General features: G+C 35.5%; 1 protein-coding gene across 3 annotated transcripts; it reads left to right on the top strand.

The window, feature by feature from the left end:
* Positions 1-61,856: 61,856 nt before the first annotated feature.
* LOC149073487 (transmembrane protein 169) lies at positions 61,857-119,805 on the top strand. Of its 3 annotated transcripts, XM_089246937.1 has the most exons (5): positions 61,964-62,025; positions 62,145-62,228; positions 74,766-74,871; positions 91,992-92,606; positions 114,372-119,805. In XM_089246937.1, the coding sequence occupies exons 4-5, from the start codon at positions 91,997-91,999 to the stop codon at positions 114,410-114,412; spliced, it is 651 nt and encodes a 216-aa protein (XP_089103063.1). In that variant the 5' UTR covers positions 61,964-62,025; positions 62,145-62,228; positions 74,766-74,871; positions 91,992-91,996; the 3' UTR covers positions 114,413-119,805. The 3 variants fall into 3 exon arrangements, with proteins under 3 accessions (XP_089103062.1, XP_089103061.1, XP_089103063.1); XM_089246936.1 differs by lacking the exon at positions 114,372-119,805 and having other exon boundaries at positions 61,857-61,969; positions 91,992-94,356; XM_089246935.1 differs by lacking the exon at positions 114,372-119,805 and having other exon boundaries at positions 61,961-62,025; positions 91,992-94,356.
* Positions 119,806-144,179: the final 24,374 nt, after the last annotated feature.

Below are 144,179 nucleotides of genomic sequence, written 5' to 3'. Positions count from 1 at the left end.
CATGGAACTATTCGTTTTTCGAAATTAGTGACACCAGTTACGCAATACGTGCATTCATAACAGAACTGAGGGTGGATTTATACGACTCATTTAGGAAGCTCCCCTGCGAACCAAGTTTGGGACGTGACCCATAGCTGAGTAGACTTTTGAAAGCCTCAGCAAAGGAGGGATCATTTTGTTGTATTCGTTTCAGAGATTTTTAGTAAGTCAGTATAATTCTGCTCCTTTCAAAAATCGCAGGGACCCTTGAAAACCACTTGACCATGTGAAAATTGTTCCAGACTACAATGATGGAATTAGAATTTCCAGATAGAGAAATAACTTCAAAATTCTGAATTGAGTTCAATATCATTCCATTATATTCCCCATATTCGTAAACTTGTATCCGACCAATGGTCCGCGTCCCCGTCTTCCAATATTTGCCACCATCTCCATAATACCTATAGCAGGAGTTCTTAACCTATAAGTCGCGACACAAACTTGGATCGCAGGAGCTTCCGAGAAGGGTCGTACAAATCCACTAGCAGTCAAGGGTTTTGATCTGTGGGTCACGACCCAAACTTGATTTGAAGGGTCTCTGACATGGGTAATAAAAATCCACTTGTAGCCAGGGATCTTTGAACTATGAGTCACAACGCAAACTTGATTCGCAGGGGTTTCCGAAATGAGTCATACAAATCCATTCACAGTCAGGGACACTCGAGCTATGGGTCACGACGCAAACATAATTCGCATGAGGCTTTTTAAATGAGTCGTACAATTCCACTTACAATCCCGTTATAAATGCACTTATTGCATCACTGGTTTCACTAATTTCGAAAAACAAATAGAAGCTGATATTGTCGTTGGTTTCGGGTAGGGCTAGAAAAGGTTAAGAACCCCTGACCTATACAAATATTAGGTTTGAGAGAGTCCTCCTCCCCTTCCCCAATATTTTTGAGTCCTCCCAATTTTTTCCAATAAATTTACGCCTATGCATTCCCCTCGATTTCCATCCTTAAAAATTAAGACCAGCTCACACTCAATTCCATGAAAAAGATAGTACCCGCTTGCGCCTATTCTGTCCCAACAGGGTGGTTATTTTATCAGGTAAAATCGGAAAGCAGTCGTCTAATCGAGAAACGTCTTCGTTCCGTCTATCTCTCACCCTTCGAGATACAACGTTATCACTTTAAACGTTTCTCCTATCCCAGGAGAAGTGTACAGGAAACATTGACTAGTCGAGTGCGAACATCCGTGAAAGAAGTAATCTCTACCGAGTTAAAACTACCTGATGCGGTCCCATGTTGGATAAACCGTTGGGAGCCATCACAGGGCCTCAAAGACCTGTAGATAGAGGGGTGAGAAGGGCGACAATCGTGAACGAACTCGAAGAATAAGAGCCCCCCTTGACTATGCAACTTGACTGTGACGTCTTGGTGGAAGCCACCAGCGACAGGAGAAAGCTGTTTTCCGGTAGTGTTATCTAAAGTGTCTATTGTCCCGCTAGACTTTGAAATGACAGGGACACCCGTGAGCTGCCGGTGTCAGTGAGGCCATCAGGTAATATTGAATTTGAAGAAGAGAACAAAAATAACATCGAGGCAGGTTTTTTTTTTTACTTTCGGACCCGTTCCTTTTAATTGACTTCGTATGCTGTCAACATTATCTTCGGTAGCCGTTTGGTCTGACAGTAGTTACGTGAAATTAAAAATATCATTATGAATGTAGTATAAGGCCGGAAGTAGGAACGATCAAACGCAGATTAAATCATGTTTATTACAGGCATGTTAAGATATCCGACATACGTTCAAAACGTCATTTTGGGAGAAAATATCGATTTTTTTTTTTTTTCCATTTTTTGTGAAAGCCTTATTCCTTGTGATTCCAAAACAGGCCTTGTTTTGTTTAGAACCGAAATTACACCCACTTTAGTGTTGGGTTTTTACATAGAGTATAATCTGCGAATAAAAACTTCGCACGTACAAAGGCCACAACAGACAAAATGCCCAATGAGGTGGCTGAAGAAAAGGTGCCCATAAAAAAAATTAAATGTCGAATATATACCTAACAAAAATACAGCAGCCCAATAAGAGCAATAAAATAATCAGTAATTATGATAAAATATAATTATACTGCCCATAAAAAATTATGGTTGTCTCTAAGTAGGGTTAGCTTCTCGATTTATCCCTTAAAACGTGTTTCAAGAAAAATTCTAGTTTTGACACTTTACTTGAGTTTAACCCTCCAATTTGGAAAGCATTAAAATATACAGAGGAGAAATTTTTTGAGGAGTTATATAAAGCAACTGAGGTACCCTGAATGCTATTCCATGACAAAAAAAAGTGGTTGTCAATAATTAAAAAAAATATGGGATGTCGCACTTCAGGGAACACACTGTATTTATATTATTTACTTAGATTTGAATAGTATAAAAATGTCATTTCTTGTTTGCCGACTTACTTTTCTATCATTGTTGAAGAATGCAGAGCAATGTGTCTCCTGCACACATAGTATTTCACTCCGAAATGCAAGGGTCAAAAATCATTCTTGCTTGGCTTGTCAAGAAATAGCCGACATGTACGTACCTTTGAGCCATTCTGCTGGTTATTATAGAAAGTTCATGAACAGCTCACATGTTAAAATTGAATGTTTAGGAGTTGCTTGGAAGCATCAATGCCGAAACGAGCTCACAATATAAAATGCCTTTATTTCTGAACGTTTATTTAGTGTACCATTAAAAAATTTTAATACGTATGATATTCTGCTATATATATATTGATAAGGGTTATGAATCAAAATCTAAGGTCTGTCACATGTGTTTGTCTAATTGGTGTTTTATACACGTTTTATAACCGTGTTTCCAATATTAAATAAGTTTTACTATATAAAAATGTGACAAAAATTATTTTTCATAGAAAAATGACATAGGTAGTCCAAAATTTATTTATTATTTTCCCCATTTTGAGGCACTTTCTATCAAAAACATTATTAAAGTTCACTCCGGTGCTTTCGGAGATTCCGGTTGACTACTACCGATTGTGCTCAACATTCCGTGGCATTGTAGGTCTCCGTTGGCCTCCTATAAGCCCAGACTTGAATCCCATGTACCACGTTTTTGACATTATGGGCAAGGGTTCTCAGGGTTTTTTTAGCCGCTACCCAAAATCAACAACGTGATCAACTTTGCATTATTCTACTTTGAATTTTATGAGTTTATCAAATATCCCTAAATAAAAATATTTTTTTGTTTCGAAATTTGTGAAACTAGTCGATGGTGTTTTAACGGATGGGTCAACGGATTCTGAGCCCAGGGCTTTGATTCAAAAAAGATCCCTAAATTATTATGAAATTATATTAATTATGAAATTACTCTTTATAAATTCTGAATATTTATTAATTTTGAAATTATTTCTCTCATTAATTTTGAAATTATTTCTCTCATTAATTTTGAAATTATTTCTCTCATTAATTTTGAAATTATTTCTCTCATTAATTTTGAAATTATTTCTCTCATTAATTTTGAAATTATTTCTCTCATCAATTTTCAATTATTTCTCTCATTTTAATTCAGGAATCACTTCTCATTTATTATGGAATTATGTATTTTTTGCATCAATTCCAAGTTCTCATCAATTTTAAATTTCTTTAATTTTTGCCTAGTTTGCACATATTTTTACACACATATTTTTTTCAGCATTACTCTGCATTCTGTAATAGTGTTATTCTGTTTTTTTGGGTACGAATTTCCCCCAAAGTTTATGAAGTCATTGCTCGAAAGGGACCTGAAAAAATGCCAGGTTCCCAGCCCAGGCCACGGAAATCGTTAAACCAGTGACGCAACAAAAGGATTTATAACCGGATTGGTGTAAATCACATATGCTCAACCCATGGCCCGCGGACCAAATGTGACCCTTAGAGTTCCCTCAAATAACCTTTGACCACAACCAAATTTTGTAACAATGAACAAAGCAGTACATTTACAAATAACTTGAGTGGCCGGAGGAACAGTACCACAGCACATAAGTGACCTACGGCATATTGAGCGACCGATGACACAGTTCCAGAGCGTGGGTGTAAATCCATCACTTATGTGGCCTGTGATGCAGTTCCACATCACTCAAGTTTCCCGCCGCATATTTACAGATCACTTGAGTGACCCACAGCACAGTTCCACATTACGCAAAAAGCCCACAGCACATTTCCAAATCACCCGCGGCCTGTTTACAGATCACTTAAGTGGTGGGTGGGGAACACTTCCAGAGCACTTAAGCGGCCAAGTTCCAAATCACTCACGTTAGCCATAACACAATTCCACATCACTCAAATTACTCGCAGCACAGTTCATTTCCAGATCACTCAAGTGGCCAACGGCACATTCCCATTTCACTTAAGTCAGAGCCGTAACTAGGATTCTTGCCGCCCGGGGCAAACGTGATTTTACCGACCCCACAAATTTAAAATTCGATAATTTTGTAAGATTCCACTAAAAAATTTCCTCCTTTTATTCCACCTAAAATTTGCCGTCCCCTAAATTTTGCCCACGCCGACAAAAAATTAGGGGCAAAATAAATATTTCGGTGAAAAACGTAAAATATCTTGAACGAAAATACCTTTCATATCCCATATTAACCAATTTCTGTTAATTTAAATGCTTTTTGATGGGTGGTAACTGAAAAATTCTCGGGATGGAAAATTTTTGTGCCCTTCCAAGTCTTCTGTGGTCGATCCTACACACGCCTCTGCATCCAACATCTGCAAGTCTGATTGAATTACTGGCAGTTGCTGCTGATGTATGATAAGCAATACAATAGTGTGTTAATTAAAACTTTAATTTTTTTTTTTAATTAGCATCAAAAAATGAACAAACTAATTCGCATCGCTTGTCGGTCTGGTTGGAATCCTGGTACGTGGCATGATACCATAACCATTCGACTGGAGAAGTGTAGGTCCGAAAATTGGCTCCTGTGGTGCGACAAAAATGACCAAATAATTTTAATGACTATTATACACCTTTCCATAGAATCATGATAATAGAGCCCGGTTTATATGCGCTAAAGAGTGGAAAAATTTGCACTAAAACATGCACCAAAAAAACTGATACATGCTACGTACTACAAATTAAGATAAATCTTCATTTAAAAATGCCGAGATACAAGGGCGTAGCGAAGGGGGGGGAACTTGGGGGTCTGGTCCCCCCGAAATGTGAGAAAATGACTGAAAAACGGGAAAAAGATGGCCGAATCTATTGTTCTATCACTTTGGTCCCCCCCCCCGAACGAAATTTCTGGGCTACGCCTTTGGCGAGATATGACATAAAATCAAAAATATGTGCAAAAACAAAATCATATAATAATGCTAAATTATGGGACTAAAAATGAAAAACATGCATTTAAAAACGCTGAAGCTTCCTTAAAGAGGAAGAAAATGGAAAAAACGTGGATTTTTTTTGAAAATGCAAAAATTTGACCTAATAATGAAAAATATCTACAGAAAAAATTGCGGAAAAATGAAAGGAAAAATAGGCATAGAAATTTAAAAAAATATGCGGAAAAATTCAAAAAATGCACATATCAAAGCACTGAAGTAAGCCCTAATAGAAAAGAAAAATATGCAGTAAAACTGAAAACTACGCGCAAGAAATGAGAAAACGCACATTCAGCAGTGCAACAATATGCATTTAAAAGTGCCTAAAAATATGCCCTAAAATGAACTCTATGGTGAAATACTTTTTTTTCTTGATAAAATTAAAGAAATTTGATTAAATTTGAAGAATAAAAAGATAAAAATAATCTTGAAAAAAAAAAGTTAGTAAAATGCGAATTAATAGGAAAAAAAAAAAAATCTAGAAATATGCTCGTTCTAAAATTTCCGGTGATTTTACGCATTTATACGCAGTAACTATAAAAAGTGCTAAAATATGCAATCGCATATGCACTTATGCGTTTGCATATTATCCGGCCACTAACGATAAGCATTAAAAGCTTCAATAAACTGTGCAAAATAAAACGATTATTATTATTATTTGGAAGATGATAATAATAATAGAAAAATGCGAACATTTAATCTGATCTTGTCGTTCATCAAGACTCTTATTGTTTTGTTCAGTTTTTTTTTTTAAACTGCTGGCGTTTTTCTCATGATGACGGTGACCTCAGCCATCGGCCATATCAGTCTTTGCAATCACATCTCAGACGTCAGCTCGTCAACAGGGGGAATCGGAAACCTGTCAACTGCACCCAATGATTTTTGCTGAAAATTTCCCTTCTCTATTCTATTTCATTCTCTTATAAATGCTATTTTATACTCTTATAAGATATATTTCATATATAAATACATTTACCATGTGTATGGGGAGATAAATTATTGCGTGCAAGAAATTATTTTACGGGAAATTTGATATATCTCCGGAGAAAAAAAAAAATTTATTATATTTATTATATTTATTTAAATTATAAAAAATTTAAATTTACGCTCATTAGGTAATTAAATTTCTCTTTTTTTTAATTCTGATTACTATTTTTTGTATTAAATCTATCAGTGTGTGTATGTTACTGCCGCAGCCCGAAATTGGCCAATTCGCGCCGCCAATTCAGTAATTGGCCAATTTCGTTAAATATTGGCCCGGCCAGTTCGCGTAGTGGCCGGTGATCCTTGGGCAAAGTCCGACAATATAAGACATAATATGGGATCATCGTTAAGTTCGGGTATTTTTCTTCATGATAATTATGTCCACGTTAGTTATGGCAACCCATCAAACCGCAGTCATGATGCGGTAATCATTTTTTTTTTGTCTCTAAAATTTGGCAGAAAAAACTAAATGTTTATGTAATTATTTTTTGATTTTTTTTCCTCTCAAATTTCACTTTTTTTCTCTCGTCTTATGGAGCTAATCCAATACAGCTACTGTATATAGGCACGTATCACACGTTGGCGAAAACGTTGATTAAAAAAATGGATTTGGCTCCTTCCGGGCCGTCTTACATCAGCACATGGAGCTTTAGCCAGGGATCTCTGGCCACTTCGCGAAATGGCCGGCCAAAGTCAGAACCATTTCTGCAATTCGGACTTGGGCCAAAACTCTTGAGAAATTCGTGAAGTGGCCGACCCCGTCACGAATTGACAGCACAACTTCGGGATTTAGCAGTAACATATACGGTCTTCAACCCTTTTTTCAGTTGCGAGCACTCTGCCTGCACTTATCATTAAAAGAAGAGCACCCTTATGGCAAGTTTGACATACGAATCCTTGAATGCAATTCATACATGGTATTTAATTGGAACGTTGATCAAATGCTTCCGAGCACGAAATAGGACATGAGCATCAAGCACTCTCGGTACTTCAGGGAGCACCGTGTTGCTCACGAGCAACGGGTTGAAAATGCCTGATATACAGTCTCGGAAAAAATTATAATTTTTATCATTTTATAATTTTTATCTGCACTTTTATCTCTAAAACATGGAGAAATCTTTTGGGCATGAAAGTTTTGCTGGTATAAAAAATTGGTGGAGGTATAGATCGAAAGCAAGTAGTTATTTTATTTGCAGGCACACTACGTAAATGACATAATATGTATTTAATAGTTTTATGTGAAAGCCGAAAATAACACTAATTTTCAGTAATAAAGCCGCAGCTTATTGCAGAAAATTAGTACGTATTAAGAAACATAGCTTTAAAGTTTTTAACTCTTGGGTATAATTCAAATTCACAGCCTACTCAATAATTTTTTATTTCGCATTATTTCTGCGGGATTCTAATGAACTTCTCGGACTATTTATTTCAAAATACAGTTTAAAAATTAATTTAATTATAAATAATTAAATATTAATTTAAAAAATTTAATTAAATAATGATTAATATTATAAAATTCTAAAAACAAACCTAGGAGGTAAGTTAAACGCTTACGCAATTTATAGTTTTATTGAAATATGAGTATTTTTTTAAATTCTTGAATGGAAGTTTAGCTAGGCTTGTACGAAGTTGAATAATGTGGAACCATAGAATAAAAATAATATAGTGGATCCCGCTTATAACGTTTTTCGAAAAACCGTCACGAAGAAATGTTGTAAGCGGGGAAAACGCTTTAAACGGGAAATCGTAATGAGAATTACTTAGAGTTGAGACCATGAAAATAAATCGTACTAAACGGGAATGTTATAAGCAGGATCGACTGTAATTCTATGTGTATGGTGAAAATCTGCGGCCGTTTCTGCAAAAACTTTTTATCTCCGACTATTTTTCTGGATGCGACTTATTTACTGTCTGGAAATTACGGTAATTATGAATTCGCTTTGTATTTTTATGTTAATAATCTATTGTACGAGCATTTCATTTCAATGATTTCGATCAATTTGGAGTGTCTGTGTTTTTTTCTCTTTTTTTTTGCCATCCATTTTTACCTTAGTTTTATGAAAATTCATAAGAATCCCTTCAAAAAATCAGAAAAAAAGTTACTGAATAGACCCTCCGCGAAGCTAAAAATTAGTTTTTAAAGCTGTATAACCCACAGCTTTATTATAGAAAAAATTATGGTCTATTTATTTCCGATTATTACCTCCACCAATTGTATACCTGAAACATTTCACAATAAAATACTCGCAATCAAATCACCGGATTTTTGATGAAGATGGAAGTTCTGTACAAATCCAAACATATAATTTGTAGGGGTCAGATTTTTTTTTCAATACGTATTGCAACCAGCGCTAAAATTTTATTGACAGTATAATTAATTTATTGGGATTCTATTCCTACGGAGGAGACAATCAATGAAATATGTGTTGGAATTTCTTTTTTTTTTATCTCATTTTTGCTTAATCGAATACGTTCACATCAATCATTCTCATGCCTCTGCAACTGCAGAGCTGATGATGAAGTCTTTGACATATCGATCAAAATCCTTCTCATCGCTATCATTTCGTGAGCTCTTTTTTTTTTTTTTCTTTTCCTCACACTAAAGCTCGTTGCGTACTTATTTAGTCAGAAACGCGATAGAACCTATCTTATACACCACAAAAGGGTTTCAAGATTCAAAAATTCTTTTCCTGCAATATTTTTTTGTTCCCCCCTCTTAAAAATGATCAAATTGATCAGTTTCCTCGGAAATTCTTGAATACAAATAATAATGATATTTAAAAAATTTACTACCATTAATACCAAACAAAACCTCGATACAGGGAGAGAAAGATTAACAAATATCTACATCGAACACTATAGTTCGTACTTTGTGTTGCGAAAAGGCTAATATATACTGTGTACGATCGAACGGCTTTTTCGTTAAAATGAAAACTTGCAAGATTTTCGAACCCCCATCATTCATGCGTTATCTAAATTATGACAGCTAATAACGCAACTTTAATAAGAATAATAAAAAAAAAAGATATTTAAAAAGAAAAAAATTACAAAATTTTAAAAGAAAAAGAGTTCCAACAACTTTCCCGAAGCTATAAAGCCTGATAATTAGTACTTAATTAATGACTTCTAATAAGATACTAAAAGTGAATAAAATAACTGGAAAGATTTCAAAAGCGTCAAAGAAACTTTTGCTTATCAACCATGAATTTTGATGGGAAGGAAAAGTTCACACTGAATTAAACATTTGCTTAATGAATTCATTTCAGAAAGAAACTCATTTTTTAATTATAATTAACACTGTCTTCCCTGGTGGAAGTTGATCTTAACTTAAAGGGTAATAATGTAAGGAATAAATATTATATAACATAGCAGCTCTTGGTCGCTTATCCTGAATTATAGAGATACGCCCATCTAATATTATCCGGACACCTATACATATGTTACAGTAAAATGTAATAAGTTCAGTTAATTATGCATAATCGCTGGCTATTTTGATAAGAATGTCGTAACAACTTGCGTTGTTGGTGAATTTGATGAATGCTAAAAAATTATTACTTTTACTGCCTATTATGCATAACACAAAAAGCGTCTTTGTTAATGTAATAAATCGTACTAAATTCGTAACATTTGCAGGTTATTATGCATAATCGCCATCTCGTATTTATAATTATGATAAATTGGTCCATTTGCCGTGATTCATTATTTAAGTGAGTCAGAGTCTGAACCAGATTTATTTATTTATACGATATTGTTGGCCCAAGGCCTATACAAGAGGACGCGGTAGATTACACATATGCTTTGAAACATTAGACAAATTCTCAAACAGATATATGATGAACTCTGATTTAACGAATTTTTTCAACATCTCCAGGATAAGGCCGGGATTGTACTATTAAAAGGTTGATAAAGGATCTTTTACAAAACTTTAAAAAAAAAACTACCAATAAAAAAAATGCCTGTTGGTTAATTATTTGATCATTTTTGTCGTACCACGGTCATTTTCTGCACACGAGGGCTAATTAGACCGGGACCTACAATTTATTGCCGATTCCGAACGGCAGCCTCTTTTTATACTCACCGAGAGGTTGGTGCGCTAACCCCTCTATGTGGGACTCCCTTCGGTCGCAATCTTTTTCCGTGGTCATGTCGCCGTTTCTGTTTTACCACCAGTTGGTTAAATTTGCTCGAATGTAACCGATGCGCTTTATCGCGGTTGCATTTTTCAAGTTTTATATAAGAAATTTTATGAAACTTTTATAGTGTAATACCGGCCTAACTCCTATAAATTTACCAATTCCTATTTGACAAATTCTGAAACCGGACCTCAATAGAGCAAACTGCTATTTAATAAATTTAATGATCAGACCCCGATATAATGATCTCTCATTTAACAAATTTTACAATCTTATCCCGATATTATGAACTTTTATTTTACAATTTTTACGATCGTACCCCGTTATAACGATTTTAATTTAACAAATTCTTCGATTTAAAGAATTTTTATGAGTTTTTGTTTGATCAGACATCAATAAAACAATCTCTTATTTAATGAAATAATATACAATACGTATCCCGCTATAGCCTACTTATTTGGGAATTTTTTTCATATTTATCAAGTTCACCAATTACACTCGGGTATTATGCATAATCACCCGTAAAAAAATCATCAATTGCAACAAAAGCGATAAATTTCAAGTATTTACCAAATTAACCAGGTTCGCTCGGGTATTATGTATTATCACCAGCAAAATTGGTAATTTTTTTAGCATTAATCTCAAATTTACCAGTGATACTAGAGTATTATGCATAATCGGCAGTTAAACGTGATAAACTTAACAAACTTACCGAGACGGGGTTGGCGTTTATGCATAATAACCAATTTATCATATTTACTGTAACACTGTGTTTGGTAGGAATTGTTTTCTGCTGGCACGGTCTTGAATCACGGGTAGTTGTCCGTATTACGAAGATGTGGATGAATGCATCAAAATTCCACAATCACATTATCACAATACTGTGGCAGTGTGGAATTTGTCTTTTTCAGGATAGCAAAGCACCATGCCACAGAACCCAGTTGTTATAAAATACTGTAGTACGAAGACTCGTTTGTGAAAAACGATTATTATGGCAGCTTAGAGTCTTGATCTCAACCCGATTAAAGTAGGAAGAATTTTAATGCTGATTGAAGTCCAGATCAATACGGTTGCTGTGCGATTGTGATAGACTCCATGAGGACCCGGGTTTGATTCCCTCAGGCGGCACAGATCGGCCTAAGGTGGTTTTCTGGGGTTCTCAACTTCAAGGCAAAAATGCAAAGTGATCTCCCCATAAAAGTCTCGCCACAGAAAGCAACAGACCTATAACGGTGCGAATATTCAATTTTTACACTTTATTCACAATTTGAAAGCTAGATGGTAGCACAAAAAATTCCCACACACCACTAGATACGCTTGTTAGGATTGTGTTAACACACACAACACTTCCGGTTCAACTTAATCGGTCGTAAATTGTCCATGGAAATAGACCGGAGTTGTGATCGGTATAGAAGAAAGAAGGACCAATACGTTCGAGTTCAACAGCTCAAATTGGCATTGCAGGACTTGATGTATTATCACCAGCAAAATTGGTAATTTTTTTAGCATTGATCTCAAATTTACCAGTGATACTAGAGTATTATGCATAATCGGCAGTTAAACGTGATAAACTTAACAAACTTACCGAGACGGTTGGCGATTATGCATAATAACCGATTTATCATATTTACCGTAACACTGTGTTTGGTAGGAATTGTTTTCTAATCAAGGAAAAAATCATATGTGAAGATGTGAATACATAGTATCTTCTATCATCTCTTGGTGGAAAATTTTTTAAAGAAATGAATTATTTCTTCTCAAAAAAAAATTTTAAATTTGAAAAAATAAAGATTCGCTGACATTGATGTTTTTAAGGCATTTTTTAGTATCAAAAACGCAAAAACATTTTTAAAATTCCAAAAAAATGAATGTTCGGGTCTAAAAAGAAAAAATATAAATATTTTATTCTCACATATATATTGGTCATGTTTTTTTTTTTTTCAGCTGGTTTTTTTACATTGAACTACATTTCAATGCAGAATGCAAGTTTCACTAGCACTACACATCTTCTACACTCGTTGGTAGTTTTTCAGCCATTTTCAACATTTGATGATTTTGCCGACTTATGCACTCTCTCATTTTTGGCGCCAAATGTACGCATTACGCCATGCACCGTATTTCAGATCACAGTTTTCCATATTTTTCAGAATGAAATGTTGTCACCCATAATGAATTTTTTTTTCGTGAGATACATTTTTTTACTGTGATTTTCAGCAGTCCTCTATTTTTTCCCCCATTCTTCACAAATTATAGAAATAATTTGCAAATTAGTCATAAATTTAATTTTTGTTTACAATCAACGATATCCTATATATAAGATCGTGATTTTTAGCATTTTTCTGAATAGGATATGTGGTTACCCTGAGTATGATGGTGTAATTTTTATTTGAACTCATAAAGATACTATTAATATCAATTAGAACAAATATGAATAATTTTCCATTCAGTTAGAATAAACATGATCAAATCTGCCTGCAGACTACCTGTGCTATCGCACCACCTTCTATAGCAGAAAGCCTCAGCGCGAAGCTTTGACGTCACTGAAGTCGTCCATTTCACCTGTAGCCATTGGATATAACAGGCCGACGTATGCGAAATCTTTAAATTTTTTGCAGTATATTCAATGACTATAGGTGAAATGTACGACTTCAGTGACGTCACGAACTTCGCTCGGAGGCTTTCTGCTATAGAAGGTGTTGGCTATCGTCGTGGACAACTTCTGTAAAGCCAAACAAGGCCCAGGCTCTATCCTTCTATGGGGAATATAAGAGCTGAACCCCGAAGGGTTGGGGTCATGCTGGAGAAAATAACCACGTACCAATTCTGATCCGCGGACCACATGTTGAGAAACGCTGATGAAGAATGCCATAGTGTAGAATGCCATATATCATATTTATTGCCGTAGTGTAGCCAATTTATTCCAAAGGTGCAGAAATGTACTTATCATCACTTTTCATAATAAGTCTTCTTAAGATGATAATCTACCATTACAGTGTCTGAATAATTTTTATTGAACAAGTAGCAGCCTATTGTTTAGTGTTTTGAATAAAACAAAAATGACAAAGATTGGTGCCTTTAACAACAAAACCTACCTTAACCCTCTTTGGTTCAACCTCATAAAAACAAATTGAGCTGGGTTTTTTTTTTTCACAAATACGGATGTAAGTGGGTGCTGTTGGCGTGTTTTTGATTGAAACATATATCAACAGAGCAATTTAATTAATTAGATTGAATTTAACTAGTTAAAATGGTCAATTAGTAATACAGTTTTCCTTTATTTTATTGTTATTTATAAAGTGATAAAATCTTACTTAGTTAAGTTGAATAGTTGTTACCATGAACTTTATTTCCAATTCCCTCAATTTTGGAGCAGTTTTATGAGTATGTGAACACGTAAAACTTCAACAACTCTGAAACAATGATACCGACGAAGAATCAAGTCTTTCCAGATAAAAGTATTGTACTTATATAGCCGTAATTTCTACTAAAATCACACTAAAAGATGCACTTTCTAAAATACCAAAAAAAACTGAGAAAAATAAATTGGTATAACGGATTTTTTGACCATGTATATTCAAAGATACACTGAACCATAGAGGGTTAATTCTGAATATAGCCGCATGTAGTTCAACAGATGCATCCGTTCTAATGGTTAATTGCCGTGATAAGAAATTATCTATTAAAATATAATTTTCTTGAGGCTTAGTTGTGGAACGCGAAGATATAAAATTCCTCGTCATTTGTAGGCTATTCGAGCCGCTTGACACTTTTGCATCTCAAAACAGGTGCCAAAAGTTCGACGCGTAACCGCGACAGCGAAACACAATGACAAGAAAAGAGAGACCTTTCAACCGCAAAGGAGAGTCTTTAACACCGATCGACACAACATGGCTCGCGATTAATTAGCATAATTAAGGATTAAACCGCCACCTTCGCGACTTGACGGTACACGAAAAGGCTCAACATGCAGTCGACTAATTATCCCGAAGCTTGTGGAGACAAGAACCCACCGGTCTTCCGTTCAGGGGTTATAATACTTCGTACAACAACAGAAGCAAAGGGTGGATGGATGGAAGATTGAAGCTCTCTGTTCCAAAACCATCCTTCTTTTGCTTACTCTCTCGTTGCTGCTAACGGCTTTGACAGTGACAAATGCCTCGTTTTAGGTAAAGAAAAAGAAATTTTCGTCTTTGGATGTATACGAAGAGAGAGAGAGAGAGAGGGCCTTCCGCAAGTAGCAAAGGCAAGCTAGGCAATAGCTGCTGCTGACGACGTCCTCTTCCTTCATCCAAGTCTGTATGTCATTGATACTAAATAAATACCCTCCATTTTCACTCACATGGTAATATAATAGGAGGAGGAACACTCCGTGTCCAACGAGCTCTGACACATTCCTTTCTTTCAGGTAAAATAATGACGGAAAAAAACACATGTCCAATAGCATTATATGTAATCTTACCTTGACATCATCATTTTTCAACTTTTTTTTTTGATAAAAATTTCTAATACCTCATTTACGTTTTTGAAATTTCTGAAAAAAAGGATGTTTGATCCAATTATCAAATATAACGTACGTCTAGAGGTGACAAAGGAGCTTTGGATATTATATCATGGGTAATTAGACTGAGACCTACAGTTTATACTGTAGTTGATTCCAAATGGATTTTCATCCATGTTTCTCATCCAGAAGTTCGTGTGAGAACCTACTTCCGGTAAAAAGTCTGGAGGTCTTTAAGGGCGGATTCACACCTACAGACATTCACCGTGTCATATCAGACACGGCAAACATTCTTTAACATAAAAATATCTGTCTGCACCTGCGCAGCCACGATACGATAGATATGGATACGTTCATTGGTTTTATGTTAAAGATTGTTTGTTGTGTCTGATACGGCACGGTGAGTGTCTGTAGATGTGAATCCACCCTAAGACGCGAGCACAGTTTATTGCAGTGATCATAAGATGAGCACCCAGGATCTCTAAAAAAGCATAAATAAGTCTGCAAGTCATCGATAATAAATAAAAAACCCCTCTATTTTCACTCACATGGTAATATAATAGGAAGCGAGACACTATGTTCAACGAGTTCTGACACATTCCTTACTTTCGGGTAAAATAACGACGGTAAAAACACACACAAACCCAACAACATCATATATAATCTCACTTTGACATCATCATTTTTCAACTTCTTTGACAAAAAAAAACTTCAATACCTCATTTACGTTTCGGAAATTTCTGAAAAAAAAAAATGTTTGATCCAATTATTGAATATATTGTATGTCTAGAGGTGCCAAAGGAAGTCTTTAATAGCGAGAACAGTTTATTGCAATGATCATAAGAAGGAGATCTAGAAGCATCTAGGAGATCTAGAAGCATCTAGGAGATCTAGAAATAGCACAAAGTACAAGTACGAAGGACAGTTGCCTACAAGTCTGTCCGTCATTGATACTAAATAATAACCCTCAATTTTCACTCACATGGTAATATAATAGGAGGCGGAACACTCCGTGTCCAACGAAAGTTTTGACACATTTCTTTCTTTCAAGTTAAATAAAGACGAAAAACACACACACACCCAACAATATCATATGTAATTCTCACTTTGACATCATCCCCATTTTTCAAAAAATTTTAACAAATTTTATTAATTCTAATATCTCACATTCACTTTTTTTGGAAATTTCTGGGGAAAAAAGGATGTTTGATCCAATTATCGGATATATTGTATGCCTATAAGTACCAAAAGAGCTTTGGCTTTTATATCAGGGCTAAATAGACTAGCATCTGCAGTTTATAGTTGATTCCATATGGATTATCATCCATGTCTCTCATCGAGAAGTTGGTTTGAGACTTAGGGGTCTAGAATTCTTTTAGTCGCGAGCACAGTTTATGTCAGTGGTTCTCAAACTTTTGTCACCCGTGTCTCCCCAGAATAGTCTAACAAAAAAACAGCTTCAGAACAGCAAACATGCACGCGTTAATATCAACAGCTCACCTCGACTCTCCTGACAAAGGTTGGTGACGCCCCTAGGAGCAGCGACGGATAATTTGAGAATCATTAGTTTATGTCAATGATCAAAAGTACCTAGGAGCTCTAGAAAAAGCACAAATAAAGTTATCTAATTCATTTCTATGGCTATCTTGACAACATCATGGCCACGGACAGAGCACTTGAGACCATACCAGTTGTTTTCTTTTCGCATTTATCTGGAATCTTCTCTTTTATTGCTTTACTGCTGCGATTTTTGTTGTATTCTCTCATTAGCTGTGAGCTCAGCTCCGTAAAGTTTCGGTTTTCGGACATGGAATTGCTGCGCCAGAAAGAAAACTTCCAACTAAGACACTCACAAGGGGTAAAGGAAGTTGTTACATGGCTTAAAATCAAAGAGAAAATCTAATTATTATTTATTATATCTGTGAAGCCCTCTTGAATTGCGTTGCCCAAGCTTGCGTCTTGTTTGCCTCTATGTGAGGCCGCTACTGATCGATGTTGTATCAGTCAGTGAAAATTACATCAGTGGAGTCCAATGATAAACAAGTGTGGAGGTTTCCGTAGAATAAATGTTCGTGTTATGAAGCAGATGGGTTGTGGTGGGGAGGATGTCAATATACGCACATTTTCGGAAAGTGTAAAAAAATAAAGTTGGGTATGGAGGGGGTAGTAGCGGCTATAATGCATCGGAACTCATTTTTTTCACAAAGCACTGAATATCCTAAAGGGCATGCGCGGATCAAGCTACTCTATCTTGTGATGTCACAGTGATAGTTCCTAATTGGCTGCGCTGTTATAACGTCGCACATCCAGAGCACTTCACTTTTTTTTCTTTTTCTTACTTTTCACTCCTGTACTAAAAGCCCCCCCCCCCTTTCCCCGATTTAGAGCCAACCACTCTTTATCGAAAGAAATTTTCAGTGAACAAATCTGCCACACATGGGATTTACAGCGGGTTCAATTATGATTCCATATGACGCAGCTCCTTAAGGTGGAAACACACTACACTGACCTGACGTGGTACCTCCGGGGGGGAGGTTGTTTTTCAGTTCATAAAAATATGATGATCTTGGTTTAGGGGTCCCTTCCCCTGCTGTGTACGCCGGGGCAAGCAAATATCGGAAAAATGATTCGTTATAGCAAGACGATTTGAAACGCGTGAATTAAGAACTGTATTTTTGGCGAAAAAAATTCTTTTCAAAATTTCAGATGGAATTTAAAAAAAATAAAAAGTAATTTAATTTGTAAGGACATAAAATATTAGGATGGCACACACACATGCAAGCATTGGAAAATTATTGATTCATCTCGAATTAATGCTGAAGAATTGAGGCACCATACTTGGTACACATACTGTACATAATGCAGCATATCAAAAAAAAAAATCAGTTTCGTTCATAAATTTTTCAATTTCAGCAGAGACGCTGTTTTCTAAAAATGTTTTGTACAGCAAAAACATTTATCATTCAACATTTAAACGGCTGAGATAAAATAAAACGACTGCGGATAGGTGATTCTCCCGTCGTGGACCACCACAATTTTTTCTTGGTGGTCCAATTGTTTAATCAGTGATCTCAGACCAGCGGACCACCAATGATTTAGAACGCTGTTTTTTTTATTATCACCTTTTTTTCGAATTATCTAAAAACTCTCACCTGAAGCATTTAAACTCCCGATTTTTGCGACCATTGTTCTCATAAACCATTGTTTTGGTTATTATGAACGATACTATTGCTACGTATGCGTTTATTTAATGAATGTAAAACAGATAGAGTCTCAACAATATAATCTCTCCACGGAATATATTTTACATTCAATTATTTTCAAGAAGTTCCGCTACTCAAGTAAATGATTGAAACCGTGGAATCACACGTATCTATAGAACCTTATAAATTATTCAGATTCCAATATGCATTCATCATATACGGATTCTACGTCTGGCGGCTAGAAGTATGGATGATTATACTATCACCGAATCTGGCCGTGATAATGGCCGAGGGACAGCATAATCCAATTCTAATTAATAATCATATGTTTCTACTCCTCATGTGACAAATTGCTTCATGAATTAGAGGCTTTTAGTCGCGGTGACAACAGATGGTGCGTAATCGTGTATTGAAGCCCAAATTTGTACCCATGTTAAAACTAACTTAATCACTGAAATATGGTTGCTGATCTATAAATATGGTATATAGGCCTACTGGTAACATAAAACCATATGACTTTTGGTATTAAAAATTGCTGGGGGGAAAGACACCTACAATGAAAATTATTTGAGAGAGATTGACAATACTACTTAACATGGAAACAATTTCAAATTGCACTCGACTCGTGGATTAACATTAGAGGCTGTTCAAGTGTTACGCAAGAAAATTTTTAGCCATTTTTGACCCCCTTTCCCCCTTGTCAGGAAAAGTCAGCAAAACTCTGATTCCCCCCCCCCGTCAGCAAAATTTCACAACCTCTCCCCCCTACCTCATAACGCACGCATATTGGCGAGATCAGAGACGTACGCGGGGGAGCATAGGGAGGGCAGGCTCGTGCCGCTTCCAGACGATCAAAATTTTATTTTTTTAATGCAAAAAATATATTTTTTTTATAATAATAAATATATTTTTTCTCGCTTTTGGCGCACCGAGTAAGGTACCATTAAAAATATTTCGTATTTTTATAAAGGGTGGTTGATGACGGAAGCATCATCCAAACCCCCCCCCCCCCGTCATCAACTGTCAGCAAATTGGAAACCCCCAACCTGTCAACGATGCTGACGTAATACTTGAATGACAGCTTAGGCTAATTTGAATTTGAGCATACGACGCTATACGCTCTACTTCCGGTTAATTGCATAGGTCAGACGTGTCTAACCTTTTTTCACCCAGGAACCATATTTTCTTCTCGTGGCCCCCTGTCTTTTCCGGCGCCTCCATCCTCATTCAGGAGCGAGACCCTTTCCACTTTAGATTCATTTTTTTCAGTAAATTTATAGCGAACAAAACTTTTATAAATATGGTCGTTCCTTGGACTTCTGAACTTCTGAGCTGTTCAAAGTGCTTTTCCTTCTTGTGTTCTATGCAGTTTTATTCATAGTTGTCTCAGAATCGTGGGCCGCGGGAAAAGTTATGTTTTGATGGGGAGGGGGTCACTCACTTAACTGAAAAATAACAGCTTACGTAATTACTCTCGAACATCGTAGTAGCAGAGAGAGAGAGAGAGAGAGAGATTTCATCATATAACCCAGCCGAGAACACATGAGCTTTCAGACCAAGCTCAGATGGACATACATGTTAGATCGCCCTAGTTCTATAGGCAGATTTTTTGGATTGGATTTTGAAAATAGTCGTTCTTTTTCTCACCATATTTCACTTCAAAATCTTTATTGAAGTGAAACTCCTATAGCGACATACATGAAAGTGGCATAAGAGTGAATTTCTGTGAGGGAGAGAAAATTCACTACAAAAAGTGAAAAATGCTTTCTTTTTCCTCAAAACCCGTTCCGTAGAATAAATGTTCGTGTAATGAAGCAGATGGGTTGTGTTGGGGAAGATGTCAATACCGCAAATTTTCGAAAAGTGTAAGCAACTAAAGTTGGGAGGGGGTAGTGTAGCGGCTATGTATCAGGACTCATTTTCTTCACGAAGCACTGAATATCCTAAAGCCCATGCGCGGATCAAGCTACTCTCTCTTGTGACGTCACAGTGATAGCTCCTAATTGGCTGCTCTGTCATAACGTTGTACATCCAGAGCACTTCACTTTTTTCTTTTTTTAGACTTCACTCCTGTACTAAACCCCTGTACCAGACTTCAGTCCCCCTTCCCGCCCGATTTAGAGCCAACCACGCTTTATCGCCAGAAATTTTCAGTGAACAAATCTGCCACACGTGGGATTTACAGCGGGTTTAATTATGATTCCATATAACGCAACTCCTCAAGTCGAAAACACACTACACTGACGTGACGTGGTGCCATACGTTAATGCGTGTGATATAAAATTCCACCAATGAGTCTTCTGTAGGTACGTTCACATTGACGTATGAGTCTTCTGACGTACCACGCCTTTATTACGTGTAAAATACAAATCAATCATTTTCATTTATTTGTTTTTTGTTCGCGTTTCGACGATGAAAGAGGAACTTATCGAACATGTCCGGTCAAATTCTTTGCTATGTGACCCTACCAACGGGTCTGGCTCATAACAGTGCCGTCTTAAAGCATGGACCACCCGTGCCGAGGGCCTGAAGAAAAGAGGGGCCTCACAAAAACGAGAACCGATTGAAATTTTCGAAAATTGGCCAGGCAGGGCTTTAGAAAAATCACTTGGCCCGGGGGCCCCGTGATGCCCTTAATACGGCCCTGGGTCAAGGCCATAATCCCGAAAGGGTCGAATAGAAAATTTTAATTTCACCGTATAAGCCGCACTTCGCGCTTTCTGTTGGGATTTGCATTTCTTGCGGCGATGGGAGTTGGGGCACCGATAAGAATAATAATTGCATTAAATACATTCTGTGTATTTGATCGTGTTTTTTTTCAAGAACAAGGAGACCGTGTAAAAAATTAGATTTTCTTATTTTGTGACGCGTACACGTATTTTTACTCTCAAAAACTGGTACAGGATAATTTTTGACCGCCTTTTAAGAAGTTTTTAAATTGGAATCATACCTCTACGACCATTGGCGTACACAAAGGGGGGTTTTGGGGTTTTAACACCCCCGTTGAGCCAAGATTATGGTGTTATTTTGCAGGGAAAAAAGTAAAAACGCCCCTCGGAGAGAAAAAAATCTGAAAATCCCCAGAAAATTCTTCGTACGCCTATGTCTACGACAGACGACTGATGAGATAAAGGCAGCATTAGCACTTTCAGGACACCCTGTAGGCCTATAATACATTATAAGTCGTGAAGAGGCCAGGGCCTGTACAGTCGACCGTAAACAGTTTTATATGATCAAAACTATAAGTGAAAGGAATGAATAGATGCTAAATATGTGCTATAGAACATACATTCATACATCAAACAATGTAAATAATAATTAAATGTAAGCAGGTGTCGATGAGATATGATTGAAGTGTTCAAAATTTTCAACGGGATGGATAGGATGGACCATGAACTTTTAGTACGCCACCAATCGACTGCTTTTACAAGGGGACACCAGTATCGATTGGTGAGGGACATCACACACATTTAAACATACAGGGTCTTTATAATTAAAGTTCCACTTTAAAATGGCCGTAAAAGGAAAACTACTGGACAAAATGTTATCAAACTTGGTAATAGTTATAGATCATAGGATTCAATTTTCCGCAAAAAAAAAAACAATTTTTGACCACCAGGTGAAAAAGTGGTGCCTTTTTATTGCAGTTATCTTTTTTTTATGGTTCAAATAACGTGTATACCAAGTTTCAATAAAATACGTCCACCACAACGGGCGCTACACAGGTCGGAGTAGTGTAAGTATATAATTCCACTACTCAGCTTAGTTATACTGACGCTGCTACGACCTATGTAGCGCCTGTTGTGGGGACGTATTTTATTGAAACTTGGTAAATACGTTATTTGGACCATGGGAAAAAGATAATTGCATTTAAAAAGCGCCACTTTTTCACCTGGGGCTCAAAATTGAACTTTTCTTTACAGAAAATTGAATCTCATGACCTCCTGTAAACTATTACGAGTTTGTCCACATTTCAAAGTAAAACATTAATTATAAAGTGCCTGTACATTTATTGTATTCACAAATACATTATATTATATACATTCAAATAAATTTCATATCTGATGCTGGATAAATTTATGGAAAATGCAGGAATGAAAAAAATAAAAAGTTTATACTATTGAATATGAAAATATAGGGCAATATCGTCTATATTGATAAGATTGATTTGAAAATGACTTTCTTGAATTTCCTGAAGGTAGGTATATTTTATATTTTTAAAGGTTGATTGGTTGTTTGCATTTTAAAGTTTGGGAGCTAAGTAATAAAAATGTTTCCAGAAAATTTCTTTTCAACAGTGTGATATAATAAAAATTTCTGTTGGTCGTCGCAATGGTATAATATTATTAACAACACATATTGATTTATTCTGGTATACAGTGAGAAGAATTCGGTATATAACATTATGCCTGAAAGGTAATAGGTTTGAAGTTCTGTATATTGGAGTATGAGAAAAACCAACAGTGTTCATGGTTCTAAAACATCTATTTTGAACTGAAAGCACTGATTGAAATTTGTCTTTTATAGTCTCCACCACAGATTATTATACCATAGTTTATATAGCAGAATAAAACAGTGCATAGTATAAATCATTCAAGAAGTTATCTGTAACTTTGTATTTAGGACACAAAAAAGTTTATGTGTATAATGAAACGAAGTTTTTTTCAAATTTATACAAATACAAATACAAATACAACGCCACAACAGGCAAAATGCCCAACGAGGTGGCTGATAAAAAGATGCCCATAAAAATATGGATGTCATATGTTTCAAAAATACCAGAAAAATAGCATTTGTTTCCCATTTTAAATTGTGATTGATATAGAGACCTAGATATATTAAATTACTTCGATCATTTGATCATTTTTGTCGCACCACAGTCATTTTCAGCACACGAAGGTTAATTAGACCGGGACCTACAATTTATTGCCGATTGCGAACGGCAGCCTTTTTTTATACTCACTGAGAGGTTGGTGCGCTAACCCCTCGATGTGGTCTCCCTGCGATAGCAATCTTTTTCTGTAATCATGCCACCGTTTCTGTTGTACCTCTCTGTCAGGAAAATTTCCAACAAGGACGAACCGGGTATGAAACTCGCGACGCCTCTAAACATCCTTTGGTACTTAGGGCAATCTTATCAACCTGGGCTACCACGCTCTTTAATTACTTTGATACTTTAAGTATTTCACTACAAGAGCAACCGGGGTTGGGCTGTGGAATTTCAAGTTTTGATCTTTCCGTGTTGATTAAATTAAAATGTATATATTTAGTTTCTCAGTAAGATTTAGGGTTAGATCATTTGCACAACAAACCATTTTCTTATTAAACGATAAGCTGTATGTACAGTAGCCTATTCCCTAGAATACCAAAAAAATTGAGAAAAGAAAATTGGTAGAATGGGTATTTTTTTACCCCATATGCATATTTGCCATCTATATTAAAATACACCGGACCATACATTTTTAACGCTATTTCTACTAGAGCATATTTTTTTTTTCACTTTTTTGACCAATTTAAAAACAATGAGCCGTTTTAAGCGCTGGGGCGTTAAAAGTGATAGACGTTATACAGAAATCTGAATGCACTGTATATATGTTCTTAACTTATTTCTGTAAGCACCCTGCATTACGGATTCACAACACACCCGGAAAAAATATTCTTATTTCTATCATTTCCTAAGAAAAGAAAAATTATACCATATTTAGTTCTAATAAAAAACAGCCTATGAATTGAAGTCTACCAGAGTGGGGGAAAATATTTTTTCACGAGATTTTTCCGTGTTTTCTTACCCGTGAGTTTCGCTTTAGTTTCCGTCACCCCAACTTCTTATATGTGTATAAATCGATGTGAAAAAGGTCGCAGTGCATCAAAACAGATTCACTTCGCTTCTTTTTTTTCTTTTTCTTTCCTTTCTTTCCTTTTTTTTTTCCCCCTTGAAAGATTTTTCTTTCATCATGCGAGCTGCTAATCCATCTTGGTAGTATAGATCTCCCACTGGGTTGGTCACCACAAGTACTAGGGGCTCCCCTAGTCGACAATTGTCTGCTTTGAAAAAGGCTTGACTGATCACTTTTCGCGAGCCCATTCCGATTCCCTATCGAAAGAAAGAAATGATCATGATAATAATAATAATAATAATATAATAAAAATAGCAACCATCGCTTTTATATATATTTGGCAACTAGTTGCATCACCTTTATTACAAGTGCTGACGATCAGTGACAGATCGGAGAGAGGGGCGCCTGTATTTTTTTCTTATTTTAATAGATGCTATCTATAAGATTTTTCTGGTTATCACCGAAATTTCCAGTTTTCAAAATTTTGATGATCTTAATTTATATTAGTTTAAAAATTATGAATTATATTCAGGTCCGCCCTTATATCGAACATGGGGCGTGGTGCAAAAATAATAGCAAGAGCGGGACTAGAGGCGTCTAGATAATATTGGGGCTCTTTAGCCCCGAGTTTTATACCGTATATTCTGTGGGAGAGGGGAATAGAAAATTCAGAATGCATGCAAGAAGTAATTCCGCACCCGTGAAAATTCAGAATGCATGCAAGAAGTAATTCCGCACCCGTGAAAATTCAGAATAAATGCAAGGAATAATTCCAGAATTGATGAAAATTCAGAATAAATGAAAGAAATAATTTCATCACCCATGAAAATTCAGAATAAATGAAAGGAATAATTTCATCACAAATGAAAATTCAGAACAAATGCAAGGAATAATTCCAGAATTGACAAAAATTCACAATAAATGCAAGGAATAATTTCAGAATTGACGGAAATTCAGAATTTCAAAACTTTCAGGTATTATTTATATATTGTCTTATGAACAAGTAAACTTTAACGAGACCGGGTACTCGTGATCGCAGTTCATGAAATGTCCAAGTTGGAAAACAAAAATTTATGCACAGTGTGACTAATTTGTAAGTGCATATTCAAAGAGGCTCTTCTTAATCATATCGGAGGCCAAAACTTTTCATAAAGTTAATTAAATGGCTCCTAAAATGTCAAATTGCCTTTTATTCTTCGATTCAAAAAAATTAGAACACCCTTGGAAACTTGCTTAAAAATTATTCTTTTAAATTTTAGATGTATATTATACATAAAAATGCATGAAATTTTTATAGTTATTAGAATGTAATTTATTTTGTAGAATAATATGAACATTTTTTTTTATAAATTGATATTTTTACACGCGAAATGAGATCCTTTCGAAAATATTTTTCCATTTATTATTTTATTAAATTGTCTTTTTATAAAGGAATTCAAAATAATTACAGCATTAATTTTTGATACAAAAAACATTTCCGAAAAAACTTCACACTTCTGTTTTTTTACAATTTTTTTTTTCAGGAATGTCCAAATAGCTTAAATTCTTTTTTCACACATTATCATGTGTGAAAAAAGAGTCTTTGTAATAATCTACAAAGGTTATTTTTATCAACCTTTTCCCTACCTTATAAAAAAGTTTCATTCTTATAAATATTCCATTATTCCATAAAAAATATCAAAACATTGAGCTATTGCTTGTGTTACAACGTTCCTACTTAGAACGTTTTCCCGCTTTGTACAACTCTCGCATATTCGTGGTCCCAACTCTTATAAGCTACTCATCGAGATTTTCCGTTTAAGGCGTTTTCCCGCTTACAACGTTTTTTCCCGACGACTTTTTTAAAAACATTGTAAGCGGGATCCACTATATATCCAGAATGATCCAAATTTCATTGCATCCAGCTGAATGGAATAGAAATTTATAAATACCAATTAGGATAAAGAAAAGAAATTTTGAATTCAAATAAGAGAAATCACTAAAAATTGAAAAACATGACGCTGAAAAGATCCAGAGAGAGAGGGTGTTTTAACGCATGTGGTAGGCTTAGAAGGTAGATGGGGCGGGAGGCTTTCGTTCATGGGATTCCACGATAATCTTGCATTCTAATTAATATCAATTATGACAAAGATGACGAGGGCCTTTGAATACAATAGGTACTTCGCGATGCATGTTGATCAATCAATTGACAGATATAAAAGGTTTTCAATTAACTCTTTATCAACTGACAATAGCCTACTTCAAGGTAGGGGCCTACCAGGTTAGATAATTTGTAACACACTAAGTAATTGTTTGAAAAACAGATTTTTTTTTAAAATGTTATTTTGTCCTTAATTCGAACTAAAATGAACTACCGAATAAATTACATAATAATTATTTTTATTTTACTTTTCATAATGTGTGGTACACAAAGGATTAAACTTTTCGTATTGCGACCGATATGATTATACTTTATATGGTATAGATGGGGTCTTAAAGTTATTTAATATATATTTATATTGATTATATAGCGAATGAAAGCGATCACTTAAACAAATGATCCAGAATTTGATGAAACTGTTTCAAGGGTAATTGGGTGTAGAAGACCATTTTCAGCCATTCTTATAATCAGGCCGTGTTTTGCGTCATTGAATGTTGACAAGCCATTATGACATACAGTGGATCCCGCTTATAACGCTTTTCAGAAAAATCGTCATGAAAAACGTTGTAAGCTGGAAAAAGCTACAAATGGGAAATCGTAATAAGGATTTTTTAGAGTTGGGACCACGAAAATAAGTCGTACTAAGCGGGAAACGTTATAAGTGGGAACGTTATGAACGGGATCGACTGTATTATTTTTATAGACTTCGGCGTCAATCGCCTTGTATGCTAGTTACGCGATAGAAAGATCTACACTCTACAGTGTATACGTTTCAATAGATCTCTTCATTTATATAACTTTTATAAAATTTGCGCTTATTTACTTTTATTCGGTACAAACTAAACATGTATGGAAACAATCCCATACATGATATTAATCATGTGGAAAAAAAAAAAAAAAAGAAGGAAAGTCTTGAAAACAAGGATGATTCAGTCGTCACGATAACAGATGACATTCTTTAGGGGAAAGAATTCATTTTCTTGAAAAAATTCTATTCCTTTGAAAAGAAGAAAAAAAAAAGTACATTTTTTTTTTTTTTTATTCATCTCATATCTCTTCTAAGATGACAAGATACGCGGAGCATTACTAAAATAACTGGTTCTCTTGGTCGATGGGATGTCTTGAAAATGAAGACAGACCCTCACAGAAGCGAATAAATACCGAAGAAATAGAAAAATGTAATGAAATTCCAAAAAAAGAAAAATCAAATCTCATTTCGAAAATTGTTTTATTTTGTTTGCTGTGATAAGGAAAGAAAGAAAAACCAAATGATTACAGAGTGCCTATCCTAATTGTAATGTTCGGTCCCACCCCTTCGTGTCCGGCCGGTCACCCAATTGGACGAAAGTACAAACAAGACGACCAATTGAAAACTCTCAGCAAATACAAAAGTGCATTTCCGGAAGAATGCAAATAGAGACTGTCGCCTTCGCTGCGAGCGCCATCTGTCGTTAAAAAATAATAAAATACATGCTGCCCTATACTTCAGTGGTCTTCAACATTTCGCAGACATCCGGGCCAAATTTAAACTTCCCGTGAAGCCCGTCGGCCACCAACTCATATATCGAGGTATTTAGAATTATAATATGGAATCCACATATTTGCAATTCACAGTGACATCTTGGCAGGACCAACGGGGCTTTCAAGTTAAATAAACAGGGGCCCAAAATAATTGAAGACTTTATTTGTTCTGAAATTTTATACCTTTCATTATTATCAATTTCTATTAGCTCTGAAATCATTTCTTTTAGTAATTCTGGAAAAATTTCTGATTAATTACTTTTTTTAGTTATTCTGAAATTACTTAAATGATTCTGTACTTATTTTTTCTGGTAATTTTTAAATTATTTCCTTTTCAATTCATCTTGAAATTATTTCTTTTTCATTTTATAATTCCGAAAATATTGCTTTTATTAATTTTTAAATACTTTCTTTCAGCAATTCTGGAATTTTTCCAGAATCTCCAGTTCCAAAATTCCAAAAATTATTTCTTTTACTACATCTAAAAATACTTGTTTCGATAGTTATTTCTTTCTCAGAAATTTTGAAATTATTCTCCACGATTAGAAATTTTTATCAATTATTCTCAAATTATTTGGTTTATTAATTCCGAAAATATTATTTTCATCAATTATGAAATAATTTCAATTATTCTCAAATTATTTGGTTTTTCCGAAAATGTTACTTTCATTGATTTCGAAAATATTACTTTCACTAGATTTGAAAATATTTGTTTTTTCAAAAATTATTTCTTCCAGTAATTTTGGAATTATTCTGTCCTTAATTAGAAATTTTTATCAATTGTGAAATATTCTAAATAATTTCTCAAAAATTCTTGAATCTAGAATCTAATAATTCGACATAATTTAGAAATTATGCCTACTTCTTTCAAAAAATCTGAAATTATTTTCTCATGAAGGTATTTTTCAGTATTTCTGTAAATTCTGTAATTAAAATATCGTGTGTATATATATATATATATATATATATATATATATATATATATATATATATATAAAATCAGGGGGCCCCAAAATCTGTTTCAGCTTCCTGCTCCGTCTCTCACTATTATTAAAAACTATAAAATTGGTGGTTTTTTTTTCAGGTTTAACCAACTTTTTATGTTTTTAGCCATTTTTCAAAAGGGCCATGGCAAAAATGTTTAAGTGCCAAATGAGGCCCGCGGGCTATGCGTTGAAGATCCCTGCTATATGTATTCCAACAGATTTTTTTAAACAATATTTTCAATATTACTTAAATATTATTTAAATATCGAGTCTTGAAAGTTATTCTCTTCCCTCCACCGATTATTAAATTGAATTACAAAAATTTTCAGTTTTCATAGATATGAGATTTTTTAACATTAAATTACATATATAAAAATGTTTATATTTTTATAATTCTAATTCGAGGTTATAAATTTGTTTTTAATTTTTATTTTTACAATTTTTTTTCGTTTCTTATGAATTTTATTTTTTCGCATTTATTCAAATTAAAAAAAATATATATGAATGATTGTTATAAAAATTAATATTATATATTATATTGTTAATTTTATAAAAATTTTAACTTTTTCATAAATTTTTCTTTAAATTATTTTCATTTTCTTATAAATTCTCTTTTTAATCGATAAATATAATAAATTTTGCTCATTATAGATTTTTTTCCCCTCTCTTAATTCCAGGAAAATATAAAGCAACCACTTAATTAAAAAATTTTTTTTAAATATCGTACCTATATTCAAATTCTTTTAGAGGAAATTTACACTTACAAAATATTTAAATTTTATTCATTCCTTGTGAATGAAAGATTTTCGCAATAATTAAAATATAAAAAATATGTATTCGTATCATAAAATATTTCTTAAAAATTCTTAATTTTATTCATAAACTTTTCTTTAAATTTCATTCCGTTATACGTTACGTTATATAGCAAATAGCCTACAAAATTATTTTAATAATTTCTTATCTATTTAATCTACCGAGAAAACATATGAACAGCCCTTAATTATTTTTTTAACATTTGTTAAATATCTGATGTTATTAAATGTTTAAATTTTAATCACTCCCATGAATGAGAATTTTTTTCTCACTAATTTAGTTTCTTGAAAATGCAGTATCGTCTTATTATTATTATTTTAGATTTTTATTTTCATTTACTATTAAAACTCTTGTTTTAATTATTATGAAATTTATTATTGAAATTCTCATTTTTATTTATTATAGAATTTAACATTAAAAATTCTCGTTTTTATTTATTATCAAATTTATCATTGAAATTCTTTTTAATTACTATGAAATTTATCATTGAAATTCTTTTATCATTAAATGAAATTTATCATTGAAATTATTTTATCATTAAATGAAATTTATCATTGAAATTATTTTATCATTAAATGAAATTTATCATTGAAATTATTTTATCATTAAATGAAATTTATCATAATTAATTTAATGATATAATTTATCATTAACTATGAAATTTATCATTAACTATGAAATTTATCATTAAAATGCTCATTATTATTTATTATAAAATTCATCATTAAAACAATTCTTATTTTTATTCATTTTAAAATATATCATCTAAATATTCCCAAATTTTTCATAAACTACTAGAAATTTTACTTTAAACATTCATAAAAGAATTGAAGTTATTTAATATCCAAAGTTTCAGTCATTCCCCTTACGAATATAAATTTTTGTTCGCGTTAATTTACATTTATAAAAAAAAAAATCGTATTGCTATATTATACCCTTCAATAAAAATTTATAATTTTGTCCAGTTTTTTTTTTTACATAATTTCTAAAAATCAATTCTTAACTCTCAAAGACTGGAAGAAAATGTGGATAAAAATATAATAAATATTGCTTATATCATAAAATAATTTTTTCCAGGGGGATCTAATCTGCACGTTATTCCGTGAAAAAATATAGTGCACTTAATTACTTTTTTTTAAGGAAAAATTCAGTGAGATTGAGACGACGTTTTTTTTTTTTTTTTTTTGTTTCTTCTCGGGAAAATGACATCATAATGCGCTTACACTTTGATTGCTTTTTGGCGCCGAAAACTGCCTTAATATTGAACAACGTTTCCTACAAATAAGTTCAAAGTTCCATGTTAGTCCGGAAAGAGGAGGCAGTAGAGAGACAACAAAAAAAATGGCTGGGGGGGGGGGGATCACAACCACACAAAAGCCTGGCTTTAGTTGCTTCTAAGTATATCAGTTATCGTCAAACACTGGAGCTTATGGATTTAAGGGATTTGTTTTCAGCGAAAGCTTTCGTCATCCCATCACTCGGATTTTTTTTTAGTATTATTTTAACCATTGCTGCCATGAATTGGCTTCAGATCGCGATCTCATTGGCGATAAAACGTATTACGGGAAAACAAAACAATTCAAATCATAGAAAAAAAATATTTTATTGAATACTTGTGAACAAAAAAAATGATTTATATTAAAGACTTGTGAATGAAAATAAAATATATCAAACACTTGTGAACAGTGTTGCCATTAATACGAAAAAGCAAATAGAGTGTGAAATCCTAAATCCAAACAGAATGTAAAACTATTTGCAAAAAATAACTAGAATCGCGATTGAAATAACCTGAAAAGTTTCTTGTCATTAATAGGCCTACTGTATTATAATTATTTAACTTAGATTTTCTTTGTCACCAGATAGGTATTTATCTCAACTAAAGGGCCTAAAAAATGAAGACTAGATTGAGTTGAAAATAATTAAGTTGGCAACGTTGCATGGTGGATTAAAAAATCAGTATTTAATGCTTGTGAACAGTGTTTCAAACATACAAAAACTAACCCTCTATGGTTCACTCCATAAAAACGTAGGTATATAATCGGTATAATGGAAATTATTATTTAAAAAAAAAACATGTGTAAAAATTGGTGTACTGTTAGCATATTTTCAATTGAAGCAATACATAGGCATAGCAATTAAATTAAATAGAGAGAATTTTTAATTAGTTAAAATGACCAATGATAAGGGTAAAATATACAGTTTTCCTTTATTTCACTGTTATCTATAAACTGACAAATCTTGTTTTAAGTTGCAAAGTTGAACAGTTGTTGAATTTTATTTCTAGTTCCCTGAAATTGGAGCGAGTCCATAAATCTCTGAACGCGTAAAATTTCAGAAGCTCTCAAAAAGTTACGGCGACAGGAATCAATTCTTTCTAGATAAAAAAAAAAAAAAAAAAAAAGTAGGCCTAGCCGTATCTTGATTGAAATGATACTAAAAGATGTATTTTTTCTAAAATACCAAAAAAATTCAGAGAAGAAATTAGTATAATGGTTTTTTTTTTCCACCATGTATTTGCCATGTATATTCAAATATACACCGTGCCATATAGAGGGTAAAATACTTATGAATAAAAAAAATGTATTAAATACTTATGTAAACAGTGTTGCCAATAGTACAAAAAGCAATATACTAGAATCTAACTAGAAAAAACAACTTAAGTCATGATTGAAATAACCAGGAAATTTTCTTGTCAATAACATCGCAATTATATTAGTTTTCTTTGCTAAGATGGGTATTTTCCCAACTAAACTTAGAAAAAACTAGATTTAGTTAAATAACCAAGTTGGCAACAATGCTTGAGAATAAAATTTTTAATATTAAATACTTGTGAGAAATTATTTTTTCCCTTAAATTATATATGTCAAATGTATTCATATGATCAATTTCATTCATCGGAGGGGATAATTTTTTTCTTGTATCTGAGTTATATCGAGATTTATTCAGCCCAATATATATGTGATATAATATTTCAATTTTCCTTAAGAATGAAGATATTCTAAAGATGACGGGATGAGTCATTAATGAAGAATTCTCGCCAAAATTTTTGGTTAAAAATTCTGTTGAACGTTTATGTTAAATTTGAGTGATAGCATCAGTACCTTACGCATTCCTCAGCGAAAAAACGGACTAACCTCGTTTCCGCAGTTATCATTATCATCGTCGTTTTAGTAGATGTAGAGCTGGTTGATGTTGGTTAAGACTCCCATTACAACAACTGATCCATCAATCACTTGTTTCCTCCACCAAACCAAGGGAATGCGATCTGATAATCGGTCTCTTCCGGAAGGGAATTCAAATTCTTGATGGTGGTGATGATGACGATTCCCCCGCGTTAGCCACATATGTTGCACACTTGATGGATACTTTGTGGACTCGAAGACTTAATTCCTATTATGCTACTGATAAGGTGATGGTACCCCTTGCAACAATCGTTTCAAAAGTTACAGACGTTGAATTCTGACTTGATGGAGATTGTCTATCAGCGTTTCTCAACATTTCTAAATCCAAGGACCAGTGAAATGTCTGAAACTATTCGACGAACCACTCACGTCGCTTATTACTGGACATTTCTGTATTTTTAATTGTTTCTACTTTTTTATACATTTGTCCCGTTTTTTAACGATGCTTATTTGTAATATTTAATAAAATTGTGAATAAACAACATTTTCAAAACTTATAAATTATATTATAATAATTATGTCTATATAAATATAAAAAATCCATCTCACATACTTGTCGGGCTCGTTGTTTCCGCAATTTCAGGAACAATTGGTGGTTCTGCCAACTTATGGCAACGTTTTTTGGTGATAATTGGGGATGTCCCGTATTTTATCTTATTTAAAAAAGGCCGTAGCTCTCCTTATTTTTCTCACTAAAATATGGTCACCAGGTCTATTGATTGTTTTTACGCGAAGTACATTTTTATTTACAGTGATTCGCGCGCGCAGCAGCTCTTTATTTCACACCCTTTAGCAATTATAGCAGTAACTAACGAATTTGCCGTTAATTGCATTAATTGTCTACAATTAGTGGCATCTCGTATTGTCTACAATCAGTGGTATCCCCCCAGGATCGCAATTTCCCGCATTTTCCCCAATGCGGTATGGCGAATTCAAGTATGAAAAGGTACCTATAATTTTTATTTGAACCCCATATGAATATTACTAATATCTATCACAACAATTGAATAATTTTTCATTCAGTTAGAATTAAATTATCAAGTCTGCCTGCGGACCACTCGTGCCACTGTCACGGACCACGTTCAGAAACGCTGGTCTAAATTATTTTTACCGAAGAATATTTACTTAACTAAAGGATGTTTCATGGTCATAATTTTGGCGAATATCTGGACATGAAAGGAGCCGTGATCAGTTCCAATGGGTACGGCAACCTTTTAAAACTTTTAGAGGGATAACAGAGAGGAAACATAGGAGACAGACCAAAAAAAGGCCAATATATACCAGTGAAACCTTTTCTGTGTGCGTGTGTGTTTGCACTCCAACGTGCGTTAAGGCAGGTGCTTCCGACAGCAGTAAGCACACATGAGCATCACGAGCGAGATTGCCATTGTTTACATATGTTTCAGATCCCAATCTTCAATTAGATGCATTTCAGTTATTAATATCTCGTATTTTTATTATGAAACGAACAACTATGTATTGTGCCGCAAAACCACTTTAGAGAGAGCATTACAATTGGTCGGTATGCTTATAATGCGCATGTTTGCATAAATATTCATTGGTTTTTTTTTTTAAATGTAGTCAAAATAGCCGATTTTTCATTAAGTGTTTTAAAAAATATGTGAAAATGACTTTTCTTTCGAATGTCGTTTGAGTTAAAGTACAAAAATAAAGTTATAGGCAGTAGCATGGATATACAGGCTCTTTGAACGAGGGGGCGGTTTTATATTGAACAGGAAGGGGGGGGGGATGTTCCACCTCCACACTTCCGCCTGTGCTAATAATCTTAATACAATTATTTTTTTGGGATCGGGGGCGGTCACCCCCTCCGCCCTTCACCTGTATCCGCTTATGGGCAGTAGATTAACTACAGTTTAACAATGATTATGTAGCTTCTTATCCTGCTGATAGATAGTGATCTGTCCTGTTTTTTCGAAATTCCATAGTTTTCAGAAAATATTTGACCATTAAAATGTCTAAAATATTCAAATTGCAATTGCTTCAGGACAACTGTTGTTGCCCATGCAATTTTTGCTAAATTTTATTATTCCCAACAAAACGTTTATGTTTATCAAATTTTGACTAAAAATAAATTAATAATGGTTTTCGGGCCCGTTATTTTGGGGAGGGGTCAGGGAACATAGAAATACAGTATTTTTTTCACCTGTCTGGCAGTCAAGGGGACTACCTTTCTTTTAACAGGTTTACATAGACTTTAAAATGCAATGCTTAGGCTCCACAGTAGATTCAGTACAGCCGTCCTAAAAAGTTTGGTGACCAGTGGATTTCTTGCGGCCTCCTGGCCCCAATTATATATACACTCGGGAATGCTGAAAAATACATACATAAAAATATGCACACGCTCAAAAAATTAGTAATGAAAATTCAAAAGGGATGAAAACCTTCAATAGTTTAGTCTCTATTTGAAACGGAGTTATAGGCTCGGACATTCTGGCTCACTAGTTAAGACATCTCCGAGATTTAAATTTGACCTTGTCCGGGTTTCAAAGGGTCCATGAGGTTGGATGAGATAACAACTAACCTATTGTTTTTATATTATTATGAACTGAATATTATTCTGTGCATGGCCCCCACAAAGGGTAGGCTGACAAGGCTCTAGCTCTGGAGCCCGGGACGATTTTCACCATTTTTTGTTCTTTTACGCTATAAATTCATCATAAAGGGGGCCCGTGGAAGTCTCGTCGGGGGCCCCGCAAAAGATCCCAGCCTGGGGGCCATGATTCTGTGTGAATGGTCTTTGGCTTTAATCTTGCTGGCAAAGGGGTCCCTGGCTTCCATCTAATTGACACAAAGGGTCCGTGGAAAACAAAAGATTAAGAACCCCTGCTTCTAAGTAGACACTTTGATCACACACACAGGTTAGTTTTACGTAGCGTGTAATCAATTACATTTCTATATTTCACGTCAACAATATAACCATCACAATTCAGTACACTGGACACCAAATATCTCCAGACGTCCATAAATTTCACACGGACGTTTGTCAAACAAAATTTACATCAAATTATTAAAAATATTTCATCTCTATCATTAAAGGGGGTATACATATATATACACACAACATACATACACGCAGGAAAGTCTTTGAAACGTGAGATTAGAGCTATAAGAATGGGTACCCAGAGCATACATAACATATCGCGTATCGCAAAATGCACACAGGGCACATCATACGGATATACGGGGTAAAAATAAAAAAAGAATACGGGGGCCACAAGCGATAGCAAAGTATGAACACAGAGAGAGAGAGAGAGAGTGAGAGCAAAGCAGAGAGTCTCTCTTGATCGTGGTAGGGATGGCAAGCAGTAGTATGAAAGTGGCAGTTCTGACGCACGCGGGACAAGCAAAAAAATAATAAAAAAAGCAAAAATATATGTATGTATATATATATATATATATAAAAGGATAAAAAAAAAAGGGAGCCGGGGGCGCCCAACTGCTGTAATCCATCATTTTGTTTCGACGTTTTCTGTATTGGATAGTGGAAGACGGGCGGCCGTGTTTGGAGGAAAAAGACCCGAGGTTTTCCAGAGAAAAGAGCGACTACAGCAATTGTAAGACGTCCCTATCTACTTTTCATCGTACTCTGTCTGTCTTTCAGCGTTGGACGACTGCAAACTGTTCGCAAAATACCCCACCCGTAACATAGAACAGCAAAATATATATATGATAAAGAATAGAATATACAAAGTGAACAGAGGAAAAGGAAAATAATATAATAATGTAAAATAAATATATAAAAAATAAAAATAAAAATGCTAAACCGCTGCAACCTACTCTTGTGAAATTAGGAATCGATTTATATGAAGATTTTTTTTTTTTTTAATATTTTTAGGATTTTTTTTGGGCTTCCCCATCTTTTCCCGTGACAGATTTAAATTTAGATTTTTTTTGTTTTTTTTCCCTAATATATATATTCAGTCTTTTTCGAAACATCGATATTTTTCAGTTTTCAGTTCAATATCAATATGGATGTTTTGTTCTCTGGGAAAAAATGCAGTATTCTCTTCTTTCGTTTTTTCCTTGAAAAGGCGGAAGAGAGACTAATGTAGCCTGTTCCTTATATATTTTTTTCTAAAAAAAAAAAAAAGTTAAAGTATTGTAAAAGCCGGAAACGGAAGGATTTTTGATGGAGAAACTTGATTTCGTAAAGAACTTTAGGAAGTAGAGATATGGTGTGGGGAAAAGAAAAAAAAATGTGGATGGAAAGATTATTAAAGAGTGAGGAGATCTCGATATTTTCGAGATGGGTCGAAACCTTAAATATCCGTGAATTTGTGAATGAGATTTCTATCGATGTTTCGTGATATCCTTCTTAAGATATCTGTCATATTACAGGAGTGGACCTACGTGGAGGCGGATAGAGTACTGTCTTATCGACCTCAGGCTTTTGCTGTGTCTCGCCAGTGTAATAAAAATTAATTTTTTAATTAAATTCCATCTTCTCCAGTTTTTAGTCACGTGACAGCTTGTTTTATTTCTTTGGCATGGTTGGAACTTGCTTATATTTTTAACTAATTATTTCAAATTTATTAGTTATCTATTATAAAATGATTGTGCAGTCCACGCTGGTTATAAACATTTTGCGTTATAACGAGACCAGTACGATAAGTCCCAAATTTTCTCCTCTACATGCCATGTTATTTTCAATCCAATATAACGACCTGCAAAAATCATTCAAAAATCCATTATAACGTCTAAAATAAACTCAGTCCCATCAATTTTTTTTTTCAAATAAATCAAAAAATTCCTTTCAAAGTGTATTTGACCTTTTGAGTAGGATCTTCAATTAATTTAAATTTCATGATATCTTTTTAACCTGATACATTTTTATTCTTACTGCTTGCATTATAACAGAAAAAATTATTTCATCCAAATATGGAACTTTCTTAAGTAACGAAATTTAAAAAAAAAAAACTTTCGATGTAACAAAGCCACCCAATATAACGTTCGTTTTCAATGGAGCAATGAGGGTCGTTATAAAGAGTGTCTACTGTAATATTATACGACATTTTTATCGTATTGATAAAAAGTCTTGTTAAATATTTCAAATTTTATAATTGGTTTTCGTAATGTTTGATGCAAATTGGAAGAAAATAAGATTAGGATAATAATCGTAAAGAGGCTTCAGTTATTTTGGTTTAGGGCGTGTGTTATTATACGTACATTCATCAGCAAATTGCAAATACTAGAAAATAAATTTGCGAATGAGATTTCTATCAATATTTTGTGATATTCTTCTCAAGATATCAGCCATATTACAATAGCGCAGTGGTTCTCAAACTTTTGGACTTTTGCCCCGTGGGTTCTTTGCCATGGCAACGTTTATCTGCAGCTTCCCAGAATAGCCTAAATAAGAGCAACATCAAAGCTCTGAATAGGAAATCATCAATGCTGACATCTCACCGGGACACTCTTGACCAAGATACGAGGCGCCCCTAGGAGCCGCGATGCACACTTTGAGAAACACTGCAGTAGCGGAACACGACGTGCAAGCGAATAAAGCGCTACTTTATACCTCAAACCTTTGCTGTTGTAATGGATTATTATTTTTTAATTTCTCTTCCCGAGTTTTAAGCCACGTAACAACTCTCATTTTCTTGTAGACATTATGGGAGGAACTTCCTTCTAGTTTTAATCAATTAATTTGAATTAATTGGTTATTTTACAGCATGAAAAATGTTTGTAATATCATACTAAATTTTCATCGTATTCACATAGAAAGTCTTGTTTTATATACAAATTTCACAATTTACTTTCGTAATCATTTTTTTATGCTGAGTCTCCCTTGATATTTGATGCAAATGGAAAGAAAATAAGATTAGGATAAAATAATCGTAAGGAGGCTTCGGTTATTTCGGTTTAGGGCGTGTTATGATATATCCATCACTGATGGATATACGAAAAAAACAGTTAACATCGGAGGAAAAACTGTTTTTTCTCCTTAAAAGAATTAAATTAAAACTACAACTATTGCATGTCAGTGTTTATAACATGAAGAAAATAATCAAGTGTTAATTAATAAAAGAAAATTTTTAATTACTGTTTAAAAATTATTCGTAAAGTGTTAATTTTTTTATCTGGCGTCTCTTCTGTTTCATTTTAAATAGAAATCATAAAATAATCCAAATTATTTTCTTAAAATATTTTTCAAGATGTACGCCTATGAACACAGATACAATTTTTTTAGATTATTATTGTGGTATCTCAGAATAGCCATTATAATCTAAAAAATATTATGTGTAGTTACAGAGTTCAATCACTAAAGCCAGAAAAGTTAAAATTTTCATATTCTTAATTGATTGAACGGTAATTAATGAACGAATTTTTAATACTATTGATGCAACTTAGAAGATTTTAATCACTATTAATTAATACATGTTTAATTACATTTAAAGACATTTATTATTTATAAGTAGAACTTTTCTATTAGAATGTATATTCAATAATCTGTATCAGTTATTTTATGAATTTAATTTTCAATAATTAATTTTATATAAATTAAAAATCAGATATTTTCATACAGATAATTTGCATTAGTAGCCTATTCAACTTTTTAGAAAGATTGGGACTACAATGCAGTATCCAGACAATTATTGTCAACTCAATAAAAGTCATACCGAATAATTTTATGGTTCTAAAATGTTGTTTAAGTTTTTCGAATTTCATACTAAGTACAGAGTCTGACAACAGTATTTTGTATCTATTTAATAAGGTCTATAACATGCATATTTATAAATATACAAATACAAAATCAACGCCATCACTGTCAAATTGCCCAAGAAGGTGGCTGGGGAAAAAAGTTATATTCTTCTGACACATAACATATCTATTTATTTATTCACATCTCAGCAGGCAAGTATTGGCCAATCATAGAGATGGACAAGAGAAGTGAAATACAAAAAACAAATACAGAAGGGAATACAAAAGCAACAAAACACAAAAATGAGTAGAACAAAAATGATTAAAAATACTCTCTCTCTCTCTCTCTCTCTCTGAGAAATACGTACGGAAAAGCATAATAACATGAACATTCAATATTCACATATCTTTTAAGAAATTGTCTTATAGTTGAATTGAAGATATCAGGTTTCACATCGCACTGATTATATACATTGCACATCTCAAAAATAGGGGACCGTCGCAAAATATTCGTTCGGGGTGTAGGTAGGTGAAATGTCCGCCGAACAGGCCTATTTCCGATTGGCACAGAAAAATCTACAAGTTGAACATGTAACGAAGAAATCTGTTCTAGACTATCTCTAGCATCAGTGAGTCTAGATTGTAGTGTGGCCTCCATATAATAGTGCACTATTCCAGTTTTGGGAGCTCATAAGTCCTGAAAAGTGTCGCAGTTGCTGCTCCTCACAACAAATCCAAGCAGTTTTAAGCATTTATCGATATATGATCTCACCGATCATATATTAATATAATGATCGGTGAATGTAAGCTTGGAGTCAAAGAAAACACCAAGGTCTTTGGTAATAGAAACACGGTCGATTGAGACTCCATCAACAGTGTAGTCAAATTCGGTCGATGACAATTTTCTTGTATATTCACGGCATTTGCGAATATTTAGCTGGAAGAAATTGGCCCCACACCAATCATACAATACAAACAATACAATACAAATACAACGCCACAACAGGCAAACTGCCCAACGAGGTGGCTGTACTTAAGAATATCATGGATCCCCGAGCCATTTTTTTTTGGAGACCCTACCCACTACTGCTACACCACACATGCACCCCACCCCCCGCGGAACCCCCAACGAATCGCTACATGCGGGAATGTGCGTGTACGTGTAGTGCAACCTGACGTAAAGTTTGTTTCTGTGTAATGCTTGTTATGTGTAGTGCTGGACTACACATGGATAGACTCTAGGTGTCTTTGTAGAGCCATGCAATCTTACAGACTCCCAACCTCGCATCACGATTTTCACGTCATCAGCATACATCAGACACTTGGATGCACTGAATCACCGAGGAAGGTCATTCACGAATATTAAGAAAAGTAATGGTCCAAGATTCGAACCCTGGGGAACACCTGAACCACTGACGTACTTTGTTGAAATTGCGTTACGAAATACAACTTGGGATGTTCTCAAATTTAAGTAGCTGGTGAACCACATGATAGAGTTCTTGGACACATTGAGAGAACGGAGTTTACAAAGTAGTGTCTAGTGATTTATTCTGTCGAATGCCTTCGTGAAATTCCGTGTAAATGACATGTCTGCTTGTTGACGTTGATTGAGCAAGATCGTGAGTGAGATGAACAAGATTTGTTTCAGTAGAACGATTCGACACCATATCAATATGTTATAACATATCAATAAATTAAGGTAATTTTTAAGATAATTCAGTTAAGCAGTTCAAATCAAAATGAGAGTATTTACAGTGGATCCCGCTTGTTATGTTCTTCAAAAAACTACCATGAAAAAACTTTATAAGCGGGAAAACGCTTTAAACGGGAAATCTTAATAAGAATTAGTTTGAGTTGGGACCACGAAAATAGGTCGTACTAAGCGGTAAAACGTTATAAGTGGAAACGCTACAAGCGGGATCGACTTCAATGTATTTCTACAGTATTCTACTTCTCGGCCGGCACTGCCTTATTTTTCGTGTCTGCACAAGTCTGGTTCTGGCTATGAATATGATTTATATTGCATTTCTTACATGAAATATACTTTTTTTTCTTTACATATAAAATAACATGTCCGGACTGATTCATCATCGCCGAGCCGAAACTGCTGAAGCGATAAACATCAAATTTAGTTGGTAGTTTTACTTCATGACGTAATGACTCACAAAGAAAATATTTTTCTAAATTCGACCCTTAAAGTGGTCATAAGGGGATTCAAACGTTACATAGAGAATGAAATTTAGTCAGTAGTAACATTTCATTATGCAAAGACTCACTAAAGAAGAGTTTTTCGAAATTCTACTCCTAAAAGGGTCACAAGGGGGTCTCAATGTTATGTAGAGGCATCACGCAGAGCCGAACACACTGAAGTGAAAAATATGAAATTTGGTTAGTATTTTTATTTAAGGTTATACGAGGCAATCATGGCCGAGCCAAAACCACTGAAGCTATAAAAATGAAATTTGTGGTCACTACTATATTTCATAATGTAGACACCCACTAGGACGGGATTTCTGAAAATTCCACCCCCTAGGAAATCATGATAGGTTCAAATGCTGTATGGGAGAATCATCGCCGAGTACCTTTCAGATTACCAAACCCACGCGAGCGACGCCGTGATCAACAGCTAGCTTAGTCTTAAAATATTTGCAATATTTTTATATTCTTGGACTTTCTTCTCCTGTAATAAATAATTAAGACGTATAATACCATTGGCGTACACCAGGAGAACGGGGGAGGGGGTTAGAACCGAGACTATGGTGTATTTTTGGCAGTAAGAAGCGAAACACTGGGAAACAATAAAAAAACTGAATAATCTCTCCCAAGAAAGTCCTGCTTATGCTATTTGTACAGTACAATGTGGCAAACATTTAAAAAAAACTGGCCTGTATTTAGAGGTTATAAAATATGAATAAGAGCAGGTTTTTTGATATAAAAAAGGGTGTTTTTGATTGTACGAGTGGGGTAAGATGTGATCATTTGTAGAAACTCCGGCCTATTCGACATTTTTGTTATGCGGCTTGCCCTTCCGCCACATTAGACCGGATAGTCCATAGCCGACTGTATATTTGTTTTTTTTTATTCACGTATGTTCACACAACTAATTTTAAGTAATGCAAATTTCTTTTTCTTCAATATCCACATAATCTATGCTTGTCACTGAATTTTGATTAATGCGTTGCTTTAAAACAAAATTTAAACATAAACTGTATCTAATTTTATTCTGGTGGTCAGTACAGGTGACATTTTTACTCCTTGACCACTCATAAATATTTTCCATTTTTTGTTTCTAACTATGTTTCTGCATACATGATTATCTGTATTTGTAACCTGAAATTTCTATTAACAGTTCGTATCTAATAAATTTTTTGGCTTGAAAAAAAAATTCTAGTGACAAAAACATGCTATGTAGATATTTGGCTTCATTGTTAAAATCGGATTCCATGCGTTTGCTGCGAAATCCTTCCAAGTTATTGCATTGCGATACAAGCATTCTGACCATCAGATTATCAATATGCATCGTAAAGGAAAAAAAAAATATCCATATGTATAATCTGCGTTTTTCGACCCTCAAAAGGAACGAAAAATAACAATCGTAAATAATAATAATAATAATAAAAAAATGGAATATTTTTTTGGAGAATAATAATAAAAAAAGGGGGGCGAGAGAAAATATCTTTACCGACGTTACCCAGGACCGATGTTCATATACAAAAACACCCATGTGATAGCGAACCCCTCATCAGTCATTCCAGTTGACGGCGACAATCGTTGTCCAGAATTGTCGCATTCATCATTCTCCATGACCACTGACATACACTGAGAGACGACGTGTTGTAGAGGTTGGAAAAAAAGAAGGGACAAACGGGAAAAAAAAAAAGAGACCTTTCCTCCAGAAAAAAAATATAAATAAAAACTTCTCCAAAACCAAAACCGATCACAGAAAGCTCAAGAAGTCTGTTACAAATGTGACGAACGACCAGCTCTAATTGAAAGCATGTCTTGTGCACAGTTCAAGACTCCATCCACCTGGCAGTATTCAATGGACCCCACCTAAAGTGTACAGCCGTATCATCCTAAAGTCATCAGTCCACGTTGTGGAACTTAGGTAAATACTACCGTGGACCAGAAAAAAAGTCAAGGGAGAGAGAGAGATTGGTTCTCTCTGGGATCACTGTTGGTGTGGACGGAGGGTGGAAGACATAATGCATCGAGCCTGTTGGGAGGGTTTCCGGGTTAGCTTTTGTTCGGACTGAACTGCTCAATGTCCAAGAAGTCGTGAAATGATCGATTACGTCGGAAGTCGATGTCTTTGCCTGGCTACAGAGAGAGAATTTGAATTGTGTCTGTCCCAAGTTCCAGATTAAGCCATGACTTCTGTTCAAACGAATCATAGCAGATGTTTGACGAATTTTTTTTCTTCTCCCATCATGTATAACCACTATTCTTTATGAAAGGAAATCTTAAGATCTATTTCCACTTGACGATTGAGCTTTCCTATTTCCTGCATGATTTTAAATATCGAAATAACACCCAAAAAAATGGACCAAAACAACATTGGTTTCTCAGACTCCACGCGGGTCTGTGTACAGTAGGTACAAAATTGCTACGAATGATCGATCCATCAACAGGATTTTCAGCGACATCAGCTATAACGTTTAAGTTTCGATTCAGGTCTATCACTTTATATTGTATCATCAAGAAAATTTGTAACGATCATATTCGTCTAATCTAACCACGCATCAATCATGGAACCTCAAAAAAACTGAACGTCTTGTAAGAATATATAAATAATTGTTGGCAATTATCGGATGGGAAATATAAATATAATACGGTGGGGTGTGGTGATATGTAATTGGTCACACCAATCAAAACAGAGTAATAATCACTTGGAGCTGAAAGCTGAATCTGATGAATAATGAGTGGGTTTTGTTGTGTCAAACTGATTAGATGGAAATTAGAATTCTGAAAAAGGTCTAGGGACCAGTGTTTTTCAGTTAGCATTCACCGAGGACTGGATACCGACGGATAGGACCACGGACCAGGCCAACTTCCTTTCCCTCTGGGCTATGCCATAGCAACTAGCTATATTTTCGCATTTCTGCTTTGTTCTGAAACACATTCCGCGAATCAGACTCACGAAAACCACTGAGCTAGACTTTTGTGCGATTCATTATGCATGAAGAATCAGGTATTATTTTCATTGTTTTAAGAATGATATTAGTTTCTTTTGAATGTTATCACTTGTAGCCTGCCTCTTACTTGAATTGCCAAAACTCTTAAAATGAGTTTCATATTCATGGGAGTCCTTGAAATAATACCAATACTCTGTGGCAGCTTTGCTCCACCATTCTGAGCTGAAGGACCAGTAATATGTCAGAAAGAATGCAACGGTCCACTTATGTATAACGGGAGAAAAGTCATGAAAGAACAGCAAAACCTAACGGAAAACGCTCATTCCCCTCATTTATGCTGTCCTTTTTCCAACTTTTCTCCAATTTTTGAATTTGAATATCTCAGCAGATATTGCACTTAGAAACTTGGATTTTTTTTCCCTCGGGAGAGACATGGCAACAACTTTCTAATTGGAAGTTAGAGGACATGGGGACCGTATAAAAATTAGATTAGATTTTTTTTATTTCGTGACACACTGTATTTTCGCTCTCAAAACTGGTACTGGTTAATTTTTGAACGAACTTAGAGCAATTTTTAAATTGGAATCATACTTCTACGCGGATGGTTTGATGAGGTAAAGGCCGCATTACCACTTACAGGACACCCTGCAGATAGCACTAATATCACACAGGCACGCACACACACACTTATAACAAAATAATAATTTTTCATTCAGTTAGTACAGAATAATCAAATCTGCCTCCAGACCACCTATAATATCGTCGAGGATCACCCTCGAGGTCACCATGTTCGAGTCAAGGACCCTCAGCCAGAAGCGGATTGAGACAATGAGTCCAAAGTAGGGGTCTTCAACCCGTGGCCCGCCAAGAAACTGATTAGTGAAAACTGAAATCAGCATTCTACTATCTGAAACTATGATCATCATTCTCACCCATTTTGGACATTATTTATAATCGTGTGAACAGTTCGTGTATCTACAGAAAAATGAAATCTTGTGCAGAACTCTTACCGACCGGTTTCCACTTTAAATCAATAAGTGAATAATTTATTAAAATTTTCTGAATTTCATCAGGAAATTTTTTATCAATAGGTCGAGGGGTAAAACCTTGGAATAAATTTTGGGAAGAATTTGCTATTTCAAGATGAAAGTTGGTTTTTTTCAGCATGAGACTGAGAGTCTTGGAAATAATACAAAATTCTCAGAATGAGCGAGTTCTAAATTTGTAAAGTTAATTGATAATAATTACTTAGTTAACAGAAGGGAGGAGCTGCCCAGCCTGCGATTCCAGCCCTCATTAAATATGACCCGCGTAACTTAAATATTGACGTCGCCCTCGGATGCAAAACGTTGAAGACCCCTAGTCCAAATGATTGACTTAGAGATGATTGAAGGAAGTAAAGATGATGATTTGATGACCATACGTCTCGTATTTTACCGGACCGAACCATGACTTTCCATATGTAATTTCTGTTTCTTTAGGGGCATTGGATTCGGCTTGTCGGCCCACACATCAAGACCAGCGTTTCTCAGCCTTTCTGAATCCAAGGACCAATAAAATATCCGAGACAATTAGACGGACTTTCAACTTGCAGCATGAGTAGAGTGACAATGCCTCCCGTATGTTACGGGACATTTCTCTGCTTTTTTGTCCGTTACAATTTCATGCAATTGTCCCGTTTTTTCTATGAAGATTATTCGAATTTGTAATCTTTACTTAAAATGGTGAATGAAGATAACTTTCATAACGTATAACTTATATACCAGGGTTTCTCAAAATTTTTCCACCCGCGGCGCCCCTTACCCTAATTAACGCTTAATCGAGGCTTCCCAGAGCAGTTTAACAAAAAATCTCTTCGAAAAACCTTTGTCTGGTCGACGCTCCGCGGCACCCGTGACAAAGCTTAGAGGCGCAACAGGGTGTCGCGACACACAGTTTGAGAACCCCTGACCTACACTATGATAAATACTCGTTTTAGATCTCACATATTTTGTCATGTTCAACGTTTTTTCCGTGAATTACATTTCAATTCACTGGGAGTCCTAGTAGTCCTTTACTCTCTCTCTCTCTTTCCACTGATTCATAATTTTTATCAATTTCAGCAAGAATTGGTGATTTCACCGAGTTACGGCAACGTTTTTAGTGATAATTGTCACTGTCCCGTATTTCAGATCACAGTTTCCGATAATGAAAGTGATTCCCCAGTAATAGTTGTGTGAATGGTTTTTTTTTTCCTTCTTGAAATACATTTTAGTTTACTGCGATTTGCTGCAGTCCCGACTCTTCAACGATTTTAGAAAATTTGACATAAAAATTGCATTTTCTTCACAATTTACTTCATATTTAATATTGCGATTTCCAGTATTTTCTTCGATTAGATATGGTTAGCCTAAGTATAAAGGTCTAATTTTTATTTGAACCAATAAGAATATATTATTATCAATAAAAATATTTTTCATTTAGTTAGAATTAAAATAATCAAGTCTGCCGGCGAACCACCTGTAACATCGACGCGGACCATAGTTTGAGAATCGTTGATCAAGACAAAACTGATTAACAGAAAAAATTTCCAAGAAATTTATTTTCTATCTACTGAAGCGGGTAAGAATGAGAAATGATAGGTTTGTCAGTTGTGAGAGAGAGAAAATGTTTAATTCTTGACATAACTCAGAATTGATAAGATTTTGAGGGAACATTCATCCATTTCATGAGCGGAACTGAACGGAACCTGAACCTTCTTCAAGAAAAGAAAAAACGAACGAAATCAATAAAACTCTGAAACTTATTCAAAGTATTACATTTTTTCCAGGAAATACACAATCAAAATTCAATTTTATTATTATTTTCATTTTCATTCCAAATAATTTCATTGGAATCGGATGAATTCGATCGATCAGAATTTGATCGAATAATATCGTAGTTACAGCAAGGAAATGAAACTTTCGTTGTGTGTGTGTGAGTATACATGGTCATTAAATAGCTTCTGCAATGACTATTCTTCATGATCTTACTCGTATTAGGCATTTATTCTTGTTGTTAGCGAATGATGAAAGGCATTGATATGATATCAATCATGATTTCTATCGCGAAATCCAAATGAATCATTCGTGCACAACAAAGTACTCAACAATTGGATCGATGCATCCAGGACGTTTTTGGAAAATATGCATCAAGAAAAAAAAAATTGAAAATTATTTTTCATGAAAAATATCATTATCGAAACTGGATTTCACATAAAAGTGATCGAATGATTTGATTATTTTCTGGTTATATCGGATGTCTCTCCAAAAAAAAAATGTTGTGACGGGTTTGAAACTAGTGCTGCCATCTAGTGGCATGTACGCGCAATGTGTAGTTGTCGATATTTAGCGTCCTTGTTTGCTCTCACGCAACAGTTTTAATCGGAATGTTTTTTTGACTTAATACATCTTATAAATCGGCACCAGTGGTGACTCGAGCTTATCTGCCGCCCGGGTGAGCCTTTAATGCCGCCCCTCAAGACGGCAAAGACGGCTTGACTTCAAGGATGCTAACAGGGCTTTAGTCTAATGGACCCAGGGATAAACCTAATTTGTTTTTAGTACAAAGCCGCCCACCATGGCTGCCATAAGGGTGGGGCTAATAGGGCCCCGCCCGGGGGCCTGGAATGATTCTTACTGTTTTTTTCATGTCTGGGGGGCTGGGGGCCCACAGAAAATTCCAGCCTAGGGGTCCTGCTCAGGGCCGTCTTAAGAGCATCATGGGCCCCGGGCCAAGTCGTTTTTTTTCCGAGGCCCTACCTTGTAAATGCTAGAAAATTTCAACCGGATCTCATTTTTGTGAGGCCCCTCTTCCCCTGAGGCCCCGGGCTGTGATCGGGTGGGCCCATGCGTTAAGACGGCACTGGTCCTGCTGTCCGGAGGCAGGGGCCACACCACCCACCATTATTTACTGTGCAAAATGTGCATGATCATATTTGCCGCTTTTAAAGAAATTGTCTCGCTCTTTGGTTTAGGGAATTATTTTATCATTCTTAATCATGATAGATAACTTTATCCACATTACAGCTCTTATTTATGAGCCATCATTATTTACTGTAAAGTAAAATATACAGAGTGGTAACTATCGACCGCCGAATAATTACACACGTGATTTCTTGTGAAAAACTGATATGGAAAAGTGTTTTCCGTTTTTGGATCGGACGAATATTAAGTGAGTTATAAGGTTTAAAATTTTGTCTCGTGTCATTTTTCTAGCGGTCAGTTATGTGCCAAACTCCGAACGAAAGTACATTTCTCCGCCAACAGTGGGTTGTCACTTCTTGAAAAAAAATTAACTGAAATATTCAATCCCATAATATATATAATGTTATAGAGAAGCGTAGTTCTCTCTGCCTTCTTCCTTCACGATTGGCGTTTTTTCTCTCAATGTAGTGTGATATTATAACCTTGTTATTACGTATTACTTACGTAATAGCTTCGTCCCCCTGCGTTGGCAAATTTATCACCAGATTTGTAAAGTGTTTAGCCAAATAAGATCTGTTTGAAATTTTTTTTATCCAAATCAAACTTTTTTGCCAAAGTGTGACAATTTGTTTACCTTCAATATCAAGTCAAATTTTTTTGAGGGAAGGTGCATAAATTGCGTATGTTACTGCGCGATCGTTATTTTACGTTATCGTTTTAATAAGATTACATGTTGATTAATAAAACGGTAACATTTCTTTGGATTTTTTGAACTTTCATCGAAACTGTTACGCGTAAAAGGCTTCAATGAAGGATGTAAAAATTATAACTTGACGAATGTATGACTGGTGGAAACAGTAAAATAATAACAACGATTCAATCAGAAACTTTTAATAAAACTTATTATTTTACGAATTGACATATTCAAAATAACTTTTTGTTTCGGATTTTTATATTGATTACACTACTCAACACTGATTTTGTTCTAAAGGATATTTCAATGATTCTAGGGTGCTTTTGGGGCACTGATTTCGAATCTGACATTGGTTTTATCTGATCGGCTCTTGTTTTTGGGATGAAGTGAAAGTTAAATTTCAATGGCAATACCATAAGCCAGGTGCGGATCTATGGGGGAATTAGCAAAACGCGATAATTCATGAAATTTTCGGAACTTTCATATGATAATATTGCATTCAATCAATCCATTGAAAATTACCTGTATAAACATTTTCGATTAAATAACAAATTCAAGAAAACTTCGACTGAAAAATTGAAAAAACCAGCACGTGTTTTCAAAAAATTCGGGACGGAGAAAAAACTGAAAAATTCGTGACTATTCCGGAAAATACCGGACAAAATGAAAGATGTATGGTCACCCTATTCTCACAGTGTATATAACTCATTTTATTAATTTATTATTATTATTATTTTGTAAAATCACCCCTCCCAACAACGAGCTATGGATCCGCTCATGCCACAAGCAGCATACAAATCACATTGAAACTGTGCGAAATGTAAATCATTAATAAACTTAATATCAATACATAAAGATCACTGATGTCTATTAATGATGTGGTGAATAAAGCAAGGAAAGTAAATAACAAGTTGAAAGGAAAATTTCCACGCAAAAGTTAGTGGCTGCAGACTATATTGAAATATTGATATTATGCATTATCTCAAAAACTAGAGCCGATTCGGCAAAACCAACACCAGTTTTGAAAAAAATCAGCCCAATAATACTCTAAAAACATTGGAATATCCTTTGGGAACATGAAAATGTTTTTTTTTCTTCTGACCTATAGAATTTGGCTACTTTTATCTACTCACAATCTTTTAGTTTTATGGCAGTTATTAGAGCCAGTATTATTCGAAAAAATAATTTTGAAGAATAACTTCTTCCCTCTCAAAACTTATACTTTGATGTAATGGTTCCAGATCCTGTCTGTTCCCTCAAGTTTTCTCAACATCGTCGTCAGGGTAAGGCTGAAATTACTGATGTCAGAGGTGGGTGGAATTTCTAAGTTGGAATTTCAAATTCAAACAGCACTTATAGGGCCCTTTTTATGGCCCAGGTCTTCGACCACCTACTTATATATCTTCATTGAGACAGAGTGGTGGGCGATGATCTGGTTAGGAGGAAGAGTTATAGGATTCCCACAGAAAAAAGACTAGACTTTCAAATTTTTAAGATGTGATATAGCTATCTCTACAGGACATTTGTTCAAGACATTTTTCAGAATCACACATGATTTCAATCATTCATTCCAGAAATTTGCCAGTTGCCAGCTCAGTCATGTAAGAAAAAACTGGAATCTGCATATTCTTTTGTTTTGGATGCGAAATCTTTCAATCATTTGTTTCAAGCATCGCAAACGTTTGAGCACCTGTATATTTCTTGTTTCCTGGAATTCCATAATACTTGTACAAAGAAAAAAAAAATTACGGATTATTTGCCTCAAATATGTTAAGTAAGTAAAACTTATCCAAAAAAAGAATGTAATGCCAAATTTGTTTGAGTTAATTTTGAAATTTATCTTCATTCTTTTTATTATCTCTCTAACATAAATAAGTAATTTTTTTCCTTGAAATCAAATTCCATTACAACGAAATTTTTTAACGAATATTAAAATTCATGAAATCGGAAACTCCTTTATAACGAAAAACAAAGTGATTTCTTCAGTTTCTTGGAGTTCGTTATAATGGGATTCGACTGTATATTGGACTAATATAATGGCAAGCCCATACTATTATAGTGCGATATGCACTTACAAAAGGAGTAGGCTAATGTATTTGAGAAGTATAAGAAGTATTCGAGCGCTGTTGTCTTCCTGGGGGGAAGATTGGCAACGTTCGAGACGTTTTTCATCGCCGAAAGTTGCCCTTGCGGGTGATTCTGTGGGTGGGAACAAATCAGGTAGGAGCGAATATTAGTGAGTCTCTGTCAGAATACCGGGATGTACTATTATCCGCTAGGGAGGGGGGTTCAGATGTGGCAGTGATTCCAGTGCTGCCAAGGGGTAGTAGGGGATATAGGAGTAGGATCCACCAATTCAATATAGGCCTGAAGGACATTTGCTCCTCACTTGGGGTCACGTTCTTGGAGCTTCCCGCATTTACCGATAGGTGGCTTCGTTCGGATGGGATCCATCTAAATAAGAGAGGGGTCTGGGAGGTTTACGATAGTCTTAGGTCAGGTTTTTTACTCCCAGACCATGTAGTTGGGAATGCGGGTTAGTTAATGATAATCACAACAGTACTGACGGGGAATTACCCACCTCTGACTTGGATGGCTTCTCGATTGACAACAAACCACCGGGCAAATTAAAATGTGTGTTAATAAATGCCAGGAGCTTGGGTAACAAGAAAGATTTTTTAGAAACTATGATAGTTGTGGAGGACTTGGATCTTATAGCCATTACAGAATCTTGGGCAAACGATGGGGATGAATCTTTCTTACACATCTCCGGATACGATACTTTTTTGAGAAATAGATCTGATAGGAAAGGGGGTGGAGTGTTGATATACGTGAAATCATGTTTGAAGGCTAGAGAGTGTAACGTGCAGAGAAGTGATATTGAAACCATATGGGTTGAACTTGAGAACAAAAGACGTCATAAGCTTATTGTTGGGGTTTGTTACAATCCACCGAATAGGGATCAAAACTATATCGCCAAAATGCATGATGAAATTTCCTACATGTGTAAGCGAAAGAGGGTTCTCATACTAGGGGATTTCAATTACCCGGGTATTGATTGGGAGAACCTTTCATCTGGAAATCAGTATGAAAGAGACTTTCTTAAGTTGGTGCTCGAAAATTTTTTGTATCAGCATGTATCAGAAGCCACTAGGGGTACTGCTATTTTGGATTTAGTTCTTACTAGTTCTGAGGATCTAGTTGAACATGTTTCGGTGGGGGAAGAGTTTTCTTCCAGTGATCATCGTATCGTCAGATTTCACTGTAACTTTTCCTCGGGTAAGGTTGATAACAAAAGACTGGTTCCTTGTTTTCGGAGAACTAACTTTGATGTTTTGCGAAGAAGGTTAGCGGAAGTTTTCAAAGACCGGTTGGAATCAGTAGGGGTGGTAAGTCAATGGGAAGAATTTAGTACGAAGCTGTCCTCTGTTTTGCACGACGTCATACCCTTTGTTCGAAAAAAGCGTGTTTGTACATCACACCCTCTATGGTACACGGATAGCGTGCGGAACCTTTATCTTGAAAAGAAAAGAGCATTCAGAGAGTATAAAAGTGGACGAGGTGACCTATCATTGTTTACTAATAAAAGAAGACTGTTGAAGAAAGCGATAAGGGATAGTAAAAAGCAAGTTGAATCTAGGTTGGCAGATAACATTGGCTCTGACCCAAAATCATTTTTTCGATACGTCAATAATGGATGTAAGGGGACAGTTGGCCCCCTCTCGATAGGAGGCTCAAAAGTAGAGAGCAATGTAGGCATGTGTAGTGCTTTCAATGACTTTTTCGCGTCGGTTTTTAATGGAGATAATGATATTCGATATACGGGTGTTGCATGGGGTAATAAAACGCTCAACGATATTCAAGTGGAAGACGTGGAGGTCCTAAATCTTCTAAGAAATGTATGTGCAAGCAAAGCACCAGGACCAGATGATATCTATCCCAGGGTTCTCAGGGAAGGTGCTAATGAATTGTTGGGGCCAGTCGCACAGATATACAGGAGTAGTGTTGCTGAGGGTATCGTCCCGAGAGATTGGAAACTGGCTAACGTTGTTCCGATATTTAAGAAGGGTAGTAGAGAAGTGGTGTCTAATTATCGTCCAGTGAGTTTGACGAGCTCCCTCTCGAAAATTTTGGAAATTATCATCAAAAGGCAGTTTGTGAAGTGGATAGACGAGAATAATGTATTGTCGGATAATCAGCATGGGTTCAGGAAGGGGAAGTCATGTGTAACTAACCTCCTTTGCTTCTATGATTACGTGACTAAGGCTTTGGGTAAGAGCAAAAATGTCGACGTTGTTTACCTTGATTTCCAGAAGGCATTCGATCGGGTCCAACATGGCAAACTCTTGAAGCGTTTACATGAGATTGGAATAGGGGGCAACTTGCTGAATTGGATAGAATCGTGGTTAAGAGATAGGTCGCAACGAGTTATGGTGAACGGGGAATTCTCTGGTTGGACAGACGTCACAAGTGGAGTTCCTCAGGGAAGTGTCCTTGGCCCCATACTTTTTTCACTTTTTATCGACAAACTCGATCAGGGTATCGATGGAATTACTAGCAAATTCGCAGATGATGTGAAGCTAATGGGGGTAATCGGAAATGAAAGCGATAGGGAGTTGCTCCAGACCAACTTAAACAAGATTGCAGCATGGGCAAATGAATGGAGCATGACGTTTAGCGTAGATAAGTGCATGGTCGCTCATTTTGGTTCGAACAACCCACGGTTCTCTTACGAGTTGAATGGTGTCACTATCCCGGATGCAACTAGAGTCACCGATTTGGGAATTCTCATTGACGAGCGACTTAAGTTTTCTGAACATTGTTCAGCGGTTGTCAAAAAATCGAATAGAATGCTTGGTCTCATTTTCAAAAAGGTCTCTTCGCGTTCTCCTAAAGTCATTCTTCCGCTTTTTCGAGGCTTAGTTCGTCCTGGACTGGAGTATGCTGTAAGGTTTTGGAGACCATACCTACAGAGGGACATAGACTTGGTTGAAGGGGTGCAGAGAAGAGCTACGCGTGTCCTTATTGGCACACAGGGCTTGAGTTATGAAGAAAGACTTCATTCTTTGAATATGTTGACATTGGATGAACGCAGGTGTCGAGGAGATATGATCGAAGTGTTCAAAATTTTCAATGGGATGGATAGGATGGACCATGAACTTTTAGTACACCGCCAATCGACTGCTTTTACAAGGGGACACCAGTATCGATTGGTGAGGGACAATGCAAGGTTATGGTGTCGCAGGGAATTTTTCTCCAATAGGGTTGTTAATAAATGGAATAGCTTACCCCCGGAGGTAGTAAATTGTAACACAATTGACACGTTTAAAAAGAAATACGATAAACATGTTGGGGTAAATCGAGAAGCTATCCATTCTTAGAATAAGACAACCATAAGTATTCTTTATGGGCATTGTATAATATTTTATCATGTGTATATATTGTTTGTAATTTGTGTTAATTGCATTTTTAATGGGGTTGCTGTATTTTTGAAACATATGACAACCATATTTTTATGGGCATCTTTTTATCAGCCACCTCGTTGGGCATTTTGCCTGTTGTGGCGTTGTAGTTGTAGTTGTAAATAGATGGAAAGTATACTTCCCACGGCCTTAGAAAAAGGTAAGAGATCTTCAATTTCTTTTGAAGAAAGATGGTCATGAGTACAGTGGTGTTTCATAAAATATGGTCACGTGTTCATCACTTAATGTGTGATTAATGTTGGAAGTTCTCGTAGATGATGCTTCGTAGGTGAAGTAGGTGGAGATAGACTTGAAAGTCTGGGAGGTCACGATGATGATTGCTGGGATGGGGCCATGATGATCCCGTTGGTCACGTAATTTTTGTCATCCCGATTTTTTCTATACAAAAACGTCCCGTTTTTTCCCCGTACATTCAACGAAGCCAACGTAAATTTAATTCTATACTAAAATAAATAATTATTAATTATTTTTATTAATTATTAATTAGTTTTTATTAATTATTAATTATTTTTTATTAATTATTAATTATTTTTTTATTAATTATTAATTTTTTTTATTAATTATTAATTTTTTTTTATTAATTATTAATTATTTTTTTATTAATTATTAATTACTTTTATTAATTATTAATTAATTATTTTTATAACTTTCAATTAAAATATAGTAATTATGATTAGAATATAAATATTGTTCTCACATATTTGTCAAGTTGAACGTTCTTTTCGTGGATTACATTTTAACCCTTTAAGTGGTAATGACGAGATATCTCATCTCGATAAAAGCCTCTTATTTGAGCATTGAGAAACCCAGATATTTTGTAAAGTCGATTTCTCAATGGAAGACTTTTCCCAATAACCCTGCAACTGCATGCCCTTAGGGGCGAGTCAGGTCTTGCTCATGCATTTCCCAATAACCTTTAGTTTGCACTTGCTGAAAATCGGATCAGAGCCTACTTCATTAAAAAAGGTATAGCATTTTGAAGAGTTTTAGTGATTTATGCCGCTTAAATGCAGTAAATCCACTGCATCTTCGGAGTATGATCCCGCATTTCAACTCAGGCCTGAAGGATTTTTTATCTTCTCTTTATCACGTTTTTGATGCATTTCTGGTTTCACGATAGATGGCTCCGATGGAATGAGATTCACCTGAATAAGTAGGGAGGGAGGTCTCTCTGGTAGATTTATTATAGGCTTAGATCAGGCTTTTTACTCCCAGACCAGGTAGACGGGAATGTGGGTTAGTTAATGATAATAATAACAGCATCGACGGGAAATTAATCCCCGTTGATTTAGATGGCTTCTCGATTAACACTAATTCACAGGGCAAATTAAAATGTGAGCTAATAAACACCAGAAAAAAGCTTGGGTAATAAAAAAGTTTTTTTGGAAACTATGATAGCTGTGTGGGGGATAGACTTTGTAGCCATTACAGAAAATTGAGAAAACGATGGGATGAATCCTTCATACACATCTTATGATACGATACTTTTTCAGAAATAGATCTAGCAGGGAAGGGGTGGAATCTTGATTTACGTGAAATCATGTTCGTAGGCTCGAGAATGTAACATACAGAGTAGTGATATTAAAACTACACGGGTTGAGCTCGAAAACCGAAAGCGTCATAAGCTTATGGTAGGAGTCTGTTATAATCCACCAAATAAGGATCCGAATTTGATCTCCAAATTCATGAGAAAATTTTCTACATGTGTAAGCATAAGATGATTGTCATGTTAGGGAATTTCAATCACCCGGGTGTCGATAGGGAGAACTTATCGTGTATAGATCAATATGAGAAAGGCTTTCTTAAGTTTGTGCTTGATAATTTTTTATATCAGCAAGTATCAGAAGCCCATAAGGGTACTTCTATTTTGAATTTAATTCTCGCTAGTTTCGAGGATCTTGTTAAATATGTTTCGGTAGGGGGACACGAGTTTTCTTCTAGTGATCATTGTTGGTTTTCTCTGTAACTTTTCTTTGGGTAAAGCTGATAACAGAAGAATGATTCCTTGTTCTGGAAGAACCAACTTTGACCTTTTGCGAGAAAGGTTAGTGGGAGTTTTCAAAGACTGGTTGGAATCAGTTGGTGTGGCAATAGAATGGGAAGAATTTAGAGCAAAACTATCCTCTATTTTGCATGATGTCATACTCTTTATTGAAGTCCAGTCAAGTCATGATGGAGGCAGTTTGTTTATTTTCGTGCTCGGTTAAAAATGTGGTTTGGAAACGTGAATATTAGGTTACGGCAGGCAGTAAATGCGTAATTATTGTTTATTAAGTGTAGGAGTAAAATTGAACATGTGGGGTTGTGTTGTGGTGCGAAGTAGGAAAGAAATTTGGATATTGTTAATGCCACTTGGCTATAGCGGTGCAGTCTTCATCACCGAGAGACGGTTACCATCTCCTCTCTGCTGATAATCTCAATTACAATGCTTCCCAAAGTCAGTTGGATCTTTCAAGCATACCACTTTCTTGCCGGCGCAAACAGCTTGGTATACTAAATGCTGACATATCTTGTAAACCTGAATCTCACTCGAAAGAAAAACTTCTCTCTCACTAAATACATCGACGGTCTAACAACCCTATCACTTCCCTTCCAAAATAATGGACTTCTTGATTGAATCATGGGATGAAGACAGTTATATGAATTCTCTACCAGAGGGAAGCGGTTGCATGGGAAACGGCAAGGAACTTGATACGATGCTTGACTTATTAGACTTCAAAACAGATAATCTTGACAAAAGCCACTTTCTCTTACAAGAGAAGTCGACAGAAATACAGAATCCCACTTTGCATAAAAATCCCAAAAGGAATAAGAGTGAGGAGAACAATACTGCCAGTATGAACATTCGCCAAGAAACATAAAGTTTAAAAACCTTCAAGGGAAAAAAAAGAAAACCCTGAGATAAGGGTCAAAAAACAAACTCAATATGAAGACAAACTTTGCTCTCAGGACAGGAATACCAAAAAATTCTCGTCTGTTAGAAACACCCAAATCAGCTGAAAAACCTGTAAGACGAAGTTCATCAAGACTTAAGGAAAAAGACAAGAACCTTGCCATATCTAGAAGTCAAGTAGGTTCTGCGGATCTTCTCAAGCCCAGTTTGATAGCAGAAATACAATCCAGTGATTATTTGAGTAAAAAAAATTCTATAACATTACCTTCTCAACAAGCATCATCTCAGGTCATATTCAAACTCAACGGTCATCAGGTACATGCACAAAAAACGATGGGTGCTACTGCTTCAATATCAACGGATTTCTCTGCACATAAGACTCTGGTGACAAAACCAACGGAAATGTAGGGTTTTATATCCCTGCCAAACAACGCATAAGAAGCAATAAAATAATCGATGCAATCAGTATCTGGACAGACAACATCCTCTAATCTACTAGGGTCAACTTCTGACAAACAGAAATATCTTTTCCTCAAGAACCAATGCTCACTTTGACTACACAACATTTTATTAATCAGTCGCACCAAGCCCATCTCTCAGTTCAACCACAGATCGAGGAACTTCGACAAGAACAGATTTGCATGGTGGGTGAGAAGCGTAATAGTGCACCACGACAACCTCCGAAACAACAAACAAAGAGATGTCGCTATAGAAACTCACATAGAGGCTGAAGTCAACATTAACATTCCAGAAGTATCGCATGATCTGCGACAATCCGGGAAAGTTATGTTACCTCCATCTGCGTCCACATCAATCAGCACTGCAACTGGTATTGAAGCTGTCACCAACACCTACTCCTCTGGAGATGTAACTCGGACAGAACTTGAACCGTGGCTAGTAATAATTACAATCTCTCTGCAGCGTCACTAGAAAAAACCAACACCATGATAGACTATATTGTGGAATGGATTAAAAAGACGGTAAAACAAGGACTCAGTGGTTTGACACAAAGAGACTCCCCATCGCTACAAGGACAGCGCCTTAAAAAACAACACGGAACGGTGAGAAAATCGGCAGAGAAGAATTTGTCCATTGTGACTAATTCTGACAAAAATCACACAGATACCGAGATTCCCATATCTTCCCCTCCTCAACAAAAGGACTCTATAATATCAAATATTGTAGAGGAAATAAATGACAGTTCCTCTTCATATGTCACAGTTAACGAGATCACTTCCAATACGGAAAATGCTTTCCAAGAAGTCAGCTATAGGAGGAAGCAGAGGAAAAACAAGAATCTGCAAATCTATTCAGTGCTGTTATACAAGAATAGATCTGCTCGATTACATCATTCTAACAGTAAAAACCAAATTATTATCAAAAAGTTTGAGAACAAAATTTTCAACATCAGACACATTAGAAACGGTACGACAGTCGATTGCTTCCCTACGCAAGACTGCAAAAACATTCAAATATTTATACTCAACAACCGAAGCCTCCGGCAATCCATATATGTTATATGCCCAGAGGCCAATACTTCCGAACAGCACCGACTTCAGTCACAAATCCCTGCAGGAGTTAAAACCTTAAATAACAAGAACTTTGGACGTACTTTCAGTAATGAAGCAACATCAATGTATCAGAAAGATTCAAACTTCTCAGGTGATGTTGTCTATGACTTTCAAGAACAGGGTCATAACAGAGATGCCTCTTCAACATTCAGATTTGGATCCGGCCTGGTTTCCTACAATCTTAGCCATCGTAATCAAAGTGAAATTCAAAGCAACCGTACTACATACGCAGGGATCTCTTGTGCTAACCAAAAATATCTTATCTCAAGAGCTTACAATACCATGTATAAGTATGCAGATATCAATGAATCTAAGGGATTACGAGGGAACTGACATTAAACGCTATTGACCGAAATGAAATCAAGCAAGTGATGAGTGACTTAAATAAACAGTTAAATTACAGCAATCTAGGAGCTCATTACCAGAATGGATGAGCATAAAGGTCAGATTACTTTGATATGTACAGACTCGTCGGCTGCAAAGGTGATAAGTTCGGCAGTCGCTAACAATTTCAAGTTGAAGTTACACTTGAAAAATTGATAACAAGACAACATATTGTCTTCCTACTCATAAGTCAGGTAGCTTATTATTTTAATATTAAATTTGTGATATACAATGCCTCAAGATAACTTTAAGGACGCAATAGTCAACTCCAGGATAACAGGGCAAAATAACGGATGGGGAAAAACACCCAAGATTAAGTCGACAAGAGCAACTTCAATGCTCTTCAACAACACATCTCCAAGGGTCAATCTCAAAATACTACAAATAAATGTAGATCGAACTAGAGTGGCAATAAACTTGCTCATAAATACAGCAATCAAGGACAAGATTGACATAATTGCTTTACGGGAGCCAGGAATACCAGGGAAGCCACTGCGTGGATTTATTATTTAGTGCAATTATATCGAAAAGAAACCGCATTATACAAAAAGAAAATCAACAGGGCAAAAAAAGGCTGGATCAAGTTTTGTGAAAAAGCGACGGAGCCTTTTGGGAAAGCATACAAGACAGTCGCAAATACAAGTTCATTTCCTCCACAAACATTCCTCGTAAATTCTGATCTCATCCAACATCTTTACAAGCTGCCTAAAACATTTTAGAAGAAATTTCCCCCAAAAATAATGAAGGACAAAACGAAAATACTGTAAGGTAGTCAAGAAATACATAGCATACTGATACCAGAAACGATCCACCTTTTTCAATTCAAGATATTAATAAATAAACTAGATGTGAAAAAAGCTCCCGGTCCTGATGGTATAACAAACGCATTGATTAAAAGTATATCCATGCTTTCCACAAATTCTTTTTCCTGACTCTTTTCAAAATGCCTCAGGTTCAATAAACACAGTGGGCAAAATCCTCGAAAAGTTGCTGACACAAAGAATCAACTACTACATCGAGAAAACGAAGTGGATCAGCGATAAACAACATGGATTTAGAAGAGGGTACTCGACGGAGACAGCACTCTCAAAGATTCATGACAGTATACAAACATTTAAGAGTCAAAAACAGGATGTTGCCCTAATATCAATAGACATTAAGGAAGTCTTCAATAATATTTCATATAAAACAATAGTAAAACAACTTCTCAGCATTTAAATGCCAGACAATGGGAGAAGAACAATGATTGATGCAATCAGAGGAAGACAGATATCCCTTTTTACGGATGAAGGTGACGAGGCTACTATAGTTCAAACGAAAGGATGCCCTCAAGGCTCCTGTAGTGGGCCGATGCTTTAGGCCACGTCATAAATGATTTACTCACGAAAAACTGGCCTGAAAATATTAAAATTCAAATGTATGATGATGATATTGCTATGGTAATAGGTAATTACTATAGGTAACCGTACACGTGAATGGGAAATCTCAGCAAACCACCCACGGAAAACGCATAGAGTGCATGTAGGTGCGCCTTGAAATCTAGCCAGCCAATGCTATCCGAAAAAATAATTTTGAAGAGTAATTTCACTTTTCTTCAAAATTTTAATAGGTAGTATTGAGAAAAAAATGGTATAGTTTTTCTCATGAAATGACTAGTAAATAAAAATTACTTTAAAATATTTGGAGTATTTCGAACCCTCAACAAAATTTGGCGGAGCAAAATTGAATTTTGATGCATAAATAACACATCTAGAATCTCTAAGATATAGATTCGATGAGTTGAGTCAACACCCCCTTCTTTAGAGCAGTGGTTCTCAACCTTTGGAAGCACGCAGCCCGGTTGATTTCTTTTTTGTGAGTGGAAGGCCCAGTCATCCACTCGATTAATGAGCAACAAGTGGAGCAAAATGAAACAGTGAATCATTCACGGCCCAGTTTGACTGATGTCAGGGCCCGGTACATCAGTCTCAACCGGCGGGTCCAGTACCGGACCCCCCAGCGTCAAGGGTGAAGTAGACTGATCTAATGTATATATGCATATATGAATTGCCATCATCATCGTCGTGCCCCCCCCCCCCCAGACTTCCAAGTCTATCTCCGCCTATGCCGGGCCCGCCGGTTGAGAAACACTGCTTTAGAGGGTATTGATTGGTCGTCCGTAGCTGCACCAAAATGTCCCATAAAATATGTCATGTGGTCATCTAAGATAGTAATTTTTCTCAAAAGTCATATTTTTTTAATATAAACCAAATATCTTTGATATTCACGAATTTTCCGGGTAGAATCCTTAGAATCTTCGAAATAAATTCAGGAAATTCCAAAAAAAGTGATTTTTTTTTTTTTTTGGGTGGAATGGCTTCGAATTTGAAAATACCATCATGCAGATACACGCGGGAGAGCATGTCAGCCAATAAGAGTACAGTTCTTATCGTAAAGCAAGTAATTTGAATAAAATAATTTTTTGTATTCGTTGTAAGTTTTTTTTCGTTAATGTCTTGCGTACAAGCGTATGTAATAAGTTCAGCACGAAAAAAAACCTAATAAATAACGGTACTGGAGGTAAGTTCACTGTCTTGTGTTCCTTTTAAATCTATTTGTTAGCATTGGACGTCCAAGTACGTACCATATATCTTTTTAATTAAAAGTATTAGCATTTTTATGTTAATTGGACTGTACAAATTGAGAATTTTCATTAGAAAAATACCTGGACAGATATTTAATTTTTCTCTTTCAGAATAAACTTCGATTCTTCAACCGGCAAATACCAAGAATACAGAGATGCCATGATAATACTATGGAAAGAGATCTTTTACCAGTGGTAAGATAATTAATTTACCGTTATGAAGTAAAATAGAGATGATTATTTTTTTCGGTGGATCGATTTTTATTACAGTTCAATATTTTATGAGTTGAAACAGGCAATTATGTAAGAATTTAAAACTTGTAGGCCCCGTAAAAAAAGAAGTATCCAAAGAGGAATGGATGTAAGAGGGTGTTTATAAAATTGTGAAGAGAAATTTTAAATTTTGTGCATTCAACTAAAAATCTTAGTAAAGGAAATGCAAGGCTTTAGCAAGAGGTGAGAAAATGACTGATAAACCTTTCTATGGGATAACATAGTTAAGTCTAGGGTTCTATCACTTTGTTCCACATTTCTCTTAAATACTAGATATCCCCCTCCAAAAGAAATTTCTGGCTATGACCCTGAGGGAATGACAATTCACCAGAACTGTGATTTACCCATCAACTAAGCCTCTTTCAATCAAGGCACTTGTTGACCAGATCAATGTTCTTATTTATCTCCTTCACTAGGGTGGTGCAGCAAATTGAATGAAGATGTCAAGTTATTCATTTTACTACTAATTATAATTTAACTACCTTCTTTGGGGTTCAAACAAAGAAGTACAAGTAAAATACCAATGTATTTTTGGGAAAATCAAGGGAAAAACAAAAAAGTGCAAACAAAAATTACACATAGTGAGATCACAGTCACATAATCACTGCAACAAACAAAGCATTTTTAATTTTAACATTTACCAGCTAATTCATCCGCCTCTGGTGCAAAGGCAATTTTTTTCATTTCAATATCCAAACTGGCTACAGTAATAAGGGTGTAAAAAAAATGCTTTGCATATTTGCAAAGCTACACATTTAAGGACAGGGCTGCAACTAGATACTTTGTCATCTGAGGCAAGCCGATATTTTGGTGCCCCTTGTAATATAGAAGAAGCAGTTAAAGGGTGAATTCGGTGCCCCCTTCTGGTTCAGTGCCCGGGGCACCAGACCCGCCTGCTCTTGTTTAAGCTACTTGCTGCCCTGTTTAAGGGTAAAAAACCGGGGCAGCTTAAGCGAGGGTGCAAGGGGTGCGATGCACCCACACAGAAGGTTGGTAGGGGCAGCAGCTTTTAGACTCAAGTTAGATACCGTGAAATTTTTAAAAATTTCAATTAGTGAAAATTCACATGATATAACGCTTTTGAGCTATACCTTGACAATGATGATGTTGAGAAAACTTAAGGGAGCAGCAAGGCCTTTGACCGTAATACCAGAAACAAGAATTTTCTTTGTCACGAGGGGGCAAATGTGTATTTTGATACCCTCACCTTATAATTTTTCTAGAACAGTCAAATAAAGGCAAAGGAAAATTTGATTTCTTACTTGCCTGGTCCCTGGAACATCAGAAACACCTTTAAAATAAGTTTATTGATAAAAGTTGCTTTAGGATACTTCTTCTTTGCAGGATAAGATGATAATGACTCATCGATAAGAACTGTGATGTGGGTGAAGTTATGTAACATATTTAAGAAGAGTAAAATAATTATAAAAAAGATAGGGCAGCTTCTTTAAAAGTGGAATGTATGGTTACATACACCAATGGTGCTCATGGGAACTAATATAAAAATCAGGTTTATCCTTAGGCTAAACCCCTGCCCCTTTCAGCCCCTTGCCTGTCTTTATGGACTGCACTTGAGGCTTTGCACTCGGGCAGTAAATAAGCTCAAGCCTTCCCCTGGGTAAGAAAATTCTATATTTGAACAAAATAAAAAATTATATTATTCATTTTTTTATAATGTAAGCAGCAGAAATGATAATGTATCAGGTTAGAAAAAAATACAGTAATACCTGTCTTCAACGGAATCATGAGGGACCAAGATTTTTTTCCATTGAACACAGGTTTCTACTTAATAGAGGTTCAAATGATATAATGTGTAATGTGTAAAATAATGTAACAATCTCGTATGTGATTGAATTCAAATAAAACTAAATTGAAGATAAAGTAAATAATTTAGATAATTTAATAATAAATAAAATAATAATAAATAATTAATAGATAAAATGAATAAATAAATCATTAGTCTATAATTACTAAATAGCCTACTGTATTTAGGTTTTGACAGAATCTGTATAAAATTCCAACCGACACTGTTTTTCTTCTAAAATAAGGGGCCGTTCAAGTATTATGTCATCATCGATGGGGAGGAGGAGGTTTCCGATTTGCTGACTTTTGATGACGAGGGGGGAGGGGGGGGGTTGGATAATGCTTACGTCATCAACCACCCTTTATGAAAATATCAGTTGGATTCAGAGGGGCAGATTTGATGTCGAAATTTTTTCTGACAAGGGGGGGAGGGTGTCAGCGTTTTGCTGACTTTTGCTGACAAGGGGGGGAAGAGGGTCAAAAATGGCTAAAAATTTGCTTACGTAATACTTGAACGGCCCCTAACAGCATTTACATTCTTTTTATAACTTCCTCAAAACTTTTCAATTAGGGCATCAATATCTGTCATGTCAGGTTCAGTTTGTACATTATCATCTATTTTTATGTAATCCTCAGCATCAGGGCTGTAACCAGGAATTTTGTGGGGGAAAGAGCGACATGATTTTGCCACCCCTAACACTGTAAAATTTGATGATTTTATAATGGTGTTTTTGTTCCCACCTAAAATTTAAAATCCCTTAAATTTTGCTACCAGGGCTGTTGCCCCCACCTCTGCCTGTCTAATTAATTACGGCCCTAGCCTTGTGATCACGGAATGCACACAGCTTACATAAAATTTTGTAAGTCTTGAATATCATTTGGAAATCCAACTCTTAAACTGATTTCTAACGTGGAAAAGCCTGCTTTTAAAAAAATGTTTGCTACATTTCAGAATGCAACTGTTTTACTACATATGGTTTATCAAAACCACAGCGTCAAGTACAGAAACGATTTTTTCTAATCTGAGAGTGGATGATGAACTCACATTTGCAAGCATAGATTGCATAAAAAATTTCCATGTGAGCTTTTTTAACATTTTGTATGATCTTTTGGTCTGTTGGTCACCAAACGCTCACGCGTTTGTGTGAAATTTTCCGTTAAAGGATACAATTTTCCTTTCTGTTTCTGCGTTAGACAGGTTCCGTTTAATCCAGGTTTTTAAATGTGTATTTTGGCATTGAAATCACGGGACCATAATTTTTTTCCATTGAAGACAGGTTTCTGCTTGATACAGGTTCCGTAAAAGACAGGTTTTACTGTAATAGTAAAATTTTAATATATGATGCATGTAATGTATTTATGTACAGCATGTGATTTAAGGTAAGAGGATATGCGCTTATTTTTAGACATTCATGTTGAATGAATGTAAACAAACACTTGCATATGCAGGGGATGGAGTTCTAACCCTTTGTGAACTGAGATTTTAGGGATTTTTTTTTTCCAATACAAATTAATCCCCCCCCCCCCCTTTGGAAGAAAAAAATGATGAATTACCCCTCTCCCCCGATAAAATCCTGGTTACACTTATGTTAACAAGAAATTAATCAAATTTCAGCATGAAAACATCAATCCACAGGCATGCATATTCTCCCCTTATCTGGTGAGAAGTGATTCATTAGGAATGCTATGAGATCAGGGCTGTAACTAGAGGGGGTAACTGCCCCAAGTGGGAACAAAGAACATCGTTACAAGATTATTGAATTTTAAAATTGTGGGGGGCAGCTTAATCATGTTTGTCTCAGGCTGCAAAAATCCTGGTTACGGCCCTGTATTACGATAACATATTCTTATGTCATGGTTAGAACTTTTTTTACCCCTTCTCCTCAATACGTATTCTGAAAAACTCCAGACTTTTAGAAAAAAGGGGTTACAGTCACAGATGTTTATCAGATATCCTGTTGTGTCTCTTGTAAAGATGTGAGGTGAAAATGTTCTCAGAGAACGAGAATATTCTGAGAGTATTCTCCTGGATGTAAAAATTGGAGAATAATCGAGAATATTCATTTTTCTTTTAAATAATGAAATAAAGTTTACTAATTTTGTTTATATTATGAAATATAATTCAGTTTTCATTGCCTAAAACATTAAAAACAAAATAGTTTCTTTGGCATAATCCTGTCACAGTGAGAGGTTTCAAAAGTTTTTTTTATAAAAATTTTGGAAACCTTTAAAACTTATAAAATTACTTTTTAAAATTAGACAAATATTTGGAATTATTTTCAAAGAAAAAAATTGAACCAAAGTTGATTGACAAGGAAGTTGTTCTTATATTCGCCTAAGATGCAGAACTGTTATTTTCTTCAATGTCTATAAACATAAATTTTGTGTCACTTGTATTTCTCTGCAAGTTGTGCAATTCAGCCATGTTGGTTCCATTTTCTTGCTTTTGAAGTTTAATATTGGAAGCTACAAACTTCAGTTTTCCCCATCTTTCTATTGACAATTTCTTTCTGCTGTATGTATGAGATTCTAAAAGCTCTTGAAACAATTTTAGAATGCAACTTTTGTCAAAAATTCAGTCCAATGCATATTCTTTTCCAACATGTAATAGCATCAATGTTTTCTGTAGACTTTCTATACAGGGTGCATAGCAAACAAAGGGTATGGCATTGTACTGGAAAATCATTGATCCTTGAGGTATAAAAAACTGCTCTAAATGCAGAAAAACCATTTTACCCAAATTTAACACTGTTTTGAGGAGAATATTCTCCTGACACACACAATGAGAATATTCTGAGGTTATTTATAGAGACTTCATATTATTATAATATTATATTATTAATATTTTTTGGAGAGTATTCTCATAAGAGTTATTTATAATAGTAGTCATTTTAGAGAATATTCTCTTATATTCTCCTAAAGATTATTCTCAAGAATTTTACATCTCTAGTCTCTTGCCAAGTACAAGCAGATTATACTGAATTCTTCAATATCGAACAGGCCTTTTTTTAACATGTTAACTGGGGGGGGGGGGGATTTTGCCCTGCTAGCCTTTCTATTTGCCCCACCAGTGAAGATAAAAAATGACCACTGGTAGGGCAAAGCCCTTTTCTTGTTTTCCCGAAGCAGCTTCAGCTTCAAACGAATATGAAGGGAGTCTTGCAAAAAACTTGCACAAAACAGATTCCGCCATTTGTGAGATCGATGTTTTATGAGGTCTTTTTTTTTTCAAAAAGAAAAAGGAAAGTTCAACTGAAAAGATAAGTTTTCCAAGGACCGACTTCTCTGGAATAGATCTTTTGATCTCATAAAAAGACAAAGAACAGATGGGGGATGGCGGAGGCCAAGGATATGACCATTTATTGATTTTTTTTTTTGACGCTCATTAAAGTGAAACGATTTAGTTATATAACCCTGGGAGTAGAAAGAATCTAAAGTTACCGGGTCGTCATCAGATGTCGGGGTTAAAACATTCTATTTTAGAGCAATATAGATAGATAAACATCAGTGTAGTAGCACAAAACAATTCAAATTCAGACATTAGGTGGTCTCCAGATCTGAAGAGAGGGGGAATGAAGAAAATAAATACAGTGGAGAGAGAGAGAACCCCATTTATACGACTTTCGAGAGACCGAATCACGGCAGTTTTTATTTAGCCGTAACTTCTCCCAAATTCTCAGAAATTAATTTTTATTTAACTTTTGGATTATGCTTGAAAGTTATCTGAATGTGAAGAAAACAAAGAAAGGTCATGAGATTGAGATTTTTTGATAAATTTAATCCAATATGACTTTGCCTATTTAATCCCTCTTTCTCTCTCTTCAGGATTCTTACGATTATTTTACAAATGTCAAAAAAAAAAATTTAAAACAAATTTGTAAGATTTTCTGCGAACAATACTGTTTATATTTACAGATTTATCATTGTCAACGCCTTTTTAGGAGGATCTGTGTTACATAAGATGAAATTTGAAATGATTATAACCGGGAATTTCATGTTGAGAATTTATTATTTGCAAATGCGGACTCGTGTGAAATTACATTTGTTCAGATTTTTTTTTAAATTGAGTATTTGTTTTACATCTCTTGTGTGCTTTTTGTATTGCTGTCTTGTTATCATTGAAAAAGGATAGAAATCAACATCTACATTTTAACATCAGAAAAAAGGTAAAATATTTTCTTGTTTTTATTTTCCATTCTAAAGTTTGTGTTTGATGTGTTTCTTTAGTGCCAGCTCTCAAGCTAGGACAGTGTTGACAATTTAGTAATTTTCCAACTAGATCTGGCCTTTTTCTTGGCCATTTGGATGTAAAAAACCCATCTAGTTGCTAGTTGTTTGTCTAGTCCTTTTCAAAAAATTTCCTGTGCACTAGTAGTCTATTATTAAATCACGTGAAAATACAGGAAGGACACGAGATGTATGCAGAGGCGGATTTAACGGCAAACGCACCGACCTCCCAATGCTCCGACTTCTAAAGCACCTCGAAAAATCCAAACTTCACACTTTTTTTCTAATTTAAGGGGGCCCAATATTTTCTTTTGCACCTGGAGCCGGCTTTAATCCATCACTGGACGTATGGTCATCCAAATAATGATTAAAATTAATTCTGGTTGCTTAAGTCCGGTTTCTAGTTGTTTTCGATGAAGATCTCTTTCATTTGATTATTATTTAATGATTTGCACTATTTTTCAGCAATAATCCAGTGATTATTCTTGAATTTCAGAAATGAACATTTTTCACTGAAAATCGCATAACTCTAAAACTGTGCAACTAGTGGTAGCAAGGGCGTAGCGAAAGGAGGAACTTGGGGTCTGGTCCCCTCCAAAATGTGATAAAATGACCGAAAAGAGGGAAAAAGATGGCCAAATCTATTGTTCTATAACTTTGGTCCCCCCCTGAACGAAATTTCTGGCTACGCCCCTGAGTGGTAGTGTAAGTCTGGGTATTACTGTACGGCAGTGGTTCCCAACCGGGGGTACGTGAGAGGCTGTCAGGGGGTACGCGAAAAGAATATGGTAATGGCGGCCACCCATCTGAAAAAACAACAAAAGAATTACAAAAGATTAAAAAGAATTTTAAAAAGGTAGGTAGAGGTTTTTACTAATATTGTCAGTAGCAATATATATTAACCTTTTTCCCCTATCAATAAAATCTTCTATAACAGAGGGGTTGCGTCCCTGAAAGAATCGGCCTTCCCTCCTCCCGCCGTGTCCAACCTATGATCCAGATTCACGCACCCCTTCCTCTCGGCTCATTTTTCTTCGGCGTTTTAGATTTGATTGTTGACACATGCAGAGGGCTGTGCATAAAAACGAAGAACTAATTAATTCGTTTTGTGTTTAACTTTTGTTGTGGGTGTTTGTATTAAAGCGTGTGCGTGTTATTCCTGCTATTTTTTAAGTCAACTTTTCTACCAAGCACCTACTACTCACATGATTTACGCTATAGATCAGTGGCTAATAACTGGATCTGTGCGGAAGCTGAAGTTGACTCAAATGAAACACATTTTGAATCTGCCAAAAGTGATTCTGTCAAAGCTACTGATGCCTCCTACCACATTAGGTATCGTATCGCGAGACGAGGAAAAAATCACACCATTGGTGAAAATTTAATTTCACCATGCATCTCTCAAAGTTGCTGTGAGATGCATGCGCTTGCAGAGGAAAGTGCTCATATAATGAGTTCAATACCTCTGGCAAATAATACGGTATCTCAATGAATACAGGGCATGTCAGACGATGTTAAGAGCACAGTCATAAGTCACGTCAAAGGTTGTGATTTTTTTTTTCTATCCAAGTCGACGAAAGTACCGATGTTGCGCAATATTCTGTGCTACTTATAATTGCTAAGTACTTGAAAGAAAATTCGAAGTAAATCTTTTTATTTGTCACCCATTGAAGAGGTCGTACGACTGTTGAAGAATTATTTGCAGCAATTAATCATTATTTCGTTGAAAGAAGAATTCAATGGTCAAAATGTGCATTGGGCTCACCACAGATGGAGGAAAATCCACGGAAGGTTGCTGCTGAGGCCGTCGTGCACGCGTGGCAGAAGTCGCTCCCAAAATGAAATAAACTTATTGCTATATTCACAGACAGATCCCTGCATCAAAACCGTTGCCTACAAATTTGCAAAACGTTCTTGATGAAGGGATCAAGGTTGTCAACTTTTTCAAGGTGAATCCTACCAACTACAAATTATTTAAATTGTTGTGGACATGGACAACCTACACAACGCTTTGCTTTTGCACACTAAAGTTAGGTGGTTGTCCTGACATTGCTGTTCAAACTTCGGCACGAGGTAGCCCTTCTTTTTCGGAAGTATTTGAAACACTTCACAATTTCTTGTCACAAGCCGAGCTAAATTTAACAGTCGGTCACTCGGAAGGATTCAAATCCTTGTTTAAAAATAATTTTTCAGAGCCGGAAATGGGTGATCGGTGGACATCTAATCCTTTCAAAGAAGAGTATTTTGAACCGGCTTCGTTGTAGATTCCAAAAAAGGAGAAATTGCTAGAGCTCACATCAGATACCACTCTGAAGATTCCCTTCACGATGGAATGGTGAACCTAGTCAGTTTTGGGCTCGCCCAGATTAAATACAGTGAACTTTCTAAAAAAGCCATAATGTTTTTATTGCCGTTTGTTTTCACAGAGCTTGTTGAACTGGCGTTTTCTTCGTATACTTATATAAAAAACAAATATAAAAGCAAATTGAACACAGCTTCGGATTTGAGTTTGTATTAATCCTCTTTTGAACCTAATTTTTCAAAACTTTGTAATTCAATTCAGCCCCAAATACCACATTAATATTTTTTTTCAAATCTTTGTGTTAATTTGTTTGCTTACTTCAAAAATAAAAAACTATATAATGAAAAAATAGACCATTTAATTTAATTCAACATATACCTATTTTAGAAAAAAATTTTGGAATCTGCAATGGGTGAAACAGAATGAGGGGGGCCCCCCAATCTGGAGGATTCGAGGTCTGGGGTATGCAGAAAGGAACCGAGCCAGCTAGGGGTACGCGAGCTGAAAAAAGTTGGGAACCCCTGCTGTACGGTGAAGCCTCATTGTAACGATGCCCGATATAACAATAAATCCCTCCACAACAATATATTTTTCTTGATCCACAGAGCATCATTATATCTAAATTTCACTGTATCAGGGTTGGCAAGTTTATGCCATAGATGGGAAAAACTTCGGTAAAAACTGTCAGGAAAAATAGATTCTTTTCCCCATGTATGCATTCAAGGCATTGTTATGCATTAATTTTTCTATTTATTATGAAAATTACAGTTTGAACTCAAATTTTGGTTTAACAATCATTTTTAGGGTTGGTAAGTTTTTGCTATAGCAGGAAAAACTACAGTAAAAAAATCCTGATAAAAATAGGTTTTTGCCATGCATAAAACAAATCGATGCTTCCCACATTTATATATTCGTGTCTAGGATCATTAAAAAAAATCAATGCAAAAGAATTGTATATTGTTACAACGACCATGATCATCCCGGACGGGTCATTCTATAATTTATTTATTGCGTAAAAAAGCCAAAAAAGATGAGAATTGTCCGGCCCCAGGGCTAGGGTGTCGGACTTTTCCTAGGTCATTGTAATGGAATGATCACTATGTGTGGGTCATTATAAGGAGCACCGACTGTATCTCTGTTTATTTGTATATGTATTTTCCATCAGATTATAAAATAGATTGTTGGGGGGATTATGCATGACCATCTCAACATCCGGCAAAGTGATGTTTTGGGATCCGATACTTAGTTGGGAATTACAGCTCACTTATATTTACATACTCTTATTTAAAAATCATAGTACCCCAGATTTCATTGTGTATGGATCTCACTACTAATGGATATGAAACCCCGAGTCATGCTCACGTGGGCCCATAGGTTAAGATGGGGCTGTGCTGCATTTTGAAAATAGTCACATTTCCCCTCCCCCATATTTTACTTGAAAGATTTAATTCTTCAGAGCTGTCTGTGGCCACTTTTACCACTCGTCATGGGCAGAGGCACTGACGTGAAGAAAAGATTGTGGGGGGGGGGTTGAAAGTTGCTGGTCTCCCCGTATATACGAGACTCTATCGCGTACGCAAAAGGGGGGATACATTGCATTGTTTTTTTTCCTAAATTATTGGGGGGATTAGATATTGTTAGGGGGGTAGCAGCAGCCCCCTAACAATATCTATTGTTGGTGGACCCTCAAATGACCTCAGCCACTAGTTTCCCTGATCAAAATAAATATTTTGTCAAACATGTTTTTATACCCCCACCCCACCCCAGAGGATCACAACTCATACTTTGAACCCCTGATATACTGTATTCGTAGTTTCTAATGCTCTCTTGGTAAGTCCCACTGTTCTTTCCCCGACAAGGCACAATACCATCCATTGTATGGAGTATATACGCAGGTCTATACATTTATAACATTCCGGGGGCATATGTAAAGGTTATTAACTTGCAATATATGAACAAAATTTATCAAACTTACCAAAATGGTTTGTGATTATGCATATTTACCGGATTTATCATATTTATCATAACATATACATAGAACAGGGATGTGCATAAATAGAGAGCAGTGGTTGAGAGTGGGCCGCAACTAAATACTTTGTAAGCTGGGGAAAACATGCATTTTGGCACTTCCCTCGTGTATTGTAAAAAAGAGTAGTTAAAGGGTGAATTCCGTGCCCTCTCAAGTCTAGTGACCGGAACGCTAGACCCGCTTGTTCCCCCTTAATTGTGACACAGGTTGAGGGAGAATAAATTAAAATAGTATAATAATCACTTCTGTTTAACAATTACAACTGTCACGTTCGGCAAAATGTTATCAAAAAGGATTTTTCTCTGTATATCTAATAATATCCACAAAGAAAGAAGTAAATGAAAAACTAAGATTGTTTAGAGCAGTGGTTCTCAACCGGTGCTCCGCCGAGTCCTTAGGGCTCCATGTGAACTCCCAAGGGACTCCGTGGCAGCTCGAAAATAAATCTATGTCATCAGAACAAAATCTACAGAACCAGTCAACCAACACGGTTGTTTCAATTGTATCAACCCCTGTTACTTTTAGTTGTCTTCAAACTGTATCGCAGGAGCTGCAAAAATCAGATGGAGATGAGTGGTGCCAAGGAATGAAACTAGATCTGAAATGGCTACTAAGAAACAATACATGTTTGACCGAATTGAAAAAAACGGGAAGTAAATGAAAAATTGTATTTACGTTGTGTGTAACATATGCCGCGAATATGAGTATATAGCAAAAAAAAACACTCGAAATGGTATGGTACCCATAGCTGAAGGAATTTGAGTGGATTCTAAAGAAAAATTGAAACTGGTAGTTGAGCATCTTCAGTCCACAAGAAAGTCACAGAACATCATGAGTTGGAGAAAGAATGGAAGAATGGTTCCACAAAACATCCATGGATGGAACAACTCTAAAAACATTCGGCAAAAGTATTAGGATTTGTTATTAAGCTCACTTTTGATGCTTATTCATATATATATAGTTTACTCTTACGGTTTCTCTCTGATCAGGCCACGCACCCTCTTGTTTTTTACCTGTTTAATGTATTTTTTGTGTATCTTCATGTATATATATTTGCAAATGGTTATATCCTCCTGTTCTGCATATACAATTTCACCTTGCTTCATTTTGTACATGAAATAATTTTCTACCTCGCATGTTTTTTCAATATTGGTTTGAATCAATGCCAGCACAATGTGTGATTATCCCCATTGTGCATAATTTTTTATTGCAACACGCCCTGTAAACTTCTGCTAGATTTCTTGCTATGATTTTTTTAAGTTTTAAATCTCTGCCCTCCCTGTTTTTCACATGTCATGCAATGTTTGCTCCATTTTCTTCTCTGGTATATATCATTAATATTCAAGTCAATGGGACTTATAACTCAACTGGCCACACTCCTTGTGGCATGGAGCTCATATAGCCGTGGTGACTGAACCTAGTTTTTGTTCTCTTCTACTTGCTACCGATGGTGAATCATGAAAATAGTTTTTTTGTTCCTTTGGACATCAGTATGAAATAAATGTAATAATTTTGATTAATTAATATTAATAGAGTATTAATTTAAGAAATTGAAGCAAAATTTAGTTATAATTAATTAATGAGTTTAATAATTAATAACTTTATTAGTCAATATTTTAGTAATTAATAACTTATTAATTAATATTTTATTAATATTTTTATTAAAGTTTGAAATTTTCGCCTGCTATATCATTTGTACGAACACACTGGAACTTGTTCCGCTTCAAGCGCCCTTTTTTCCTAGTGCCCCACTAGTCCAAATTTCTTATAAAATGGCCTGATATCGAAGGTCAAAGTCAGAAACACTTGAGAACAGATTTTTTTTTAAATTTTTTGTAGAAAAAGAGGTAGGGGAAGCATTGAGTTCAAATGCTGTATTGAACGGTCTTTGCAGGTCATTATATTAGTTGAAAAATAACATAGATGAATAGGAAAACATTTAAAACTTATCATACCAGTTGCTGTAATCGAGCAGTTACTGTGACATTTGTATTTATATGATTTTAAGAAGTTTTTCCTTTGAGTTTTGACAATTACTGAATAAAAAAGATGTTAGTTTGGAGAAAAAGAGCATGTTTAATAATTTAATTTTTTTCAGGATTATCATTATTAGAAGAAAAGATAAAGAATGGTGAGAAGAAAGTTATTTATGAGAAAAGTTGAAATATCACCACAAACAAAATATGAGATGTAGAGAAAAACAGGTTAGAAAACTTTTCATGATTGAATTCTCAAATTTTTGTTATATACACAGATATTTCACTTATGTCTCAATGCAAAGAAATCATAAAATGTTGCTCTGAGCACTTAGATATAGATATCTCTCCCATTGACATCGAACGTTGCCATAGAATCACTTCTGGGTGGTCATGGATGCAGACTCTCAATAGTCAAATTCCTTAATTTCAAACATAAAAATGGCATCCTTAAAAACGCCTTCAAATTAAAAAAACATTTCAATATCAATCTCCGAAGATTTTTCTCCCAAAACTCAGAAGCTCTATGGCCAACTGTGGAGAGCTGGTCAGAAATTCAGGGACAATGGGCTTAAAGTGAAACTCGTCCATAACTTTGCCATAATTAACAATATTAAATACATTTGGGACCCTGAGATTAATGACATTGTCCCTGCCTTTACACCCCAACAAGTTCCAAACCATACTCTATCCACGACTCTCCGTTTTCTTTTCAAAAAACTAAATATCTTTCTCACTCTTTACCAAATTATCGCAAATCCAATCCCTTAAAGTTTTGGAACTTCCTCCGTCCCAAATCAGCTGCCCCCCCCCCCCATATCTTTCAAAACTTCAACTAAAGACATCTTTTCTCCTGCAGATATTGCCACTGAGTTCAATTTAAAATTTTGCTCAGTTTTCTAATTGGATCCCACCCCCCTCACAATATTCATTCACTGATTCCATTCACAACTCTAACCCAATCTTTATCTCTAGGGAGGGCATTGTAAAATTATTGAAAAAACTCAAACCTCGCTCTTTGGGCCTGGATGGAATCCCTAACTGCATTCTCAAATTCTGCTGAAGAAATCGCTGACTATCTTTTGATTATTTTCAATGTTTCTCTAAATTCCTCCATTCTACCCTCTGATTGGAAAATAAACAAAATCATTCCAATTCACAAATCTGGTCCTCTTACCGATCCTCTCAATTTCAGACCTATTGCAATCATCTCATCTTGCTGTAAGATTCTTGAACACAAAGGAAATCCACACCCACCTTGACTACATAAAATGTTTCTTCCCTAATCATCATGGTTTTAGATGTTCTCTCTCCACTTCCTCTCAATTGGCCATTTTCATCCATGACCTCTTGGGAGCCATTGAGAAAAACTTACAATCTGTTGTCATTATCTTAGATTTTTCAAAAGAATATGACAAAGTCCCCACGATAAATTACTACTTAAACTTTCTACACTCTGCTTAAACTTTCAGTTACTTAATTGATTGGAAGCCTTCTTAAAATATCGCAAACAATATGTCCACTTCAGAGACCACAACTCTCCATCGGCCACGTAAATTCTGGGACCCCACAGGGAACAGTAATTTCCCCACTTTTATTCTTAATATTTATTAACGACCTCCCTGAAACCCTCAACTGTACCACTAGACTTTTTGCTGATGATTGCGTAATCTACCGCACCACAAATCACGAGTCAGACCAAGAACTTCTCCAACGCAATCTCAATTCCATCTCCCAATGGTGCTTCACATGGCAAATGCATCTCAACATCTCTAAAACGGCTCTCATGAGAATTTCACGTAAATTCTCGCCCTTCGAATTTTCATACTCTATCAATAACTCCTCCATATCCCAGGTTTCTCAATATAAATACCTCGTGTTATCATTTCAGCAGACCTGCGTTGAAATAAACACATCAATTATATCTATTGAAAATGTCTCAATAAACTCTTTCCTTCGCAGCAACCTTAAACACTCTACTTGCGATGTTAGATTCCTCTGTTATCAAACCTATATTTTTCCAGTCCTATCCTATGCCTCCGAAATTTGGGACCCCTACACTGCTAGCAATATCAAGAAGCTGGAATCAATACAAAATAAATCTGCCCGCTTTATCTATGACAGTTGGTCCTTCTATGTGACTGTCTCTGAACTTAAACGCGAGCTTAATCTTCTCCCTCTAAGTACTCACCGTCTTTTTTCTCAATTAACCATGCTTTTTAAAATTCTCCATGGATATTTAAATTTCGATACCACCTGTATCATCTCTAAGCCAACATACATCTCTAGCAGATTTGATCATCCACTTAAGATAAACCCTATCTCCGCTTCCACAGACTGCTTTAAATTTAGCTTCTTTCCGCATACCATTCTAACCGGAACTCACTCCCTCCACTGTCGTGAATTCACCCACGCCATTAATATTTTCGAAAAATGTAAGACTTTTTCTGTCACCATCAACCGCATCTCATGTTTAGGCCTCAGCCAACATTATTGTATAAATAAATAAAGAATCAAGAAAGAGAAAGGAAAACATGAATTGGAGAGGCACATTAATGAAAATTAATTATAAAAGTCACATTAATCCTTAACAGTTTCATTTTTTTCCCAAATTTGATCCAAAAAAATGTCAAATTTTTTTGTTGCATTTTTTTTTTGTTTATTTTACATGTGTAAGTAGGAAAATGTTATATTAAAATAATATTTAAATAAAATAATATTTTCCCTGGAAGTTGTCTTTTCTTCCTACATGAGCGCCTAACAGGAAGTTACATTTACGGTTGTAAAACATACAAAAAACAATGCAAACTACCATTTAGTGGACAACTACCACCATCTATATGATCATTTGATCATTTTTGTCACACCACTGTCATTTTCTGCACACGAGGGCTAATTAGACTGAGACCTACAGTTTATTGCTGATTCCAAACGGCAGGCTTGTTTATATAAGTGAAAATTTTAAAGTTTTAAAATAAATGGATGTTAAGAAAATTAATTCTATTACTTTTGTAGCACTTTTTAATTGCTAATTTACTTGCTAATCAATTTTTTAAACTATGACTTTTTTTTCTCAACTCATAGTGAGTAAAGTGTAATGAATAAATAATTGTAACATTGTAGGCTTGTTGCTCTCTGCGGCGAGACTTTTTAACGGGGAGATTGACTTGCATTTGCGCCTCAACGTTGGAAACTGCAGGAAACCAACTTCAGCAGACCACCACTGCAGCGACTGTGGGGTTTGAACCTGGAACCTCCCGATACGAGTCCGTCACCATGACCACTCAACCACCACAGTGTCTACCAATCAATACTGTTGTCCCCTTGTAAAAGCAGTCAATTGACGGTGTGACAATAATTCATGGTCCATCCTATCCATCCCGTTAAAAATTTTGAACACTTCGATCATGTCTCCCTGACACCTGCGTTCATCCAATGTGAACATATTCAAAAAATGAAGTCTCTCTTCATAACTCAAGCCCTGTGTGCCAATAAAGACACATATAGTTCTTCTCTGCACCCCTCAACCAAGTCTATGTCCCTCCGTAGGTATGGTCTCCCAAACCTTATAGCATACTCCAGTCCAGGACGAACTAAGTCTCGAAAAAGTGGAAGAATGACTTCAGGAGAACGCGAAGAGACCTTTTTGAAAATGAAACCAAGCATTCTAATCATTTTTTGACCATCGCTGAACAATGTTCAGAAAACCTAAGCTGCTCGTCAATGAGAATTCCCAAATTGGTGATCATAGTTGCATCCGAGATAGTGACACCATTCAACTCATAAGAGAACAGTGGGTTGTTGGTTTGTGTGCAAACCGGTAACCTTGTAACAGCAGCTAGCACACCAAGTACATTTTTACTGGAAATAGAACAAGTATACAAAAAACATTCTGCCAGAAACCATTACCAGAAGCTAACTTAATTTTACACATTATACTAGATTCCACTTACCCTGAATTTCCAGTTACCTCAGTGTATCTTAACTGGCTTTTTTGTTGCATTTGTGATTATTTTCAATTTATTACAACCTTTTTTTAATTACAAAAGGACATTACTCTTTTTAGTTGACAAATAAACACTTCTTCCTAAAAATACAGTATGACCCAGTTTGAGAAGCTGTGTCCAATTATCGTCCAGTGAGTTTGACGAGCTCCCTCTCGAAAATTTTGGAAATTATCATCAAAAGGCAGTTTGTGAAGTGGAGAGACGAGAATAATGTATTGTCGGATAATCAGCATGGGTTCAGGAAGGGGAAGTCATGTGTAACTAACCTCCTTTGCTTTTGTGATTACGTGGCTAAGGCTTTGGGTAAGAGCAAAAATGTCGACGTTGTTTACCTTGATTTCCAGAAGGCATTCGATCGGGTCCAACATGGCAAAATCTTGAAGCATTTACACGAGATTCGAATAGGGGGCAACTTGCTGAATTGGATAAAATCGTGGTTAAGAGATAGGTCGCAACGAGTTATGGTGAACGGGGAATTCTCTGGTTGGACAGACGTCACAAGTGGAGTTCCTCAGGGAAGTGTCCTTGGCCCCATACTTTTTTCGATCAGGGTATCGACAGGATTACTAGCAAATTTGCAGATGATGTGAAGCTAATGGGGGTAATCGGGAATGAAAGCGATAGGGAGTTGCTCCAGACTAACTTAAACACTGCAGCATGGGCATATGAATGGAGCATGTAGTTTAGCGTAGATAAGTGCATGGTCACTCATTTTGGTTCAAACAACCCACGGTTCTCTTACGAGTTGAATGGTGTCACTATCCCGGATGCAACTAGGGTCATCGATTTGGGAATTCTCATTGACGAGCGACTTAGGTTTTCTGAACATTGTTCAGCAGTGGTCAAAAAAGTGAATAGAATGCTCTGTCTCATTTTCAAAAAGATCTCTTCGCGTTCTCCTAAAATCATTCTTCCGCTTTTTTGAGGCTTAGTTCGTCCTGGACTGGAGTATGCTGTAAGGTTTTGGAGACCATACCTACAGAGGGACATAGACTTGGTTGAAGAAGTGCAGAGAAGAGCTACACATGTCCTTATTGGCATACAGGGATTGAGTTATGAAGAGGGACTTCATTTTCTAAATATGTTTACATTGGATGAGCGCAGGTGTTGGGGAGATATGATCAAAGTGTTCAAAATTTTCAATGGGATGGATAGGATGGACCATGAACTTTTAGTACACCGCCAATTGACTGCTTTTACAAGGGGACACCAGTATCGATTGGTGAGAGACAATGCAAGGTTATGGTGTCGCAGGGAATTTTTCTCTAATAGGGTTGTTAATGAATGGAATAGCTTACCCCCGGAGGTAGTAAATTGTAACACAACTGACACGTTTAAAAAGAAATACGCTAAACATGTTGGGGTAAATCGAGAAGCTATCCATTTTTAGAATAAGACAACCATAAGTATTCTTTATGTGCATTGTATAATATTTTATCATGTGTATATATTGTGTAAAATTTTTGTTAATTGCATTTTTAATTGGGTTGCTATATTTTTGAAATATATGACAACCATATTTTTATGGGCATCTTTTTATCAGCCACCTCGTTGGGCATTTTGTCCGTTGTGGCGTTGTATTTGTATTTAAAAATCTCTCATTTAAACTACAGTAGACTCTCGCTAGTCCAGCACATATCAGACCAAGATGCGCCAGATTACTGGAAGTTGGTTGAAAAAGCCCATGCAAATACAGTAAATGCTGGTTATTAGAATAATGGATAATCTTATCATTCACACATTGTTATCACTTTAGCTAAATATGGAATAGAATATTATAACATGGGAAAAAATTCGTTTGAATTTCGGTTAGTTATAAATTTTTTTTCATTGGAAGTTTTTCTTTTTACATATTTTTTGAAGCTGACATTGAATCGAACTAATTTTTCCCTATAAGTTATTGTTACCAATCTGTAAGACTATATCAGAGGTCAGAAGGCTTCCTTATTGAAAAAAATTTCCAGATTAAGGTTCACAATTTCCTAATCAGGCCGTAATAACTCCTAAGATCCATGTAGTTATTACGGCCGTTGTAGTACGTATTGTACGTATTGGCCGTACGTATTGTAGTTATTACTTTTGCGATAGTTTTCCACTAATGAAAGCATGTGTAAAATAAGAGAATAAAAGGTCCCTTTCTTCAGATTTTAGCAAACTTCTTTCAACTGACCACATTCACAGTTCCTCTGCTAGAAGACTTTAAACAAGAGATATTATCTCGTACTGTACATAATAAAAAGTATTGTAATTCATAATGCACATCACACAGTTTCATTTTGACACCTCACAATTTCTAATTAAAGGAAAATGATTTTAGAGCTCTCAAAGGGAGAAAAAATCCTGTTTCAGAACAATTTTAAAAAAAGCATGATCTGACATTCTGAAACCGGAAAGAAAAACAGACTTGCTTAGTATACATAAGCTCCATTCAACTGAACAGGCATATGGTAATCATACTTACAACCGGGGCTTTTTGGATATAGTTATCAAACGGTTATTGTTATCAGAAACCTTGCATCCCAATATGATCACATTAAGTGGCATGCAGTGTGATATAAACTTCTGTGTACACACACGCAGCAGCATGTTATCCTCTACTATACTCAAAGCAAACGTGCCTATAAAAACGCCAGATTACTGGACTGGCCAGACTAGTGCATGGCCGGATTATAAGTCTACTTTACTTTCACATTTAGCTGGAGTTATAATATAATTTCTATATATTTTAACGTTAATATATTTTGTTTATGCCATGTACATGGCCTAGGGGCCCATGATGCTTTTAAGACAGCCCTGAACTTGCCAAATGAAAGAGGGTGATAGACAAGCCCAAGTAGAACACAAAACACCCCAGCAATCCTGTCCTATCTCTAACTGTTTTCGAGTTATGGTAGATAATGAACTATGGAAGAAAAATGCATCAAGCGTGAAAATACTCAAATTTATGAAGTTTCGAACTTCATGTGGGGAAGTTAGATTTGTAATATCATGTTGCTACCTGTTGTGTTTCTTCCATTTCAACCATATCTGAAAGTGAAAACTGACCTAATACAGTAAAACCTGTCTTTAACAGAACCTGTACTAAGTGGAAACCTGTCTTTAATGGAAAGAAATCTTGGTCCTGTGATGTTAATGCCAAAATGCAAATTGAAAAACCTGGATTAAACAGAACCTGTCTAACGCAGAAACGGAAACGAAAATTGTACCCTTTAACAGAAATTTTCACACAAACACTATTGAGTGTTTGCTGGCCAAAATAGACCAAAGGATCATGCAAAATGTTAAAAGTGCTCCACCAAAATTTTTTACGCAATCTATGCTTAGAAATGTGAGTTCATAATCCACCCTTAGATTAGCAAAAATTGTTTCTGTACTTAGCACCATTAGTAGTAAAGCAGTTGCATTCTGAAATTGTAACAAAATTTTTCTTAAAAGCAGGCTTTTCCGCATTAGAAATGAGTTTAAGGGTTGGATTTCCAAATGATATTCAAAACTTACAAAATTTTATGTAAGTCGTGTGCATTCTGTGATCACAAGGCTGAGCAGGGCCGGAATTAATTAGAGTCAGGCAGAGGGGGGGGGGGGCAACAGCCCTGGTGGCAAACTTTAAGGGGTTTAAAATTTTAGGTAGGAACAAAAACACCATTATAAAATCATCATCCACTCTCAGATTAGAAAAAATCGTTTCTGTACTTGACGCTGTGGTTTTGATAAGCCATATGTAGTAAAACAGTTGCATTCTGAAATGTAGCAAACATTTTTTTAAAAGCAGGCTTTTCCACGTTAGAAATCAGTTTAAGAGTTGGATTTCCAAATGATATTCAAGACTTACAAAATTTTATGTAAGCTGTGTGCATTCCGTGATCGCAAGGCTAGGGCCGTAATTAATTAGACAGGCAGAGGTGGGGGCAACAGCCCTGGTAGCAAAATTTAAGGGATTTTAAATTTTAGGTGGGAACAAAAACACCATTATAAAATCATCAAATTTTACAGTGTTAGGGGTGGCAAAATCATGTTGCTCTTTCCCTCACAAAATTCCTGGTTACAACCCTGATGCTGAGGATTACATAAAAATAGATGATAATGTACAAACTGAACCTGACATGACAGATATTGACACCCTAATGGAAAAGTTTTGAGGAAGTTATAAAAAGAATGTAAATGCTGTTATTTTAGAAGAAAAACAGTGTAGGTTGGAATTTTATACAGATGCTGTCAAAGTATTTAGTAATTACAGACTAATGATTTATTTATTCATTTTATCTATTAATTATTTATTATTAATTATTAATTATTTTATTTATTATTAATTATTTTATTTATTATTAATTATTTTATTTATTATTAATTATTTTATTTATTATTAAATTATCTAAATTATTTACTTTATCTTCAATTTAGATTTATTTTAATTCAATCACACATTAGATCATTGCATTATTTTACACACTATATCAATTGAACCTCTATTAAGCAGAAACCTATGTTCAACGGAAAAAATCTCAGTCCCTTGCAATTCCATTGAAGACAGGTTTTACTGTATCAATATTTTAGTTTCAAGCTTTCCTTTTTTATTATATTATCTGTCATTTTAATATAATTGTGATATTTCTTTAGGGGCAAAAGTAGGGATTAAAAGAGATACTTTCTCCGCATTCAGGGTCGCAACTATGGAGGGGAAGCAAGCAGATCTGGTTCCTTCATTGCTGCGGGCAAGTTGAACCTAAGAATTTACATTAACACTGTACTTACTTGTATTGACTTTACAATTGTGGTAGGAAACTGAAGAAAAGGATAAAGTTCCTAAGTCTGGACAGGCTTTTCCAATAGACCTAAAAAATGAGTGTTGAGAAGTAGTCTTGTCAAGTTCACAAATGAAAAGACAATAAAGATGTTTGTTGAGCAAACTAGCCGAAGTTGAGACTCCTCAGGTAGCAAAATTTGGAAGAAGAATCATCACTGCATCTACCTTTCAATGGCCCAACATTCAAAACAAAAGTATTAGAATTGATGAATTTCCATGATAGCCCATGCATTAAGACGGCGCTGAAAGCAACCTTGCTCACTTTCAAGATATTTCTAGGTGGCACCCTTGAAGCACTGTGGCATACTGCTTGGGAATTGTAAACCTAATTAATATGCTCTTGCAACCTGCAATTAATAACCTGCTTGCAACCCTGTTTGCTGTGCTTCATGCTAATTTTGAATCACTGCTCCGCTATTACATTTTTCGATTGGCACCCAATTGACGACCTCTTTGCCAAATGCTGAGGTTTGAAGGAATGAGCAGTAAGATCCCTGGACTATGTCATAGCCATTCAGTATATTTCATTCTAATTTATGTTTTGCTCTTAAACCCATCCCATAAATCCCTTAACAACCAAGCTCTTGCCATGGTCTCAAAACTACTTTTTTTTAAATCACAGAGAAGGTCAAAAATTACTTTAAATGCTCTTACCCAAGTTGACAAGTACTCTGTTCTAGGGGGGGGTTGAGATGCTATTTTAGAGGCATTCCGAAACCCAAGCTTTTTTTTTGCTGTGACAGTGATAATTAGTAGCAAGAGAAAGTTGTAGTGAAAGTTGTTGAAAGCCACTTCACCAGTGGCTATTTTTACTGTTTACTGGTGGAACATATAGAAAGTGTAGTAAGCTTTTTGGCCTACCAGTTAACACGGTAAAAAATAACCTATAATGAGTGGTCAAAAAAAATTAAATTAGATTTGAAAATGGGCGGTAAAATTTGTATAGCCCATAGGCAACAAAACCATAAATCTACCTATAGATGTGACTAATAAATAGTTTTAAAAACATTAAAAGTGCATTTGAGAGCATGGGACTAGTGAGATTCCAAAAAATTCAGTTACTGATGCTGAAAGTCAAATGTCTTAAGCAGAACATTTCACAGGCTAGAATTTTAACAAATTTTCTATCTCAAAATATTTTTACTACCCATCATCTAAGGAAGCAACAACTTATTGCCTACCTCCAACATACTTTCAGAAAGCTGAATCCGTGGTTTAGAACTGGTGCTGTGTCCACTATGGAACATTCTACATTCAGCCATCAGTAATTTCTGCTTGTTGTTGACCTTCACTGAGTCTGCTGATGGTTCGGGCCTAATAGCCCAGATTGATTAGATACTCATGTACTATATTAAAGGATGTTCAAAGGTGTCGTGAGTTTAATACCCAATTTGTCCTTATAATCTTTTGATTGATGCAGAGGTACAACAGAAACAGAGTGATAAAATGACCACAGAACATATTTTGTTATCACAGGAATTTCCCCACTGAGGGGGGTAGCACACCAAACCCTTGGTAAGGTGTATGAGAGAACAAAAAAATGTGAAACACTGCCTTTAAGATTCTACGATGATCCCGGTCTAATTAACCCTTGAGTGCAGAAAATGACAGTGATGCGACAAAAATTGTCAATCATTTGCAGATGGCTGTCTTGTTTCTATTAGCAAATGTTGACTTGAGAGTATTTAACACAAATTGGCTATCTCAAAATATTTTTATTAAATGCAGCCCAGTCATAAACGCAACCCATAATTAAGCAGTCATTTGGCAAGATGTCTATACATGTTATGGTCGATCACTACAATGGTGGGTCTTATGGCTATAGCCGTTATGCATATTTTTGGTCTATTAACCATTCTTATCTAAATATAACAGCTCTTTATGGGGACCCGGTTATGAGTAACCTTAAATTTTTTAAAGATTAATAGGACTTTCAAATCATCTATCTGACAAAACTGTCTACATCCCTGAAAATTTGCTTATGAAATGCTATAACTATTCATATCTCAAGAGAGGGGGAACCATCAAGAGATGTTGCCTTCACGACATACTTATTCCAAGTCCCCTTCATTCACAAGAAAAGAAAAGAAGTGCTTAGAAAAAAATCTCAATTTATTTGCAATGCTTTTTGTATGGTTTTCAATTTCAGGTTAGAGTTCTCTGTAAATTCCAAGATATTTCATAGATGAGATTTCTTCTAAGTGTTGGCAGTTACAATTTGTTAGTACTTGACAGAAATTATCATGACATGTTAGAGAGAAATCTGGAGTTATAATATTGTCAGTCTCTTTTAGTTTGAAATGCATATATTTAGTTTTCTTAACATCAATATTCATATCATTTGCCAGAAACCAGTTATATATTCTTAGTACATCTTCATTTATATTAGTATTTAGAGTACAGTGGAACTTCGGTTAACAAGCTTGATTCGTTCCACCATCGTGATCATTATCCGAATAGCTCAGTATTCAAATCAAACTTCCCCATAGGAAATAATGGAAACTCTGATATATAATTTGTTCCACAATTATTCATTCACATAAAAATGATTAATAAAAACGGCTTTCAATCAATAATTAAACACAATAATAATACATAATACAATAAAATAACCATAATATAAAAATAAATAAACATAATAGCATGATAATTAAACATAGAATACGATAATGTCTACAAATTGTATTACTCTAAATGATGAGAGAGAGGAGGATTATTGTTTAGGACGATTTATGGACTCGCTGTTTGTAAATTTATTCTTTTGGCATGAATTTAGAACCTTATCCAATGACACTTGCTTTTTACTCTTTTTTAGGATTTTTGGAAAATAGAAAATTGCAGTGTTCGTTGGACTGATTTATTGCTCGCACACTGCTATAGCTTTATTTGGGTGGTGCTTTTCTACAGAGTTTTGCGCAGATTCCCACATTCTACACATCTCTATTCTCATTTTATGTGAGGGACTTCTCCTTACTTCTCTCTTCCTCAGATGAAATACCGCCAGTAAACTCTTTGCTGGTGCATGCAAAAAGAAAAATCCGTTACTTCATCTACTACTACTACTACCACACCAAACACCAACTCTGGCCATATTGCTATATTGCAATTTACTGCCATTAGTGAGATGGGTTGGAAGTGAATGCGCTGTCTATCGGTGGTCGCCTCGAGTTCGTTAGGGAAAGTATCTTATCTATATCCTCCCTTGGGTTCAAACCCGAGACCCTGACAACAACCTTCATGATGGTAGACGAGCATCTTACCACCATGCCACTCGGGCACTACATTTACTGTCAACTTCTAGACATTTTTCGCCACTAGTTCTTGAATACCATCCTCGTGCACCTCCAGTCCATGGTCTTCCCCAAGCACACAATATCTTCAACAAGAAGTGGCTCCTGTTCATGAGCTAGCCCCTTGAAAGTTACATTCAATAATGCAATCAGCCCACAGTTTTCTCCAGAATTTAAAAAGAATTAATAAAACATTTCAAGTGCACATACACTTGGCTGCAATGCTACATCTAGTTTCATATCGTAAATATTCACACTCGCACAAGTGTTAATTTTCTGAGTGAGGCACGCTTACCAGAGACCGTAGTGGAGTAATATTACCCATAATTCCATAGCATGTGTGGGCGAAAGAAAAAACCATCAGTTGTGATAACGTGAAAATAAATAAACAAAGTGCAAAATTTTGCTTGTAATACGAATCATCGCTCGTTAATTGAGTCAAAATTTGTTCGAAATTTTTGCTTCTTATGCAATTGCTCATTAACTGAATCACTTGTTAACCATAGTTCTACTGTATTCAAATTCCTTGATGAATATAGAAACACTGTGTCATACACAAAGCTAATTAATTTTCCCTTTATGTCAAGATTACACAGGTCATTTATGTAGATAAGGAAGAGTAGGAGGCCCAAAATTGAGCCTGAAATACACCACCTCTAATGGGCAAAATCTTGTTTATTGTATCGTTGATTTTAACATATCGATAACAATTCAAAAGATATGATTTAAACAAGTCAAATATTGCCTCTTATTCCAATCAAATGTAGTTTTGTTAGTAGAATTTCATGATTTATGGTGTCAAAAGCTTTTGAGATATCTAAAAAATATATAGCTTTGGTCTCATTACTGTTATTGATACTGCTATAAGTGAACTTGGTGAATAAAGACCTTTTTTTAAATATTATAGTTAGGCAGAGAACCATACTGGTTTTTAGGGAATAAATAGATTTTATTTAAATATGTGAGTAACTGGTTTTCTAAAATGTTTTCAAAGATTTTGAAAAGTAAAGGCAAAGTAGATATAGGTCTATAATTACTCAATAAATTTATATCACCTTTCTTAAAAATAGGGGTAACGATCGAAAATTTGAGACAGTTAGGGAAAGTACCTTTATTTGTAAGATTATTATAGAGTCATGTCAATACAGGAATGTGCATTTTTGCAAGAATTTTTACCAATTTTGAATCAATTCTATTCGTGCCAAAACTTTTTCATCATTTAGTCCAGTGTTTCCCAAAGTGAGCAATGGAATAGTCTGGAAGCAATAGATGCTAAGAGTATAATATAGGATCCCATGGGTTTGCTACAATGAATTGGCGATTAGAGAAAAAAATTTCTGAAGAGGAGGGCGATTGAACAAAAGTTTCGTTCTATTGTAAGTGGGAACGTTATAAGAGGAATCTACTGTATCAGCGAAATAGATTTATTTTCAATATTTATTAGGCAGAATATTTCAAACTACATGCATGAATTTTAATTCAGATCAGTCTAGTGTAGTAAGTACCTGTGCTGTCTTGACGTATATATGGTGTTACAAAAATGAATGAAAATATTTCAATGCTGACTCTGAAGTTTGAGAGTTAGCATTGAAAATTTTTCTTTACATTTGGTTTAGTCCAAGAATAGTATCATATATTTCGCGAGATTCAATTTCCATGCAATAAAGGAATGTATATTTGTTCTTATACATGTTATAAAAATATTGCTAATTATATGTTTCTAAGGTTATTTACTGAGGTGAAGTACTAGTTAAAAAGATTGGCAAGATGTGATGCTCTTTGTCAGGGTACATAGATTTTTTAATGGTTATATTTAAGATTCCATTTCCTAATCTCCACTGTTCTTAACTGATAGCAATAATATTCATTCTTTACAGTTTTTTGTCATTTTCAGGGGTGGGAACTCTGCGCCAATTGCGCCGCACTGCGCCAAAACTAATATCTTGCGCCATCCTTCTCCAATAGCGTATTTTCGCATTTTTCTGCGCCAAATAGCGAATTTTGCTTCAGTAAGCATACTGAAGCAAGCTGACGAAAAGATGTTTGATAACAAAATACAGTGCAGTTTATTTTGAAAAGGGTTGAGGGTTAACGAAAATATTCTTGTTAATTTCACTGTTCCAATTTATAAATATCTGCTCCGAATCTCATATTTTGCTGCTCCAAATCCAGAATTTGCTGCTCCAAAACTGCTCCAAATCCTGAATTTTGCTGCTCCAAAGCTGCTCCGAAATGGACTTAGTCACTTCCCACCCCTGCATTTTGTTATTTCAATACATTGAGAGTTGTCTTATACTCTATGTGATACCGGCTCAAACTGGCTATTGCCACCGTTAAACTTGCTTGAGAGCAAGAGACACATATAACTGGAGAGTTTTTCCTCATCATTTTAGTTAATGAAGGTAGAAAATGAAAAATCCAATTTTTTTTTATCAAATTTTGTTGGAGATCAAAATTGATTTAGAAGAATAGGTGCCATTGTAGGAAAAATTTTGATTTGGAGAGCAACCACTCTCCCTGCTCGCCCCCCTCCCCACCTGGCTACCCCATTATATAACTGTGAAATAATAAATTCTTAAATTCTGACCAAAATATCTAATGGAGCCTAAAAGTTTGATTGGAAATAAGTAATGTAAAAATTGATGTAATATTCATAATTCGTATAAAATTATATATATTTGAATATTTTGGAACTTATATACCCATGTGGTGAGTCATACATGCAGCAGAAGTTAACAAAGCACAATTGCTTCATAAACTTCGAAGAAAGAAAAATTTTCAATGCTAACTCTCAAACTTCAGAGTTAGCGTTGAAATGTTTTCATTCTTTTTTGTAACACCATATATACGTCAAGACAGTACAGGTACTTACTACACTAACCTGCTCTGAATTAAAATTCATTCATGTAGTTTGAAATATTCTGCGTAATAAATATTGAAAATAAATCTATTTCGCTGATACAGTAGATCCCTCTTATAACGTTCCCACTTAGAATGTTTTCCCCCTTAGAGTGACTTATTTTTGTGTTCCCGATTCTTACTAATGCTCATCAAGATTTCTTGTTTAAAGCATTTTCCCGCTTACAATGTTTTTTCCTGATGGTTGTTTAAAGAACGTCATAAGTGGAATCCACTGTATTTGATTGAGCAAGGAAAAAGCCACCCAAATTTGGTCATTTGAGTTTTTATTTCTTGACATAAAATTACATTAAATAATAAACAATATGTATTATGTATGTCACAAATTTCTCTCTCTCTCTCTTATAACTTAATTATATATAGGAGTAACATAAAGAAGGGATGGCTCAAGCTTACCTGCAGCCCAGGTGCGAAGCATTCATATGCCACCCCTAAAAGTGACCCGGGGGGGAGGCTGACAGGGCTTCAATCTAGGGGAGCTTGAGATAAACATGATTTTTTTTCTCAAGAAATTCGCACACCATTGTTTACCGTGCAGAATGTTCATAAACACACTTCCCGCTTTCAAAATAGATTTTTACGCTTTTTGATCCAAAATTATTTTACCATTCTTAATAATGCCAGATAACTAACTCCTCAAAACATCACTTATTTTGGTGAACTATCATCACTTGTCCAATAAAGATGACAAATTGTTACAAATTGTTTAACGAGGACACTTATTAAGGAATTTATCTCATTGTTTCTAGTACCCCAAGGACCAGGCAAGTGCAAAGCTGAATTTTTCCTTTGCTTTCATTTCATCGCTCTGATAAAATATCAGGTAAGGGAACAAAAATACATAAATTTTCCTGAACAAAAATTCCCTTTTTTGATAAAGGGCCATGCAACCCATTGCGGCTGTGCGAGGCATCACTATATCAGAGGTGAATGGGTGAAAAAAGTTTCATTGGCAAAAAGAAATCAAAGAAAATTATTTCTGTCTGCTGTGGAGGGGCGCCAAATCGGTGATGAAAAAACTTTTCCTAAATTTCGTACTTTCAAGTTTTTGTTAGGACTTTCGGGAATAAGTTGTGGGGCAGGGCATGGTCCCTACAAGAAGAGGGCTGACAGGGCTCCAGTTCGGGGGGGGGACTCTATCCTCTCTTTATCATTTTTCTTTTTCACACAAAAAGTAACTGAAATTTTTTAAAATTTTGGAATCTTAATTAAAGTCTATGCTGCCGCACCTCACAATCTGCTACCCGGGTGCACCACACCCCTAGCACCCTCGCTTAAGCCGCCCCTGATATTAAGCGCACTTAAATTTCAATACTATGCACTATAAACTAGTGAATGATTAAAATTGGGATGGAATTAACTGCACTTTACTTTGGATGATATCCGCTATAAAATAAAACATATATAATAAAATAAAACTCAACTATTTAACGGATACTTTCCACTTTGAATAAACTGACACAGTTTTTGCAACATTGTATTGGTTGCAGTGAGATCCAGAAACGTGATCCATGACATTTTGCCTTCCCTGATCATATGAGTAACCAAGTGAGAGACCTACAAATGACCATATGAATAACCAAGTGAGTGACCTACAAATGACCATATGAATAACCAAGTGAGTGACCAAAGAATTGACCATATGAATGACTGAGTGGGTGAATAACCACATGAGAAACCAAATGAGTGACCAAGTTTGTGTGTATGAGTGCATTACTTTCCCACTCACTTGCTCACAGACTCACATGGTCACTCAGACTCATATGATCACTCACACACTCATACAGTCACTCAGTTAGTTATGCATACAGTCTCTTACACACTCATATGGTCACTCAATTGGTTACACATACAGTCATAATTCTCAGATTCATACGATCACGCATTCATACAATCACTAACGGACTCATATGTTCACTTAGAGACTCATACGGTCTCTCACCCACACACTTGGTCACTCATATTGTCAGCGCAGGCAAAATGTTGAGACAATGTTTCTGGAACCCCCTGCAACCAATGCAATGTTGCCGGTTGCAAAATCTAAGTTGGATTATTCTCAAAGTGGAAAGTATCTGTTTTATAGTGGTAAGTACAATGATAATACTTTTTCTTGTGTACATCATAATCATATTTTCATTCAGATGGAATTTTTTTTTATGTTGAAATATTTTTCTTTGTTCAATAATTTTAATTAAGTGGATTAATTTTTTTGTGCAATATATATTTGTTATCTGTGTGAATTGATTTTATCAAAGTGGATATCTTCCAAACTAAAGTGTGGTTTTAATTCCATTCCTTATTATATATATATATCTTTAAATTTTTCAGAATGAATGATGATGGAAATAATTGAGAAACCTGTGTTTGTTCCTCCTCGTAAACGAGGCTCAAAATCTTCTTCTCGCTCAAGTAATGAAAGTTTGCAGATGCTTGGTACGAGTTCGACTGCCAGTCCTCAGAATTCCAGTCAGCCAACAGACCATCGTGCAAACCGGCGCTTACACCAGCCTCTGATGTCTGATCAAAGCAAAGATTATGGAAACATTAAAGTTCATCCTACTTGTTCAGCACAGCGGCAAAACTCTCCTAGTAAACGTATAATAACATATCAAAACCAACCTTCAAAGTGTGGCAATGGCCGAAGTGATGAATCAGAAGAAATCAATAGTGATCTCTCAGATTTTGTTCACATAACTGATAGTGGATATGGTGATGTGGATTTAGTTACTGAACGTTCTGCTCTCAATTCTCAATCAGTGTCCTCAGTGGAGTCTTGTGGAGACAAGAGTTTTGTGACCATGACTGGAACTATAAAACGAGGCCGGAAAAAGGGCCAGACAATGGATATGAAAGTTCAGATGTCACGTGAAGAACTTGATGAATTGGAACATAGTATTATATCTCATCAGACAGAAGATGAAGAAAGATGCTTTTTTGGTTACCGTAAAGGACCTCATATTACTCTTCTGAGTATCTTTTTTTTACCATTTGTATTTATGCTGTCTTGTTGTTATTCTTTTTACATGGGAACAATGACATGGTACAATATGCTAGTTTACTTTAGTGAGAGAAAAGCAGTAGTTCACAAAATATTTGTAAGCCCACTACTCATTATCTCATACCCATTTTTAATAGTTTTATCAACTATTGGTTTGGGAATATATGCTGCATTTATACAAGTGTCATGGCATTTTGACACCTGGAAGCATGAAATACAAGATTTAGAAAAAGGATTTTATGGTTGGCTCTGTGGAGTTTTGGAGTTGGAAGATTGTTCCCCATATGAAGTTGTGATTTTGACTGAAGTTTTACCAGCTCCTGAAAGTGAGAAAAGTCAGAAATCTGAGATTGCTGATACTGCTCTCTAAGCTATATCTACCAACTCAAAGAAGTATTCTTAGTGAAACTTAAATTATTTTAGACCCGTTAATAATCTGAATTTTTACTTATGTGTATGTGCCATATTTTATTTGAAGGTTTCAGAGGGGGTTTCCCACCCTTGATATTTCCCCCATCTTGGAAAACTCGAGATGGGCAAACTAAAGTCTTATTAGAATTAAATATTTACTCTGGATATTGCCCACTTATGTAGAATATTTAGGGAGAATTAGATTATAATTATTAAATAATTTCAACTAATTATTTAATTTTTTGTCTTTATTCATTTTAACAATGAAGTGAGCAAAATATGACTAACATTTTGAAATAAAATCAAAAGCAGCTTACTTATTTTTTAGAAATTAAAAAATATCAAGATATTTGAAATACAATGCTTATTGGTTGTAATCAACACATTAAATAAATTGGTTACTTAAAATTAAATTTACCAGTAATGAGAGAGACCCACTTTTTTTTTTATCACATTCCCACACATAATCTGGCATGCTGGAAAATCGTGGTGAGCAGCACACCAAAAAAAAACCCATATTTTCAGGCATGCCAGATAAACCAAACACTTTTTCGTAGAACTAGACTTTTCTTTGTCTGAGGTAATTTACTCTTTGTTAAAAAGGAAAGAGAGAGAGAATATTTTAAAATCCAATATTCAAAACTGGCATAAAATTGAAGCTAATGTTTATATCCAAAGGGCTAGATTAAGACAACATGATAATGGCAAGAGGCAATCAGCTTTTTGTTGGAAGTTACAACAGGGTTTTTCAACTCTGTGTGGTAAAAAATAATAATCATAAGATGAGAGGATGAGGAATAAGAAAATGGAAGATGAGAGATTGAGTTATCAAAAATGGAAAAAAAAAAATCAAGGATGAAGAAATATTGGAAGATTGACCGATCCTGCATAATGGCTGAATAGCACAGTTGGAAGGGTAATAATTGCTGTTTCTGGGGTTTTTGGGAAATAATTAAAAAAAGAAGATAGAATTAAATTAAATACAATAATAATATCTAGAAATATGATCACGCCATTGGCGATCTCCAAGATGAAGGAGATGTAGATCTTTGTTTTATATAAATTTGATCTCGCGCTCTATTTAACTTAGTCACTGTAACAGTCCAAAGGGCTTTCCAAACATTCTAAACTGTGTTTTTTTTCTGTAGCGACTGTCTCCACAAAAACCTTCTAGGTTAGTGAACTGATAAACTACTATAAATGGGATGTATGGGGGGAAGAGCCACGGATATATATTAAGAAGACAAAAATGAGTAAGGCAAATACACAAAAATCCTAATGCATTTTGACACCAATGGACGTCGTCTTCAGAGGAAAAATATTTAACCACTAGTCATGCTAACCGAGTTTCCCACTTGGGTTGAATACTAAATCTTAACGCTCGGTTGCTCAGTGAAAAAAGTATGTCTGTTCACTTCAAACGTTGTCAGAATGAAGCTGCGAGCCTGTGTGAGATACTAATGCAGCGTCCTGATTGGACGCTTACGGAATAGTGCTACCCAATTAGTCTATTCAAATTTTCTTAGAATTTCTGTTTGAAATGAATTTAAGCCATAGTGTTGTGATCGGGGTGTAGATTTCTTATCATTTACTAGTGTATATTTACTAGTGATTCTTAATACAGTGAGAACATGCTCACTGTGTTGAGAATCAGGAATGTGAAAAATCGACCATCACCGCTCACTGTTGGCAAGAGGGCCATAGATTCAAATTTCAAGAAGCGAGAGTTTTTTACAAAGTTAAGTCCACAGTTGATTTAGATTTCTACGAAAGCACATATATTTGGGCCTTCAAAAATACACTAGTAAACCATAATAAATCTACACCGCTGATTGCAACACCATGGCTTAAATTAATTTTGAGCAGGAATTCTAAGAAAATTTGAATAGACCAATCAGGTAGCACTATTCCGCAAGCGTCCAATCAGGACGCTGCATTAGTATCTCACGCAAGCTCACAGCTTCATTCTGACAATGTTTGAAGTGAACAGACATACTTTTTCCACTGAGCAACCGAGCGTTAAGATTTGGTATTCAACCCAAATGGGAAACTCGGTCAGCGTGACTAGTGGTTAAATATTTTTCCTCTGAAGACGACACCCATTGGTGTCAAAATGCATTAGGATTTTTGTATTTTTATGTATTTGCCTTATTTGTGGGTGTCTTCTTAATATTCTTCAGCAAAGTTGATCAACTCTTCCACGGGTATACGTTGACTATGGCAAGGGAGTCTCATGGATGGCAAAAGTTGGAGAACCACTGTGTGATACGGCACCAGCTCATTTGAAACAAACTATCAAAGCAAGCTTCAAACAGTACTATAGCACTAGCCTTTCTATCATTCTAGGTGGATTAACATTATTGCTGCAACCTGGGGATATGTGCTGAAACAAACCCTTCAAAACATAAGTGAAAATTTTATGAATGAGTGGCTTTAAGATTGGAAAGCAGAATTAAAAACCAGGAAATAGATGTAGTGCATCATATTCCATGATTTTTTTTTTCAAAACGAGCACAACTCAGGTTTATCGTCATGGGCAATTTACTATCTAATGAGTTGTGCCGGAAGTGTAAGTTTGTGTACCTGACAGTCTGAGTGTGTATCTAGTGTTGTGTCTGATTTTTCAGTGCTGTCATCTATACGTCAGAAGTGGAGTGAAGTGTAATGATTGAATATTTGTTCTGTTTGTATTTCTGTTGCTCTCTGTGGCAAGACTTTTTAACGGGGGATCGATTCGTATTCACGCCTTGAAGTTGGGAACCACAAAAAAACAACTTCAGCCAACCACCACTGTGGCAAGACTGGGGTTCCCTCACTATGACCAATCGACCACCACAGCAGCACATATTCCATGACTGCATCGTGGGTAAAATTTTTTTTGTATGGGATAATATTCCAGGAAGAACATATTGAGTCTCTTGGGAAAGAGACCGATTTATTAGATATGGCCTCATAAAGGAAGGACCAGGGAGATGCTGCATCCGATTGGCAGAATTGATGGTGACTGTAACTATGTCGAGCATCGAGTACGATGAATCTTGATTAATGGAACATAAAAATGATGTAGAAAATTTATCATTTGAATATATAAGAATGTTTTATCTTATTTTTCTAATTCAGCATTAAAACTTAATTTTGTGAGAATTATTTCATGAGACTCATGGGTTTAAAAGTATATTAACAAAGAAGTATGCATATTAATGTAATTTTTCAACTAACAACAAAAACGTTTTTGTAACTATGTTTTGATTACTCACATTACAAATAATTTGTTTTGTTTATTTTTCTTATTTTATTTTAGCAAAAAATCACTTGCAAAAAATTATAATTCTAATTATAATATATTTTTAAATATATTTATATTTTTAATTAGGGGAGAGCAGGGTAATGCCAAACACTTAAGGGAAATCTCTAATTACTCAATTATTTGCTATAGTTCATGAAAAAATTTACTATATAGGTAGATACCTCTTGTTTCATTACCTACTAAAAAAAACCACAAAATATTTGACTTTATAGTTAAAGTTTTCATAGGAAATTTTTTTTTGTAAGAGCTTATACTGTTCAGAATTGCCCCGTGGGTATAGGCAATGCTGAACGGGGCAGCTAAGTAAGGAATGTAGCTTCCATTACATAGTTTTTTTATGAAATTAATTAATTTAACTACTTGAATGGCATAATCAACTCTAGAATCAATTGTTCCTGTGAAAATATACAAGTATACAACCAAAGTGAACGTAGAGCTAGCAATATATATATATATATAATTTTTAATCTATATGAATACTTTCATGTTCTAAAAATTTAAGTAACATTTACATCTATGTTCTTAAAAAATAGCAAAAATAACATCAAAACAGCAGAATTGAAACTGGCTTAGAACCTAATGCTGCCTACAAAAATCACAAATAAAATTTTCTGCAGTCTCTGCAAAACTGAACAAAGTGTTCGGAATTGCCCCAAATGACACCTCATGGCAATCTCTCAATCTAACCAACCTCTACACAGCAAGCAAACTTTCTTCCTACTTAATAAACAGCTAAAGTAATGTAGAATCTAATGATACCAAGCTCACTACTCTAAACACAAATGTATTTTACTTATCTCTTATCCAAATTAGCACCAATTCACTAACAAAAGTTCCAAAAAACTGTTTTTTACACACCACTCGCAATAACACAGCTAGAAAGGCATTCGCCCGCTCAAAGAGTTTACAGTGGATGCCGTCAGGCTGCAACACTAATCAGACCCCCTCTAGATTCAAACAGTGACAGAGAACAACTGTGTTTGGAATTCCCAGCTGTTTGGTATAACCTGGCTCTCCCTTATATTATATTAACAATTATGTTATTACTTCCATGTTACAACCATATTTTATGGGCATTTTTCACTCTCTTTTTTCCTTTCCAGTACCATGTTGAATAATTTTCCTGTTGTGGCTTCAAAATTTATATTTGTATTAAAATCATTGTCAGTTATCTTTAAAACCTGAAGTAATATTCTCATAATAATTATCTTTTAACATAGTCAGTCCTACTTATAAAAAAAATGGATGCATACAATTTCTCTTCGCGTTCTTCTAAAGTCATTCTTCTGTTTTTTCGAGGCTTAGTTCATCTGGGACTGGAGTATGCTGTAAGGTTTTGGAGACCATACCTACAGAGGGACATAGACTTGGTTGAAGAAGTGCAGAGAAGAGCTACACATGTCCTTATTGGCATACAGGGATTGAGTTATGAAGAGGGACTTCATTTTCTAAATATGTTTACATTGGATGAGCGCAGGTGTTGGGGAGATATGATCAAAGTGTTCAAAATTTTCAACGGGATGGATATAATGGACCATGAACTTTTAGTGGAATATCTTACCTTTGGAGGTAGTAAATTGTAACACAACTGACACGTTTAAAAAGAAATACGCTAAACATGTTGGGGTAAATCGAGAAGCTATCCATTCTTAGAATAAGACAACCATAATATTCTTTATGGGCATTGTATCATGTGTATATATTGCTTATATTTATACAAAAATTGCCACATTTTCAAGACAAATAAATTCAATTGGTCGAATGGTCGACGCGTTTTGGCTCTTCAATGGAGAGCCGTCATCAGGACCTCGTGGTCAGAATTCACACGAATGAGTCGTGGAGGGGTGATGCTTACGTCTGGTTGTCCGGAGAGTTCGCCAAATTGAAGAGCCGAAACGCGTCGACCATTGGACCAATTGAATTTATTTGTCTTGAAAACGTGGCAATTTTTGTATAAATTAAAACCAGGCAAAGTTTCTCTTTTTTTTTTTTTGTGATAATATTGTTTATAATTTTTGTGATTGTGTTTTTAATTGGGTTGCTGTGTTTTTTAAATATATGGCATCCGTATTTGTTATGGGCATCTTTTTCTCAGCCACCTTGTTGGGCATTTTGCCTGTTGCAGCGTTGTATTTGTATTCTGCCAAATCACTATTCGTCCCATCCCTAGTTAGAACAGAAGTTGTTATTGTGTTATTGGAGTTTCACTATAAACATACATATACATGCCTACACAATATTTATGAACATACAATATGTAATTTAAGAAAAGTCTATTAGACTATTTGGGATTAAACCAAGTTATTTACATCCAAAATTCATTCAAGCTGTGAAAATATCCTTAATTTTTTTAAGACAGTGTGATCTTGATCCTCTGATTACAGAATATGTGAATAGGCCAAGACATAATTACTTATTCAAAATTGATAATGCTGATATTTTTTGTTTACTACTCGTATTTTTTGTTAGAAAATCATTTTTGGCTTTACAATAGTTGTTTAGCAGAATGTTAGAAATAACAGTCAAACATTTTGTTACTGAAACATCCAAAGAAATGCCACATGGACACATGTTGATGGGAATTCCATTGCTGATAATGATTTTGTCCATTGCTATTTTGGTAACAATGGCTTTTAAACTTGTTTGTCTCAAAAACTTACCTTCATAAGCCTCCGATATCAAAACTTGAGAAACAATGAATGCAGTCAAAACTACATCCGAAGTGAATTGTGTAGGCCAGTTCTCCTCGATCCATGGCCCCCCACATCCTATGGTAGGGCCCTAGGTTGGGATCTTTGGCGGGCGCCCAAGCTAGACTTTTCACAGGCCTTTCTATAGTGAATTTATAGCATGAAAAATCAAAAAAATGATGGTATTTGTCCCACCCTTGTGGGGGCCATGCCTCGATCACTTAGAGACATGAATTTATGGTCCTTCTTAGACACGAACTCGCAATCAATAATATCGCTATTTTATAAAGTGTATATACACTCATTACAATTAGGCCTAATTGTATTTCCCACGGTACGAGCTAAATACCCTGCAATGTATATTAATACTAACTTAATCAATGCTGAAATCTCCACTTTGTCAGGTAGATCAATGACATCAACAAAGTCCTAAATATTTTTTAAATTGATAATTTCTGTACTTAATGCATTGGAACAATCAAGAGATTTAATGCTGAAATTACCAGCATGTTCTGAATGTAACTTTATCAAACTTAGGATTTTCAATTTTTTATCAGACGCTATGACTTGCCTGAATTAAATAGTGTAATTGCCACCATTCATTTGGCGGTACTGGCCAAAGGCGTGCTTCCAAACTGTCTGTTTGGAGTTTGCCTAAAAGGACATATTTTGATTATAAGTTTTCAAGTACATACTTTGAAACATCAATAAGAGCTCTGGTGGTATGCAACAAAGCAAGCTCGGTTTCTTTAGACAGCATACCGCCTTTTATGGGGACACATAATACCACTTTATCCTCAGTGGGTAAGCTTGAAAGTTCTTTCCATCTGCTAACCTATTCACAGAAACTTTCAAGAAAAAGGATGTTTGAATGGTTTACACTTGTGATAGGATCACATACTGATCACGCATATGTTTCCCTTTGTAAGGGTGATTGCAATTTACAATTTTCCACCATTGGTGAAAGTACTGAATGAAATCCAGTTGTTGCGTACAGATTTGATGAGGTGTAGAGTGTCAAAGAGAAGACTTTTTTTTTATTGAAATAATTAGGATTTTGTATGGATAAAGTTAAATTTCCATTGCAGAGAGATATGAACATATTGCGATCAATTCTGTTGTTGTCTGAAATTAAAAATAATATGATGTAGCCACAGCCATGTAACAAATTCATTACTCTAATTGTGTAATCATGAAGTTGATTACTAGTTAAATTCTTCACCGGTATCAAGGCTACAACATCTTTATTTTTTCAGAAAAAGGATGATATCATAAAAGTTTGCACAGTGCATGCAGCAATCAATTGATCACAATTATCTGCTACACCCACAACCTACCCTTCTTTGTAGTCGATGGATGGATTTATATAAACTTTGTCCAGCATCAAATTCACAATTTTTTCGTGCTCTTCATGAGCATTAAACTTTTGTCTCAAGTAACTGAAATGGTTTTGAGTGTAGCTTTCACCACTGAAATTAAGAGATGATGTTAAACTTCTCCTCAAATATGATTGATGAGGAAGTATTAGCATGGCACTTTTCCTCATCAGCATATGCAGCTGGATAGCTGAAATAAAAGCGTGCAGCCCACAAGATTGTTTCACAACTGTATCGGCATTGTTTGCTTCCAATAAAAGATATCTGATCTTTGATGAATTGAATCTTGGTCGATTCAGGGTCATCATCAGATATACCATTTAAAAGTGCAATAGTTGAACTTACTTTTTGATTAGAAGTCATTTCTTCCATCTTGAAGGATTTTAAGTAACTGAGCACACTATCCAGCTTCGTCCATCTATCTAACTTAGGTTCTTTTTCCAGAATGGTGAAACATTGGATATCCAAGGTGAGCACAAGGATAGTGTCGTTAGTAAATTGTATGCAAGATCTGTGATCAATATTTCATGGTGTTGTTTGCAAGTAGTGTTTCTGACTTAGAATAAGACTAATTTTGGTGCTTGTGAAAATATAGTAAACATTATTTTAGTTTGTAAATTTTATTTTCTGAGTATATTTTAATCATATCTTTTCAGTTTTTGATCATGAAAATTGCATTCAAAAAATTTAATATATAATTTGAAATTTTTTAAAAAGTCATGTATCCCTCGATTTCTTTCGGATGTGTGTCCGAATAAAAGACAATTTTTGGGAAAATATAATTACAGAGAAATTTGAAAAACTATTGAGTTTCTCAAATTTTTTCCACCTTTCACCCTATTTCACCCTCCCCTTTCACCCTATCTTAACTACTAGTGAATTAATTGATGGATGAATGAAGGCATGTAAAAAACCATTGCTTTTACAAAAACTCTTTTTGTTGATTTTTAAAATGCATTAATACTTGCTGGGTTGAAAATGATCCCACGACGATGCCAATTACACACAGAATTTTCACAACTCCAGTTAAGGGTTAAACAAAAGTTTTGGCAAATAAAATATTACAACCAGAAATGAAAGAAATTCGCTTTTAAAAAAAAATGCATTCGTAGAAATAAATTTGAAATAAAAAATATACGAATGTTTGGATCAAAGTCATATTATAATACAAATGCTGAACATAGGCTTACCTTGAAATTTCAAAATAATCACGTGGAAATAAATGGGAAGAACATGGATCACGTGAAAATAAATGGGAAGAACATGAATCACGTGAAAATAAATGGGAAGAAGAACCTAACAAATGAAGAATTGCAGAAATTAATTTTAAATCATTAAAAAATGTACGTAGCGAAATTCAAAATACATGATCTTTGCAAAATAAAATTCCTGATCTCGTAGAAGAAAGCAACACGAACATATCTGCCTCAATTGATGACTCATAACTCAGGTTGGCAACACACAAGTAGGCCTGGTAGAATAGAGACGGCCCTGCCTCTACCCCTTTCACCCTATCTTAGAAAACTACTTTACCTCCCCAAAAAAAATAAAAATAATCTTTTTCAAAAAAAGTTCACTTTTTCCAATAGTTTATTCTTGTATTTGTGTATAGATACAAATCATAATGAGTTAATTGAATAATGCATGGGATTTTTCCTTCATTTCCATGAAATATGGAGGACTGAATTTATATTAAGCAAAAGCTAAACATTGGTATTATTAATTAGAAAAAATATTTTCATGAATTCCCTTGATTTTTTTTCTGAACGTGTGAAATTCCACAAGCTGGTGTAATGGACAAGTTTTTGGTAAATTTGACTGATTGTAGCCAGAAGGGTGTTTACATAATTGGCGATAAAAAATTTTGTTGATAATTCAATTTTGAACTTTGCCAATCTTTCAGCACTTGTAGCTTGCCAATAAACCCAGATATTTCAATGAAAATTATGTCGTCTTATAGAATTTTTCTTTTCTTTCCAAGTATGAGCTTAGTTTGCATGTAGGTTGCTTAGAAACTTTGCAAATGCAGGTTTTCTTAGACTTGACACATATTTTTTCCATAATCGATTATCTACCATAACTCAAGAACAATTTGAGGTAGGACAGGGTTGGTGGGTGTTTCATGTTCCACCTGGGCTTGTCTATCAATCACCTTGTTTGTCCATTTCTATTATATTTTTTTAAATTTTTGTGAAAGCCAGGGTGGGCAGGTATAAGCCAAAGCTTATATCTCAAAGGTCGAAGAAGATTTTGGTCATGCTGGAAGCTGTGCATGTTATGAACCTATCGTGAAGTTTGTTTCTGTGTATTGCTTGGTCGCTTTGGTGGCCCGGGGTATTTGGGGGGGGGGGACACACTCATGGGCGGACGGAGATACGGGGGTGTGTGGGGGGTTTTGCGTTTGCGATTCATGAAGTTGGGAGCCACAGAAAACCAACTTCAGCCAACCACCACTGTAGCATCAGTAGGATTCAAACCCGGATTCTCACAATGCAAGTCTGGCCCTGTAACCAATTGACCACCACAGTGGCATTTCACACTCCAGAAGAAATTACCAGATAAAATAATTTCAGAAAAAAATTGTCATAAATGGAAACAGTTGGTTTTGAACCATTTTGGGGAAAAACTAGATATCAGTGGTGGATGTTCCAATTATACCCCCCAAAAAAAGAAAAGCGTCAATTGAAATCAGGCATAAAAACAGCAGCATCAAAAATCATTGGTGGTCTACTGGTCCGAGACCATTGATTAAACAATTAGACCATGGGACCAGTAGCAGAAAATGCCTCCCCCCCCCCCCCGGTAATACGTTTATCGCGGGAGAAACTCCTATTAGAAAATCTTCAATCCTCAGTCGTTTTATGTTGCCTCAGCCATTTAAATGACAAATGGTAGATGTTTATTGCTGTAAAAGTATTTAGAAAATTGCGTCTGCTGAAATGCAATAATTTATAAGCAAAACTGATTTTGATATGCAGCATGTGCATAAACAGTATGTGTATGTACTAAGTGGTGCCTTAATCCTTTAGCATCCATTCGATTAATCAATACTTTTCCAACATTTGCACGACATCCTAATCCTTTATGCTCTCATAAATTGAGTAACTTTATTTTTTTTTTTATTCAGGCTGCATTTTTTAAAAGAATCCTGCATCAAAAATGTTGTGCCTGAAATAGAATTTCTCAGTTAAAACATTTCAGATAGTCTTTCTAAAATGGACCACAATTTTTTCGATTGCACTAGAATATTATTTGAGCTATGAATATCAGCTAATTCTTAATCCTTTATAGCAGCCATCTAATTGATTTTTATCTTTGCTGTCTGACAAAAATGTGGGTGGTTCCTCTCCCCCCCCCCCCCCAGTCCAGAGGGTGCATAGACAGCCCATTCCATTCCTTTTTTTGTCTGTCTTGGAAGCTAAAAATGCCTTATTTTTGCTGACTATGTTAAAAATGTTCATTTGTGAAGATATTTTGTTTTTATTATTTCTTAATTAATGTTATCATTTGAATCTTAGCACACCATTCAGTATATATCTTCTTAGAAGCAAAATGTTTTCTCAAAATGTCAAATAAGGTTTGACCACTAATTGTTTTGTATGGCTTTTTGTACCCCTGGTATATCACTCTTTTAAATGATAATATATTTAGGAAAATAAATCATCATTTAGAACAGATTTTGTTTAGCAGACCAGTCATGATGTTTGCTGACCAGTAGGTTCCCATGGATCAGTGAATTTTATTTTTATTTTTTAATTCTAACATTGAGCAGCAATATTGAAGGCTACATTTTATCAATCATTCAATGATTCATAAAGCCAATAAATTATCTTCTCTTCAAAATTTGGTTCATTTCAAACAGCTCATTCAAGTTTCAGAAAGTTTTCCCACCTTTAAATGATATAGGACAAGTTTATCTGAACAATTTTGATTTGTGTTGGCTCAAAAATAAATTTATCTAGTTTTACGTTAAAACAGGTGTTGATTGTGAGGATACTCGCAGCAGCTGTATTGGATGATAAGTTTTCCAGCTCTGAAAGGAATTCCATAATTTTCTGCATGTAATCTGCAGATTAGAACTTCAATTTTTTTCAGGAAAAACATTTTTAATTCAGAATTTTATATAATTCCACATATGCAGATTTCATTCACCAATAATGAAATCTTGAGAAATGGAAGTGGTAGTTGGACACGTTTTTGCATAAAAAATATTGCATCTATATGCCATGTATAAATCTAGAGATGGGAGGCAAGAATACTTCTGAATTCTTGTGAATGTAAAATTTGGGAATATTCTTTTGAATAATGAGGAAAAATAATTTTGTTTATATTATGAAATATAATTCAGTTTTTTCATTGCCTATGCAGCATATATATAATTTGCATCAAGAAAAAGTTTTCTCAAAACAAGTTTTTTTTACATATAATCTGTGTAATAGTAATCAATGTATAATCTGCAGATTATACACAGTACAATATGGTATGCATGTAGTAAAAGATTCTCCCAAAGCAAAGATTGTATGCCCAAAGTCTTTCTTTTCTATTAACTACAAGAAAACTGTTGCAATCATTGAAAAATATTATTTTTATATAATGTTATTAATTTACAGGAATTCAAAGATTAGAATTAATTTATAAATTTCATGTAATTACATCAACTGAAACTTGTGTTTATATAGGTCTCAGTATTATATCAACTTTATTTTATTTAAAAAATGATTTATTTTTTAATTAATACTGCAAAATATCATTTTATCGATAGAGGATACAATTGAATTCTAGTGGGTGGAGACAAGTTGGGAAATACAACCGCTACAAAAAGTCACTTCTCATCACTGATTGAAGTGCAAGTAATTGGAAAATGCTCATTGCATGAACCTTCTAAGTCAGGGGTTCTCAAACTGTGCACCTCCAACCTTTGTCAGGGTCACCGCTCTGACAAAGGTTTTTCAAAAATATACTTTGTTAACAGCTCTGACAGAGCTCGCACATAAGCATTGAATAGAGGAAAGGGATGCTGCAGGTTGAAAAAGTTTGAGAACCCTTGTTCTAAATAGAAGAAAAAACAGAATGTTAGAATGAAAGAAAAGTATTTACCTATGAAATATTAAGGTCAAATTTTTTAATTCAGCTTGGTATGCAAAACATAATAATCTTATTATTTGTGTCAAAGTTGTTTTTTTTTGTATATTAGTACAGTAGAACCTCTATAAACCAGACCCCTTGGGACCTAGGTGGTTCCAGATTATGGATCAAGTTTCATTTATTTCCCAATTTTTTATATTTAAATCATTGATATACCTCTTAGAGCACTTTGATTCATATTTTACTTTAAAAGAAAATTAATAAAGCAATATACACAGGTGCATATAGGTAACAGGGCATATAGCATTTTACTGGCGAACAACCGTTGATCCTAGAGGCACACTTCCAATTAGAAAAGTATCAGAATAACGTATAGTACTCATATGTCATTCGTTTCAATGGGTTGCAAGCAGGTAGAATGGATAAACTGTTTACCTGCAATTTAATACTGTTTTTTCCCCAACTTTCCTCCATTTTTTGAATTTTAATATCTCAAAAAATATTGCACTTAGAAACATGGAATTTTTTTTGTTGGCAACGGGGAACAGGGCAACAACTTCCTAATTGGTTTTTTGGGCACCGGTGTTCATATAAAAAGTTAATTTTTTTTGTTTAAATAACAATATATAGGTTATATTATAGTACTATATTGAATACCCTTGCAACATGAATGGCATATCTAACAAGGAAAGGGTCCAAAGGTGTCATCCTAAAAAATTATGGAAAAATTAAAGTACATTAATCTCACCCAAAAACACATAAAAACAAAAAAAAGCGGTGAAATTCAATTATTAAAGCCACAAAAAATTATTAAAAATGACAACAGTTGGCTACTCATCAGCTCCTGGTGATATCTATATAAAAATTATTTTCCTTTCTTTCCTCCAGCTTTTTTCCCTAGAAACTGTCTCTTTAGCTCTTTTTTCTTTCGCTTCTCTGTCTGTGCTGTACCTAATCACGTGTTGTTTGAATGATGTCACTCTAAGACTCTATGGTTGCTGGATTTTAAAATTTATTCTTGGTGTCTATTGGCTTTCAAAATATTAATATTTGCTGTTTTTTTTTTAGTTACCCGTAATAATTCTGCCATATATTTTTATGCATAATTTATGCAAATGAGTAGAATTAGTGGTAATTTTTTCAAAATTTTTTGAAGACCAAAATCACCTTGGGACTCTTTCCTTGCGTGTAACTACATGTTATTTGGGTAGTTTTTCTGATTGGAAGCATGCCTCTAGAACTAGGTTTTCCAACTGGTGTTCCGCAGAATCCTAGGGTTCCGTGGAATCAGAAGCAACGGAACCCCAAAAATCCCAGAACCCTGACTTTTTTCTGAAAATTTTCTTGTTACTGTTTCACCTGAAGCATTTTTATAAGAAGACTTTCTGGGAATTGGTATTCCCGAAACTCAAGCATTACATGCAGATTTTATGAGAGTCTTCCCCCAAAGATGTGGAACTTTTAAATTGTTTCTTTGCATTCTGTGGCACCACGCCTCTCTTTCTTCAGATGGCCAATTGAGCTTCATGATGTCTGATTCTTATCGCTGTTCTGAATAGCAAATTGTAATAAGACAGTAAAAAGGAAAAACGTCGCTTTCTAACTTGCCTGAGGTCATTTTTCCCATTTTACAGATTCTTTAACACAAATGGAACCTCGTTTATATTACGTTCAAGAGGCCACGTCAAAACGGTGTATATGGGTGAAAATCGCACAACTGATAATACTTTGCTGAAAATGATCCTTCCCCATCCCATAGACCTCAAAGAAAGTACCACAAAAATCAATGGTTTTAATTGCATTTTTTTAAAATAATCATTGAGAATACCCACTTGAGAACTCACAACATTAAATATTTTTGAAAATTATATAAATTACTTAAATAACTTTAATTCGCATTACATCACTGTTGCTTAAATCTTGAGAGTATTCTCATATTGATCTCCTGAAGATTTTTAAAAGTAAATTTTCACTTAACAGGAAAGATTTTTTTTTGTTTTTGTTTTCCTTATCTAAAAGCAAAGCGGATAATGACTCGAATCTAGCTCTTTAAAAGTTGTCTAAAAGAAAAGAACTGAAATACTGGACGTTAGTGTTTTTCAAACCATGTGTTGCAGCTCTCAGGGGCATCGCCAACCTTTGTCAAAGGTGTCACGGCTAGCTGTTGCCATTGCTGATTGCCAGTTTAGTGCTTTGAAGAAGTATTTTTTTACACTATTCTGGGCAGGGATGCAACTGGGGGTTCGAAATTTGGGGGTTCTAACTGAGGAGTCTGGTGTCCCGGGTGCTGGACCAGAGGGAGCGCAAATTTTACCCTTTAGCCTCTCCTTCAACATTCAAACGGGTACAAAATTAGTGCTTACCCCGGCTGACTAAGCATCAAGTAGCGGTCTTGATATTGTATCTCTGTCAACAATCTGTCAATCATCGAAGTTTTTGGCTTTTGAGTTGACTATATGCAATGAAAAATGAAATAGAAAAATACAAATGAAATATAGCAAAGCATTTTTGTAATTCACAATAATTATATCGATTTAATGAATGTATATAAATGATGATTTTCCAAGCATTTGGAATTCGAGTTAAAATGAAAACGTTGAGTAATTGAAGTTTTTGCCACTCATAAATGCCCTGTTGTCTTCCTTTTTGCTTCCATCCTGGTCTGTGACAGACTCGGGTCATTTGAACCACATGAGAGGAGCTTGAGAAAGGCATTTTCCCTTCTTCCAACTAGTCTTTTGTTTAACCTTTTCCCTACTATATCTGGCCAATCCAGCCGTCATGCAGACTACCAGATCTGGCTAAGTGGGGGATAGGCATTTCACATTCTTTTATTCTATAGGTGGGACACAGTGACGGAATGTTGATGGCTGCTGCGCAGGGTTCTGGTCAGAGAAAGAGGATTATTTTACAACTACAGTGTTACTTATGAAAGAGTGACTACTGACAATTACAATACCTCAGATGAGCTTTGAGAAAGACGTGCAGTTACTATTTTTGAAATTTGCCAACATTCAGATTTTCATTGAAAGTTTATTTCGTTTTCTTTAGTAACGCCTCTTTTAAGGTCAAAGTTTTTTTTTTTTTTTTTGTTTCATTGACGTCAAAAGTTTTTTTCTATGCATTGCCGTCTTGCTAATTATGTTTCACGTTTTAGTTACTAGCATCTTAGAATGGACCACAAAATTTTATTTTCGGACATATTTTTATGAAACATTCGATGAATGTCTAAATTTATATTTACTGTACATTGGCCCCATTAGATTCTGAAGAAATCATTGTCAAAAAAGACAACTAAATATTATTGTATTTGCGCATGACTGTCATTATTGTTAATTAACTTACATACAATTTCAAATGATTTCTAGAACTAAGATTACAGAAGTTCGATCTTTCCATATTTTTTCTAGCTGTTTGTGTTTTTCTAGCAAAACATACGCACACCAAGAAAATAAGAAGTTTCAGTCAAAAACCTAATTAAATATGAACTATAAATATTAAACTGAAAGAAATTTCTATTTTTAGGGATTTAGTGCAAATTCTATCTTCCACACCCAACTGCAGTGTTCTCAAACTTTTGTCACTGGTGGCCATGGCCCCACATCCTGGAGCATGATGGCTAGGATATCTTGCAGGTCCTCAGCACAGACTTTCACGGGCCCTCTTATGATGAATTTTTCCATGAAAAAAAACAAAAAATCAAGAATTATCCCGTACCCCAGGGCTGGTGCACTGTCAGCTCTACCCTTTTGGGGGTCATGCTCGTGGCTTCCTTGCCCTGTTCATAGTTCATCTCTGGCTCTCAAAATAGTTTAGTATAGATATTGTACATCCATAAAAGAACCACTTCAAAGCATAAATAGGCACACACACACACACAATCAATATTTCCAGCTCGTCGTGACGCCCCTCACAAAAGGTTGGCAACACCCCTAGGAGCCACAATGCACACTTTGAGAAACATTGCCCTTCCGAATTAAAATTAGTGATAAGAAAACTAGAATAGATTTTGATAAACACCACTCCTTGTCTCCAACATTATCTGGTCCACTTGACAGAAAGGTTGAGATGCTTGAAGAATTCACTATCACAAAATAGACAATAGATGTATGGGAAGATAAGTAAGGGCTTTTATACAGGCGAGTTCCAAGAAAAATTGGCCTGGCCTATACTATCTCAATACATATATGCTTATAATAATAGCAGAATTTGGGTTGTGGCTCTCACATTAGTTTGTTGTAGTGTTTGTGGCGTGTTTGGACATCTCTTTTCATTTTTAGCTCTCATTCTGTTTGTATCAAAACCAGCAAGGCTGAATTAAGGAAAGTATTCGCCCCTGAGCAGGACTCTGTAAAAGAAAGACTGCTTGAAAATAGAAAGACTTATGGTGAAAGATAACTGCTTAACTCTGCTTCAACATAATTTGAAGGATTTTGTACTGCGATTGGAATTTGAGAGGCTTTACTTATCTTAAAACATAGCATCTAAAATTCTTTTCAAAAAGGATTTTTTTTTATCGATTCATAGATTGGGGGTGGAGAACTATGACTCTGTGGGTACATACACGTGGCTCTTTAGTAAAACTAAGAAAAGAATAATACAGTGTAGTGTTTACTTGCAAAAAAAAAAGAAAAAACTTTTTGGCTTGTGAATAAGTTTTGAGTTATTGTGAAGGATATAGGTTTGGGGCTCCTTGGACTGAAAAGTTAGCCGACCCCAAGTGCCGTGTAATTTAAAGATCTTTATAAGTACTTTGTTGGGAAATGCAGAGGTGTTCAATTAGAGAAAATCTCCCTTTATTCACGTGTATTTCCCAGGGCACCTTTTTTTTTGACCACCAATGCATCTGGTATTGAGTTTCATTGTGTGATAAATAGGGATAAAATATTTGTGAGATGTTTTATAGTCTAAACTCTGTCTTCTACTAACAGACATGCTACTAGTTATCTGCAATCTTCTTGAATAGATAATGTCCACACAAATCTGCAATGCGATTAGTTTAGGGATTATTTTTAAGCTTTACATTTCTCTCGTTTTTGTCATCTTATCTTGATATATATTCTATTTAAAACAGGAGTAGGCCATAGAATATTTTGTAACTCAGATTTGTAAAACTTTATCGATTAATAAGTTTTATCAGATTTCTGCTGTCACAGAATGCCAAGACATGATCGAGGGGTATTTGGCAATGTTGGTGATAGCAAATAGCACAAGTAGCCAAAACTTTGCATCACAGGAAATTTACTGTGCGGAGACAGACGAATCTTCTTTCCATATTCTGTCACTTTGTTTGGTCAGAGAAGAGGGCATTGAAATACTTTGCTTTCTACCAGTAATCCGGTCATTGTCGAGAAAGGTTCTACAATGTGCAGTAGACGAATTGGAGAAATAAATATGGGAGTAATAAATTTGTCTTGAAGAAGCTCCCCAAAATTCTAGGGACAATAAATTTTCACCCCTCTGGTAGGTAAAGAGTTAATGTTGAATGAAAAGTGTAAGAGAAATTTCTCACAACTGACCATTATTGTATGTGGATGAGTTCACAAAAATTTCAAGATTCCGCACCGCAGTAACACACAATGGCTCTCAATGTTCAATCAGTGCTGGTCATGTAACATCATGTGAAAAGCAAACATTTAGCATGTTCCAGAAAAAAAGCTACGGGGGGTCAATTACCTAAAAACTGACTGTCCTTTCACTTAATGTTTTTGCTCAAGTTAGAATTTTTCACTCGTCTGAGACCATGATTTAAGTTTGTGCTGAAATCTGAATAATTTAATCTTCATATTTACTATAGCTGGTGTTGGTGTGGCACATTGGAGACCAGGGGGGGGGGGAGAATTCCTTCTTTCTCTTCTTTCGACCTCTTGTTTTATATTTCGGGTGAGAATGGTATATGCCAAAATTCACACTCAACACGGCTGACCAAGTACAGTGAGTAGTATTCTTTTCCTTTGTTCTGCATTTTGTTATTAATATTATTTATTTATCATTAAAGACTATTTCATCAAACATTTTTTACTATGTCTTTGTTCTTTTGGCAGCTACTTGCATTTCATGAATTATAATGTGTATATATTTAAACGAGAAATCAGTGATACTGTGCATTAGTTGTCATGATTAAAAAACCATGGGTATTTGTGGAATACTACCTACATAGCAATGGAAATTTGGTAGCCAGGTCGATAAGATATTTGCGAACTGTGGCACAAGATCCTCAGAGATGTTATGTGTTCGACACCCTTTTTTGCCCTTGTCAGTATCTTTTCTGATACAAGAGAACTATTACAAAACAGTGCCATAGTGATCAAAGAGCACATTCCTATTGAAGAAAGTCTGCATACCAAATGTTTGGCGTACAAACCTCTCGGTGAGGAAAAAAACCCCATCTGAATCGGTTGTGAATTGCATAAATAACGGTCTAATTAGTCCTATTGTTTATAAAATGAAGGTGGTGGAGAAAAAAAAGATTAAATGATCATGTGTTTCGTTATTCTGAAGCTATGTGTATAACTAGAATGACCAAATGAAAAAAACCCAAAAAAATGGACATTTCATTGATGCATCGCCTACAGATCATGTTAAAATAACAAATTCATAATTTAAAAATTTCAAAGTGAGTTTTTTTAGCAGGCTTGACAAAATTAACATATTTACTAAAACGAAATAGCAAAATATTATGAAAAATAATTCGGTCCTGTAAAATATGGATCATATGGTCACACTATGTATAACTCAAATATTTATTTATTTAGGCACTTTATCTACTACAAGTTTTGATTCCTACTATTCCCCAGAGCGAATGCGGACTTTTTGGACACCCTGTATATTGAAGAAATATTCAAAATTTGTTGAGGGTTCCACGGAATCGCCTCATAATCATCAAGAGTTCCGTGTGAGCTTTCACGTTTGAAAACCCTGCTCAACGGTTTGCTAGTAAAATGCACTACGCCCTGTTACCTATGCCCCCTGTATATGCATATAACAATATATTATTTTAATTTTATACCATAATTTTTCATTTATATACTGGCAATAGAGTTAGCCATAGAAAAAAAATCCCTTCACTTATTTTCTTAAACATTTTTGGTAGGCGTTGCTTGGATCCAAAGATTATACAGTGAAACCTTGCCACAACTATACTCAATATAATGATAAATCCTTCTGCAACAATATTTTTTCCAAGTCTTGTTTGAAAATGTCTATACTACAATGTTGAACTGCTGCCTCTTAATATGGTAATCCCTCTACAACAATATTTTTTTTTGGTCTAAGAGTATCATTCTATTGATGCTTCACTATATACAGTGAAACCTGTATAAAATAGAAGGTCGAGACTGAAATTATATTCTGTTCTAGACAGGTTTTTCCATTTTATAGAGGTTCACATAAAAATGTATGCTGTGATTTATTTCTACCATTTACAAGACTTAAGTTTCAAAAACATCATCCCAACTTCTATACACCAACGAGTGTTAAACAGAGACGTGCATATTATTATTTTACATTTTTTTATGTTTACTGTTTCAAATAACTATACATTTCAAATTTCATATTTAATGCGCTAATAGTTAATCTTCAATATAAAATATGTCCTGAATAGCAATAGAAAATGAACACTTTTTCAAAAATTAAAGTTTTTTAATACAGTGAAACCTTGATATAACAATATTCTGCAGACCAAGAAAAAATATCATAGTAGAGGGATTATCATTATATCAAGAGGCAAAATTATCTTTACGTGTGATAAAATTTATATATGAAGTTGTCATCTTTTCTACATCAACATTGTTAGTAGCATCAGAAAATGTGTTTTTATGTATTTATTCGTCACAAAAAATTTTAATTTATTATAAAAATTCACTAAGATTCATTGCCCCTGTAAAGAAGTTTACCGCATTGTACTTTTGTGTCTTACACAGAAAGTAGCAATGATAATAACTTACTTTAGCTTTCTGTGGTTTTTAGTGCAAAATATTGATTTTATCAAATATCTTCAGAAGAAGGAAAACAAGTGACAAAGTTAAAATTAAATTCAAAACGATTTTGAGCAAAATAAAAAAAGTATTGTTATAGCAGTTTCAAAAATCTCCTAAAATATCGTTATAGAGGGATTTATCGTAATATCATTATATCGAGTATCGTTATAGTGAAGTTTCACTGTATTTAAAATAAAACTGGAAAAATTGCATACCTTGTGTGTCAGTAACTATGAAAAAATAATCAGCCCAAAAAAAATCATACTTTTAAGGGTTAAGTTAACTGTAAAATGCAGAGAAATGACTCTCTGATTAATCACATTCATTGAGACCATCATTATTTCTATTTCCCTAGAAGCCCAAAAACTGCAGTGAACACTAAGAATACATCCAGGGGAAAAAATAAAATGGCTGATGTAATAGAAATAGCCGAAACAAGCTAGATTCTTATTGTGTTAAGAAAGAAAGTTGCTGGTTGAGAAAAAAATCTTGGCAGGAGTGTCTGGATTATAGAGGTTCTACTATATATAGTTGAGAGTCTGAGTGGAAACTTACAATCAAAGTTTTGAACGCAAGGACCCAAGACCAGGAAGAGTTTTATTTTTAAACATTAAATTTTTTTTTTGTTTAGACCTAGCCCAAGTACAAAAAATAAAAAATCTATATTGTAAAATTCTATTGAAAATATCAGTTATTATGACAGTGGTGCCAAAGTCAGATGCTTTCAATTTTCATATTTTTTTTCATGTATTTTCTTATTTTGGCATGTTTTAGACATATCTGCAAATTGTAACGTGAAATGTATATATTTTTTTATGGTTACTATCTTATTTTATTAAAAATTCCTTCCTCCTTGTTATAGGAAAGAATTTACCATGTATATATAGGCAGATGGAGATTTGAAACCATGAATGTGTGATCATGCCATTGGTTTTTCCGCCCATGCTATCCCTTTCAGTTTGGCTAGAAGCAGAACTCAAACCTGGCATCTAATGCTAGAAATGCCATCTTTCTTTGATTATTTTGTTACACCAATCATTTTTATACCCTCAAGGGCAAATTAGACTAAGATCTTAAAGCTGGTTTTATAGGTGTGCATCCAGCCATACAGTATTATTACCATATGGCTGGTTTTTTCACACCACTACTAAGATTTGAATCCAGACCAGTTAATTCAAAAGTTGGTGTTTTAACCTCTCTGCTATTAGGTTTTTAATCTGAGCCTTGTATTGTTGATCAATTTTTGTCAATGAGCCATCACACACAGTGATGGTCTTAGGGCAGTGTGACCGGTGCAACTGCACCGGGCGTCAAATGAGAAGGGGCGCCGAAACACGTTAAATATACATTACTAGAAAATGTCTTTAAGATATGTATTTATAAAAACAATATCCATAAAATATACATGAAAAATGACTGAGATGAGAATTTTTTTTCTAAAAAACAAAACAAAAAGGTTTGAGTGTATATAATAGTATGGTTATCTTTCGAAAAGCCCGATCACTGGCTAGTCTCCCGACTCGTCAGACTTTCCTATTGCTTCAATCAGGGGCAGCTCGGTGGCACTGGGTGTGCTGTAGAAGGGCGTCAAATCCGAACTCAAAGGGCAAAGAAAAATTATTTGTGCCCGCTGTAGGAGGGGCGTCAATTCTGAGGTAGACAGGGCAAAAAAAATTAGGGGAAATGATTTCTGCCCCCTCTAGTAGGAGCGCCAAATCCGGCGTAAAAGGGTGAAAGAAATTACAGGAAATTATTTCTGCTCGCTAGGAGGTCCTTATATCCGAAGTGGAAACGCAAAAAAATATTTAGGAAAACTTATTTGTGCCCTCTCTATATAGGAGGGCTGTTAAGTTCGAGGTAAAAGGGCAAGAAAATAGGAAAATGATTTCTGCGATCGCCAAATCCAAGGTAAAAGGCCAAAAGAAATTCGACATACGTTATGACATAAAATATCGCTGTTTCTTAGAACGCATCAAAACGAAGCGATTGAAACAAACGTTTTTTTTAATTGGGGAGGTCAGAGGGCCAAAAAATAGGTCCCACTCGGGTAGAGATTTTGTCTCGAGCTGCCCCTGAGTGCAACATATGTGTTTATATATGAAAAACTTTAACAAACCGTACATATATACAACTGAACATCTTTTCGGAGTTTCATGGATCTTGTTCCAGATACCTGGCGAATAACGGTAAAACCTCCCATGAGGCTCCTAGACAGTATCTCTGTTCTGTCTAGGAGGCCTTGGTAAGTTGTGGCCACAACGGGACTGTAAAAAGACATAATTTCTTTTCAAGAAACTAATGAGGAACGTATGTTGGAAATTCAATTTGATTTTTTTTCCAACCGACTTTCAAGAAGAGCCGAAAACCTCAATATAAATTCAATCGAAATGAAAATCTGGTAATCCTAATAGTAAAATTGGCGATTTTAATTTTTGTTGTATTAGTTTTCTATAAGATTTGTAAGAATTTTAATCATCTTGAAGAAAGCCATTTTGAAGGTAAGTCATTTTCTCGACGTTAATCTTGAATAAGAATCAAACAAAACCTATTGAATTTTGCTGCTTATAATTCGCAAACTTCACTAGTTTGAGGAAAAAAAGGCACCATGTATAGTCCGCAGCGGTATATAACCCACATGAGAAAAGAAAATTTCAATTATCGATATGAAATCACTCTCAAGGACAGGGGGGGGGGGGGTTTGTGTAACACGGTTTTGTAGAGAAAATGTCAATTTTTGTACTGGCATCTACCCAATCTGAAAAATCTACCAATGTTTTTGTTAATAAATTTTTAATGTAATTATAACTAATGAAACCTCTCTCTGGAAAAAAATAAAGCCGTAGATAAGACGCAGTGGTTTATCCGCACTAAAGCCACTTCGAAGTTGGACTCTTTTCATGCAACTTCGATCCACAATAAGAAATTCATTTTTGGCGTTTTGTTTTTATTTCAACGTAATTTTTTTTAAACGTATAATCTACGGACACAGCAGAATAGGGTAGGTTAATAGGGACTTCCATTGAAATATGGAAATAAAGTAGTGTACCTCACATATTAAAAAAAAAACAGCGGCAAATCCATTTCGAATAAGAGAAATTTCGGGTATGGGTTTTCGTATATTCGAAATGAGGTTTTTTGAAGCTGAAGAAATATAGCACATTAAATGTATGTTACAGTAAATGCGTTGAATCAGTAAAGCATATCGGTAATGCATAATCGCCAATCGTCTCGGTAAGTTCGATAAATTTCGCCACATTTATCACTTTTACCAGCGATTATGCATAATCCTTTTATAGCACCCTGTATGCACAAACGTGCGGTTGTTTCTTTTCGCTTTAGATATTCTTTTTTTAACCTCAGGGATGTTCGGCCCAAACTTCAAGAATTGTGCGTTATCATTGAAATTTAAGCCGAAGTCCCTGAAGTTAAAAAAAATATTTATAGAGAGAAAAAACAACCCCCTTCCCAGTGGCGTCTTAACGCATGGGCCCACCTGGGCACGGCCCGGAAGCCTCAAGAGTAGAGGGGCCTCACAAAAATGAGATCTAGTTGAAATTTTCTAGAATTTACTTTGTAGAGCCTTAGAAAAACCACTTTGCTCGGGGAGCCCATGATGCTCTCAAGACAGCTCTGTCCCTTCTCCAGGGCCGTAGCCTGCTTTCTTGGAGTCTCCTTGAAATAGTTATGCTCAGAAAAAGGATTTATAAGTGCCCCCATTCGGCTTGGGACACCGCCCAAGTTGCCTCAGAATAGTTGGGGGGGGGGGGGCCTGACCAAGCTGCAGGTCCCGGTGCTTACCTGCCCCTTCTGTTTCTTAGTACTGGGTCTGAAGGGATAATTTCAATGAAGTTCATGAGTTTTATAAATGAAAGAAATCATACAGAAATATCACTGTAATTTAACCACTTTTATTAGCAGCTTAGCCCGTACGTGATGCGTGCACTCTGCGTATTTTACCATAAAATTCAATTAAAATTAGTATGAAGAAGAGATTCTCTTTGGATGAGTACCCTGCATAAATGTGTGTCGTTTTGCTTTTTTAATGTTTTTAAATCTGTTAATTAAACCAATGAACCAGTTGGGTTTTATGCTTGTTTACAAGTTGAATAGCAGTAATCCCATTCTAGGAAGAAAGCTTTCCCTACTTCTTCGTCCCTTAATATCCAACCAAGAGGTCGGGGTGGGGGGGTGATGGGGACGATCACCACACCAAGAGTTTGATAATATGATAGAATAAATCTGTCCGTATTTTATAGGACAAGAAATGACTAGCAAAAATTTCCTCCTCCGTCACGATTTGCGCCTGGGGGGGGGGGGGGCTGACTACTGCTTTTGCACCGGGCGCCACTTGGTCTAAGACCGACCCTGGTGATGGCTCATTGACAAAAATTCTAGAAACTATTTTTTTGTTCAAATTATTTTTAAGCTGCATCCACATCGTACAAAAAATATAAATCTATCAACAAGATATAAATGTAAGTAATTTGTGCAGTGGGTCTAACCACTATTTTTTAATGTTGAAAATCAATATTTAGGCTCAGGAGATGCTATTGTCAATCATTTATTACCAATTACAAAAATTATACTTTTTTAATATTGCATTGTAATTTGGAAGATAGATGATAACATCAACAAATGTGGATGCTGTTTTCAGAGTGCCCTGAATTTTGAGACTTAAAATAATTATGTAGAATTTTCTGATGTGGCGAATGCTTAGGGAATCCTTCTCAGAAACTGCCCCTGCAGAAAGAAAAACTAGATAGAGAGTTGAAAAAAAAAATATTTGAAATTCATCATGTTATTCCGTGCAACATAATCACCTTAGAATGATCCAGACTGCTTGCATGGTTCATGTAACTAGTGAATCAACCTTCAACACTGGTCTGGGTTTAATCTCAGCTTGGATATGAATATAATTGTCTACTATTTTAGGTTTGCTTTATACTGTACATTCTTATTGTCCAAAAACACACACACGCACATAATGACTGTACAACAGTATGATGCAAAAAAAAAAACTTGTATTTCAGTGTATTAATAATAGTAAATCCCAGAACTCTCAATGTTGCATGGCTTGAATAAAAATAGCTATAAAATAATCATTTATTGCAATAAAAGTTTTGAAAAGACATTATTGTGTAAAAAATTGTCAAAAGAGGCATTTGTTTGAACTGCTAGTTCCATTAATCCTTTGTGCAGGACCACAACTAAAAACAAAAAGAGTTTACTCTGTCACTCGAGGCCAGTATATATTTTTATCCTCTTCCTGTAGTGTTTAACAGAGAGCGAGTAAACTTAGTTCCCTTTCTGGTCCAGTACCCGGGGCACCAGACCCCCTGCCCTCCCTTAGTTGTGGCCTTGTGTCTATGTGGTGGTGATGTGTGTGTTTGCCAAAAATTCAGCATTAAATTACATGTTATTAAACTGTGCTAAGAGTGAAATTGGTTTCACAAGCTTTATATACTTGTATGAGAATCTGTAAGGATTTTTCATGAAGAGATAAAGTAATATTACTGGTGATTGTGTGTTACAAAATATACAAGTTTGTCTGTATCAACAGAAAGAGTATCTTGCATGTCATCATTACTATATAAGTAATGGTGTGCTTAATACTACCGTGTATTAGTAACATGACTATGTAGTTTTGAACAATTGCACTGTGATTGTGAATTTGTAAATCATTGTACAATTTCCATTTTGGTATTCATTGTATCTTTTCCATTCTGAAAGAATAGCCATTAGTCCAAAAATTTTAACTCTGTTGCTCCTCTGAATTGTCTTTTGCATTGTTTTTGTTGGTAATCAGAGCATTTATGTGTTTTACAATTTTTGTAATGTTTGTATGTATAGAATAGATCATTGTATGTATAGAATAGATCATATTTTTATTTCTACAACCGATTTTACAAAGTGAAAAAGAATTTTTATAACATGCTTTATTTCATGTTTTTGTAAAAAAAATTTTGATATCTCTATGCATTTGTAATGATTTTACATTCCACTTAATAGGTCTTTTTTTGTAAGTCTTTACATTGTATTCAATAACTGCTACACCCACAAGGGTGCTTAAACTATGAACATTAGTACAAACATGAGAACATCAAAAATGTTGCCAGATCTAAATTATACATTTCACACTAAGCCTTGTACTTCAAGATAAAGACATGGATATGGTTAATCTTGTGAAAATGTTAGTAAATGTGCGTACCTTTTTTGTATTAGATCTATATATTCATTGTGACAGATACTGTTGATGTAGTATTCATATCAGAAACATATAAAAATATTAATTGGTTGTCGTCTTCATTTTTAATTTATTGAAAAAGAATGCTCTTTGAATAACACCTGTAACTTCTTGATGGAAATAACTATGCATATTTTGATAGATAAATCCAGTAAGTCCAAATAAAAAAAATTCATGCTTTCATATTGCTATTTGCTAGACTTCATCCAATAGTACTACTCTCGCTAAATAGCAATACCTTAAGCTCTTTATAGTCAAATTACCAGCTAATTCAAATGGCTTGAGTGTCCAGACACTTGAGTGAGTGTCTTTGTAATTGTTGGAAAAACATCCTGAGGAAAAAATATTCTAGACAAAAAAAAGTTGTATTAAATTTTTTAAAATATTGTCAGCCCAGCCATCAGAGCTTTTATACCTACATTTGTATAAGCAGATACATTCCCGTTCCTGTAGTCTCCAATCAAATTTTACAATCTGTGAGAAATTCAAACAATCTAGCCCCAAAGTAGGTGGACAGGAAACACCAGTTTTCTGTATTTCATTCATTGTACAAAGCGCATCTTCATGGGAATATGAGAGAGAGAGAGCAAATGGGACAAATTTTTGTTTCACACACTTTAAAATAATCAAAAACTAATTTAAGTTTCATTTTTGTTTTATTGATGAACATACATATATATATGTTACAATAAGTGTGATAAATTGGTTATTATACATGCTTACCTATCATCTTGGTAAGTTTGATAAATTTATTTTTACTGGCGAATATATGCATAATACCCAAGCATCATTGGTAAATTTGATAAATACTAAAAACATTATCACTTTTACCAGTGATTATGCATAATACCCAAGTTTAATTGGTGAATTTTATAAATATGAAAAGTATGTGTGATGAGTCTAGTATGTGTGATGAATATAATCAGAGCTCGATATAATGAATAACAAATTTTGCAATCATACTCCGATATAATGATACATCTATGAATTATAGTATACATTATGATTTATGTTTACCAAGAATGCACTGCTTGGGTATTGTGCATAATCACCAGTAAAAGTGATTAATTTAGGAGGAATTCATTGAACTTACCAAAATGTTTGGTAAGTATGCATAATAACCAGTTATTATTTATAATTACTGCACTTATCAAATGTACTGTAACATATACAAGGTTTCAAGGAAACATTTTTCTGGATATTATGCTGAGGTGAACTCAGAAAGAAAAGTCATCTGGTCACCACCAGGACTTGAACCCAGGCCCTCTTGCATTAGTAGCCTCTCTTAACTTCGGCAAGTGGCCCCTCCAGTAGAGCCGCTGTGGTGGTCGAGACGTCATAGTGACGGACTCGCGTTGCGAGGTCCCGGATTTGAACCCCACCGTCGCCACAGTGGTGGTCGGCTGAAGTTAGTTTTCTATGGTTCCCAACATCAAGGCGCGAATGTGAGCCGATCTCCCCTTTAAAAAGTCTCGCCACAGAAAGCAACAGACCTACAAACAATACAAATGTAATTCAGTCATAATATATCACTCACTTCACTTCTGAAATATAGATGGCGACACTGAAAACTTAAACAACACTACATATGCACTCAGACTGTTAAGTACACATAGTTACACTTCCGGTAGGTAGTAAATCGGCCATAGATGGTGATGGATCTTAGTTGTGCTTGGATTGAAAGAAAGTAGAGCCATCTTAAAAGCACAATGTGCCCTGTGCCAAATGACTTTTCTGAAGCCCTACCAGACAAATTTACATGTATGCTCCTTGAAAATTTCAACTCTACCTCATTTTTGTGTGGCCTCTCTTCTCTTGAGTGCCCGGATGGGCCCCTCTCAAAAATATTTGTTTCCGTGATACATTGGGCTGAGAAAAAAGTCGTCTATTTCTACCGTCCCACTTGGGGGTCATTTGCAGAAGTTAACAGAAGCTACTAATGCCTCTATAGTATGTGAAATAAAAAAGGTCTGTCTCCACTGGTGTAGATGGTAGCATGCTTGCCCGGTTTGCAAGAGGGCCTGGGTTTGAGACCCAATGGAGACCAGATGATTTTTCTTCCTGAGTTAACCTCACAGCATAATAACCAGGAAAATAGTTGTTTCCTTGATACGTTGGGCAGAGAAAAAAGCTGTCTATATTTCTATATACAAGGTTTGTTCATAAAATATCTGATCATAATTTTCCATGCACAAACAAATGAAGCTAAGAAGGCATGGTTTGGTGCATGTATGCAGGTGATCCTAATGCGCATGCAAAAATTTTCTCCCACCTACAGAAGCTGTCAATTGCTGACAGATCATCGATGAGTGAGGAAGTGTAAGTTAGCTCATAACAAATCTGTTATCGTAACAAAATGACAGAAAAATTTAAACAATCCTACTGCATTAAATTTTGTATGAAGCTTCTGTGATTCCTGAGTGGAAACTATCTGCAAGATTCAACTGGCGTTCAGGAAAGAAGCAATGTGTACCACACGGATATATATAAAAAGGATTGGTATATATACAACTGCTTCAAAGATAGCAGCACATCAGTGGAGAGTGAAGCACAGTCTTGTAAGCCCTCAACATCCAGAAATGAGATCAACATTGACCAAGTGAGGATACTTGGCATACAATATACTTGAGGATACATTGACCCTGGTGATGCAGAATCCCTGGATCTTGATCACAGAACTTGCAGACAAGGCGAGCATCAGCATATGATCCATTCATTCCATTTTGACTGAGGATTCTGCTCCCCTCCCCAGTAAAGAATTACTAAACCAGCTCTCTCTTAGCACAAGCCCCTTTCCTTTCTCCCTCCACAAAATGACCACTGTATTTCTAACAGTGCTGGGTGAGGGAAAATGACAAAATGGCTTCTGCCTCTTTGTGAGGGACAGTTTTCAATTTACTTGCTATCATACACATTTGAGGAGCAACTTCAGCTCTTCAATAGTTCAGTTCAAAGAAACCTTAATCCTTTCATAAATTTTGATATACTTTCAGAAAGCATAAGTCTAATTTTCAGCAGCAAATGTTCACCAGAAAGCTCATGTGTAGCTTATTGTGGAAATTCTTATACAGGGCAGGCAAAAAGTCAGTAGAAACTTTGAAAATTCATAAAAACCGGAAAAATAACCAAAATAAAAAATGATTTGCAGGGTTAGCATCGCTAGTGCACAGAAATTTTTTTAAGATGGGAAAAATAACTAAAAAACAGTCGATAGGTGGCGCTTATGTACACAAATTAAAGAAAAGATACACAAATAATGAACAGAATGCCTCTAAATCGTTTATTACAGCAGTATGTGTTCCGCATGACCACCACCACAGGGGAATAACACATTCCAGGCAGCAGGTCCGGACGTATACAGTTTACAACTGTGAACTGGTACATTAGGAGCGCAAGTTCTTATAACAGTCTCATTTGCATATTTCCACCGAAGTCGCTCGTACCAGCGCCACCCATCGGCTGTTTTTTTGTTTTTTTCCCGTCTTAAAAAAATTCCAGTGACCTAGCGATGCTAACCCTGCACAAACCATTTTTTATTTCGGTTATTTTTCTAATTTTTAAAGTTTCTACTCACTTTTGGTCCACCCTGTAGTATGACATATAGTGGCATTCATTTATTTGGCAAGAGCAAGATCTGTCATATTAAATCTCCATGGCTGTGAAACAATGAGTGACTAGGATCAGCAAGATCTGCCCTCTGATTTGCAAAATACTGGTTTTTTAGTGATTTTGTTTTCTGTCAGTATATATAAAGGTAGAAAATTCTCGAATTTTATTTTTTATCTTCTTATCACTTCCTAAATACAGTAGAGCTGAACCTCAATTATCTGGCGTAATTGAGATGGGACCCTACGACATAAAATCAGATATACGTTATTTCAAATGCTGAGTGTCATAGATACCAGTGTTTAACATTTTCCCTGCAGTTAGGGTGACCATATTATTTCCCGGGCCAGTCCAACACCATCTATAGAACAAGGCCTCCTCACGAAGCTTGTGACGTCAATGAAAAAGGGCATTTCTCCTATTGCCATTGGATATACTACAAAAAAGTTGAAGATATCGCATGCATCAGCCTGCTATATCCAATCGCAATAGGTGAAATGTTAAGGAGACACCAACGAATAAGGCAAATACACGAGAATAAAAAGTCCTAATGCATTTCAACACGAATGGGCGCTGTCTTCAGAGGAAAATTTAACCACTAGTCACGCTGACAGAGTTTCCCACTTGGGTGGAATACCAAATCTTAACACTCGGTTGCTAAGCGGAAGTACGTCTGTTCACTTCAAATGTCGTGGTCAGAATGAAGCTGTGAGCCTGCGTGAGAATACACTAGTTAACGATAATAAATCTACACCCCCGATCGCAACACCATGGCTTAAATTCATTTCAAGCGGGAATTATAAGAAAATTTGAATAGACCAATCGGATAGCACTATTCCGCAAGTGTCCAATCAGGACGCTGCATTGTTTTCTCACGCAGGCTCACAGCTTCATTCTGACCACGGCGTTTGAAGTGAACAGACGTACTTCTTCCGCTGAGCAATTGAGCGTTAAGATTTGGTATTCAACCCAAGTGGGAAACTCGGTTAGCGTGACTAGTGGTTAAATTTTCCTGTGAAGACGGCACCCATTGGTGTTGAAATGCATTAGGACTTTTTATTTTCATGTATTTGCCTTATTCGTTGGTGTCTTCTTGGGCGAAGTTGACCAACGCTTCTATAGGTGAAATGGCCTTGTTCTATAGGTGGTGTTGGACAATCCCAGTATTTTCTATTTTTCTGGCCATCCTGACTTTTAGGCAAAAGTGTGCCGGTTTTTCCGTTTTTTACACGAAGCCTACTTGAATTTTTATTCTTTATTGAAGTCAAAGATTGAAATTATTTTTCAACTCATAAATTATATTATGATAAATTACAACTATAAATAAGAATATTAATCTCCCACATTTGTCTTGGTGAACGTTTTATCTCATGGAATTCATTTTAATCCACTGCAATTTGCGGTAATGCTTCATTTCCCCCACCCCCCATATTGTTTTTCCTGCAATTTCAGCAATATTTGGCAACTTTATTCAGTTTTGGTAGGCTGACCATATTTGCTCGAGAGAAATGGGGATTTCAAATTTTCAAATATGGAACATCGCCAGTTATCACCAAAAATAACAATGTTGCCAAATATTGCAGAAATTACGGAAAAATCATAATGGCGGGAAACGAAACATTACTGCGAATTGCAGTGTATTCCACGAAATAAAATGTTCACGAAGGCAAATGTGGGAGATTAATGTTATTTGTATTTGTAATTATCATAATATAATTTATGAGTTCAAAAATATTTTCAATCTTTGATTTCAATAAAGAATAAAAATCCAAGTAGGAATCATGTAAAAAACGGGAAAACCGGGATACTTTTGCCAAAAAGTCAGGACGACTAGTAAAAAAAAAACCGGGACTGTCTTGGGAAACACGGGACGTATGGTCACCTCACATTTTGGCGATGTCCCGTATTTGGAATCCCAATTTTCCGGATAATAAATAAATTCCCGTACTTGGAATCCCAATTTCCAGTATTTCTCTCGACGAAATATGGTCAGCCTACCTGCAGTCCTCTTTGGACCATGTTTTGAATCCATGGAACACGTCTTCTCTGGGGTCCAAGAGCGAAATCCTTTATATTTATTCAATCGATTTTGTTTTAAAGTAATTTTATAGTCAAAAAAGTTCTATAAACAAAGCCACTGTCATATCTTGCCTATGTCAATAAAGATTATGTCATGTGAATTTCATCATCCTACTTTACAATAATTTCACAAATTTTATTTTGTTTGAAATCCATACACTGATTTTCTTACAAGCTCTTCTAAACTATATTTTATTGTTAAAAAATAATAATAAATTACGATATTATTCAATCCCAGGACCGAAGCGTTTTCAGCATTTCTATGTAGGTTGAGAGGGAGAATAAATTTCACTGCCCAAAAAATTTCCTGCATATTTGCGGTCTCTTTTTCGTCCTTGTGTTATTTTCATTCACATCACATTAGTGGAAGGCTTTAAAACTTACAATACTTTCATTATCACTAAGGAAAAAATTGGACAAAAATTACTTAGGTGAGAAAATAGACCTCGGGTAGTGGCGTCGGAGCTGTGGTGCTCGAGCACCCACACTCTCTTGTAGAACGGGGCAGAGCACCCACAGAATTGATTCAGAAATAAAAAATCTCCTATACAGATTTCTAATTTTTTTCGCAAATATCTAACACGAAATAAATAAAGGAAAAACTGCCTGTTTCCTCTCTATGCGTCTTGAATCTTGCTGGAGTCTCCGTTGCCATCACAATTGACAGAGCCTTTAGGCGCCGATACAGCAAACACATTATTACTGTAGTGCTCCCACACCCTTACTTTCTCACAATTTTTGTTAGTGTTTCTTTTCCCTGTTTTGCCTACGGGACGGAGGGTCTCCAGATTCATATGTTTTGGTGTGGCATCAGAACCAAGGGTGCTGCTGCTGCTTGAGCACCTACAGTGTTTACAAAATTTAAATCATTAATAAACTTGATATCAATACATAAAGATCACTAATTTAAGGACGATGTCACTCTCCGCTATCCATACAAAGGTTTTAACAGCTGGCTGATGCGAAGATATATTTTGGAAAGAAAGAAAATTCAACTGCCCCTGTGTGCAGGGAATTGAACACATGTCCTTTCACTTTCCGGGTGAACACCCTAGACCAGTGGCTCTCAACCTTTTTTTGTCCATGGCCACCTTTCAACCATTTCTCATTTCTGTGGCCTCCTTCTAGTAATTTTCTACCCCCCCCCCCCATCCCGTTTTCCCATTAGAAGATAGTTATTCAAAAATTGTCTGAAGTATAAATATGTTTGAATTTAATTTGATCAATTTTTAATTTATTAAAATAACGAAAAAGCAAAATAAGCATAATAGAATACAGTAAAAAATAGAATAAATTATTTTCAATGTAAACTCTGCGCTTGAAGACGGCACAATGTCATCATGTTATTGTACTGGATGAAATTTGTATCCAAATGGATGAAATTTCCAAATTAGTTTTTTTTGTGTGTAAATGATTATGGTTTCATTGAAAAATGTCAGTTGTAGCTTCCGAAATACGCATTCTTATAATGATAAAAATTGCAAAAAGTGGTAGTGGCATAGGCGGAGATAGACTCGGAAGTCTGGGGGGGGCACAATGATGATGTCAATTCCTACACAACATATATATTAGATCTGCCCACTCCCTTTTTGATGCTGGGGGGGGGGGGGGGGGGGCTTCCCCCCGTACCTCCGCGCCCATGGGTAGCAGGCAGTTTTATTAATTTTATTCTCTTCATGCGGATAAAAGTAGTAATGAGGGAGTAGCCACACAAATGAATCACAATTAAGAAGTTCAACCTTTCACATCGTTTCAAAACTGAGTGAAACACTATATTGGGTGAATCGGGTAAGAAGTTGGTAATACCCTTCAGGGCAGTATCATGTGCAGTGTTATCCAACAATATAATTTTGAAGGGCAAATTCATTCCTCTCTAAAATTTTAAGGGGTATATTTGCAAAAAGAGGGGATTTTTTTTTTTATCAGTGAGGAATAACTTTACTAATAATAAAAAAAACTAAATACATATAGCTGGAGTGTTATAACAGGAGTATTTTCACTCTGCAATGAAATTTGGAGGGAAATTGAATTTTAATGCGTGAATCACACATCTAGATGCGTATTGGCGAACACTGATCATGTGTGTGCGTGATGCGATTTGGCTTTTATTTGAATACAACTTTTATTCTGCCATGCCGATTAACCGCCATCGCTCTGACCCACCATCTTATGCAGCAAGCACATCATGACCCTGCGACCCTCCAGGGATGTTGGGATACTATCAGCCTTAAGCACAAGTGAATCTAAACTTGGCTATGTGCCAGCATGCAAAATGATGTATCTCTGTAAAATCTCCCCCTTGCCTAATTATAGTCTCCTTGGTTAGATGTGCATATGCTATCGCATAAATTAAAATGTTTCCCTATATTTTGAACTGCATTTCCCCCTCACTATACCATCAAATCAATCCACAATTACAATGTATTTTATTTTTAAATCACCTCTTATTTATTTCAGTTCCTTTCTTTATCATTTTCTCACTAAACAGCTTTAGACAAATGAGACAATGACCAGTCTGATTGAGCAAGCACAGCGAAAATACACTACTCATTCCATGCCCCTAATCTGGCTAAGATTTCATAAGCGAGGTTGACTATTTTTTTTTGTCGTCACGTAGATTACCTTGGTGCTGTGGCTTTTTCAAAATTTTCATTGGGGACAAGAATTTTTTTCAAGCCAACATGCTATCCTTTTATTTAAGCGCCATTTTCAATTGATATTATCACCAGCGTCACAGGTCTCGTTTTCATGAATTTTTCATGGACGAAAAAACCTTTTTTTGTCACCAATAGCTCTTACATTAGTTTCTTACTCAAAATGAGCTGATAAAATGGTTTCGAACAGTTGACATTGGGTTTACTGGAACAGGTACTCCTAATCTAAATATAATGGTTCAGTAAAATCCGTGGCCAACATTTTCTTAAAAATGGTTCTGAAATTCCTTCTCGATGTTTTTTTTTTGTTCATCATGGAATTGCCAATAACCTTTGGAAGTCATCTTGAATTTTTATGATGTTAAAGATGTTTGGCTAGCAAAAAATTCTGTGCTGTCAAATGGGAAACCTTCGCCTTCTACCTTGGCAAAATTAGAAATTGACAATTTGGCACAACCTAGCATGTGAAATCTTAGCCCTCAATCTCAATCATTACACTTCACTCACAATTTGAAGTACAGATGGCAGCACTGAAATATCAGACACAACACTAGCTACACACTGAGACTGTTAGGTGCACTCACTTTATTCCAGACTCTGCCACGAAGCTGGACTGGAAGAGATCTCGGCAACGGGATAAGTCCGGTGGCAGAGACCCTGGCATTCAATCATTCATTCAGCCCTCAATCTCACTAGGAGTACCCCGCCATGATGCGATTTTGCACCCCTGCTCATATATTCTTCTCAGTTGGACATGCATGAGAACAAACGTGTGCGGCATTATTAAACTCCTTTTCCATTATTAAAACTCTTACTTTTTACTTCCCCCATTATATTTAAAATAATTTCACTAAGCAGCTCAAAAGCCCTACAGTACTAATGAAATGGTAAAATTTTCAGCTCTGATCAAGCATGCACGTGGAAAATAAACAATAAAAGAACAAGATAATACATTTGGTGACTTTCTGAAGGGGCAATGTCTATGGTAGCTAAATGAAAACTTAGAAAGCCTTCCAATATGCCCTATCTTCCCATATATTTCAACTTTAAGGAGGAACAAATTTAATGTCGTTGATATCAGCGGCTTAAGCTTACCTCCTGCACAGCTGCAAAGCCTCATTTGCCGCCCCTAAAGACGACAATGGCAGGATTCTGACAGGGCTTTAGCCTAGGTGACCCTAGTCAAACCTGATTTTTTCAAGTACAAAGCCATACATCATTGTTTATTTAACAACATATGTGTGACCATATGTCCCGCTTCTAAAGAAATTGTCCCACATTTTGGTCCAGGATTATGTTACTATTTTTAACTACGTCAGATTATTTGATTTACAGCTTTTACTGAGGAGCCATCATTACCACCCCCTATCATGCAGCAGGGTTCCTAGGCTGGGACCTTTGGGGGCCGTTCAAATATTACGTAAGAAAATTTTTAGCCATTTTTGACCCCCTTGTCAGCAAAATTTCGTCATCAGCTCTGCCCCTCTGAATCCTAACTCGCATTTTCATAAAGGGTGGTTGATGACGTAAGCATTATCCAAACCCCCCTCCCCCTTTGTCATCAAAAGTCAGCAAATCGGAAACCCCCTCCCCCTCCCCATCGATGATGACGTAATACTTGAATGACCCCTTTGGCACCCTCTATATAGTGAATTTATTGCGTGAAAAGAACAGAAGCTGACGTAAGTTGTCCCAGCCTGTCAGCCATGCCGTGAGAGTGCCACGATAATTGCTTACACTCACTCCATAAAGAGTAAGTACAATAAGGCTACTTTTATTAAGAAATTTATTTCAAATTTGCATCTGTGATTTAGGGCCAGGCAAGTAACAAGCCAAATTTATCCTTTGCCTTTATTTTATTTGAGCGTTCCAGTGGGAGGGTACTAAAATACACACTTGTTCCCCTGTGAAAGAGTACGTATATTCTGGTATTATGATTCCAGGTGTTGTCAATTCCCTCAACATCTTCATCATCAAAGTATGGCTCAAAAGCGTTATGTCATGTCATGTGCGTTTAAGCTGTTGGAAATGTTAAAAAATTTTGATGTCCAACTGAAGCCTAAGCTGTCGCCCAGGTGTAACACACCCCTTGCACCCTCGTTTAAGTTGCCCCTGGTTAATATCAATATGTGAGTACATTATACACACACACATACTGTTTTATCATTTAATAAAAAAAAGCCTCAAAAAATATTTCTAGGTAGGTAAATTATCTCCTACATTAGAACAGTATAATTCTGCATGAAAAAAGCCTCAAACAGTCTTTCATTACCTCGTAAAATAAATATAAATTTGATCATTTAATTTCAGTACAATAAGTACAATAAGGCTACTTTTATTAAGAAATTTATTTCAAATTTGCATCTGTGATTTAGGGCCGGGCAAGTAACAAGCCAAATTTATCCTTTGCCTTTATTTTATTTGAGCGTTCCAGTGGGAGGGTACTAAAATACACACTTGTTCCCCTGTGAAAGAGTACGTATATTCTGGTATTATGATTCCAGGTGTTGTCAATTCCCTCAACATCTTCATCATCAAAGTATGGCTCAAAAGCGTTATGTCATGTCATGTGCGTTTAAGCTGTTGGAAATGTTAAAAAATTTTGATGTCCAACTGAAGCCTAAGCTGTCGCCCAGGTGTAACACACCCCTTGCACCCTCGTTTAAGTTGCCCCTGGTTAATATCAATATGTGAGTACATTATACACACACACATACTGTTTTATCATTTAATAAAAAAAAGCCTCAAAAAATATTTCTAGGTAGGTAAATTATCTCCTACATTAGAACAGTATAATTCTGCATGAAAAAAGCCTCAAACAGTCTTTAATTACCTCGTAAAATAAATATAAATTTGATCATTTAATTTCAGCTCGTCTCAAAAACCGTGGATTGATTTTTTTTTGATTGGGGTATCTGTTCTTTCAAACCCAACCAAACTTTTTATGCCAATCGCTGTTACAAACCATTTCAGGAGCACATTTCGGGGAAGAAACTATCTTTTGCTATTATCACATCACTTTGTCAAACACTGAAGTGTTTCTAGTCTGATTAAAGAATGTTCATCCATGAAAAAGTTTGAAAAATTCATAAGAATGAGACCTACAATACTGGAATAATGAGCATTGAAAATGATACTAAAATAGATAAGGAAAGCATTCTTGTTGCCAATGAAAAAATTGAGAAAGCCAAACTAATTTATTGGCAACAAAATTCCCCACAACCTTGCTTATGGAATTTTAGCCACCTTTTTGTCAACAAGTTTACGAGTATGCCAAAACAGTGATATGTCACGAACATCATCTTTCCTAGCACTACAACACAAATGTTCTCATTGTTTTCATTATCCTACCTGCAACCCTAACAAATAGCGGCAAATCGGGTCTGGGCTTAGGAGTTTTGCGGCCCTCCAAAAAAATTTTTACAGTTGCTCCCAACTTGTAAATTTTTAGACTTACGAACACAAATCTTAAAAGGGGGAAAAGTGTTCAGGAAGAATTCGTTTTATGACACTTATTTTTTTCATTCCATTATTTCAGGAATGCGTTGATGGTTGAGATCGTAATCAAACACCATATATTGAAAGGAAATTGCATTTTAATTAATGACTAATAAGAACGTGGTCCACCTGCTTACACTTCATCGTGGATCGAATCATATTGAACAAACATACATTTCTGACATACTTTTAAAGTGTTTTATCATCTTTATCAAAGATATGTTACAATTCGATAACTTTGTGGTCATTTTTCGAATCTTTTATTGTTGTGTTTGCTCAACTAATGTAAATAATAGTAGTAAAGGAATAAAATACTAGGATTAACAAAAACAAAGTTTATTCCGTTTTACGTTCCCACTTGGTAACTGAGTACATTTTATTTTCGTAATTCTAACTTTTACTAACACTTTAAATTTCCCGTTTAAAGCCTTCTCCCACCTACAAAGTTTTTTTATTACGAGTTTTTGAAAAACGCTTTAAGTGGGGTTCATTATATATATATATGAGCACTCCAATGTTATTACTTGTTTAAAACCAAGAGTTTCTTGAAACAAATAATATCCAAGATTGTAATCTAAATATCTGAGTATTCAAACTTGAAATTCAGAAAGACACCCTTGTATAGGTTGTCGAATATTGCAACTAGCATTGCTCATTAGCAACGCTAGCTGCAATCAGTTTACACCAAGGGCGTAGCGAGGGGGGGGGGGACTTGGGGGTCTGGCCCCCCCCCCGAAATGTGAGAAAATGACCCAAAAAAGGGAAAAAGATGGCCAAATCCATTGTTCTGTTACTTTGGTCCCCCCCCCCCCGAACGAAATTTCTGGCTACGCCCCTGGTTTACACCATGTAGCATACATCCTAAATTTTCAGACCTTTGTGCTCTTAAATGTTTTTATGAATGAACTCTCTGTTTATGAAACAAAATATCTCTAATGTCGGTACTGTAATGAGTTATTAGATTGAGAAAAAAAATTAGAGACTTCTTACCTTTTTTTCGAAAGTTCATTTCTAAACATTGTAAAAATTTAGAATTCATATATTGTATATCCGTCTTCCGGAATATGAGAGAATGAGTCTTAGATGGTTGTGTTAGGAAATTTTGAAGTTTTCTAGCCTCCCTAGCAGGGCCGTAACCAGACTTGGCCAACCGGGGCACTGTCAGGACCGTCTTAAGAGCATTATAGGCCCCACCTCAGAAATTCTCGAAAAATTTAACTACTCATCTTTCTGAGGCTCCTCTTCTCGTGAGGCGCCCGGATGGGCCCATGCGTTAAGACGGCACTGGGCACTGTCGAATAGGGGGGGGGGGACTCCAAAAAATTTACACGTTTTTTGCTTAATAGAAAACCTTTTCAAGAAGGGCTGCCCCAGAAAGGCACACTATGGTCATGCTCCCTAGGACATCATAACAGGATGATCGTCATCTAGAATGTCCATGCCACGAGCTACTATGGCTAATGGAAGCACCACCGGATGAAACTACACAATGTGCGCACTATTGGTACCTTCCGACCAGATGGTAACTCCATATGACTGATGGTCAGCGTTTAGGGCGAGGCATCACCTTAAAATTCTGGTTCTAGTAACTCCAACGAGAGGGGAGGTTGTCATGGGAAAAAAATCACTAGATTTCTTTTGTGGTGTTCCTTTTGTTTGATGCCCTAAGCATGTTTTTTTTCTGGGTTGATGTAGCCCTGTTATATCTTTAATGGCAGAAAGAAAGGCCACTTTTTTCAGGGGTAAAGAATGTGAACCCCTGCATACTCTTTTCATGTTTGAAATAAGCTAATGACATACCTAATAGCACTAAAAATGGTATTATAGGGGCTTCTAACTGAAAGCCTCCTTTCACAATCAATAATAGTTTGATGGGGAAAAAATTGAATTTTAATCACAAATTTAAAAACATCTGCTGAGAAAGAAAATGGTTTCTTTTAGAAGAATTTGCGTCCCCTGAAATTTTGTGGCCCAGTGCGACTGCACCTTTCACACCCCCCTAAGTCTGGCCCTGCTGACAATAAACAGTCGCCAAGCAGCAGTATAACTTATATTGGGAATTTACGGCATTGAAAGACCACTGCTATTATTGAATATTTACAGAGCTCACACATTAAAACTCTGACCACTGTCTGGTCTGATATCAAGCAGTTTATGGCTCAAAAAACAGCTCTCTGATTACTTGATTCAGGTGCAATGAACAGTTTTTAGTCCCTGATCAGTTTTGGTGCGTGAATATCACTGCTAAAAACTGCTTTGAGAGTGCCTTTTTGCTCTAACAAAATGAAAACAAATTATAAATCTGTTGCCTGCATAGAATTGATGGGAAAAAGTTAGAAAGGCAATTAGAAAAAAAAATTACAGAGGATGCGATTGTCCTAGCTGAAACAAGCTACCAAACTAGATGGAACACATATTGCGTCAAGCACAAATACCAAATAGACAAAATGCTATGACAGATCATTATCTCCGTTTTTTTAAATAAATTTTCCTGATTCACATTATAACTGCCACATCGGAAATCACTATCTTCTAGAAATTGCCACATATTTTCAACAAGAATTTTTTTCTGATTGCAAGATGATATAGCTCCCACCCCAACACAAAATAAAAAAGGAAGAAAAGGAAAAAAACAGTAGTTTTCTTTCCTTTATGCTGTACACAATAATACTATATTACCTTGAAGGGGAAAAAAGTCTCTCTCCCCCCTTCTATTATTAGACTTTAAACAAAAGCTGACTCCATCCACTGGCAGCTGATTTACAGGACGGTGAAGGAGGTGGGGGGGGGGGAAGAAAACATGCTATCAGGAGAAAAAAAAAAAAAGTGGTATGTGGGTTCAGTTGCTGTTTTGAGTTTTAAAAATCTGAGATATTCACATGTGGTTAGACTTTTTTTCATCATGAACTCTGAACTAACTTTGCTACTATGTTTCATTTCTATGCTGGCAAAGGAATACCACCAAGAATTATTTTTTGATTTTTTTTGTGAGAATGCCAACTACAATTATTTTTCATCTCTGCAATACAAGCAAAATTACTATGCTCTTTTTCAAACAGTTGCGGATTCAGAGTGGGGATGGGGAGCAATCAATCCTACCAAGAGCAGAATAATATGGGGAGGGGAAATTGGCCTATATAACCTTAAAATGCAGGAATACAACAAACCTATGCAATAAATCTTCCTCTCAACACTTGGGACCCCTTTATGGTTAATCTATAGTGTAAAAAATTAAAAATGAGGAAGAGAATCTTTTCAGGCTGGAGCCCTGTCAGCCCCCATCCTTCTGGGAGGTCATGCATCATCCTTGATCTGTCACCTGGTTCAAAAAGGTCTACTGAATCACAGGCCCATAGCCAGAAATTTTGTTCGACGGGGACCAAAGTGATAGAATAGATTTGGCCATCTTTTTCTCTTTCCTTGGTCATTTTCTCACATTTAGGGGGACCAGACCCCCTCCAAGCCCCCCTCGCTATGGCCTTGGTGAATCACTCTGGGTACGGTAGCCCAGGTACCTACAGATGTCAGAAGCATTGCAAGTTCGATATCCGGTTCACGTCTGCCAGAAACGTACCTAATGCAAGAATAGAACCAACAGCAACATGACCACAGAAAAAGATTGCTACCACAGGGAGTCCCGCACCGAGGGGTATGGCCCTCACAAGGGACTGATAGGGCCCGAGACAATTCTCATTTTTTGTTTTTTCATGCTATAAATTCACTATAAAAGGGCCCGTCAAAGGTCCCAGCTCCAGGATGTGGGGGGGCCATGCGGGGGTTTGCACACCAACCTCTCAGTATGAAAAATGGGCTACAGTTCAAAATTGGAAATAAATTGTATGTCATTGTCTAATTAGCGCTTGTGTACAGGAAAATATTGTAGTGCATCAAAAATGAACTGAACCCCTCTAGTCTGGAAGAGAAATTTATGACTGCTATCAAAGACGGACTTAAGCCTTTTGTGGCCCTCTAAAACAGAAATTCCAGATCGCTCAGTGTGAATGAACAACACCCTGATGCACACCAGGTCTACATTGGCACCCAAGAATGAATGTTGAACTACTATTTCATGGTCATGAGAAAAACCTATTTGACTATAAATTTGGACGATGGTGCCCCCCAGACACCTTAAGGTTAGGGGGGGCTGTCAGGGATTCAGAACTGATTATCTACCCAGGATCGCAACTAGATATCCGTTCAACTGGGCAAACATGCATTATGCCTTCTTTGTGTAATTATAATTTTAAAAGAAGAATTTAGCACCTCTCCCACTGGTCCAACACTTTTTCATCCTTCTCTAGGCTTGGTGTCTGAATTTTAAGCTATTTGGTTTGTTAACGTCAAAATGCAATGAATAAAGTTCTGCGGCCTAGGGCGACTGCACCTTCCCCAACTGCTATAAATGCAATAGGGTATTGAAATTTCCCTATGGCACAAACATCGGTCTGTTATGGTTGAGATGGCAATATATGTGACATGAGAAATTGATTTGCAGATGTTACTTGTAACAATAGGGCCAGGATCACATTGGACCAATGCAACAAAATGTTTCGCAATGCCGACATGGATTCATTAAAAAAACCAGAGGTTTCTAATCAATCCATGACAGTATCTTGGTTGTGTATTGCTTATCATATTGGTCCAGTGTGAACATGGCCTAAGACTAAACTCCATCATCTGCCTCGCCACTTCTCAACCAGGCTTGGCACCAGCTGAGTTCCGATGATGGGTTGTTGGAGTTTGAAAAAGTTGATGCTGTTGTGTAACTATAGTTATCTAACAACATCTTCTTACAAGATAAAAAGGACCAAAATTGTTAAATATCAATTCAGTTATTTAACAGCAGCAATTTTAAAGAGCCATGCATTGGGAAATTGGTGGTTCCAATTCGTCATATTCGGTAATCTCCCAGCCTGGTGGACAAAAAGAGGAGAATGGCAGCTACTGACAGTAGTAAATGACAATCAATTCACTATTGTTAGTAGTTTCCATTCTTACACGATGACGAAATATATGAAGGCATGTTATTCTTGTAATGATACAAAGTCAATTTAGTATTCTTAGGGTAATCAAATCATATTTTGCTACCAGCTTATTTTTTTAACGAAAATATGTATGTGTTTTTCAATTTTGACAAAAATCTTTACCAGTTGTATGAGCAATAAGACAAATCAGGAAACCACCGTTGAGATTGAGGTGAATGTCTTCGACAACCAAAGCAATGCAAAAACAGACATCTAAAAACATTTGTAAAGGAAGGGGGTGGAAGCACTTCTACCACCATATAATCCCAGGAAGACGTGAATGTCCTTGACAACCAAATCAATGGTTATTTCTAAAAATACATATAAAGATTTATGAAAGTACTTCCACCACCATATAACCCCAGAACGGTGCGAATGTCTTCGATCGATAATCCCAAGAACTTGTAAAAGAAGAATGAAAACTACTGACGATAGTAGATGGCAATCAATTCACTATTGCCAGTAGTTTTCACTCTTAAATGCAGACCATACTATGCATGGCGTTTCTTGTGTCAAGTAAACATGTACGTTTACTTCAAGTAAACATAAATTTTTACTTGACCGGTTATGTTTACTTGTCACAAGAACACCAGATGATGAATGACAGGACTTGCAGATCTTGAAAGTTCAAATGTTCTTGAGTATTTAACAAAAAAAAAAAAAAAGCGAGTTCTTGAAAGTGTTCACGCGCACACAAAAAAACGGTTCGAGTTCTCCTGCACTAAAAACTAAACAAAAAAGAACACATATTAATTATACAAATGTTTAATAGGGGTATACATAAACAAAGGGGACCCGCACGCGAAGTCACTACCACATTTTGTTCGAGCCGCGGTAAGCTTAACATCGAGTTCTTGAAACAGTTGACACTCGACATTGAAGGAACTACGTTGATGAAAGTCTTGAATAAAAATGAATGTAGAGCCGCGACACAACTTGCATGACCATCATTCTTCGAAACTCGATTAATTATAGCAAAAAAAGAACCGCGTTAACATTTCGCAACCGCACTTGAGAGAAATCCGCCATAAGAGAACGAGATTACGAGAATCCACTCCACAGAGATTAACGGATCGCGAACAAGCTCAAATACACCCGTTCATTTGAGACAAGTTCTTCAGAAAAATAAAGAACGGATCTTGATGATGACTGGGTTTTTAAAGTCGTAGATTCTTTGATTTCTTTTCCAGCTTGAAATATATAGTGACCGTACATTACGAGACAGTCCCGTTTTTTTTTTGTTTTTTTTTTCCTGCCATCCCGATATTTTTGCAAAAATGCCCCGTTTTTTAGTTGGATTTTTCTTAGATTCATTATTTTCATCAAAAACGTTTATACTGGTGATTTTCATAACTCAATAACTTGAATTAACAAGTTGACATTTTTACCAGAGACATACATTCTATTTTCTCGGGATATTACTAATGTGACCATACAGCCCGTATTTTCAGGGACAGTCCCGGTTTTTTTTAATTTTAAATAGAGTTTACTTGAACACTTGAATTTGTTATTTTCATCTAAAATATTAACACAGGTAGTTTTCATTACTCAATGAGTTGACGAGTTGAAATTACAGTAGAACCTCCCGATAACGGACACCCTCGGGACCAAAAATTTTGTCCGCTAACGGGGAGTGTCCGCTAATAGAGGGAGATGAAACCCCATTTATACGACTTTAATGGTTATACGATTTTCTTTGTTATACGACGTTTGGTGGTGTTTAGTTTCTATACATTTGAATATCGAAATGCATACGTTACTGTCATGGCCTCCACAAGGGGTGGGCTGACAAGGCTCCGGCCCTGGGGCCCGGGAGGATTTTAATCAGTTTTTTTGTTTTTTCACGCTATAAATTCATCATAAAGGGGGCCCCGTGAATATCTGGTCGAGGGGGGGGGTGGGTAAAAGGTCCCAGCCTAGGGGCCCTGCTTCAGGATGTGGGCTGACCATGGTTACTGTAAAAGTGATACACCGGTGGTTGTGCGTAATCACTAATCTTCTCCATAAAAAAAAGTTTGATTAAATTTCATTACATTTATGATTTTTACCGGTGAGTATTCATAATTCGCAAACAAAATTTGAAAGCTCGATAAATGTGGAAAAATGCATATGTTATATGTATATATAATCTTTCGTCTCTTCATCAAACCAATTATTTTGTTTGCATTAAAGTAAGTTTGCACAGATGTTAACAATAATCTCTGACAGAATCAGCACCCACTGACTTTTGGAAATATTATTTTTATGTCATACATTGCTCGTAGTACTTAGGGGCCGTTCAATTATTACGTAAGCAAATTTTTAGCCATTTTTGACTCCCCCCCACCCGTCAGCAAAACTCTGACCTCCCTAAACTCCCCCCTTGTCAGCAAAACTTCGTTAACACTGCCCCCTACCTCCTAACACATATTGGTGGGATCAGAAACGTACGCGGGAGGAGGGGCATAGGGATCTCGTGCGCCTCCCCCCAGACGAAAAAAAAAATTTTTAAGGTAAGAAAATTTAAAAAAAAATATTAAATTTCGAAAGAAAATACCTTTATATGTTGTTAAAATCGATTTCTGTTAATTTCAATGCATTTGAAAGGTAAGAACTCAAAATTTCTCTTTAAGAAATTCATTGCGACCCATCCTTTAAGCCATGTATGGTAAACCCTTGGCCCGTAGACTAAATGTGGCCCTGCAGGTTATGTGATGTGGCTTGCCCCCTCAAACCCAATTTTGTGAAAATGAACTAAGCGGCACATTTACAGATCGCTTAAATGACCCGTGGCGCAATTCCAGAGCATTTAAGTGGCCCGTGGCACATTTTCAGATCACTGAAGTAAGCCCGTGGCACATTCAAAGATTGCTTAAGTAACCCGCGATACAGTTCCAGAACACATAAACGATCCGTGGCACATTTAGAGATCCCTTGAGTGACATGTGGCACAATTTTAGAGCACTTAAGCGGGTCCCCGGTGCGGTTCTACATCACTCAAGTTACCCGCGGAACATTCCAAGATTACTATTTAAGTGATTCCGGCATATATACGGATCACTTGAGTGATGCGTGGCACAGCTCCAGAGCACTTAAGCAGCCCGGACACATTTCCAGAGCACTTGAAGGATCCGTGGAACATTTAGAGATCACTAAAGTGGCTCTGTAGGGGACTTATCAATAGGGAGAATGTTAGTTCAGGTGCCCACAAACTAGCGAAAGATTTTTCTCGTATTTGGCGCACCGAGTAAGATGCCATGAAGAATATTTCATATTTTCATAAAGGGTGGTTGATGACGTAAGCATCATCCAACCCCCTCTCCCCGGATAGGTGGATTTTCATCATTTATCAGGTCGCCCATATTTGCTCGAAAAAAATACAGGCAATTTTGCTTCGAAATACGCGAAAATACAGGACAACGCTAATTATTGCCAAAAATGACTCCAAAAGTAAGCAAACTTGCCAACTCGTGCGAAAATCACAAAAAGTCGCCAATGGCAGGAAATGAAGTGCCACTTGAAATTGCAGTGAATTAAAAAAACATGACAAATATGTGAGACAAATATTCTTATTTGTATTTGTAATAATCATAATGCAATTTCTGAGTCGGGAAGATAATTTTAATCGTTGATTTGGAGAATAAAATAAAGACTAAAAGGTCAAGTTGTCTTCGTAGAAAATATGTGAAAAACCAGGACATTTTTGCAAAAAAGTCGGGATAGTCAGAAAAACAGAAAAAAAACGGAACTGTCCCGGAAAAAATTGTTCGGATGATATATGGTCAGTAAAAATATAAATGAAAATTCCTTTCTACCGTTGGCAACATTGTGCAGAGAATCTGGCGCAATGTTTGAACTAGTTATGTGGTAGAATTTGGAGAACAACCGCTTTTACGTTGAAAGATCATTATTATATTAAAATGAGTAGTTTTAACGAGTCCCGTTGTTTAAAAATATTTATTTATAGACAAAGTTTACCGGTTTTAATTGCGTTTTTTTCTAGATGTTGCAAGACAAAGGGTTCAACCAGTGAACCTTCAATTACTAGACACTAGGCTTAACACGGATCTCGTAATAAACTTTAGGCAGTGACTTAAATTGATAATTGAATTTTAAATTAATAATTCAAAACTTCGTAAAAATTGTGTACTTTTTTTATTGTTTAATTATGTTTTTTTAATTGATAGAATTGCTCAAGAACTTTATATTAAAAATGAACTTTTCAAGCTAGTTGCCTGGCGCATGTTGAAGAGATATTTTCAGGTAAGTTAAATCTTCATTTTTATTGGCAAATATAGCTTTAATTTAAAGAATTTTAATTTAATTGAAAAATTAAGATACAATCTCAAATTTGGATCTGTTCTGTTTTAGGCCCCTGTGACGAGCTAAAAACTGACTACGTTCACTATTCCACCATTAAAGAGAATTTTCAGAGTCATATCTGATGCGAGCTCTAGCAATTTCTCCTTTTCTGGAATCAACAATGAAGTCGGTTCGAAATATTCTTTTTTGAAAGCATTAGATATCCACAGATCATCCATTTCCGGCTCTGAATATATTTTAAATGAGGATTTTAATCCTTAAAAGTGCTCGGTTATCTTATCACTGCAGCCATCAATTTAGCACTCTGCTTGTGATAAGAAATCGTTAAGTGTTTCAAACATTTCAGCTTGTCTTTTTTTGATGCACTTTGCCCAAAAATCAAATTTTATTCCTTTAATTCAATTTTTTCGACAACTTGAAAAATGCTGCAATTTTTTTTCAAGTGAAAGATTGTGTTTAATCTGGTGGAAAATATCGCTCATGTATGCTAGGCTCTGTTGCCATTCAAAATTCAGTCACCTTCTGCTTCTGCACAAATCCAGTTTTTTGCCACTTATTCATAACGTAATTCACGTGAGCAGTTGGTAGAAAAACTGACAGAGTAGGACTGTCTGAACAACATGCACATGCCGCAATGCAAACACCAACTACCGAAGTTAAACACGAATTAATTTGTTTTGTTTTTACGCACAGCCAGGCATGCGTCAAAAATCTAAAACACAGAGGAAGACTGAGCCATGAGAAAGTAGTGTCAATCCTCATTGGAGGCAAAGCATGGATGGGAGGAGGGCAGACCAATCCTTCCAGCGGACACAACGTCTTTCATTGAAGGTTTTATTGATATGGAGGTCAATATTAAAACTGACAATATTAGTAAAAACCTCTACTTACTTTTTAAAATTTGTTTTAAATATTTTTTAATAATAATGATAACGTGATCACCATGAAATCCCAAGAGATCTTAATCTATCCAGGGAATTTGTTAGTGTGCTAGTAAACATTTATGCCGAACCGGGATTTGTAATGCTTCCTTTTTTTTAGCTGGGTGGCTACCATTACTATTTTCTTTTTGCTTACCCCCCCCCCCCCCCAACGACCTCTCTCGTACCACCGGTTAAGCACCGCTGAGTTAGGCAATGAACATAAAATGTCTGTCATGAAATAAAACTGCGACCAAATTTCATAAATGTTACTTTTGAACCCCCTTATGACTCGTTTGAGGGTCAAATTTCAAAAATCCCTTAGTCTTTACATCATGAAGCAAAACTTCTGACAAAATTTTAAGTTTCAGTGGTCTTGGCTCTGCAGGATTTCTATGTTACATTTGGACTCCCCTACGAATCAAATTAAAAAAAAATTCTTAGTTTCTATATCATGAAATGAAACTTTTGACCAAATGTCATGAATGACCACCTCAGGGTGGTCCGTTTCAGCAGGTTTGGCTCACCGTGATTTCTCTAACATTTGACCCCCTTTGTGACTTTTTAGGTGTTAAATTTCGAAAAACCCCTTCTTAATCTTTTGATCATAAAACAAAACTTCTGACAGAATTTCATGGATATACACTCGTGTGCAAAATTAAGAAAGTTAGCACATTATGTGAAATTTCTGAAAAACTGGTGAACAGATTTCAATGAAATTTGATATGAATACACAGGTATAACAGAGAAAGAGATGTACCATACAAAAGTCATAGCATGCATGCAGGAATGTCCAAAATCCATGTTGCGAGATCGAACCGAAAATGAGTCTAATATGAGATATGGTCCCTCTCAGTCAGACAGGTCACACAGCGCAATGACATACTGAACACGAGGCAGTTGAGGAGTCCCTGTGGCAATCGGTCCTACTCCTGCAGCAACACAGTTTTCAGTTCCGGGATGGGTCTCGGAGGGGGATGGCAAGATGCAATAGCCCTCCCAAGAGTGTCTCAGACATGTTCTTTAGAGTTTAGGTCAGGAGTTCTGGCTGGCCAATCCATATGCCAAATATCCTCACCTTCCAGATAATCGTTGACCAGGTGAGCCTGATGTGGATGAGCGTTGTCGTTCATGAACAGGAACAGAGGGCCAACTGCGCCTCTGAAAAGTCAAACATATGGCTCTAAGATCTTCTCTCTATACCTCCTAGCAGTCACGGACCCTCTGCCAAACACATGAAGGGGTGCGAGGCCCTTCAAAAAAAGGAGTGTTTACCAGAACTCTTTCCCCCCCCCCCAATGTAATCTTTATTTTTTTCCCTCTTTAATACAGTCCCTTTTTTTTATTATACATTCATATATAATATATCAAATACACTGAATAAATACCTGGATCAGTATAAAGTAGGGTTGGGTTTTTGACATGACAAGCGTCAAAAACTGGTTTAAACTGTCAAAAACTGGTTTAAACTGTCAAAAACTGGTTTAAACTGTCAAAAACTGGTTTAAACTGTCAAAAACTGGTTTAAACCATCAAAAACTGTCGAAAACCGTCAAAAACCTAAATGAATGCCTTTTGATAATGTTTTGAACATAATAGGTGTACAACATGATGAAAAACTTACTTTTTGGCATATTACAATGTTTTATTTTTAAACATTAATTTATTACAATAATTAAAGCAAAATATTAATTATAATTTGCAATTTTGAATTCTTCAACATAAGAGTCTAGAACATATAAAATATAATTTTATGGTTTATTTATCTAAGCTACTCATTACCTGTGTTCAATTTGTTAAGTGGATTAGAGCTGCTTATTCAAAATATGTATGATAGGGCATCAGGGTTAGGTTTTTGGCCCCAGAAACTAACTCGGTATTAAAACTATCAAAATCTTACTGTCAATGATGTCAAATAGTTTTTGTTAACTTGAAAGATATGTTAAATAACAAAATACTTACTTTTATTTAGATTAAAGGGTTTTATATTCAGAATTATAATTACTGAGGAAAAATATATATTTTGATATTTTAAATTTTCTGATCTGCCCAAAATTTTATTCCATATAAAATTTATAACGCAGCATCTGTTAATGCACTAACTAAACTCATTTATTTTCTCCTAAAAATTTCTTAGATCAGGGTGTGTAAATTCACACAGCTTTAAAGAGTATTTTCAACCAAAGCAGAGCTGACAAGACTTGATACCCAAAGCATTTGTTTTGCATGTTTGAATACAGCTTCAATTGGAAAACCATTGCATTATAAATACTAGTAAATGTACCATATCATAGTGCAAAAGTAAGAGTAAACCAAGTTTTACATATACAAGCTAGCATTGCC

The sequence above is a fragment of the Pholcus phalangioides genome, unplaced genomic scaffold, assembly GCF_987345545.1.
Source record: "Pholcus phalangioides strain wild (caught in Gottingen) unplaced genomic scaffold, Ppha-v1.0 ptg000017l_1, whole genome shotgun sequence".
In the NCBI taxonomy this organism is placed as follows: domain Eukaryota; kingdom Metazoa; phylum Arthropoda; class Arachnida; order Araneae; family Pholcidae; genus Pholcus; species Pholcus phalangioides.
Note: the sequence above shows the minus strand (reverse complement) of the source record. Positions and strands in the feature narration are given on the sequence as shown.

Excerpts from the sequence above, each read along its gene's own strand:
- LOC149073487 (XM_089246936.1), top strand. The coding sequence starts at position 91,997 with ATGATGATGGAAATAATTGAGAAACCTGTGTTTGTTCCTCCTCGTAAA.